Consider the following 144,179-nt stretch of genomic DNA (forward strand, 5'->3'; position numbering starts at 1 on the left):
TAAAAGATGGTGAACTGAATTGCTAGAGGAAATTTTTTCATGGGAAAGTTCCCTATAATCAATGCAGTCCTCAGTCCATTCCCTATTCTTTCATTCTATTTAATCATGTCTGACCTTTTGTGACCCCATTTGGGGTTTTCTTGACAGATATACTGGAGTGATTTGCCATTGCCTTCTCCAAGTCATTTTACAGATGAGGAAACTGAGACAGGCAGGGTTAAATGATTTGCCCAGGGTCACACAGATAGTGTCTAAGGCTAGATTTGAACTCAGGAAGATGTCTTCCTGACTCTGGGCTCAATACCCTATCCACTGTACCACCTAGCTGCCTTGTCCCTCTTAACTATCCTTATTTCTATTATTGTGATAGCTTTGAAAACAGTACTCTGCTATAGAAGGTAGCTGAAAATTAGGTGTTGAATAATTCCATTTTTTTTTCTTGGTCAGCTACTAAAATCAACAGCTCTGTGCGGATCCATATTAATTGTTTTAGATGCCTCTCTTTGTTTTCTCCTTACTGCCATGATTCAAAGTTGTTTTGTTAAAATTTAACTTTTAAAAACCTCTTGTTGATGGCGAAGCCAAGATATAGGAGAAAAGGCAATGATTCTCCTGAGCTCTCCCCCAAACTCCTCTGAACACCTTTAAATAATGCCTTTAAACAATTTCTGGAGCAGCAGAACCCACAAAAGGATGGTGTGAAATAATTTTTCAGGCAAAGACAACTTAGAAGGTCAGCAGGAAATGTCTGTCATACCTGAGTGAGAGTGGAGCATAGTTCAGTACAGGCGGTGCTAGCACAGACCAAACCCTAGCAAACCAGGAGCAGACAATGGAAAGCACTGAATCAGCAGCAGCTGCAGCTACTTCTGTAGCTCTAGCCCACAGACAGTAACAGAGTTGAACAACTGATCAGAAGATTACAGGGGTCTCTTTGCTGGCACCAGGGGCAGGACTCTGTTGCTTTGTCCATGCTCAGATTTGGGTCACAGTCCTGGGTGGCAATCCCAGCATGAGGAGGAGCACTAGCACAGCAGAGCTTGTAGTCACAGCACAGCTGGCATGCTCATCACATTTCCAGGGCGGAAAAGAGTTCTTGTGCTCACTCACAGACCAGAGTACAGACCAGGAGAGTAGCAAACACCTCTCCTTAGATCATACCACCTTGGAAGAACTGCAAACTTATAGGTCCCTAGAAGCAGCTCTGAAAACAGCTGCACAAAACCCCTGAAGCTTCGGACAATGCACTCTCTGCCCACAAGCAGAGGCCCACTTTAACAAAAGTTAAAAATCAAGAAATAGACTAGAAAAATGAGTAAACAACAGAAAAAAAAATTCTGACCATAGAAAGTTACTATAGTGACAAGAAAAATCAAAACACAAACTCATAAGAAGATAACAAAGTCAAAGCTACAATATCCAAAACCTCCAAGAAAAAATGAAGTGGCCTTAGGCCATGGAAGAGCTCAAAAAGGATTTTAAAAATCAAGTGAGGTAGAGGAAAAATTTGGAAGAGAAATGAGAGTGATACAAGAAAATCATGAAGAAAGTCAACAGCTTTCACACACACACACACACACACACACAAAATACTAAAGAAAATAACACCTTAAAAAACAGAATAGGCCAAATGGTAAAAGAGGTACAAAAAGCCAATGAGGACAACACCTTAAAAAGTAGAATTGTCCAAATAGAAAAGGAGGTACAAAGCTTACTGAAGAAAATAATTCCCTAAAAATTAGAATGGAGCAAATGGAAGCTAATGACTTTATGATAAATCAAGAAACAATAAAACAAAACAAAAAGAATGAAAAAATAGAAGACAACATGAAAAATCTCATTGGAAAAACAACTGACCTGGAAAATAGATCCAAGAGAGATAATTTTAAAATTGCTGGACTACCTGAAAGTCATGATAAAAAAAAAAGTGCCTGAAGACATCATTTTTCAAGAAATTAACAAGGAAAACTGCCCTGATATCCTAGAACCAGTGGGTAAAATAAAAATAGAAAAAATCCGTTTATCATCTCCTGAAAGACATCCCAAAATGAAAACTCCCAGGAATATTATAGCCAAATTCCAGAGCTCCCAGGTCAAGGAGAAAATATTGCAAGCAGACAGGAAGAAACAATTCAAGTACTGTAGAAACACAGGATAACATAAGATTTAGCAGCTGCTACAATAATGGATGGGAGGGCTTGGCTTATGATATTCCAGAAGTCCAAAGAGTTAGGATTACAACCAAGAATCATCTACCCAGAAAAACTGAATGTAATCCTTTGAGGTCAGGGGGAGGGGAATGTATATTCAATGAAATAGAGGGCTTTCAAGAATTCTTGATGAAAAGAGCAGAGCTGAAAGAAAATTTTGACTTTCAAATACAAGATTCAAAAGAAACATTAGAAGGTAAACAGGAAAGGGAAATCATAAGAGACTTCATAAAATGCATTTTTTTTAATATTCCTTCATGGGTAAATGATACTTGTAACTCATAAAAACTTTCTCATTACTAGGGCAGTTAGAAGGATATATAGACATATATAGGATAGGTATGAGTTGAATATGAAGGGATGATATCTAAAAAAAATTAAGGGATGAGAAAGGGGAATTCACTGGGAGAAAGGGGAAGGGAAAAGTAGAATTAGGTAAATTATCTCACATAAAAGAGGCAGGAAAAAGCTTTTACAATGGAAGGAAAGGTGGGAGGCAGGGAGGGAGTGAACCTTACTCTCATCAGAATTGGCTCAGAGAGGAAATAACATACACACTCAATTGGCTAAAGAAATCTATCTTCTCCTATAGGAAAGCAGAGGTAACAGAAAGGGGTAGTGAGAGAAGGGGGGGAAGATTGAAAGAGATGGTACTCAGAAGCAAAACACTTTAGAGGAGGGACAGGTTGAAAGGAAAGGGAGAATAAAATAAATGGGGGGGCAGAAAATAGGATGGAGGGAAATACATTTAGCAATAGTAACTGTGAAATAAATTTGAAGTAAGTTTCTCTGAAAAAGGCCTAATTTTTCAAATATATAGAGAACTGAGTCAAATTTGTAAAAATAAGAGCCATTCCCCAATTTATAAATGGTCAAGTGATATGAACAGTTTTCAGATGAAATAATCAATGCTATCTACAGCCATATGAGAAGGGTCTCTAAATTGCTATTGATTATAGGAATCCAAATTGAAACAATTCTGCTATCTTATACCTATTAGCTTGGTTAATAGGACAGAATAGGAGAATGACAAATGTTGGAGAAGATGTGGAGAAAAAATGAGACATTAATGAACTGTTGGTGGTATTGTGAACTGATTAAACCATTCTGTAGAGCAATTCGGAACTATGACCAAAGGGCTGTAAAAACATGTATACCCTTTGACCTAGCAGTGCCACTACTAGGTCTATATCCAAAAAAAAAAAAGATATCCTGAAAGGGAAAAGGCCTTATCTGTACAGAAATATTTATAGCAGCTCTTTTCTGGAGGCAATGAGTTGGAAATTGGGAGAATGCTCATCGATTGGGTAATGGCTAAACAAATTGTATTATGTGATGATGATGGAATACTATTGTGCTATAAGAAATGATGAGCAGGATGCTCTCAGAAAAACCTGTATTTATATAAGCTGATAAAAAGTAAAAGTATTGTGTACAAAGTAACAGCAATATTGTAAGTTAATGAATGACTTAGCTACTCTCAGTAACGCAATGATCCAGGATGACTCTGAAGGACTCATGATGATGAAAAATGCTATGCACCCCCAAACAAAGAAATGATGGTGTCTGAATACAGATTGAATCATACTTTTTTAACTTTATTTTTCTTGAGGGTTTTTTTTTGGGGGGTCTATGTTTTCTTTCTCAATATGACTAATATGGAAATATGTTTTACATGACAACATATGTATAACCTGTATCGAATTGCTTGCTTTCTCAATGGATATGATGGTGGGGAGGGAGGAAGAGAGAATTTAGAACTCAAAGTTTTAAAATAAATGTTAAAATGTTAAAAATTGTTTTACATGTAATTAGGGGGAAATAAAATACTAAATAAATTAAAGATAAAAACCTCCTATCCTTGTGGGCTACATTTGTTTTAAGAGTCTCTGGGCTTGGAGTGATATTTATCATTATAAGACCTTTTTGCAATCTTTTTTTTCCCCTAAACTCTAGGGTAGGACCTACTTTATCCAGCATTTCCTTCTTTAGCTATTATGAGTATTAGCTATTAAGTTGACATGAGCCCTTTTCCCCAGGTTTAGTACTATTCTTTTTTTTTTACTCTTTAGAAACTATTTTAGAAATAGATATTTGAGATATATATATGTGCATACATATATATATACACACACACATTATATATATATATATGTATGCATATACATATATACATATATAAAATAAAAGGCTCCCCCCAAAGACCAAACTAGATGGTATCCTATACCTGAATCACCAGGAAAAGTGATTCATTCTCATTCTTCAATATTATTTTCCACTTAAGCTTTTAGTTTCTCAGGTAAAACAGTCATACCTCTGTTGTTTTCCTCTTTTTCCAATGTGGAGATGAGGCTTTTTAGTCCAGATTTAACTTGATTTACGACTTTTGGATCAGGGCTTTGGCAGAGATAAGAAAGAACAATAACACCCTGATTAACTCCTGCCCAGATCTTCAATTTCTTGACATCAGTATGCTCTACCAATTTTTTTGCAAAAAAAGCCTTCTCTTCCATTTTCTTTCCTTTTTTCATCTTGTTCTACTAACCATTTCAGAACCAGATGTCCAGCTGGATATTCTGCCATGTGGAGCTCTCCATCCTTGCCACCAGTAATCATTTCAGGAGCAGCTAACTGGGCAATGGTATTCATAGCGGGCTGAATATCCCCAATAACAGATCCCAGAACATTAACAACAAATGCACACGTCAATTTGTCTGTTACCAATTTCTGGACATGCTCCTGCATGTAGCTTGTCAGGACTGGGGAAACAGACTCCAAGAGCTCCTTACAGCGGATTATACGATCTTTCTCGCTATGTACATTTCCATCACCCCTCTATAGAACTTAATGATTTCAAGTACAAGGTGTACAGGACCTCTAGGGCTTAGTAAATACAACAGAACTCTTCTTCCATATTTATTATTCACTATATTTGGCAGGGAATTAATGATTTCCAAACATAACTATTTGTTTCAAAAGTTTAGTATCATCAACACGATCAAATGCTGCCAGCAAAACTAAATGAGAATATTTGCCATTGGCTACTTTTTCTACATGTCTTTATTTTTTAAATAATAACTTTTCTGTCCTTTGGTGCACCATGCCACAGACAGTACATGGCAACTCTAGCTCTGTCATGTGTATGTGCAAGGTATATTACAGCTTCTTTGATTGCTTCAATCGTTTCTGATATGAGTTTGAGGAGTGCATAGGTAAAAAAGTCCAAGAATGCTTTATGTACCAGTGAATGTTTAATTATAGGGGGTTTTTTTTGAGCCATTGGTGTAAGAATCTGTTTCATTTCATCCATAATATCCTTTTGCTTATCAGGCTGTACCTCTAACACTTTTTCCAAAGTTGGGTGAATTACAGACTTGTAAAACTGGAATATATTCCCATAGAGCTCTTCTATGAGCATATTCCCTGTTTCAAAATTGCTTTGTTGTTGTAAGCATATTCCACTGCTGCCATTGCTTCTACATGGCACAACATCTTCCACAATTGGCCTTTAAAACTTTTTATTATTTCTGCAATTTGTGATTTATTTCTATACATGAAAAATTTCTCAACAATATTTCTGGAATATTTGGCCTTACTCTATTCAACCCAATTCTCTTTTAATTCTTCAAATGCCTTTTTCCTTTGTTCCTCATTACCATGTTGAATGTAACACTGGATAATGCAGGTTGAATCATGTGCAAATGCAATACTTTTAATCTTGCCCTGAATCAACTTCTGTAATTCACTCATCAACTTGGTTCTTTTTTCTTTGCCACAATTTTTTCTTCTTAGGTATTCCCAACTTTGCTTTGCCTTCAAAATGGTGTCACAGTTGCTTTTATCTTTGAGTTGTCTGCTCTTCCTTAGTTCTTTCTTTTTCTTTTACAAGTCTTCCCACTTGGGTTTCTTAGCTACTGTATCTTCACCTCTGCCCTCAGGTTGGAACTTTCTTTTTTTCTGCAAAATGTTTCCTTCTTGTTTATTCTTGAACTATTTCTGGCTAGTTTTCTAAGGTAACAAGTCACCTTCCTGTTTATTCTTTTTTTTTGGGGGGGGGGAGTTAGGCAGTCGGGGTTAAGTGACTTGCCCAGGGTCACAGAGCTAGTAAGTATCAAGTGTTTGGTCTGAGGTGGATTTGAACTCAGGTCCTCCTGACTCCAAGGCCAGTGCTCCATCCACTGCACCACCTCACTACCCCTTCTTCCTGTTTATTCTTGAATTGTTTTGCACTGTTTTTCTTGGGTGATGTGTCCCACTCTTGTTTGCTCTTCAGCTGTTTTGTGCCAGTTTTCTTTGGCAACATGTCCCCTTGCTACTTAGTCTTGAGTTGTTTTAGGCCCATTTTCCCAAGCTCAGTGTTACTTTTCTCAGACTTCTTGGAGCTGCATTTAGGTCCTCCTCCTTTATCACCTTTTCTCGGAAACTTCTTTGGAAATTTAGAATCATTGTACTTTTTAAATCTTGTGATGTTTTTCCACTCTTTCCTGCATTTATTTTTTACCTTTGGTTTCCATAGTAGCAATTCGCTCACATGCTACCACCACTACTAGTACTAACTATTCTTGATGGTTAGAATTAAGTAAAGCAAAGTTGTTTTCTTCAGTCTCCCTCTCCCTTCTTTTTTTGTTTTTTAGTATTTTTTTTATTAGGCAATTAGGGTTAAGTAACTTGCCTGGGGTCGCACAGCTAGTAAGTGTCAAGTGTTTGGTCTGAGGCTTGATTTGAACTCAGGTCCTCCTGACTTCTGGGCCAGTGCTCTATCCACTGCACCACCTAGCTGCCCCTCCCTCTCCCTTCTAAGAAATGTAGTTGTCTAAAAGGCAAGCCAAGAATTTATCAGATATTTTGCTTTTAGAAATTTGACTTATACAGTTGTCTGTAGGGTTGAAACCTCTCCCTTTGCCTTCTCATACCATGTCTATACCTTACTTTTCTAACAGCTTTTAAAGTTGCAAAAGAAAAGCATCATCCATATTCTCTATCTGGCCATGAAGGTTGTATAATACTGGCACACAATAGATGTAGAGATGAAATGGACCCCAGGAAACTAAGGCTTAAAAAAGTCTGGTGTTTTGCCCGAGATCATACAACTAATAAGTAGCAGAGCTGGAATTTAAATGTAGACTTTCTTACTTCATATCCAGTGCTTTCCCCACCTCAGCACAGTGAATTAATATTTCTATTTCTCTCTCTTTTTATCTTCACTCAAATTCTCTTCTTCGTGCTCCCAGTTTCATATTCATGAGTTTCTTATAAATGTTTTTATACACACCACTACTGTGTCATGCCTTCTATTAAAAAAAATAGCTTTGCTTTGTTCTATTTGCAGAAGGCACATGCTAAACTAATTAGTGAAACCTTGGTTTAGTTGGAAAAGTTGTGGAAGAGACTGTTTTCAGTGTAAATTTTGTAGAAAGGGCCCCATTAGGCCCCCATGAGACATATACCCCACCAATGTTTCCCTCATAGGACTTAAGAATTTTATATATTTGGCTTTTCCACTATGAAGTAGGCCTAAAGACCTTGAAGATCTAAAACTACAATAGGATACTTTTATTTTTAATCAAACTTTGTAATTTCTCATAAACAGAATATGAGTAGCTTATATTATTTTATTACCCTCAAGATTGGTCTTAACCATTTGCAAAAAGCCTGTTATTGATCTTGAAAACTGTCCCCTCCAAGAAAAGTCAAAGAGGAAAATGTTATGTTACTGAAACCAGATAAAGGGATGTTTTTAATGGATGAGTTCTCTTGGCTTTTTGACTATGAAAAGCTGTTGTCAGTGTACACTACCCTATTCTCAAACTGGAAATTTACCTGATGTAGTGCTAAATGATTTTAAGATATCTTTCCCATCAGAGAGAGAAAAGGGCCGCTTTTAATCAGACACAGATTCACAAAGTGGAGGCGGGGGGAGCCTGTGCTTTGTTTCTCTCTCTTTCTGAAGGGCTCTGGGGAGAGGTTTACTTTCCTCTTCTCTCACATTCTCCCCTCCCATCCTCCCACTCACCTCATTCACCCATTTTGAAGAGAAGGCTTTATAACCATCTGCTGAGAAGGTGCAATTCTGGCTTCAGATGAATATGTTCAGCATCATCTGACCATCCTTCGCTTATCGTTTTGGGGAGCCCAGAAGAGTGTCTCTGTATTCGCAGTCCAGGGACTGTAAGGGGGAAAAGGATTGCGGACAGAGATGCCATTCCCAGCAGAGTACCTCGATATACAATTATAATTGGCTCCACTCTGAAGAGGAGCTATGCAGTGGGAGGAAAAGGCTAAAAGCCCTGCAGCGCAGCTGCTCCCACCCTCCCAAACTTCAGCTTTGCTGGGGGTAGCAATCTCTAGCAGGCAGAGTTTAGAGCTGCTATCTCCATGTTAAACAGCCTAAATAATTCCTGGGTGGATTCCTTTTGAGAAAATAAAAGCATAACCCCCAAATTACCAAGATTGGTTGAAGTGGGTGGTAATTTGCAAAGGCTACCACTAATTAATAGGTGATTCAAACCCAGGCTCCAGAGAGGAAGGTCACTATAGCAAAACTAGGCAATGACAACCTTGAATCATGGTGTCATCTTAATATGTACCAAAGAGGAGTAGTTGTTTTTTTTCTCTCTCTCTTTCCCCCTCAACACACTGATTGTTCTTTTCCCTTCCAATAGCTGATCCTGTGCTTCTTTGAAGTGTCTACTATTCCTTGATTGAGCCAGTATAACCAGTACACCTTCCTGAAAACTAACTGCACCAATTCTGAAGTGGGATTCCACACATATTTGCAGTCCCTGTAGCACTGGTTCCTTATCAAAAGATCAATAATGTAGGACATTAATACACAGTTGATAGAATTGTAAACTGATCCAACCATTTTGGAGAGCAATCTGGAATTATGCTCAAAGAATTATAAAACTGTGTATACTCTTTGACCCAGAAATACCAGTATTAGGTCTGTTTCCCAAAGTGAGCAGGGAAAAAAGAAAAGAGCCTATGTGTTCTAAAATATTCATAGCAATATTTTTGTGGTGGCAAAGAACTAGAAATTGAGGGGATGCCCATCAACAAGTTGTGGTATATGATTATGATGGAATAATACTGTGCTATAAGAAATGATGAGCTGATTGATTTTAGGAAAACATGGAAAGATTTGCATGAAATAATAAAGAGTGAAATGAGCAGACCCAAGAGAAAATTGTGTATAATAACAGCAATATTGTTCAAACAAGAGCTGTGAACAACTAGATTATTTTGAGAAATACTCAAACAACTACAAAGGACCCATGAAGAAATCTCCAGAGAAAGAACTGATAAATAGAAGTATGTATAGTATGTATATATGTATGTATGTATATAATATATACACACACACACACACACACACACACACACACACACACACACATATCTGTGTCTAATGGTGGCCTTCTTTAGTGCAAAGTGGAGAAGGAGGGGGGAAAAATGCGCAGCAGAGAACAAAAAAAAAAAACAACTCAAAAGAAAGCACAGAAAAGCAGGGTAGCTTTGAAAATGACACATAGTATTTATTACACAGTTTTCCAGAAAAAGTTTTTGAAAAATGGAGATTCGTGGCTTTATATTGAATTCTCTTTTTGTATTGTGCTATATATATGGAAATGGGGGGGTGTCTTTTTGTATTTAAGTTCAAAATGAATAAAATATTTTTTAAAATTCTTTGTTTTAAAATTATGAATTCAATCATCAATAAACACAAATATTTCAATACACAAAGAAAAAAAGATCAATAATGAAGGCAATATAAATAATCCATCCTTTTGTCTTATTACTTCTTAACCCTAATTTATCCCCATCACACTATACAGGACAATTATGTAATTTCTTCTGATTAATCTAGAATATCATTTTCCCAATAAAAAAGCACCTACTTGCTATCCTGGGAGCACTTGCAATCCCTTCCACCAAGGCTCTAGGGACAATGTTCCTGTTTTCATTTAAGCTGATCTCTGGGCTCCTGGCTATACTTGAGATATCAGTTGGCTGGCTAAGTCAGTCAATAAATCACTTATTAGGCACTTATTATTTTGCAGGTACATTGCTAAGTGCAGATGATGAAAAGAAAGTTTAAAACAATAGCTACCTTCCAGGACATTACATTCTTTTTTTAAAAATTAATTTATTTTTAATTATCAACAATCACTTCCATAAGCTTTTGAGTTTTAAATTTTTCTCCCACCTCCCCACTTCCCTCCCTAAGACTGCCTGCAATCTGATATAGGCTATACATATACATTCCTATTAAACACATTTTCACATTAGTGATGTTGTAAGTAGGAATTAGAACCAATAGGAGGAACCACCAGAAACAGGAAACAAAACATAACAGAAGAAAAAAAAATAGCAAGTAGTATGCTTCAATCTGCATTCAAACTCCATAGTTCTTTCTTTGGATGTGGATAGCATTTTCCATCATGAGGCGTTTGGAGATGCAGGACATTACATTCTAACAGGTGAGGTAACATGTAAATAAATAGTTGCATGAATGATATATGCAGAGTAGTAATCAGAGTACAGCAAACTGCAGCCCATGGTCTAAATATCGTCTGTTTTTGTGTAGCTCACAAGATAAGAATGGGGTGGAACTCTGTAGAGCAAACTGAGAAGCAAACTAGAAAATGGGAGTCTATAATTAGAGGAGGTACTGAGATGTGTATGAGTATAAGCCTTAAGGCAAAAACAGAAAAATTATCAAGGAACACTAAGATTTCTGCTGAATCACTACTAGGTCTATTTCCAAAGGTGATTAGGGAAAAAGGAAAAGAACCTATACGTTCTAAAATATTTATAGTAGCTCTCCTTTTGGTGGTGAGAATTACATGTAATTCTTCAAAAGCAATGCAGGCCACCAACGTCCTTTGGAAATGGGCATTTAAATACATACACATACACATACACATACACATACACATACACATACACATACACATACACACACACATACACACACACATACACACACACATACACATACACATACACATACATATACATATACATATACATATACATATACATACACATATGTACACATACATATATACATATATACGTATATATACACATATATACATATATGTATATATATACACACACATATAAATACATATACTATATATATATTGTTGATAGACATCCCCTCAATTTCTAATTCTTTGCCACCACAAAAATATTGCTATGAATATTTTAGAACATACAGGCTCTTTTCTTTTTGCCCTGCTCACCTTGGGAAACAGACCTAATGGTGGTATTGCTGGGTCAAAGAGTATATATGTATGTATGTATGTATGTGTGTGTGTGTGTGTGTGTGTGTGTGTGTGTGTGTGTGTATTATATACACATATGGAGAAGATGTAGAACCATTAGTTGATTCATCATTGAAAGTTTGCCATGTATACGAATCTCAGTACCACCTGGACATTGGTAGGCCATAGTGCACATTCAGAAATAGCAGTTCCCTCAGGGCCCTACCTTTAGTATGTGAAAGGAGATATGATATAGCTGAAAAATTCAGGTTCTTCTCAGCAAATATACGGTTGTCTAATTTTATATAGAGGCAGTATTCTCAGAAGCATTTGAAGATTAAACAGACATGATGGGTATGCTCTGCCAATTTCATGGGTGAGATCAAGATGCTCTCTAGCTAGGCAACCACAAAATGACTGGGAAAAACCTGAAGCATGCTATTAAAATTTATTGAAGAGTGTTGCACAGATTGAAAATACTGTATGTCTCCCAGCAAGTTGGGTAGACCCCTCCTCTCTTTCTTCATAACCCCTCCCCCAAAATTTATAAGGACATAGATAAGAGCAGCAAAAGGTAGCTAGGCAGGCATGAGATTGGCATTGTTATGGGGAATATCCAAATTGATGAGTGCAATAATCCATTTGAATATTTTAATATAATCTGTTAGTGATGTGAGAGGTTGAGGCATGGAAATCAGAGGATCCTTACACTAGTTTAAGCATCTATGAAAGGTACTGGGATAGAGTTATTAGGACTGAAGAGAAAGGGACAGATAAAAGAAACATTTTTTTAAATTTTCTTATGCCAAAATCTTTTTTTCCCCTATCTTTTCGGTCTTTTTGCACTTCAATCCGCTCCCTATACACTATGATCCAGCCACATTGGCCTTTTTGGTGGTTCTTCACACATGACTCTATGCCTTTTCACTGATTGTCCCCCATGCCTAGAATTCTCCCACTCCTCATTTCTGCCTTCTCCTGCTGGCTTCCTTCAAGACTTATTCCATATCTTACCTTCTGCAAGAAAACTTTCCTGGTCCCCTTTTTCCCCTTTTTTTTTTTTTTGACAATCGGGGTTAAGTGACTTGCCCAGGGTCACACAGCTAGTAAGTGTTAAGTATTTGGTCTGAGGCCAGATTTGAACTCAGGTTCTCCTGACTTCATGGCTGGTATCTATCTACTGTACCACCTAGCTGCCCCAGGTCCCCTTTTTTTCTATACCAATTCTGGCCACCGATAATGTGTCCCTCTAAGTTTGTCTTTCATTTACTTTCAGATATCTTATATGTACAGAGTTGTTTGTTATCTCCTCTATTAGAATATGAGCTCCTTGAGGGCAGAGACCATCTTTTTGCCTTTATTTTTATCTCCAGAACTTAATACAGTTCTTTGAACATAGTAAGTGCTAAATAAATGCTTGGTGACTGATTTCAGGTTTCCTGGTTGATTTTCTTTTTTTAACCAGTTTTATCCTTTGCTCATTTTCTTATTTTATTTTACATATTTTTCTTCTCTTTTATATTGTGTTCTCATTTTTATATCTATTTTCATGTTTTCCTTCTATGTATAAAAATAGGATAATTGTGAACAAATTTTATTTGGCATTCCAGAAACATAATACAGGCACATTTCAGAATAACTTTTGATTTTAATGTTAACATATCTGACATTGAAGTATGGATTATGAACAGCTGCTTATATACAATCCTGATGTGCAATATGGAGAGTTATTTTGAGTTAAGTCCAGTTCTGCTGAGACAAAACTACTCATCTAGAAGCATTTTTTTTTAAATAGAGGATAATCTGAAGCATCAAGAAGAGTTCGCCTTGGAAGATATTTCCCAATGTGATCTTTATATCCATAATAGCAAGCTTTTCCCATGTCATCTATCTTTTGACAGTTATTCTCCCTCAAAATAGCAGATCTGATACTCTCTGCCATTTTCCTACTCCCTTCCTCTCTGCCCTCAATTTAAAATTCTATGTCTATGTTTCAGATCTCTCAATCCCATAGGAATGGAGGATTAATGTTTAAATTCTAATATACATTTAAATTTTCCTGAAAAGTACCAAAGCAGAAAAAAAATAGATGCAGTTAAATCAGAAAAGAGAATAAATATTTCACCCTCAGAGCACTGTTTCATAACCAGAAAGTTTCCTCTGTCATATCACATTAGCATAGAAATTCCAAATCTGCTTGGGCTCTTGGCATTAGGGATGACTTATTCATCTGCTCAGGAAAAACACAATTGATTATTTTGCATTTGATTCTTCATACTTAGCAACCCTTTATTAACTCTGATTTCAGTCCTACTGGTAGCTAAATCCTGTTTTCATATCACAGTATTTTTAGAGTGAAATAAAACCCTTTCCCCCATACTTTTGTCTAATTAAATAATGTATACTTTCTGAAAGGCCATTTTATAACATTAAAAAGAATTTCCCCCTCCCATTCAACATGTAGCCTTTCTTCCTAACAAAATAAATAAGATTTAATTAAGGTCAGGAGTGTTCCTACAATGAAGGTATTGTATTTCACAATTTTTCCAAGTCAAATACCTGATAGAATGCAAGCTCCGTGAGGGCACAGATTGTTTCATTTTTGTTTTTGTGTTCCCCAAACCTAGCACATGTGGAACATGGCACAGCAGAAGTTTAATATAAATGCTTGTTGATTGAGTGATTGGAATATTGTTTTAAAGAGCTTCTATTCTTCACTTCTGAATCATAGGAAATATATTTTGTGATTATTATTTGGCAAGGAGAGAGTGAGGGGCACATGTCTTCAGTTGGCCCTAGAGCATGAAAAATATGGATCCCACATCAGCGCTCCTCAGCTACTGTGGAGTGATTCAGGGAGGCAGCACATGGGGAAGAAGTGGTGAAAAAGGTAGATTCTCCATCGGGTGCCAAAAAATACCAGAGGTATATGAATACCTCTGAATATGAATACAATAATAATCATAGCAATAATAATAGCTGATATTCATTGTCAATCAATAAGCATTTATTAAATGTCTATCATGTGTCAAAGCATCGTGTTAAATTCTAAGGATACAAAGACATGCAAAAGACAGTCCCTGCCCTCAAGAACCTCACAATCTAAAGGAAAAGACAAGAAGCAAACAAATGTGTACAAACAGACTATATAGTGAATAAATAGGAAACAATGAATAAAGGGAAGACAATAAAATTAAGAGAGATTAGAAAAAACTTCCTGTAGAAGACAGAATTTAAGTCAGGACTTGGAAAACAAAAGCCAGGGAAGTCAGGAGGTAGAGATGAGGAGGGAGAGCATTCCAAGCTTTGGGGACAACCAGAGAAAATGCCCAGGGCTGAGAGATGAAAGTCTTATTCGTGGAATAGCAAGAAGGCCTGTGTCACTGAACCAAAGAGTACATTGAGGGATGGAGGGTTGTAAGAAGACTGGAAAGGTAGAGACTGTGGGGCTTTGAACAACAAACAGAAGATTTTGTATTTGATCCTGTAAGTGATAGGAAGTTTATTAAGTATGGAGGAGACGTGATCAGACCTGCAGTTTAGAAAAATCACTTTAGTGACTGAATGGAGGATGAACTGAAGTGGGAAGAGATTTGTGACCTGCAGACCAAACAGCAGCCTATTACAATAGTCCAAGCATGAGCTGATGAGAGTCTGCATGAGGATGGTACCAGAATCAAAGGAGAAAGAGGGACATATTCAAAAGATGCTGCAAAGCTGAAATTGATTGGCCTTGGCAACAGATTGGATATGGGGGGCAAGAGTTAGTGAAGAGTTGAGGATAATAACTAGATTAAAAGCCTGTGTGACTGGGAGGATGGTGGCATTTTCAACAGCAATAGAGAAGTTTGAAAGCAGGGAGGGTTTGGGGGGGAGGGAATAGAAAGTTCAGTTTGGACACGGAGATGCCTACTGGATATCCAGTCTGCTATTTGAAAGGCAGTTGAAAATATGAGTCTAGAAGTCAGCAGAGAGGTTAAGACTGGAGAGATAGATTTGAGAATCATAATTATAGAGATTATAACAAAATCCATGGGAACTGATGAGATCACCAAGTGATGTAGTATAGAGGGAGAAGGGAAAAGGGCCTAAGACAGAATCAGATAGCTTATCCATGGTTAGTAGGCATGACCTGGATAAGGATCCAGTAAAAGAGACTGAGGAAAGGTCAAATAGGCACTAAGAAAACAAGAAGAGAGTGGCATCCCAAAAACCTAGAAAGAAGAGAGTATCAAGCCAAAGTGGGTGATCAACAGTGGAAAAGGCTACAAAGAAGTCAAGAAGAGTGAAGACTGAGAAAAGGCCATTGGATTTGGCAGTTAAGAAATCATTGGTAACTTTGGAGAGAGCAGGTTTTTTGGAATGATGAGATCAGAAGCAATGTTGTGGGGAGTTAAGAAGAGAATGAGAGGAAAGAAAATGAAGTAATATGACATGAGTTAAAGGGGAAAAGGGGGAGCTCTTGGACAACAGCCTCATTTTTTTTCCTGTAAAATATCAAGCAAGTTTCACAACTAAGAGGTTAGGGAAAGGGGAAGCCATGGGAAATTTGAGGAAGGATAAAAAGGTTTGGAAAAGCCACTGTGAGGAGTGGAGTAATGAATTGATAAGGGAGGTGTAGAAGGATTGCCTAGCAGTAGTGAGGACCCAATTTAGGTTGTGCAAGATTAATTTGTAGTGGACCCAGTTCACTACATACAACCAGAATGGTTGTATGATTTTTCTTTGTTCAGTAGTACATTTATAGGAGTGAAGTCTGCAGACAATGAAAGTGATCCAAGGCCAAGGCTTGGCAGGGTACAATCAGCAATATGATAAGGGACTCAAGAAAATAGGATAATGTAAAGTTGAACTGATTCACTAGAAGGTCAAGATGGTGGTAAATGAGAGAGTATGTAGCCTGAGAGAGAACTGAGAGGTAGAAGGATTGGAGAACATAGTGTGAATAAAGTTTGGTATGGGAAGGCAGAGGGAGAGGTAGAAATCCAATAGATTGTGGTCAGATAAAAGGATTTCAGAGTTCTTGAACATGGAGGAGGGGCATTTGTGGATGATGACAACATTAAGGGTTTGAGCATCTTTGTGTGTAGTTGAGGTGAGGCAGAGGAGTTTGTCACTGTAAGTGAGTAGGTTGAGAAACCAAATGGTTACGGTATTTGAGGGAGTGCCAATATGTACGTTGAAGTCCCCTAGCATATAGTCAGGAGTTAGAGAGAAGGTAAAGATTGTAAGCCAGGTCCTGAAATTAGTGAAGAAGGAAAGAAAATGTCTTGGAGGTCTGTAGACAATGGCTATCAGGATTTTGATTGGGTAGAATCAAATAGAACATTATAATGTTTATAAAACACTTTATATACATTATCTAATTGATCCAAGTCCCTGGATTATGTTCCAAGTCAAAGAGAATGGTACTGACCCTTCCCTACACTCCCTTCGGTCCCCTTTATGACTTTGTATGCCTTCTTTTTCTTTTCAAGACTAACTTTGACCTGACCATTGCAATTATATATACATATGTGTGTTATATATGTGTGTGTGTATGCACACACACAATACACATATATAATGTATTGTATAAAATGCAAATGTGTATGTATACATGCAAATACACACACAAGTATGTGTATATACACCTATGTGCATACACATATGTGAATGTGTGTCTATACATATATATGTGTATACATGCATAGATATATACACATGTAAACTTGTTAGTACAACAGCCAAATTTCTAAGGATAAATTGTGTGTGTGTATGTGTGTGTGAGAGACTTGCTCCTGCTTGGAGTCAGGACATGAACTCATGTCTTCCTGAAATCCAATGTTGGCCTTTTGTTCAGTATGCAATGCTGTCTCTCTCTAATAAAATCTTACATAATAATGTTAGGGGATGGGAGGGTGGGGGAAACACACACACACACACACACACACACACACACACACACACACACACACACACAGAGTTCCCAAGGAGAAAGGAGAAATTCCCTGAATTTTTTAGTATAGTAAGCTGGGGATAGGGACATGATCTTGGTGCTGGCTTCTTTACATGTAGCTCCTTCCCACTCTTTCTTTTCCTTTTAGGACCTCTCTTTAAAGACAATTTGGAACCACATGCCTTCTCTTTTGAAGTTGGAAGCCAAAAGACCAGGATTTCTTTTCTCCCAAGCCCTTGCCAACTCTGTTACTCATTCAGGTTTGGAGCATTTGGAGAGCATTCTAATCAGTTTCCACCAATGAGGAGAGTCTTATGACACCATTATTTTGAGCCAGAGATTATATCTATATAACACATTGGAGTTGGGGGAAAGCAGCTAGGTGGTACAGTGGATAGAGCCCTGGCTTTGGAGTCAGGAGGACGTGAGTTCAAATCCAGCCTCGGATACATAACACTCACTAGCTGTGTGACCCTGGGCAAGTCACTTAACCCTATTGCCTCATCATTATACACACACACACACACACACACACACACACACACACACACACACACACGATTTTGTGCTATGTGCTCACAAAAACCCTAGGAGGTAGGAAAATGTTGCTGTACTGGTTAAAAAGAGACTCAGTTTCCTCATCTGTAAAATAAGAGAGGTTGGACTAGATAAGCTCTGAGGTCCTTTTTAGACGTAAACCTATGGTTCTAAGACTTTCCAAAAGTCACACATTTAAAATGTAATCAAGGCAGAATTCAAATAGAAAGTTTCTGACTCCAAGTCTAGCTGCCTGTCTTTGTATCAGGCTGCTTCTTATATGATGATAACCCTGCCTCATATGGTAATAAAGTTCATTCATTCATTCAACAAACCTACATTTAATATTTGCTGAGTGCAGAGCATAGTATTAGATCTTGGACTTTTGCCACTGAAGGGGGAAATACGCTTATTTTAAAACAATTTAGACTACTATTTCCTTTAGTCCTCCTTTCTCTTTGTTCTAATCATATCTTGTTTTTCTCTAATCTAGATCTAGATTTATCTGGGAAAGGAATCAAATCTATTTAAAACTACCTTGCTACAAGGTTTCAATGTATTGTATTCTGCAATCTATCCTTCCCTAGGAAGCCGCAATCAACAACCTATAAGCCTGTTTCCCCTTTGGGTAGTCTCCCAGACATAGGCCAGACTGCAGAAGAGAATGCCAATGTAATCATCCTGTGATTTCACATCCTGGCTGCTGCAAGAGAACAGTTTGGCTGACCTTGAGATGAGGTGTACTTTTTGGCTCAAGAGAGCTGTCCAGCATCAGTGACGCTGAATGATAAAATAAACAAAGTTCTGCTTTGGAATATCCCTGAAACACACTTTTTTCTAGGTTTTAAGAGTTGAATAATAGGCTGAAATCTTGTTATATTTGAGTACATGAGAAAATTCATTATAAAACCTTGTGTTTGCTTAGGGTGGTTACATATTTAAAGACTCTCACACCTATCATTTTACCTTTACAAAACATCTATATAACCTAATTCAAGAAGTTATCCACATTTTACACACGACAAAACCGAGGTGCATGACTACTGCCATGATGAAAGTAACACATTGAGCTAGTAACAAGACAATATAGAATGTGGGTCTTTCGACCCTGGTACAGAATATAGAACTCCTTCCGACTCTTTCCATTATACTATATTGCTTCACAAGTCCATTCAATTTGAAAAGCCTTCAAGTTTTATTTAAAAGATAAATAAAAGAGTTTACTCTAGGGTAATGTTCACCTTAGTTTTTCTGTTTGTTTGTTTGTTTGTTTTTAAGCTATACATGTTTATATATTGTGGATTACAAACTAGGAGACTGGGAACACACAAATAGAAATTAGTATCAAAAATAATAGCCCAGGGTCCCAAAAATCCTGCACCAGGATTCAATCTACAATGTTTGCTTAGTATGAGACAGCCTTTATTTCACCTCAGAAAACAAACAAACAAACAAACATAAAACACTAAGGACTCAAAGAAATCCATAAACAAATAAAGAACTAAAAAATATTGGAATAGCCCATCAGCCTCTCACCTCTTCCATAAGGGAATGGAATTTGGTTGCTGTCAGGGTTATCCTTTGTTATGAGAATGAATTTCTCTTTCCAAATCCTGAAATACCACTTTGTGGTTCAGAATTCCCAAATAGCAACCATGTTTTGGAGTTTGCTGTACAAGCGGATCCCCTTCTCATCAGACTTCTTCTGTACAAGTAACTCATTGACTTTGTTCTCCAATTAGGAGACTGTGTAGGATCTTCTTCCTTCTCCAAGGCACAGGATGTACCAAGAAATCATAACTCTCTAGAAGATCCAGTTCCCAAACTCTCAAAATCAGGAAGTCTTGAACTTGGAGTTATTCACAAAGCAACTCTAAAAGCTGGCACTTGCCAGGAAATCTCCTATGTGACAGTTGACTTTGCTTAACTGTTTTTGAAGAAGTTGATGATACAATGGATAGAACACTGTACCTGGAGTCAGTTCAAATCTGACACTAGCTCTGTGACCCTGGATAAGTCACTTAACTTTTGTTTGCCTCAGTTTTCTCATCTGTAAAATGAGGATAATAATAGCACCTACCTCCCAGGATTATTGTGAAGATCAAAGGAGATAATAATTGTAAAGCACTTTGTACAGTGACTGGCACATAGTAAGTACTATATAAATGTTAGCTATTATTACTATTATATCCTACCTTAGCCACTTACTAGTTGTGTGACCCTGGGCAGGTCACTTAATCTCTGTTTGCCTCAGTTTCCTCAACTACAAAATGGGGACAATAATACCACTTCCCAGGGTTTTGTGAAGATCAAATGAGATCATATTTGTGAAAAAAAAGCAATTAGAATAGTGCTGGCACTTAGTAGGTGCTATATACATGCTTATTTCTTACTCTTTTCCTTCTCTCGTTGATACTACTGCTATTTTTGTTCTTGCAAGGCAAAGGTGGGAGCAGGGATAGGGAAAAGTATCTATAATAACTAAAGGCATCAATTTAACTTTAAGGAAAGAAAAGAGAGTGAGCAGGAGAGGGGTATTATGATCATTAAATCTCAGGAAGGGAGATATCTTTCTTCCCTGGTCAATATAAATTCCCAGGTTTTAGTGCTGACAAGTATGAGATTGTTCTTACTAAATGAAATGCTATTGTCTTTTTTTCAAAAGATATTCTCCAATAAATGAATAAAAGATGCAGTGGGCTGGTCACATAGTATAAATAAGTGAAAAACAGACCTGGTGCTATATTCACACTTAAAAAACACTAATAAATGGAGGAAGACTTATAGAAGACTGAGTAGATCCTACATGTAGGTCTTATAGGAGTGCACAGTCAAGAACTGGGAAGGATGAGAAGGCATGGATGGGTTGTGACTGGCATGGATATAGGAAATACTCACAGTGATTGGCATCACTGGTTCATTAAAGATCTGAAGAAAGGTTGGTGTAGGAAGATACCACACAAAATATCCCTCTTTGGGACTGTAGACACTGGCATGATGGCACTGTCTATGCGGAGGGGCAGAGGAAAGAGGGTATCAAGAGCTTCTTGCTAGGTTCATTATCCCACAGATCAGTTTGTACATTATTAGGAAAGCACATATATAGTTTTATTACGTGAATATGGGGTTCTCTCTCTGTTCCTAAAAGTTCTAGACTGATCTGGCAAAGTGCCATTCTGATTTTGCCGTAACATTTTTAAAAAATAGGTTTTATTGATGCTTTTTATTTTTATATCACAGTGATTTCTGGAAATCTCCCCCCACACCAAAACAAAAAGACCCTCTACAATAACTGTGCCTGATAAAGCATATAATATTGTGCTGAAATAGTCCCCTGTCTCTTCTCTGAAAAGAGGAAAATATATTCTATTATCTATTTCCCAGAATAATTAACATCTTTTGATTACTCAGAGTTCAATTTAATTTTATTGTTTTTTTATCATTTACATTGTTGTAGTCATTATGTATACTGTTTTCATGATTTAACTTATTTCACTCTACATCAGTCCATATGTCTTCTCACGTTTCTCTAAGTTCCTCACATTTGCCACTTTCTCCTGAACAATAATAATATTTGATTACATTCATGAACCACAGTTCATTTAGCCATTCCCCAATTGATGGATGCCAACTTTATTTTCAATTCTTTGCAGAAAAAATGCTAATAATAATTTGGCGTATATTAGACCTTTGTTTTGGCATTTTGATTTCCTTGGAAGACATATGCCCATTAATAGGATCACTGGGTCAAAGGATTTGGATGGCTTAATCACTTTTCTTGCTTAATTTTAAATTGTTATCCAAAATGGAGGAACCAATCTCTAGCTCAGCCTATGATGTATTAGTTCTCTTTCCATGACTCCTCCAATATTCACTATTTCCATTTTAAAATTTTTTTGCCAATTTACAGGGTGTAATAATATTCACTCAATAAACATTTAAGTGCCTTCTCTATGACAGGCACTGTGCTAAGCTTAATATTCAGTCAGTCAATAAACATTTATTAAGTGGCTCCTATATGCCAGGCATTGTGCTAGGCTCCAGGGATACAAAAAGGGACAAAAGACAGTTCTTGCCCTCAAGGAGTTCACAATCTAATAGAAGAGACAAAAAGCAAACAAATATGTATGAGCAAGATAGAGATGTATAGATATCTATAGCTATATATATTAAATGGGAAATAATGAAAAGACGGAAGGCACAAAAATTAAGAGGGATTAGGAAAGGCTTCTTATAGAAGAGGCCAGCACAACATATGGCCTATGGGCCACTTGCAGCCTGCCAAAGAATTTCGGGCAGCCTGTGAAAAATGTAGAGGATGTAAAAGAAAGTAAAGATGTAACAAGTGCTTTGTCTGTGCCCCTTAACCTGCCTTGCACTAGTCATTATTGTGCCCGTCATGTAACTTGGTGAGTGGGTTGCCACTGTGCACATTCTCCTGTTTGTCATGTGACCCATGGTGACCAACCATTGTCAGTCTGTCTCTAGTTTGAGAGGACCAAGAGTCATATCTTTTCACTATGTTTTCAGTTGTTACTAAATGTAAACAGCAAGAAAATCTAAAAAATGTATTAAAACTTGTACTGTTTAGCAAAGTAAATTTTTAACATTAATGTCATTTCATGATAAAAATCTTAAGAAATAAGTGTAATTAATTGACATTTCCCCTTTTTAATATGATTTATTTGCAAAATAGTTTAATCATCAATTATACCTTTACTTGGAAAGTGATCCACTAAAAGCCTATCTGTGGCCTGACAAAGTTTAGTCTATTTTAATTTAGGCCCCTACCTACTACTGCCAAGTTGTGTAGGTGTGCTGTAGAAGATGAAATTTTAATTGTAACTTAAAGGAATCCAGGGAAGCCAGGAGGCAGAAATGAGGAGGGAGAACATTCCAGATTTTGTGGACAACCAGAGGAAATGCCCAGAGCAGAGAAATGGAGTATCTTGTTTGTGGAACAGCCAGAAAGTCAGGGGGCCAGGGTCACTGGAACAAAGAAAACTGGCAAGGGCCGGGGCGGGGGGGGGGGGAGATGGAAGGACTGGAAAGGTAAGAAAGGATTAGTATAACCTCAGAATTTTTAAAATTTTGCATTTTTAAAATTACATCTTGGGTATCTTGGGACTCTTGCCATCCATCCGGCTATGATAATCAGTCCTTTCACAAATCACTTCACTTTCCTGAGTTTTAGGTTTTCCACTTGCAAAATGGAGATATATACACATAACATACCTCACAGTGCTATTGTGCAGATCATATGAAACAACATGTATTAATGTATTTAGTAAACTGAAAGTTCAGTATGTCAACAACAATTCAGCTAAGCTTTACCGGTTACCTTCCTGATCAATTTATTTCAAGGAGTTTGTCCACTCTCATACCTAAATCTAAAGAAACACCTTATTTTCATAATCTGTGGAGCTGAGTACGGCTGTGCCAGCATCTCAGGAATATTAATAGTTGTTGCAAATTCTCTTTTGACATTGATTTACTTATTTGTTTCACCAAATGGACTTTAGCATTGCCAAGGGGAAGTAATCCTTAAGCAGCATTTAAAAATGACTCCCTGTAAAATGGGCCTGGAAATGCCCTGAAATGAGGAACAATAGATTTTTGAATATCTCACTCAGACAAATGGGATTTCCCCTGGCAGAAAGCTCAAAGCTGAAGCACCATAAGAGATATATTCATTTGCTAAAGAATATAGCATATAGTACATGGCAGCTTTGTGAATGAAACATAAAATAATCCATAAAAAGACTAATTAGAGTTAAGTAAAATTTTATTTACATGTATAAGCAAGAGAAAACAAAAATAAAAACAAAGTTGGAGGAGTATGGAAAGTAAGACTGAAGTGGGTAAAAATAACCTTTGAGATCTTTGCTAAGGAATGGTGATTCATTTCCCATATTCCATCAAATCATATCACTCTTAAGAAATAACAATTTAAATGACTTTTTAGTTGCTTTTCCTTTGAAGGGTGGGTGGATATCAAATGATTCCTGGAAGAGATGATGAAAATAGAAATCAGATACACTTTTAGTGTATCTGCCGCCCTGCCGAGATTCCTGTTGAGATGCTACCCACTGCCTCTCCATTGCATTGACATTCATTAGATATTTTGACCCTCAGGTTGCACGCAGGAATTTTATGCCAATGAAACACACTAACAATGTGTGTTCAGGAGACTACTCTCTTCTCTTTTAACCAGTCACATTGGCTAAGCTGTCATTTAGCATCAATCCAGCAGCCAAGAGTGGTTGTAATTTTTTAACATGTACAGCAATGAAGGCATTAATACTGATAAGCAGCTATTAGCCAGGGACATAGTGTAGGAATCCTAGATGACCTTGAGCTGGTCTTCCTCTTCTACCTGATCCAACATAACAGAAAAATCTGTGGTGATACTCTGAGGGGGAAACCCAGGCGCAGACACATGAATATTGTTTCTCTAATCACCATTTAAATAACTGGTTAAAGGGTTGGGGAGTGAAGAGAGAGGCTTCCAGTTGGGGGCCTAGGCATTGCCAAATGGAGAAATGCCCTGCTGAAATGATAATATATACACACAACATATGAATGTGTGTGTGATGTTGAATCAGGTAGTGTGTGTATTTGTAGTCTACATATATTGTGTTCCAAAAGTATTAGTGCAGTTTTAAGCCTTAATAGCATAAAACTGCAGTAAGACTTGTGGGACATCTTGTATAGTGACATTTATATAGTGCATTAAGATTTATAAAGTGATTTCCTCACAAGGACCCTGTGAGGTCGGTATGAAGTCAAGTCAAATCAAGTATATAAGCATTTATTAAGTTATTAAGTTCTTATTATATGCCAGGCACTGTGTTAAATGCTGGGAATATAAATAAGCCGAGAGGAAGAGAGAGAGAGAGAGAGAGAGAGAGAGAGAGAGAGAGAGAGAGAGAGAGACAGAGAGACAGAGACAGAGACAGAGACAGACAGAGACAGACAGACAGACACAGAGACAGACAGACACACACACACATACACACACACAGAAAGAGTTCCTGCCCTCAAGGAGCACACATATTAATTGGGGAAATTGAAAAGCAGGGGTTCAGGTGGTATGGGGGTGAACTTTCAAGATGAATAGGCTTCTGTGGCAAAGAAAGTCTATATAGAATCAGAAGCCTCTATTTTGCAGATATGGAAACCACGTTATAAATCTACAGCTAGAAAAGACTTTAGGGGTGATTTAGTTCAACAGTCTCGTTTTTATAGATGAGGAAACTGAGTGCTAGAGAGGCTGAGATCACGCAGGTGAGTCAAGTTCCACTTCTGCCTCAGTGCTGTCAACGCTGAGCTGCATAGAGTCACACCGGGGATTTGACACCTCGCGTCTCCTGACTGCAGGATTTTCTCTTCTGCTGCTTGCAGCCATCCCCACCCCAACCTGAGATTAATGCCCTGTCAATGACGATTATTAACAGAATTCTGCTATTTCGTGGAAGCTTAAGGAATATATTCCAGGGACTCTGAAGAGAAAATAAAGCCTGGTGTTTGTGGACCTAGGGATGTATCCTTGTGTCCTGTTATCTGCGTATTTGTCCTGTTTCCCCCCGTTAGACTTCCGGCTTCGTGAGGGGCACTACCTTATTCAAAATTTGTTATTTTGTCCAGTGCCTTAGTACAGGGCTCTCTATCAAAGTGGGCCCTTAATAAAGGTTTGGTGAAGGGACTAAATCGCTAATCAAAATGTGGCCCTTATCCTTCCCACCCTCTGCAGACTCCTTAACTCGCACCCTCCCAACCAATCCCTCCTACGTTGGGTCACACCCCCCCAAATGCAGCATCTCTAGCTTACGGGTTTAACCCAGCAGGGGGCGGAAGGGAGCGAGTCCGCACACTGCACCGGTCCAGCTCTCTTTTGGGAAATGTAGTTTCCACCTCTCCTGACTCCCCAATCGAAGCGGGGAGAACGGACTACAAATCCCGAAATGCTTTGTGATTCAGGCCTGCGCTTCGTCCCCTTCACTCCCCCCGCCCCTCCGCTGTGGGGAAACTCTAGAGGTGCGTTCCCCAGCCAGTAGCTCGGGGTGCCGTTAGGCTGAGTCGTCGAGCTTCGCCGCCGTTACTCCGTTATTCCCTACCTGGAATCCAAAGAGTGTGAAGGCGACAGGCATGGACAACGCGGGCAAGGAACGGGAGGCGGTCCAGCTGATGGCGGAGGCCGAGAAGCGCGTGAAGTCCTCCCACTCGTTCTTGAGAGGGTTGTTTGGGTGAGCGCCAGCCCTGCGGGGTAGCTTCTTCCTCCCCCCGCCCCCCACCGCTCTCCTGGTGCGGGGGGAGCTCCGCCGCCGTCCGCCCCCTCTCTCTTCCGTGTCCCCGGGGCCTCGGAGTGGGCCTGGCGTCCGCATTGTGGGGCAGGAGGGATAACACGCACCCCAGCCTCCACCTCCCCACGGGACTGAGCTGGAGGCTGGGCGGTGGGGATGGGAGGCTTCCTGCCTCCCACAGCTCCTCGACCTCCCTCGGGGAGGAAGCTGCAGGCCCCGCGGGAGGCTCGCAGATTCCTCGAGAGGAATCCCTGGGCCTGCAGGTGACTGTCACCTCTGTAGGGTGGATAAGGACAAATAACTCGTCCACCCCCTCATCCGTCTTCCCATCTAGTAAGCCAGCCATCCACCCTCCCGTCCGTCCATCCATATGCCCAGCCTACCGCGCATCTAGCATTTACTATTTAGGGAGTGGGGTTAAGAGGCCCTAGCCAACCTACAGAAGGACTCACGCCCCCCGCCCCCCAACACACAGACGCGTAGAGACAAGCAACAGATTGTCATTTCCCCACCTGCCATATGCTTGCTAACCGCTGAACACCTATGCCTGAGTTTATTTCTTGGTTGTTTGGAATCTCCCAGGTGGATGTTAATTTGAGGACCATTTTGACTTTTTTTTGAATTAAAGAAGTCTTTAAATAGCCATCTGCGAACCCAGATTAAAAACGAGTTAACTTGTCTTCCAGTGTCTGAGGAGAATGGTAGGAGTTTTTAATAATGTAATCGAGCATGAAAGTGATGCGGAGATTTAGCTATTGTTAATCCCTTGGCGCTGGCTTGTGACCATATTACCACTAGAGATTTATGCAGGAGTACTGGATGAATTCTCCTTTTGCGTTTTTCTGTTTCTGCCAGCAGACGTTGGGCCCTGTAAGATTTCCTCCCAGATTTTAGACGTTTGCCTAGTGCCTGTTTGCTACAGTTACTGCATAACACAGAGCTATTCGAAGGCACCCAGTTTTGATGAATGAATAAATTGCTTAAATAGGTTCATTTCTTTCGTCAAAGATCTGTTCTATAGCCAAAAGTAGCTCATTCTTTAAAACCAGTATCAGAAATTCATCTCTCTCTTAATGTATTCTCAGTGGCTTCTGGTGTGAAATTTAATTTGGCACACTTCATAAAGAAGAGCTAGAAGAATATCAATATTTGCTGCTTCCTGAATTCTACAGCTTTTGAATGATTCAGCTATTTAAAATGGAAAAACGGTGACATTTTCCTCACTCCCATTAAAAGTGAAAACTCACCTCACTTTAGTCAAGAAGGGAAGACCTCAGTGTCTTTTAATTCTAGCAAATCCTTTTCAAAATTCTGCTTCTTGTAAAGGTATATTTTATAGCATTCTATTGTTATACAGTTTTCTTTCTGTAGTTTTAGTTTGGAATCTTAGTAAAGAAAATACATGTAACAGGTTTACTTTTTGTAGAGCCAACTTTTTATTTTCTTTAATTGGTCATTCTACTTTAACATGGTCATAGAATTTCAAAGGGAAATAGGAGAGTTAGCATTTGGAAGAAACCAAATTGACTTATATTCTGCTCTTGCCTCTGGGAGTTTACTCTTCTGTAATGGATTTATCATTTACTGTCTTTTTTTTTCTCTTTAGTTAATGTTAAATATTCTTTATTAATTGTGACACAGAATTTGAAATTATCATGACTGTCTTATAGGGTTTTCTTTTAAATATTGATATTTAGCAAGCAGTAATAGTATACTTGAAAAGCAGCATAGCGTAATAGAAGCAGCATTAGAGTAGAGCTAGAGCTTTAAGCAGTTTCCTCATCTATAAAATGAAGATGTCTACCAAGTAGATCTTGTGATATTTACATGATATAATATGCAGTGTATACAAATGTGCATTTGCATGTACAAATTCTTTATAACTATAGAGTACCTTGTAATCTATAATTATTCTTGTGCATGTAAGATCAACCCATTTTTCAGACCCCCAGATTAATTTTATTTAATTAATGTAATAAAATTTATTCAAAAGAAATACGAAGATCATTTTCAATTTCATATATCACCCTATATAGGAGAAATCATTTTTATAATATATTAAATTTGCATCTCTGCTTTTAAAGTCAAAAGGATTCTCTTTGAGGAAAGTATTCAGTGTTATTAAGTTTTTTTAAGAATATTTTTTCCTTATGTACATTTTTTCCCAAAAGAACTAGTCTAACTCTTGATCAATATATGAAACATGATCCTAAAAGAACTTTTGGAGATCCCTTTTTTTTTTCTAAATATATTTTTATTCATACCTTTTGGCTTTTCCTGCATTTCTCAATGTATCTCTCCCCAAATCGACAAATTCCTTTTGTTTTAAGGAAAGAATAGATTAACATTTTTTCCTTTTATCATATTATGTTTACCCTACTTAATTCACCTTTTTAGAAGACCATAAACCTTACAAGGAGAAAAATAAAACAATTCTCAAATCTTCCTGAAGTTCCCTCTGTCAGTAAACATTGGGATCATATATCTGAGTTGAAAGAAATCCCAAGAGTGCATAAAATCTGGGGGCAGCTAGGTGGTACAGTGGATATAGCTCCAGCGTTGAAGTCAGGAGGACTTGAATTCAAATGTGGACTCAGACACTTGACACTTACTAGCTGTGTGACCCTGGGCAAGTCACTTAACCCCAATTGCCTCACCAAAAAGAAAAAAAAGAGTGCATAGAGTCTGATCCAATTCCTTCAGGCAAATAAGATAACTATTTTACAGAGGGGGTAAATGAAGACCAGAGTAGTTAGGGTGACTTTCCTGAGGTTACCCAATTAAGTGAACATGTAGTATTTAGGATTAAACCACTAGTTTTCTTTAAAAACATATGGTATGTCATTAATTTTTACTTCAAGACATTAGCATACAAATTTAGAAGAACTCAAAAGATTGAAGGCTGAAGCAATGGGCTAAACTCTAGTAAGATGACATTAAGTAGGAATGCAAAGTACTATACTTATGCAGTTGTTTTTTTGTTTGTTTGTTTTTTAACCCAAGTAGAGATTTGGGGAAATGTAAGTTAACAGCAGTTCATGTGAAAAATATTTTGGGTGATTTTATTGACTATATAACCTCAGTATAAATCAGCAGAATCACTTGGCTTCTAAAATAACCTAATACAACTTTAGCCAGTATTAGCCCATAAGGAAGAAAGTGTTCCATTTTATTCTCTTCAAAGACCACTTCTGGAGTATTATATTTAGTTCCTGGATTTACATCTTGAGGGACATTAATAAGCTGGATCAGATCTAGAGCATAATCACTTGTCTAATGAGGGGACTCATTTGTCTTGAGGAATGGTTTTGAGTATTTTTCCTTGCGTGTAATAAGTTATTGCTAAAAATGTTTGGGTTCAGTTGCCGGATTTGATTAATTGGAGACACTGGGAATATTTGATTTGAAAAAGAGAAGGTTTGGAGGAGGGGACAAGCTTTATAGCTGACTTCTCTGTTGAATTATCTGAAGAGACAGTCATTCTGTGTAGATCCAAAAGGCGGAAATAGATTTAGCAGAGTCACATTACAGGGAGGCAGGTTTTAATTCATTATAAAAAGAGCTTAATAATTAGAGTTATCCAACAACAAACAAACAAACAAACAAACAAACAAAACCAAACCATAATGTTCTATACCATGAGTTTGTGTGATTACTCATGGGAATTTTGAAATACAATCTGTATGGCAACATATGAAAGGGATTTTTTTTTTCCCCACGGAATGGAAAGTTGAATTAGATTACCTATTTAGCCCCTTCCAGAATGCCACCAATTTCTTCATTTCTTATTGCTAGTACATACAGACCCTCACTCTGAATAACATAGCAGCTTCCTAATTGGCCTTACTGCCTACAGTATTTCCCCTATTCCAATTCATTTTTTACTGGTAGATTAACCTTTCTTGTAAATCTGATCACATAAACTGATCCTTCTGATTCAAGTTCAGACTCTTTAGCATAGCATTCAAGATTTTCCACACCTGGTACCTTCTTCTTTAGACTTTGTTATAGCTGTTTATTACATATGGTATACTTAAACTGAATTAGACTACTTTGCTGTTATTTGTACAATCTGATGATTTTGTTTTTGTTTCTGCCTTTGCTTATGAATGAATTTTTTTCTTCTCCCAGTCTTCATTCCTGTTACTGCTAGCCATCCTTCAGAATGCAGCTCAGGTGACACATGTTCCATGAAACTTTCTTTGATTCTGTCCCTGTTATCACCTCAGAAATGTTCTTTTTCTTCTTCATCCTTGCATATTTTGTACGTTTCTTATCATATCCTGTTATATTTCATTATGTATTTATGTTTCATATCCTTTGATAACTCATACATAGTTCCTGCCAGAATTTTAGCTTTGATAAAGGTCAGTACCAGTGCCATAATTCTCTGTTTTCCATAATGCTTAGGACTGAACTTTGTACATAGTAAGCATTTAATAAAGGCTGCTGAATGGTTTTAAGGTGCTATTCATAATTGTGTAAATTTTGCTGTGTAGCTACTAGCCTACCAACACCTAAAGATGCATATTTTCTTTAGTGAGGATATTTTTTTCCTTTAGTGCAGATTGTAAACCACTTGCTCACCATAACTTAGTAGATAGTTTCATGGGATGCTATGAGCTCCTTCCCCTTACTACCTTAATTGACCCCTTTGTGGCTAGCTTTCTAGCAGTAAATGTCTCTTCAGATTACAGATACATACTTCGTTACTGTGCCTGTACTTGCAACATGTATTCAGACTGAGTCAGATCTGCCAAATCTGCCCATGGACAGAGCCAGGTTTCTCACATCACCACGCCATATTATGAGGAGGCTGAGTAAGATTGTAGTATAAGTAATTAATACTACATGATAACACATTTAATTACTTAGGAGGATCTGCTATCTTATTGACGTGTATACTCACTTCAGAGATGCAGATTGTAAACCATCCATTCATGCCTTTTTGTTCTGTGCTACTCTTATCTTTATAAATCCTTCATAGAGTGTTCACCCAGTATACTGGAACTTTATTCCAAATCTCTTGGCATTATGTGGATATCAGTGGAGCATGCAGGGGTGTCAATTAGTATCTTCCACTTACCACATGCCTGACACACCTTTTTAAGTCTTACATCTCTCTCATGATGTCTTTTATGCTAGTTCTCTTTTTTAATACACATGGAATTACACTGTTGAATAGAATATTTCAATTACATAGTAGCTATTAAAATATGGACACTGAGTAAAGTTAGCTCAAGACTTTAATAACTTACTAGTTAATGGAAGAATTCATTTTCATGCAATGTGAATACAGAGAAGATAGTATTTTGAACTTCTTTAAGATTGTGACAGTCTCTACTTGGTATTGACAAAATGTAAACTGTGTGACAAGGAATTTTTTTTGTCTTTTTGTTTTTGTTTAAGCCTCTGAGAAATACTGGCTGTGTGATCCTGGGCATGTTGCTTAACTTCTCAGTGCTCTTCTATGTTGTGTAAGACTAGAATTGCAGGAAAAGTGCTAATCTGCATTGGTAAAGAGAGTTTCAGTTATTGGTAGTTCTGTATACTCGTTAAATCACCTATCCCATTCCATTAAGTTAAAACAAGGTAGTAACAGAATTGTCTGGTTTGTGGCCCTTCTGAATGAGAATCATTTTTATGATCAATCAGACATTTATTAAGCACTTAATATATACCAGGCACTGTGCTAGGCCCTGGAGCCTATATTCTAATAGGGGAGACAAGTACGTATATAAGTACAGGGTGTTTTAAAAGTCTTTAATAGGTAAAAACTGCACAAAGACTTTTGATTCACTGTATATACAGAATAAATAGAAAGAGAATAAGTACATAGGAGGTGGTTAGGAAGGGAGGGCACCCCTTCCTCATATATCCTTATTATTATTAAAGGCCATTGCTATCCTACTTCTACAAATTTAAAACTTCAGCATAATTCTTGATTCTCTTTCCTTCCTTCATGTTCCTCTCACTCTTTATTCAGTCATTTGCCAAGTCTCAATTCTGCCTCTGCAACATATCTTATCTCCTCTTTACTCACATGGCTGCCATCCTTATCACCTCTTTCCTGGCCTATTGTAGCAGTCTATAAATTGGACTACTTACTGACTGCCAGTTTTTACCTTCTCTGATCCATCTGACATTGTACATCTACAAGAATAATCTTACTAATGCACAAGTCTGATCATGTCACTCTCTTACTTAAATCCCTGTTCAGTTCATCAGATATAAAAGATAAACTCCTCAGCCATTCACAGTCTATCTGTAACTTGCCTCCTCAGGCTAATTTCATGTTAATTCTCTCCACATACTCTATTACAGCCCAACTGGCTTGTTTACTATTCCCCAAATTTGGCATTCCTATTTCCAGCTTCTGTGCCCTTCTGCAGACTCATGGCTGGAATGGATGATTCCCTCCTTATTGTGCTTCATAGAATCTGTTTTTAACTTGAAGGTTCAGTTCATGCCACTTCTCTGTATATGTTATTGCTATCTTTCTTTTCAAATAATCAAGAATATATTGACATATTTACATGTGCTATAACAGAACTATGTAACCTACTGGAGGGCAGGGACAGTTCTTCATTTTGTCATCATATTTTATTCCCAGCACTTTGTGCCTTGCATGAAATAGATGTTTAATGAATACTTGTTGGATTGGATTTATATTAAATCATTGCTATTATTGTAGTGTTTCTCAGAGTGAATTCCAGTGTAAATAGTTACATATTGATTCAATTGTGGAATTTTTATAGTAAGTTATATTTCTTAACTATATCATAATTATAATACATATCCATATGTGTATATGTATGTATGTGTGTATATATACATATATATGTACACACATACATCTATGTGAAGTACGTTTAAAGTACATTTAGGTTATTATAAGTAACTTTAGAATGTGTTTCTTAAATTCCCTTTTAAAGTCAGCAAGGTTGACTTAGAAGCAGGCTCTCTTTATTGTAGTGGATTTTGATTCACCTAGGTTTCTCTCCATAGCTATTCTGTCACATTGCTAGGATACCACAACTGCACTTTGTACAAACACGATACACTCCAAGTAAGTTGCTTTTTAAAAATTACAATGAAATAATAATGTTCTTGATAGTTAAATGTATATGCTATTTCATTAGGCTCTCTAAGCCTAGAAAAGCAACAAATCTAGCAGTTTCAACATAGGAATGATAAAGCAATAAATTTGGCTTTCAACAATAAATTATTAATTTGCAATTTATTAGCTCTTTGTGAACATATGTAATATTTCAAATATCGTAGCTAGTTGAAAAAAAATTATATTGACCAGAGAAATAATACAACATGGCGGATAGAGGGCTTGCCTTGGAGTCAGGAATACTCACAAGACTCAGCTCTTGGGACTGAAGTACACTAGATGTCTGACCATGAGCAAGTAGTCACTTTTTAGTGGCCCAGGCAAACAACCAAGTGTAAGTCACAAAGTAGTCACTGAGTTGTAGTACTGGAGGGAATTGTTTACACTGAAGAAAGCACAGGTGTGGCTCCCTCCCAAAAATCCTTCACCAGAACACTTGAGCCAGCTGGTCTTTTTTTTCTTCAGAAAGATTAATAAACATTTTTTCATCTGTTTGGCAAGGCATTTTCATTTTCTAGGACCAAAGAAGTATTTACATAAGACATAAAATTTTAGAGCTAAAAATGAGAAAACTAGATCCAGAAATGCTAAGGGATTTACTACATTTTTTTTTAATCAAGAGATTCAGTTTGGAAAACATCTGGGTGACTAAAATGTTGGAAGATTATTCCAAATGGTCACAGATAGCTAATATGTTATTAATTTTTCTTTTTTCTTTGTTTATTTCTTTGTTTGTTTTATTTCATTGGTGTAGATAGTTCCCTATAAGGAATTTCCTCAACTAATGTAAATTAACACCTCCTTAGACTAATAGTTTTAGAGAGTAGATTGAGGACATTGAGAGAGATTTAGTGATTTACTTATAGTCACATAGCTGGTGTCAGAGGTGATGTTTGAACTCAGGAAATCTTAACTCAGGCCATCTCCCTGTTTACTCAGTTTGCTTCATTAATTTCTAATTAATTTAATCATTAAAAAAAAGAATTTATTAATACCATCCTTGCCTAGGACTGGACTAAGTATTCCATTACATTAATATAAACTGAATACAGCTTGTTCACCCATTCCCCAATTGATGGGTATCCCCTCAATTTCCAATTCTTTGCCACCACAGAAAGAGCTGCTATAAATATTTTTGCACATGTAGGTCCTTTTTCCTTTTTTTAATGATCTCTTTGGGATACAGACCTAGTAATGGTATTCCTGGATCAAAGGGTATGTGCAGTTTGGTTGCCTTTTGGACATAGTTCCAAGTTGCTCTCTAGAATGGTTGGATCAGTTCTCAACTCCACAAACAATGCATTAGTGTCCTAATTTTCCCATATCCTTTTCAACATTTATCATTTTCCTTTTTTATCATATTAGCCAATCTGATTGGTGTGAGGTGGTATTTCAGAGTTGTTTTAATTTGCATTTCACTAATCAAAATTGATTTAGAGCACTTCTTCATATGCCAATAGATAGCTTTGATTTTTTTCATCTGAAAACTGCCTGTTCATATTCTTTGACCATTTATCAGTTGGGGAATGGCTTGTATTCCTATAAATTTGACTCAGTTCTCTATATTTTTGAGAAATGAGACCCTTGCTGTAAAGATTGGTCCCCAGCTTTCTGTTTTCCTTGTAATCTTGGTTGCATTGGCTTTGTTTGCACAAAAGCCTTTTAATTTAATATGATCAAAATTATCTGTTCTATATTTTCTAATGCTCTCTATCTCTTGTTTGGTCATAAATTCTTTCCCTCCCCATAGATCTGACAGATAAAGTACTTCTTGCTCTTCTAATTGTATTGCTTCATTGTCTATGTTATCTTTTAGCAAGATGTCATTTCCTTCCTTATCTCTTAATTAGATCTATTTTTTGCTTTTACTTTGTCTAAGATCAGGATTGCTACCACTGCTTTTTTTTTTTTAACTTCAGCTGAAACTGATAGAATCTGCTCTAGGCCTTTACCTTTACTCTGTGTATCTCTCTGTGCTTCAGATGTGTTTCTTGTAAGACATATTGTAGAATTCTGGTTTTTGATCACTCTGCTATCCGCTTCCATTTTATGGGAGAGTTCATTCCATTCACTTTCACAGTTATGATTACTACCTGTGTATTTCCCTCCATCCTATTTTTCCTCCTGTTTGTATTCTTGCTCTTTTCACCATTTCCCACCTCACCAGTATTTTGCTTTTGTCTACTACCTCTCCTGATCTGCCCTCCCTTTTGTCAGTGCCCCATCCCTTTATTTAATCTCCTCCCCTCCTACTTACCTGTTGGGTAAGATAGATTTCTATATTCATCTAATTGTGTATATTATTACCTCTTTGAGCCCGTACTGATGAGAATAAGGTTCAAGCAATGCCCACCGTTGCCCTCCCCCATTTCCCCTCCACTGTAATAGATCTTTCTTGCCTATTCGTGTGAGATAATTTACCCCCTTCTACCTCTCCCTTCCTTTGGCACTCATTGTACTCCCTTTTTCATCCCTTAATTTTTTTTATGTCATTCCTTCAAATACACCTTATGTGCATACCCTTCTATCTGTACTGTTAGTGATACAATTTTTAAGAGTTACAAGTATCATTTTCCTGTGAAGGGATGTAAACAGTTTAGCTCTGTTGAATCCTTTATGTTTTCCTTTCTCTTTTTACCTGTTCATGTTTCTCTTGAGTCTTGATATTGGAGGTCAAATTTTTGGTTGTTCTGGTCTTCTTCTTATGCAGGCTTGAAATCCTTCTATATCGTTGAATGACCATTTTCCCCCTTGTTGTATTATGCTTAATTTTGCCGGGTAAATGAGTCTTGGTTGCTCCTTTGCCCTCTAGAGTATCATGTTCCATAACCTCCTATCTTTAATGTTGCAGCTGCCAAGTCCTGTTTGATCCTGATTGTGACTCCCTGATATTTGAATTGTTTCTTTCTGACCATTTTTAGTATTTTTTCCTTGACTTGATAGTTTTGAAATTTGGCTATAAATGTTCCTTGGGGTTTTTATTTTAGGATCTCTTTCCTGAGGTGATCAGTGGATTCTTTCAATGTTTTGCCCTCTGGTTCTAGGACATCAGGGAAGTTTTCCTTGATAATTTCTTGAAAGATGCTGTCTGTGTCCTTCTTTTGATTATGGCTTTCAAGTAGTCCAATGATTCTGATATTGTCCCTCTTGGATCTATTTTCCAGGTCACTTGTTTTTCCCATCAGGTATTTTACATTTTCTTCTTCTTTTTCATTCTTTTGAATTTGATTCATTATGTCTCATAGAGTCATTAGCTTCCACTTGCCCAATTCTAACTTTTAAGGTGTTGTTTTCCTCAATTAGCTTTTGTACTTTTTTTTCCCCCCATAATTCTCTTGTATCACTCTCATTTCTTTTCCCCATTTTTCTTGTACCTCATTTATATGATTTTCACGTTCTTTTTCGAACTCTTCCATGAATTCTTTCTGGGCTTGAAACAACTTCCCATTTTTCTTTGGAGTTTTACCCATAGGTGTTTTGACATTGTTTTCCTCTTCTGAGTTTGTGTCTTGGTCTTCCCTGTTACTATGATAACTTTCTATGGTTAGATTCTTTTTTGTTGTTTTTTGCTCATCTTTTTTCTTTTTTTCTTTTTGGCCATTTTCCTTTCTTTTGAATTTGCTCTCTGCTCCAGGGTAGAAGGGGCTCTGTCTCAGGCTGCTTGTGCCTGGTACTGTGTTGATGCTGCCCTGAGACCCATAGAGGACCTTTGTGTCTGATGTTGTGTTGAGGGTGTGTGGTGGGGGGAGGGTGGCTTACCTAGTGCTGAGTTGGGATTCTAGTGGTGGTGTCTAGCATGTGCTGACGCCTGGTAGGGTTTTTCTGCATTTCCCTGGGGCTACACTGAAACATGTGGAGGTCCAGCTGATGGAGGATGCCCACCCAGAGCAATGCTAAAGCCTACAGAGGTCTGGCAGCTGGAGGATGCCTCCCCACCTGGAGCTGTGCTGGAGTACGCAGACTTCTAGGGCTGGAGTCTGCCAGTTCCCCTGACTATACTAAGGCATGCAGGAGTCCTGGTGTTGGCGTTTGTCTGCTCCCCTACACTGGAGCTCAGGATATCCCACTGGTTTGCTGAGGTAGAGCTTGCTATAATGCTTCCTGTCCTGGAATGCTTCCTGTCCTAGAATGCACTCCCCCTTTATCCAAGTGAAATGGACCTTTCTTGCTAATCCTCCAAGTTTCCAGGGTATAAGACTGCTCCATATCACCTTTCTGCTGGCTCCACCATTCCAGGATTTGTTCTGGGGCGCTATTTTATGGTTGTCTGGTTGTTTGAATCTGGGAGAGCTGTGGCGATTTACTACTTACTCCACCATCTTGGCTCACGGAAATTCCCCTGTTCCTTTCTAAAAAGCTCAGCTCAGTTATATCTCCTCAGGTCTTCTCTGACCTATACCTTTCTCCTGTCCTTAAGTAGTTAGTTCTTCTTCCTTCCTCAAATTAACTGTATTATTAAATTATTTGTACACATGTTATATCTCTCTTACCTCCTTCCCCCATTAGCAATACATTCCTGAGAATCAGGGATTGTGAATTAAGTTTTTAATATCCTACACATGCCGTAAAATTATAAATTCATGATTTAGGGACATCTGAGAGAGTACCTTCAAAATATTCCCAAGTCTGTATTGCTATCAAGGCAGGAAATGAATAGTAATCTAGTACAGAACTTGTTTTGGTAAATTTGCTAGCATAAACGTAGGCCTTTCTGTACACTTGAGCTTTAGATTTTTTCAGTGACTGTCAGTGCTACTCAGCCCCCTTTTGTATCCTTCCACACTGTTAGATCCCTTGCTTGACCAGTTCCGTTACTCATGAATATCACAATTAGTTTTCGGCAAAGGAAGGTAAAACATCCAATTAATTTCATTACTTGATTGTTATGGTAAAATACTAGTGTTCTTTACAATTCTGAATTGTCAGAAATTAGTTCATTTTCAGTTAAATGAGCCAGTCTTCCCTTTTGAGCTTGCCTTCTATTGGCTTGTATCACTTCGCAGTAAGACTTCTAAGATTTTATAAATAAAACATAATTTTGTGAAAATTTTATACATACTGTGTTTTATCTTTGTGGCTGTAAACTGAAAAAGTGAATTTAGATTTGAAAAGGGTATTTTGAAAAGATTTGTATTTATTTTCACTTTCAACAAGTTATAGGATACTAGGATTTATTAAGCTGGACAGAACTTTAAAGATCTTAGTCCATCCCCTGGGTTTTAATTTATCTATTAAATGTTTTATTAAAAATTTAACATGACATGGATACAACTAAAATTGCTTAATAACCATTTATAATTATACTCATTAAACTATAGTAAATATCATAACTTTTAAAATCATTCCCTTTAAAAATACAGTAAATATCATAACTTTTGAAATCATTCCCTTTGTCTGCTAGAATTTTATGCCCATTCTTATTTACTTTTTTTTTCACATGCTGATCATTAATGTGTACTTTTTATATTCCTCAAACTTTTTGGTCTTAAATTGAATTCTCTTACTTTATTTTGGAACAGGAGCAAAATTATTTCAGACAAGTTAAATGACTTACCCAAGGTCACACAGGTAAGAAGTAGGAAAGCTGGAACTTTAACCAAGATTTGACTGACTTAAGTGTCTTTTTTTTTCTATTACGTTAGTTATTTCTCTACCTGTAATTTTCTTTCTTTTCTGGTTCAGCACTATCAATATTATTTTTGTAACATTTTCAGCTGCTGGCTAAATGTTTAAATATGCTGTGATTTTAATGGCAGTTTGAGTTCTGCTTCATTTGTTATCACCTGTCTGTTGAATATCTATTATGTGTTAATATAAAATTAATATGCAATATTTTGGGGATGTCAGGACTTTTCCAATATTTGGAAATAGGTTGAATTCAAGAAAGAAATGATAAATCTGCTTACAGATGTTATCAGAACTATTTGAATTTATGTGAATCACACTGATTCCTCTAAGTAGTGTGTATATGTATAGATCATTAGTCATAATGCAGCAAGAAGAATGAGTTTGCGTTAAGCTCTTAGAATATAGTAAGTTTTCCATTTTCAGTTTTAGCTTTTCTATGAGACAGCTGACACTATCTTCATTGTGGTTGAGGCTTTCTTTTCTGCAAAGTAAGACTGCAAATTTTCAGACAAAGAAATCAAAGCTATCTGTAATCATATGAAAAAATTGTTATATATCACTATGAGAGAAATGCAAATTAAAACAACTCTGAGGTACTACTTTACACATATCAGATTGGCTAATATGACAAAAAAGGAAAATATGGATGTTGGAGGGGATATGGGAAAACCAGGACACTAATGCACTGTTGGTGGAGCTGTGAACTGATCCAACCATTCTGGAGAACAATTTGGAACTATGCCCAAAGCGCTATAAAACTTTGCATACCCTTTGATCCAACAATACCACTGCTTGGTCTGTATCCCAAAGATGTCGAAAAAAGAGAAAGGACCTATTTGTACACAAATATTTCTAGCAGCTCTTTTTGTGGTGCCTAAGAATTGGAAATCACAGGGATGCCTATCAATTGTGGAATGGCTAAAAAAAAGCTATGGTATATGATTGTAAAGGAATGTTATAAGAAATGACAAGCAGGATGATTTCAGAAATACCTGGAAATACTTACATGAACTAATGCAAAAGGGAAGTGAGCAGAACCAGAAGAAGGTTATACACAGTAACGGCCATATTGTTCAACGAAGAGCTATGAATGACTTAGCTGTTCTCAGCAATACAGTGATCCAAGAAAATGCCAAAAGACTAATGATGAGGTATATTATCCCTTTTCCAGAGAAAGAACTGATATTGTTTGAATACAGACTGAAGCATGCTGTTTTCACTTTCTTTCATTCTTTTTTCCTATACATTTGTCTTCCTGTACAAAATGACTAATATGGAAATGTTTTACATGATTGCACATGTATAATCTATATCTAATTGCTTACTGTCTCAGACAGGGGAGAGAGGAAGGGAGGAATTGAATTTGGAACTCAGATTTTGTAAAAAAAAGTTTTAAAATTGTTTTAATGTGTAATTGGAGGGGAATAAAATCTTAAAAAAAAATGAGGAAACTGAGGTCCCAGGAGGTAAGGTGACTTGCCCAAGATCCCACAGCTAGAGGTGGAGGCAGATCTTTTGACTCCAGTGACATTGTCTTTTCCACTGTATCACCATGCCCAAGCTAAGTGTTTTTGAGGTTTACAAAGATAACTAAGAGACATTGCTTGACCTCAAGAGGTTCAGAGTCTAGTAGTGGGAATGGTACTGGATTTAAAGTTGGGAAAACTTGGGTTCAAATCTTCCTTGATATGTGCTAATTTTGGGATGATGGTCATAGGGATGGTCACTTAACTATTCTGAGCCCTGGTTTTCTTATTTGTAAGATGGACAATAGTAATACTACACTTTGCAAACCTGAAAGTGTTACATGAATACCAGTTATGATTTTTTTTTAAAAAGATAATACTGCAAAACTGGAGACCCACAAACCTGAAATAGCATATAATTTTATAGGGACATTCAGTGTCAATAGGGATGCTTCATAATCTAGAGATTCATGTTAATAATTCTGCCAAAATTTTTGTGCCTCCAGCTACCAGGTTATTTCTTTATAGTCACAATTTCAGGAAAAGAAAATGTCTTTTTAATAAGTCTTTGAAAAGGATTATTCTTTTGTCCTCATATGGGAATCAGAAATGCAACAAATGGCATACATACTCTAGACACAAAAACTGAGTTAAATTACATAAAATATATAATGAATTTATTGAAAGTGAATTCCTAAGATCTGGCTCCAGAATATACTTGTTTCACTTTTTGATTTTCACATAGTAGCAACCTTAGGAGTTTTAGGTAGTTTTGAGAGTTGGAATATAATCAAGGTTCATTTTTAGAGTAAGACTTTACTTCATACTTCATTTTTGTTAAAACTTGCTATATCATTGTTTGGTTTAAATGAGAATCCTTCTTAGGGATAGTTTTAGAGCCAGAAGACACATTAAAATATAGTCTAGCACTCTCATTTTACAGTTGAAGAAATTGAGACACAGAGAGGTGAAGTGACTTGCCCAAGGTCACACACAGGACTTTGGAAAATTATAGACATTTAGAGGTCTGCCACCAAGTATGGGTCTGTTCCAGAAGTGGGTCATTCTCACAGGGCAGAAATTGGCATCGTAGAGACATCACGTGACTGGGGACAGGAATCAACATAAATTGAGAAGATGCATACTTGCCGCAGTCAGTTGCTGGTAAAGGTTCTAAGATGGGGGATCCAGTAACAGGGCTTGGCAGACCACAATCAATAACCCTAAAGATCCCTGGCACATGACAATAGATCTTGTTTTTTAGGCAAGGTCAAAGAGCCTTTTGGTATATGATACTAGACTTTAGAGTCAACACTTCCATTCAAATCCTTCCCTAAATACTAGCTGTATGATCCTGGGCACACAATTAACCTTTCTCAGCCTTTGTTTCCTCATCTACAAAATTAGGATAACAATGGCACTTATCTCATAGAATTGTTGTGAAGATTAAATGAATTATTTGTAATGTGCTTTTCACACCTTAAAGTGCTATACAAATTTCATGTATTATTATTTTACTAGGGGGGGCATTCATGCTTTACTACTATATTTTTTTGGGGAAATTTGGCAGAGCCATAATTCAGTTCTATCATTCTTCTTTTTCACTATCATGAAGCCTCCCCTAGGTAAAAAAAACCAAAAAAAACCCATATTTTTTTTTTGTAAGCTGTGCATTGTGATGGAAGAAAAAGAATGACAGTTATGAGTATTCTGGGTGGTTTTTTTTGTTGTTATTGTTTTGGTTTTAGTGTTGGTGGGTGTTCACTTTTATCTTGTTTTTATTGCCATCTTTGCTTCACATTTTTTCCATGAATAAGAGGAAAAAAAACAGTTCAGCCAAACCAACCAGTACATCAGCTTTGCTTGAGAGTATATTCTGTAATCGTTGTTCAGTCATGTCCAACTCTTCATGACCCAGTGGACTATACTCTCCATAGAGTTTTCTTGGCATAGATACTGGAGTGGTTTCCACTTCCTTCTCCAGTTGATAAAAAGGCAAATAGAGGTTAAGTGACTTGCCCAGAGTCACACAGGTAGTAATGTGTCTGAGGCAGGATATGAACTTAGATCTTTCAGACTTCTCTATCCACTGAGCCGTCTAGTGTCCTCTCTGTAACTATAGACCCCTGCTTCTACCATGTTCCTAACTCTTCTCTGGGGCCAAACTTGGTCAGTGTAATTATAATAAATTCAGTTTTATATTTTTGTGTTTTCCATTTATATTGTAATTTGTGTATATTGTTTTCTTGGTTCTGCTTACTTCGCTATGCATCAATTCATGTAAATTTTCTGTTATTTTCTGAATTCTTCATAATAATTTAATAAAACATAGTAATCTTCTGTTATATTCATGTACCACATTTTGTTGAAATATTTCTCAATTGATGTATATCTACTTTGCTTCCAGTTCCTTACTACCACAAAAAGCCCTGTTGAATATTTTGTTACATATGGGATCCTTATTTCCGTATTTCACTTTCTTTGGGTATATATTTAGAAGTGGTATCTCTGGGTCAAAAATAACATTTTAGCCCCCTTTTAACATAATTAGTTCTAAATTGCTTTTTAGAATAATTGAACTAATTTTTTATATGTCTACGAACAGTGTGATTGCCTTTCCATAGCCCTTCCATCTTTTGTTATCTCTGTCAATTTGCAAGGTATATGGTGAAATCTTAAGATTATTATTTCTCTTATTGATTTAGAGCAGTATCACAAGTGAAGTTGACCAAATAGGTAAACCAAAGCACATTTTTTCTAAGCAAGATACAGTTCTCAATAAAAGGGGGTCAATGGATGCCTCAATTTCTAGCCAAAGATTTTGAGCAAAAGAGGAGCTTCCATTTTATAGGTTTTGGGGAGCACAGAACAAAGAATGGGACAGGGTAGGTGACATCATAGGCTTGAGGGCAACATGATTGGTTACATAACCAGAGGCATTGGGAACAATATAATTAGAAGTAGGGAATGAAGGGCTAGCAACAAACCCCCTCATTCCCTCCTGTGACTAAAGAAATGTTTATTGTTTGAGTCTACCTGCAAGGTTGAAAGATAGTGGGCTAAACTTTGGATAGCAAGCCAAACATCTTTTTTTATATTTATTTTTTTACTTTTTTCTGCTCAATAGTATTTTTTTTCCAATTACATGTAAGGATAGTTTTCAACGTCCTTTTTTGTAAGATATTGAGTTCCAAATTTTTTCCTTCCCTCTTCCCTTCCCAAGACAGCAAACAGTCTAATATAGGTTATACATGTACAATCATGTTTAAACATATTTACACCTTAGTCATATTGTGAAAGAAAAATCAGAACAAAAGGAAAAAAAAACTATGAGAAAGAAAAAAAACAAAAAAAAGTGAAAATAGTATGCTTCAATCTGCATTCAGACTCCATGGTTCTTTCTAGGGATGTGGTTAGAATTTTCTATCACATGTCTTTTAAGCCAGAAATCCTTGAAGAATAGCTTGTTTGTATAAAGATATAAGATCCAACTCCCTTATATGCACCATGTAGGATAGCAAAATTCCTTGAGGCAAGAATAGAACAGTGATGAGCAAGAGAACTGGATTTTTAAACTTAACCTATTATAGACCAGTTAAATTCTGAACTAAGTTCAGAGACAGAGGACCTTGGCTTAAGCAGTTACAAGACAAAATCAGTTAATTATGAATAAAATCAATAAAAAAAAATGATAAAGAGTTTAATCTTCTCACTTGTAAATAGTTTGCATTTATTTTTCCAAGGTTGCATCCTTTGACCACTTACCCATTGAGGAATAGTTCTTGGTCCTATATTTCTGTTAATTCCCATATGTGTCTTGGACATTGGATCCTTTTCACAGATATTTGATACAAAGATTCTTTTTTAACCATTTGAAAGTTCACCTTGTTATCCTACCAGCATTGAGTTTTGTGCAAAAATATCAATTCCCTGTCGTAGAAATTACCTATTTTTATCTTATTTTCATTATTACCCGAGATTTAATGTTTTTATTCCTCCAAATAAGGAACTATTATTTTTTCTAGCTATATGTAAAATATCCCCTTGATAGTTAGATTGGCAAAGCACCAAATTTGTAAGTTAGTTTTAGATAATGCTGGGTTTTTTGTTGTTGTTGGGTTTTTTTTTTTAGCATGGCCTGGTTGTTAGAAATGAATAACCCTTCAATTACTGAAGTTTTTATTTTTCAAGGATTTTTCAGAAATCACATCTGTGATATCAATGCTGTAAGGAGTTTGTAGTGTTGAACTGCCTCTTATGCATACAGATTGTCACCTTCTCTGAATCAGTTTTAAAAAGTTTCTTAAGAGCACTGAGAAGTATAGTGACTGGCCCAGGGTCAAATAGCCACATGTTGCAGAGGTAGGACTTGATCCCAAGACTTCCTGTCTCATAGATATTATGGCATGCTGCCTCTTTAATTCTTTAAAGAGCACCTTCTATTTATATAGAATGTATTAGGTATATCTTGGTAGATTGAATCTTGGGTATTTTATACATTTCATAGTTATTTTGACTGGATTTTCCTATCTTTTATATGTTATATTCTGTGCTGTATGGAATATTACCTGATCATTAGCATTTTTTCACATAGTTTTTCATTCTTTTTTTTTTCTTTTTCTTGTCATTTTTCATGATATGATTATTAAAGACTCCATTTAGGTCTTTTATCTTTTGTTTGTGTTCTCTGTATTAATTGCTGTTTTCATCAAGTTATTGTTTGTAAGGGATGTTTGAAATTTCTACTTTTGTATATTTATTCTTTCTATTTTCTCTAGCTGATGGTCTGTTTTTGTAAACCATGTGGTACTGAGAAATATGTGTGTTCTTTAATGTTCCCATTTATCAAATGTCATGTCTTTCATATTTAACTTCTCCAAGTTTTCTTTTTTCCTTTTGGTTTATCATCCTGTTAGAATTTTCAAGCATTAAGACAATGTTAAAATTAAAGTTTTATTTCATTCCTATTAATATCTTTTTATAGGTCAGTTAGCCCTTCCTATTTAGATGCTATAATTATTTTCATATATATATGATTAGCATTGTTATTGTCTCTATCTCCTTAATTTAAGCATAATATACTTTCCTTGTTTATCTTTCTTGATAATTATGAACTTTTGTTTGATTGGAACTTCTGATTTTTTAAAAATTACCTTATGAATAGTATTAAAATTTGTTCCAGTGTCTGATTTTCATTCTGAATATATTTTTATATTTTTAGATGTATTTTTTGAAAAACAGGTTGTTTACTTTTTCATTCTGGAACGGTCTTATCTCTTGTTTAATCTATTCATATTTAAGGTTATGAAAGCTAGGCTTCTGCTTTACTAGATTTGTTTCTTTTATATTGATTTCTATCTCCTTTTCTTTTAAAGAGTGTTTTTTTTCTCAGTGTTCAGTTTTCCTTATATACTACTCTTATGTCAGTCTGTTTTCAGAGCTCACCTCATGTTCAGAATTACTTAGCCTATTTTAAGTACTTTGAATTGACCTAAATTGTTCATTTCTTTCATTCTTTTTATTTACTCATCTTTTTGTCCCATCCTTTTTTTTTTAAGCTATTGGGGTTAAGTGACTTGCCCAGGGTCACACAGCTAGTACATGTCAAGTTTTGGTCTGAGGCCGAATTTGAACGCAGGTACTCCTGAGTTCAGGGCCGGGGCTCTGTCCACTGAACCACCTAGCTGCCCCTGTCCCATTCTTTTGACTTTTGTTTTCATTACCAAGATAAGCATGTGGTTCAAATTCTTTCCTACCCAAACCTCACCTTTTTATAAGTAATATTCTTTAACCATACCCTTTCCCAAGTTTTCTTTTCTTTTGTCCTTATTATTTCTCTTCCCTTCTAGTCTAATCACTTCAGAGAGACCAAGAAGCTGGAGGGATTGTTATGGTTCCTCTACATAGGCTTTTTGAAATTGAAAGAACAAGAGGGTTAGTTTAAAAAAAAAAGCTGCTGACCATAGCCAGGAATAAAAATATTTTTGTTATTGGCATGATAGTACAAAGACTCGAATACTGAAGACTAAAAATAGATAATCTTTACTGACAAAAACTCACTTTTCCATTCAAAGTATACCAAAACTGTTGTCAGAAGAAATCCAAGTAAACCTTTAATATTTGGGCATATTTATCAAACTGTAAAACATCCCCCTAAAAAAATATTTTGGGATTTTCACTTCTAGTAGGTCTGCTAGTCTTGCTCTCATCAGGGAATGTTGAACACTGATTAATATGTTGATATACTAAGAAGCAAAATTGTTCTGAAATTAAATTCACAAATGGAGAGGGAATGCTGCACTGTGACATTGTACTGTTGCTACATATCTGATGGTTTAAGAAATGTGTGCAAGTGATAGAGATAAAAATGCTTTAATGGTCTAGGAGCTTATCTGATTTAATTCCCATTGAATAATCAAGGCCAGTGTTGGGAAAATGGAGTATTCATCAGAGATGCTCCAATTGATGAAAGTATTGTTTCATGATGAATTAAAGAATGTGTCAAAGTCTTATGAACGCAATGTCATATAATGTATAATAAAGTGATTGCAGAAAAGTGAGGACAGAGGGAATTGTGGGAAAATGGTGAATTAAGGCAGGAAGCTACCTGGCTCTCCCAAATTTCCCCGCAAGTAACTTACAATAATGCCTCAAAGTAAATTTTAGAGCAGCAGAAATAATTAAAAACTGGGGTAAAGCAGTCATCTACCCTAAGACAGTTTGGGAGGGAGGAAAGATCTGATCTCCCAGGGTGAGATCAGATCTTGCCGGACTGAAGTGCAAATACCACCTGCAGTCCCAGTCAACAAAAAGCAAGCCCTGGGGGCAGCTGTGTAGGTGACAGCCTTAGCTTGGGGAGCTTTCACCTCACAAATAGTATGGCGGTTCAGCAGCTGGTCAGAGAAAGATTAATGAAGTCTCCACTGGTATGAGACTGGAGACCCAAGCACTGTGGTCCCAGGCTGTGGCTGCTTCCAAGGAAGAATTAACACATGCTGGTTAATGCAGTTGCAGAGGGACAGGGGCCCTTGCTCGTTGTGGTCACTGGCAGGAAAGCAGAGTCCCCTGGTTTTGGTTCCAGGGCAGAGGGGCCAACTGATGCTTAAAGCTGCCTGAGAAACAGAAGGGAGCAAGAATGTTTGTGTAGCAGCAGCCCTGATCATGGTTGAAGTGGAGAGGAGTGCCTGAAGTCACTTAGAGACCAAGGTGTGAATCAGAGAAGCAGTGACCACACCTTGCCTTTGATTACAGAACATTGGAAGAATCAAGAGGTTAAAAGCTCCCAGATAGAGCTCAGGAAACAACATCATGATTAATCTGAAACATTATCCTACACATTCTGGAATCAGAGCCCTACTCTATCATAAAGTTAACAGCATCAGCCAAGAAATAAGTAGTTTTAAAAAAATGAGTAAAAACCAGAAAGAACCCATAATTACTTTGGTGATAGAGATGATCAGGTTTCAAACTCAGAAGATAAAACAGCTTCCCATAAAGCTTCAAAGAAGAGTGTAAAATGATCACAAGCCCAAAAAGAGTTCATGGAAGACCTTTAAAAAGACTTTAAAATCAAATAAGGGTTGAGGAAAAATTGGGAAAAGAAATGAGTAATGCAAGAAAAGCAAGAAAATTATGAAAAGAAAGTCAACCAAATGCAAAAAGAGATACAAAAACTTACCAAAGAAAATAACTCCTTAAAACTTAGAATTGAACAAGGGAAAGCTAATGACTTCATAAGATATCAAGCAATAATAAAACAAAATCAAAACGAATGTAAAATAGAAGAGGATGTGAAATATCTCATTAGAAAAAACAACTGAGGGGCAGCTAGGTGGTGCTGTGCATAGAGCTCCAGCCTTGGAGTCAGGAGGACCTGATTTCAAATCTGGCCTCTGACACTTGACACTTAACTAGCTGTGTGACCCTGGGCAAGTCACTTAACCCCAAATGCCTCACCAAAAAGCAAAAAAAAAAAAAGAGAGATAAAAGAAAGGAAAAAAGAAAAAACAACTGACCTGAAAAGTATAGGGTCTAGATTCTTTTTTTGAATGTAAGAAAACCACTGAATTAATAACTAAAACTAGGAATTGGTTTTATGGGAAAAAAACAATAAAATAGATAAAGCATTGGTTAATATTTTAAAAAGAGAGAGAAGAAAATTAAATAGCTAGTATTAAAAATTAAAAAGGTAGATACACCACTAATGAAGATAAAATTAAAGCAAATATTAGGAATTATTTTGCCCAATTATATGCCAATAAATTTAACAATTGAAGTGTCAAAAACATAAACTGCCCAGATTAACAGAAGAGGAAATAGAATATCTAAGCAAGTCTGTTTTAGAAAAAAGAAATTGAACAGGCCATAAATGAACTTCCTAAGAAAAATGAGTCAGAACTAGATGGATTTACAATTGAATTCTACCATTTAAAGATCAACTAATTTCAATATGAAATAAATTATTTGGAATAATAGGCAAAGAAGGAGTCCTACCAATCTCCTTTTATGAAACTATGGTGCTGATAACTAAACCAGGAAGAGCAAAAACAGAGAGAGAAAATTATAAACCAATTTCATTAATGAATATTGATGTAAAAATCCTCAATAAAATACTGGCTAGTCATAGCACAAAGATTATGCATTATGATGGGGGAGAGAGGAAATATACACACATCAGAAATGTAGGGCTGGTTCAATATAAGGAAAACTATTAACATAATCAATAACAAAAGTAACAAAATCACATCATTATATCAATAGATGCATAAAATCTTTTGAGAAAATATATTGCTCATTCCTATTAAAAGCAAGGCATAGGTGTAAATGGATTTTTCCTTAAAATGATAAGAAGCATCTATCTAAAACCATCAGCAAGTATTATCTATAACAGAGATAAGCTAGAATAAGATAATAAGATGGAACAAAGATGCCTGTTATCACCAGTTTATTTAGTTTTGTACTAGAAATGCTAACAATGGCAGTAAGAGAAGAAAAAGAAATTGAAGAAATCAAAATAATCAATAAGGGGGGCAGCTAGATGGTACAATGGATAGAGCACTGGCCCTGGAGTCAGGAGGACCTGAGTTCAAATCCAGCCTCAGACATATAAAATTCACTAGCTGTGTGACTCTGGGCAAGTTACTTAACCCCAATTGCCTCACCCCCCCCCCAAAAAAAAGCCAATAAGGTAATAAAACTACCCTTTTTTTTTTGCAGATGATATGATGGCATACTAGGAAAATTCTAGATATTTAAGTAAAAATGTTGTTGAAACAATAATTTTTAGCAAAGTAGCAGGATATAAAATACACTTACATAAGTCATCAGCATTTCTATATATCACCAACAAAGCCCTACAAGGAGAGATACTAAGAGATAGTTCATTTAAAATAACTGTAGAAACAGTATAAAATACTTGGGAGTGTACCTGCCAAGACAAATCCAGGAACTGTATGAATATAATTATAAAACACCTTTTATACAAATAAAGTCAGATTTACATAATTGGAGAAATATCAATTGTTTATGAGTGAGCAGAGCCAGTATAATAAAAATGACAATTCTACCTAAATTAATCTACTTATTCAGTGCCATCCCAATTAAATTTCCAAAGTTATTTTGTTGATCAAGAAAAAATAATAATAGAAGTCATTTGGAAGAATAAAAGAGCAAGAATATCCAAGGAATTAATGGGAAAAAAAAGTAAAGGAAGGATGTCTAGCAGTGCCAGATCCTAGACTGTATTATGTCAGTAATTATCAAAACTGTGTGGTACTGGCTAAGGAATAGAATGGTGGATTAGATTAGTGGAATAGAGTAGATATACAATAGACAGTAGTAAGTGATTATAGTAACCTTGTGTTTGATAAATTAAAGCTTTGAGGATAAGAATTCATTGTCTGGTAAAAATTGTTGGGGAAAAATGGAAAATAGTCTGGCAGAAACTAGTTATAGACCAGTATCTTATACTGTTTACCAAGATAAGGTCAAAATGGATATATGACCTAGTCATAAAGGGAGATATCATAAGTAGATTAAAAGAACATGAAACATATTACCAATTAGATTTGTGGATAGAACAATTTATGAATAAAGAGATAAAGAGCTTTGTGAGACATAAAATGAATAATTTTGATTACATTAAATTAAAAGGGTTTTATACAAATAAAACCAATGTAGCCAAATTAGAAGGAAAGCAAAAAAATTTGGGAAAACATTTTTATAGACAATTTCTTGGATAAAGGCCTCATATCCCAAATATAGAGAGAACTTTGTCAAATTTATAAGAATATGAGTCATCCCCAGTTGATAAATGGTCAAAAGATATGAAGAGGCAGTTTTTGGAGGACCCTTACACAAATTCTACTTTATGTAAAGAATTTTGAAAGAAATCCTCAGCCCCCCCTCCAAAAAAAAAAACCCTAAACTTTACTGTATAGTACTGTGCTCTCTCTCTCCCTCTCCCTTTCTCTCCCCCTCTCTCTCCCTTGCTTTCTCCTCCTGCCCCACTGTGTCCCCACCTACCCAAAAAAGCCTTAAAAAACCCTGCAAGTGAAATCAGAAGAATGGAAGAGATATTGCCACCACCTGCTGAATTGTGGGGCTTTGCCCAGCTCTGCCCACTCATGTGTCTACCTGCATGTCTGTCTTCCTGTCTGTGCTTGGGTACTCCATATCTGTCCCTGACATCCACATGTCACCCATCCTCTTTGCTTCCCAGATGTTCTTCCTCTCTGTTTTGATCCTGCCGCCAAATGGTTGGCCCATTCATATTCTTCCTCTTGTTCTCACTTCTCTGTCCTTACCCCACAGTGGCCTTGAACTATATGCTGGCCTCTTCCTTCCACCAGCATGAGGCCACTTTCCTGCCTCCCTCCCTGCCTTCCCTCATGACAGGCAAATTCTCATTGGGTAAAAATTGCTTTCATTAGGGGTCTGTCTCTAAAGTGAGAACTGTCTGTGTTCTCTATTCCCACTACTAGGTGAGAAATTGCTTGCTGTACAGTTGGCCCCTTCAGGGAGCTTTTGGCTCCAAAAGCCTAGCTATTATTTAATCTCACCATCCCAAGTGCCTGCCAAAGGCTTTATCAGGGAACTCCAAAAACATAAGCCCCACAGTGTTATAAGGAACCCCAGGGAGAGATGGCAAGATGGCTTACTATACACCTCTTCCAGAGCTCAACCTATCCTAGGCCTATCTCAAAAGAGGTAGACTTTCATGTGACTTAGTGAACAGAGTCCATCAGGATACCTAGGTGATAAATGTGGGCTCTCTAGAGCTCATAGTTCATTAAACCTCTGAGTTTCCTTTTTAGATTGTGAGGAAGCAGGTGTTGCTAGCTTAATATGTATTACATGTGGAATCATCTGAGTTTTCTCCATCCAGTGTGTTTATTAAAACTTAACTGAGCATGTTGGACCCTGTATTTTCATAGGTTTGATCTTCCTTTAGTACCTCTATCTCCATGGCCCTGTCCAGTGAAGTCAACCCTTATCAATCCGAGGTGTGGCTCAGATCAGTCCAGGGATTCAAACTTGGGATAGGACACCATGAAACATTTGTGGACCATAAAAGTCAATAAAAAATGAATTTACTTACAGTAAGAGATTTAAAAAGATATGGTTACTAACTAAAATTGATGCTGTTCCTTTTTTCATCACTACCTCCACCTTTACTAGGGTAGCAGTGCTAAGTCAGAGAGCCATGCCAGTGGTTCAAATCATAGTTCTCTAGACCAGGGCTTCTTAAACTTTTTCCACTTGTTACTCCTTCAGCGCTTCTTAAACTGTGCTACCCCATATGGGGTAGCAACCAACCAACCAAGTCCTTTTGGACAGTCTCCTTGCTTCCCAAAGGAAAACTAGCCTCACCTACATAGTACAGATGCTACTTCTACCACAGATCCTAGTATGGGGAAAAATGTCTCTTGTTATTAATATGGCAATATATAATTTGTATATTCATGTATACATTTGCTAGCAGGCAATATCAATTTATTTATATTTCCAGAGGAAGGATGACACTTGGAGCTACAGCAAACATATCCTTATGTAATTCTTAAGGATCATAGTAACTGAAATGAAAGATTATGAAATAAATTGCAGCATTCTTAATTGAATGAATGTTAAGTATTCTGCTGAGGTTAGACCGTTAGATGTACCAAACTTTTTTTCCCTTTTCTCTTCCCATGTGAACTTGGAGATATGTCTCTAGGTTTACTTTGTTTCTTACTCTTCCTCTCCCTATTCACCTGACTTCCCCACTTTATTTTCCTTTACACACACACACACACACACACACACACACACACACACACACACACACACGCACACACATAATATTGATTCAGTCTTAGGAGGTCATGGGATTTAATCCATTAATTCAGTTCTTCATGCTTCAGATTCTTTAAATTGCCCCTTAAATCTTTAGTCTCTTAAACCCTTTTCTGCATTGATGATGATTCTTTATTATTCTTTTACCCAAGTTCTTTTTTTTTTAATTCAGTCGTTTTTGGTCATGTCTGACTCTTGGTGATTCCATTTAGGGTTTTCTTGGCAAAGATGCTGGAATGGTTTGCCATTTCTTCTCCAGCTCATTTTATAAATGAGGAAACTGAGGCAAACAGGGTTAAGTGACTTGCCTAGGGTCCCACAGCTAGTAAGTGTCTGAGGCCAGATTTGAACTCAGGAAGATGAATCTTCCTGACTCAGGCTCAGCAGTCTATATCTACTGTGCCACCTAGTTGCCTTGTTGTTACTTTTGCTAACGATAACTTTGGTAGTGGTGGTGGTGGTCCTTTGTTCTCAAAGAGGACCAGTGACATCATTAGAGTGATGTCTTGACTTGCCAAAAGCATGAAGGAGTTGATTCCATTGGTATTTTCTTGGTAATTGTATTTATTTTCTGGTTTTTTGTGTTTCTGTTGTTTTGGGGTATTTGTAGTTCAGATATTGTTGATGAGTTGAGGTGAGTATTTCAAAGGTTGCCTCTATTTTCTTAAATGTCATTTTCATTAATTATTAGGCTACTTTTGCAGGATATGTTAATTTTGGTTTGTGGTTTAACTTCTTTTGTTTTTTGGATTATACTATTATTCTGGTCTCTTCTCCAATTTCATGCCTGCATGACATTAACCCATATCTGGGTTATTTGAGTTGTAGTTCACTCATATGTCTCTAGGCTGCTTGCAATTTTTGTTTTTTATTGAAATTGGGAATTTTAGCTACAGTATAATTTGAATTTCTTTGCTGGTGATCTATGGATTTGATACATCAGTGCTTTATCATCTGTATTCAAAAGTTCTGTACAGCTTTCTTCTGTTTATTTCCTACAGTATTATTTTCAGGTTTTTTAATTTGTTCTGACATATCTATGTTCCTTCAGCAATCTCTGTACATTCTTTCCTCAAGGTCAGTCATTTTGGCTCGTGTAGGATTATTGCATAGGATTAATGCATTCTTTTAATATTTTTGTTTTTCTGTTACCATTTTTCTTGTAGTTCTATATTTTTGCATTTCCAGTCTGTTGTTCTCTTTCTCATGGTCACTGCTTCTCTAGATACAGTGTCATATCTAAGTACTGTACTCTGCTATTATTGTGGTTGTCAGTTCTATATCAAAATCTGTGATTTCTGATCTAATTCCATGCCTAGTTTTTAAGTTGTTTTATTTCTCTTTTGAACCATTTTGTTGTTTCTTGTTGGCTTATCTGTTTCTCTGATTATAACTTCCCTAGAGATCTATATCTATATTTATACATATACATATATACATATTTGCATATATGCACATATATATATATATATGTATCTTCATACCACTTTGTGTAAATAGGTTATCATTGGACATATGTTATAATCTATATGTTATATATATATTTGACATATGTTACAATCTGTATACAAATCTCTCTTTTGTCATTTATAACTTTGATTCTTCAGAAATTGTGACATTCTGAGATTTGAAACCACACAACATCAGTCATAGAACATTTATATTTGAATGAGATGGTTTTTGTGTGCCAGGGAACAACTTAGAATCATTGAAAACGCTATGAAATTTCCCAAATGATATGTAGCCCACACTCTTCTTCCTGTTCAATTATAGACCCACTTTATTGTCCATCTGCTGTGCTTGTTCTAAACATGTGAACTATTTTAACAACTCAGTGGTTGGCTATCCAATAATTTTGTCATAGTTTGATCATGTACCCCATAAGATTTTTTTAAAAATTTAGTTTGTACTCCCAATATAGGGAGTATTTACTTGTTTATAAATTATTCAATTATACTACTGTACTAATAATTACAAATACTATAAAATGATCTTAAAATAGAAATTAGAGGGTGAGATAAAGATGAAATAATATAATATTTGATCCAAGAGTTAATAGTAATGGAGTTTGAATAGAGAAGTGACATGGTTGAAAAAAAAAACCCTACACTTGAGGAAAATCATTTTGACAGTTTTGTCTAGGATGGATTAGAGAGGGAGAGTCAGTGAGACCAATAAGGAAGTCGTTGCAACAATCTGAAAGGTAATAATGGCCTTAACTAGTGTAAGTAGAGAGGAAAGGATAAATGAGGTATTTGAAATACTATATTGTTAGAAATTACAAGATTTGGCACCTGGTCATACATGTGAGGTGAGGGAAAATGAGGAGTCAAGGTTATAATGCCAAAGTTATTAACCTGGATGACTAGAAGAATGGTGATACTCTTAATGTAAATAGGAAAGTTCAAAAGAGGAGTGAGTTTGGGAGAAAGGTAATGAGTTTTGTTTTGGAAATGTTGAGTTTGAGTTGTTTATGGGACATAGTATTTAGAATGTCTAATAGATAGTTGGTGATGTTGGACTAAAGATCAGGGGGGTGATTGGGGATGGATATGTAAATCTAGGAGTTATCTTTGCCAAGAGATGATAATTAAACTCATAGGAGCCAGTGAAGTTACCAAGTAAAAGAGTGTTCAGAGAGAAGATATCTTAGGACAGAGCTTTTTGTGTATACTCATCGTTACAGGGTGTGATATAGATGATAATCTGGAAAAAGGGACTAAGAAGGAATGGTCACAGGGGTAGAGGAACCAAGATAACAGTCTCACAAGTCAGGAGAGAATCATTATCTAGGAAAATAGAGTAATAAACAGAACGGAATTCTGCAGGGTGCTTAAAAAGGATGAAGATTGAGAAAAAGTGATCTGATGTGTCAATAAAGATATCATGAATAACTTTGAGAGAGAGGCTTTTCAATTGAGTGAGGGGTCAAGGGTAATACTGTGAACCCAAGAGACTAGATGGTCAGTGGTGTGCTCAGCAGAATTAGGAAAATTTGGAAGACACAATAGTTTACGGGGGAAAAAAAGAATGTAATGTCATACCCAACCATACCTGCTTATCCTCTACTATTCCGTTTTTCCCAAAATGAAAAGTATGTTTGGGACAGAGTGGGGAGGAAGGAAAGTGTCAGGAATGATGGTTTTAATTGCAGTGCCAAGAGTGACCTTGTCTTTTTTTTTTTTACTTAGAGGAAATACAAGAATAGAAGAGGCTTGTGAAATGTATACGAGAGCTGCAAACATGTTCAAGATGGCCAAAAATTGGAGTGGTATGTATGAGCTTTTTGTTTTTAGACAGTAGATCAGTATTTTCAAAACAAGAAATGACACCACTGCCTTAAGTTCTATTTAGAGAAAAGGACTATGCCCACCTAAATCCCATATTGTAAGTGCCATGAAAGTACATAGGTGGTAAATTGTCATATACAAGTATGACTACCAAAGACCTGTCCTAGTGAAGTAATAAACATAAGCAAAAAGTAACCTACTTTATTTTTTTAAGGCCTGGAAACAGCAACTGCTTTGTTTTCTCCAAACCATTTAATACAGTGGGCATTCAGGAAATGTTAACATAATTATAATAATAAAAATTAAGCTAAGATTAAGAAAGAGTAGCCATCATCATAATTGCATTCACATTGTGTCAGAAAAGGACGAGAACAGAGATAATCAAAAAAGTATTTTGAAATACTTTTAAGAAATTTAAACATTTATGTTACCAGTGAAAAGAATGTCTAATTACTTTATGTGAACCAGATGGCAATGGTCTTTGATCACTATCAGTTCCTATTAGGACAGGTATTTCTTTAGGAATTATAATAGTGATAAAGTTGACTAAATATAAATATCAGCCCTCTTTTTTTTTCTTAAACTAATCCTTCATTGATACAGTTTCAACAGTAGAAAAGTTAATAAAATCAACTTCCATTTGCCAAAAATGAGATATTCTTTCTGAGTAAATGACTTTTTCTAAGTTAATTTTAGGGGGAAATAGTGGTAAGGAACCCTAATTTTTCCTTCTTGAAACAGGTTTTACTGTTTTCATATTAAGGGCAGGTAGGTATTGTTGGGGGTTTTTTTAATAGCAATAAAATGGTTACTATTTTTGAGCAAGATACTACTGTAACTTTTTCTTCAACATAGTTTACCCTAAATCAGTCCACATATTCTATGTGTCTTCTTTTCCTGTACCGTCAAAACATATGAATGTAGGTGAAAGCAAGCTATTTAATTTTATTTGTCCACAGAATTAATTTTATTTTCTAAATCTGAAACTTTAAAAAAAATTTAACTGAAATTTAAATTACTAACATTTGACCTACATTACTGTATTTTGGTGATTGCAGTGTCCACTTACCTAGCTCCTGATACTTTTTTGGACTACTGCCTCCAAGAAGAGATAGACATTTTAAGATAATAAAAGTACTACATATTATGCATTGCTCATTTCATAATATGAACCTGAAAAGATCATACCATGTTGAGAGAAAATAAAGTTCAGTTGTTTTAAAGCCTATGTTTATTTATATTTAAAGAAACTAGATAAGCTAATTAACTGTGAGTTCCATATGTGCCTGTGATTTCAGAATTTCTATAGTGATGATTACAAATAATAAACAAAATTTAATAAATCTTTTTTGAAGGTAGAAAGGCAAATATGCAGAATTTAAAGTCAATATATTATTGGGGTTTTTTTGGAGAAACAGAGAAAGATGGAAAAGTCCCAAATGTTGGGCTGTATTCAGACATCTATAATTGAACATATTACTCATAGTTTGAGAACATTCTGTAGGTGTTTGTCATTAGTGCTTTTAATTGTGTAAGCTCTTTTATTTGAATGTTTTTCTTTGTTATGCTTCATGAGAGAGCCTGTTTTAGATATAAATTGGGTGGCCAAGTATTAAATAACTACATAAAGAAATATGAAGTTTAAAATACAACTTTCTTGAAGGAAGCAGATATCTTCCTTTGCATTCCCACATAATTCATACATATATAATCCAGGTACCCTTTTCATTGTTCCTTGACTCGGTCAGTTTTTTTCAGTCTGCACAACTCTATGGTATTTTCTGCCTTCTATAGGAAATGCCTTTCTTAATTCTTCTTGTATGTATAAATCTTACTCATCCTCCCAGACCAATCTCAAATCCCACCTTTCCCAGCAATTTCTGTATGTAGTGAACCAAAACCTCTCCTTTCTACTATCTCATAGCACCTGTGTGATATTTCTACTACATATTGGGGCACATAAATGTGTCCTTCCTTGTTCTCTTCTTGAGTAGTATCCTAGATTGTGAGTCCTATCACCTGTGTTGTAGTCATGACGTCATCTAAAAATACCTCTTGAGGGCAGGAATTGTAAATATTTTGTACTACTTTTATATCCTCCCTAGTGACTGGGCTCTCTAGTACTATATTATTTTTAAAATAAGTTGAATTCAAAGGGACTTGAGCTATATTGGGTACTAATTTTTTTTTAAATGAAGGTTGTTACTTGTGAGTGGCCGTGCTTAAAGGAACATGGCCTTCGAAACTGTAAAAATTCATACAGGTGTACCCTGATGGCATGGCAACAAACAATTAATATGTTTTACAGCAATGGAATTAGGTCTTATAGTAATCATAAGGTTATAGATATAGAACTGGAAGAAACCTCGCAAGTCTCCCTACCTCCTCCACCTACTTTTTTTTTTCAGACAACCTCTTTTACAATGAACGTGAGAACAGAGAAGGTTACTTGTCTATGTTCATACAGGTAGTAAGTAAATGGCCAAGCAAGGATTCAAACCTATGATCTCAACTCCAAATTCAGTCCTGTTTCCACCATACCATAATAACCAACATTTTATAGTATTTTAAAGTTAATAATGCACTTTGGATACATTATATTTCATTTTGTTGCTTGATCCTCACAATAGCTATGTGAAGTTATTTGTAATCAAACCCCACTATAACATTCAGTATAGGTAGACTGTTCTTTTGAGACCAGCTTCACTTGCCTTCTGGTCCAGTTCCCCTACCCCATGATTTCTTTTATACTCCAGAACAGAGTGGGGAACCTGTGGCATGTGGCCTTCTAGGTCCTTGGGTGTGGCCTTTTGACTGAGTCCAAATTTTACACAGCAAATTCTTTTATTAGGGATTTGTTCTGTGAAGTTTGGAATCAGTCAAAGGGCTGCACTTGAGGAGGTAGAAGGCCACATGTGGCCTCAAGGCTTCAGGTTCCCCACTCCTGCCCCAGAATATCACCTCCTGAGACATGGAGAAATCCTGGCTTTCTCTTTCTAGTCATTTCTGCACATTCACCACCCTAAGAATATATGCCTCTATTCCAGCTAGCAGTGTTCTTATAGAACTAACTGCCCCACTAAAACATTATTTTTGATTCACTTAACATTTTTTTGTGTGAGGAATCAAGTAATTTTGGCAGGGTATATTTATTCTTGACTCTATTTGTTTCTGACTTGGAATACTATGTTTCAGTGAAATCCTGATTTAAAAAAAAAGTAGATCAAGCTGCTGAAGGTTATACTTTGATGCAACTATAAACCTCTGGATATTTAGTAGAACTAGAGAAATACAACTTTTCTTTTCTAGCTGCAGGAAATGCCTTTTGTCAGGCAGCCAAGTTGCATATGCAGCTACAGAGCAAGCATGATTCTGCTACAAGTTTTGTGGATGCTGGAAATGCTTACAAAAAGGCTGATCCACAAGGTGAGACCCAGAATACTATGTATTCAACAATATCTGCTTAACTCTGTGTTTACATATTTTCAGATTTTTAGGTAGAACATTAGCAAAGTCTTTCATAGGCTACTAGAATATTTTATTTTTATCCTTTTAACAAAAATAACTACTGTAACCTAATTTAGAATATTTGAGTTGTTTTTCATAGTTTGGGTTTAGAGGACCCTTATTTACTTATACAAGTATTTGGAAGTAGTATATGGACAAAGAGTAAATGATTTTGACTGTGTAGTTGTGAACATAGTTGCTCCAGCTATCCATATTTATTGGTGAAATTGATTGTATACATACTTTGTATGTTCTTACTGTCTTTATAGAAGCTTTTGTGTGTTTACATATTGAGTATATAGATAGCTGGTTTGGGGCTTTAACTCCATCCTAAAGTTATCCTCTCTTCTAGAGGATTACATCTTATATAAGATTGAAATATATTTAAAAATTCATTTGTAACTCTTGTAGAAATCCTCCCAGTTATAGAATGAGGTTGTGAGACTTGGAAGAAGATATGGTACACATAGTTATTATATATCAGTTTTGAAAAGGATTTTTCAGGATATTTTGATTTTTCTATTTGATGTACATGGTGAAAATTTTTTTAAATGAATGTGCTTCTGAAATAAGAAAGGCCTTTGTAAAAGTTACTAATGTATTTAAATAAATGCACTTGACAAATAAAAGTATTAATTACTATTACTCTGTTGTCCTCTTAACATGTAATAATATGAATGACTTTCACTTATAAGATGGTTTAAAGTTTTCATAGTGCTTTTAATGGATGTAATTTCCTTTATTTCTTTAGAGGATTGCTTTCCAAACTGTTTTCCACATGAAGTAACTAGGGATTTAATGAGAGTATTTTTAATGATAGCTGTAGTTTCCCCCTCTAAAATATTAAATAAGAAAGAATATGTATAGGGTATCCCAAAAGTTTTAATAACATACACATAATGCGTATGTATACTCCTACACATATGTATATGTATAAATATATTTATACCTATACAAACACACATGCATATATATATGTGTGTGTGTGTGTGTGTGTGTGTGTATATATATATGTATATATATATATATATATATATATATATATATATATATATATATATGCATGCACTATGTAATCAAAGGTACTTGTTACATGTGGCAGTTTTTAAAATTTCACATATGCTTAATTTCCTCCATTTTTCTTCAAAAGTTATCTGATTCCACTTTTTTCTCTTTTGTGGAATGTCTCCCAGTATGCCCTCTAAACCACCATTTGTGCATTCCATCAATATACAAAAAGTAAAAAAAAAGTGTCATTGCCAAATTAGTTTGGGAAATTATCTAGTATTTCAGTCAGAAATGTTCACTTTTAGATTACTAAAATAAGACCCTAGAATAGAGTTAACTTTTTACTCTTATGTATTTTATGATGCTGAACTACTTTTATGCCACAGTAGAGTTTTTGATAACCTTTACTGATGAAGTTGCATATTTTTTAGGTAAATTTCTATAGCTTTTTTATGTAGATATGTTTAATAGAATAATAGTCATGCGCTTTCTTGAGCATGCTAGAAAATGTTGGCTTGACTTGTCTAAGGAATTTCATCAAAATCTATTTGAGTTGAACTGCAAGAAGAATAGAACTTATAGCACTGACCTTTCTTGTGTTCCAATGGCAGGAATGATGCTATGTCTTCTAGTTATGACTCATATGAGACCAAAAGAGGACAGCTTTTCATTCTACTCTGCTTATGGTTTTAAATTATAACTTACCCAAGTTAATATTAATGAACCCATGCTTTTGTTTTCTTTGTGATGCAATCTTTCATGTGGATGGAATCCTCATTTAGAGGTCATAAGTAAATAAGCCGAATACTGCTAGCACGGGCTGTAATTCCCTAATTTACATTGTAGTGGTTGGAAACAAAACCAAGCTATAATTACAATTGGAGTTTTGCATGATTGTGTTTCCTTTTCACTAACTTCCCTGTCCACCTTCCATTCCCAAATTATACCTAATTAATATTCTAATAAGAGCCGTGAAGAAAATTTCACTTTAATCTTATTTGACTGAATGGATCTCTCATTGTTTTTCTTAAATGCCTACGCTTCAGAGGCTATCAACTGCTTAAATGCAGCCATCGATATTTACACAGACATGGTAAGAAATTGCATTGCTTGAGCGGCTGTGGGGTGGAATCAATGAGATGTCTTGGAGTATTATTCTTTTTTCACTTTTTCCCAAACTGATTTGGTAGAAAACAAATGAATATGATAGATGAACCTCTGCTTTTGTTTCTTTTGTTCCCAGGGAAGATTTACAATTGCAGCCAAGCATCATATTACAATTGCTGAGATATATGAAACTGAGCTGGTAGATATTGAAAAGGTAAGTTTGCAATAGCTATTCTTGCAAAATTTTGATCTAAAGAATGGTAGATAAAATTAAACTTTTTTTACCTTCCTTTTCTTTTTGGTTAGGCAATGGGGTTAAGTGACTTGCCCAGGGTCACGCAGCTACTAAGTGTTTTGTGTCTGAGGCTGGATTTGAACTCAGGTCCTCCTGACTCTAGTACCAGCGCTGTATCCACTGCACCACCTAGCTGCCCCTTAACTTTTTTTAAGAGAGCATTTTACTAGCCAGTTAAATTTTTGCTAAAGGAAGCCAGCATTCTTGAAGCTGACTTACATTTTGGTAGTAACTAATTATTTGTTCTTCATTAAGTCTTTCACTGATCACTGCTACAAATGTCCCTTTATCTTTTAATGTGAGGTCATCTAAGTGATAATTTGTTGAATTTAATCCTGTAGTCTCCCAGTAATCTCTTGGAACTCATTTTATCATGAAAATGAAAAATGTTGCAAAAGGATCCTGGATGTAGGTGACTGTCTTATCAATGTATCTGTTTTTGATTGAAAACTCCAGGAGAAAAGAACTTTTTATCTTATTAACTGCTATCAATCTTTTTTCAAGGAGGTATCACAAAGCCAAGTTCCCAGGAGGTGCTTGATGATGGAACATTCAGACTTGGAATTAACTACTTCATTAAAGATTCTATAAACATGGGAAAGCAGTGTGCAGGGTGGTGCTTTCAAGGATAGCTAGGTTGTGAGCTCCATTCTAGCTCTCCTTCAAAATGCCATTGTAGCCTAGGTAGCCATTTGAATGTGAGACTAATATTGGGGATCGTCTTAACTTTCAGAGCTAATCAAAGAGAAAACCACTTCATTTTACTTCTGTCTTCTCTATTAAACAACATGATCTTCACACTGGAAGGTTATAGAAGCTGTGGTTAAGAGGAAATTGAAATATGTAGGGAATACTTAACTGTTGAAAATTTTTTTTCTAATCTTCAGGTCTAGATGATTCATATCTGATATTTACACGTTTTCATGTATAAGAATTTGAAGATTGCATAATGAATCATTTTCTTTGAGAAATCATAGTGAATGGGAAGGTTGCCAGAAGACTAGAAGTGGGTAGAGGTTGTTTCTGCATTTGATAGGGAAGAGACAGTAGATTACAGAAACTAAAAATAAGCAGAATTCTAGAATAGATTATTAAATGTATTTTGTGAACACTCAAAGTCATTATTACTAGGAACTGTCTTGAATTTGCTAAAAACCAGTTATGTTAAACTAAATTCTATTTCCTTAGAATTTCTAGGTAAACAGATCAAGTGACTGTCATAGATACTGTATTCACAGTGTCAGACCGGCATTTCACAAAATCTATCCTTATATTTTTGTGTACATGTTAGGTGCTCCCCAAATGATAATGTGATTAGCAATGCTGGCTACAAATCATTGCTAGGCTAGAGGGCGAGCTCCAGTGGTGTGCCACAGTATTCTACCCTTGGTAACATTCTGTTCCACATCTTTATCAATAATTTTGGGGAATATATAGAAGGCATGTTTATCAAATTTGTGGGTGACACAAAGCTTGAAGAGAGCTAATACGTTGAATGACAGGAGTCGGAAAGACATGTCAAAATTAACACAGTGTAATTTTATAAGAATAAATGTGAAGTCCTATACTTGGATTTGGAATAATTAATTATAAGAGATTGGGAACATATTTGACAATATTTTATGTGAAAAAAAATCTAGAGGCTTTAAATGATTATGAGCTCAATATGAATCAACATTTTGATAACGTCTTCAAAAAAGCTAATTCAATTTTTGACTACCCTAGTAAAAGAGTAAATTAAGAATGATGGTAGAAAACAAACAGGCTTCCAGGAGCCAAGATGGCGGAGTGAAAAGGCAGTCCCTCTCACTCTCCCCTATCAACCTCTGAAAACCCAGAAAATATCACCCTAGAAAAAAAAACCCTGGAACACCTGAACTAGAAGAAAGATGAGAAGCAGCAGTGCAGCAGCACAGCAAACCGGTCTCCCAGTGCCTCAGCAAAAATAAGGGAGGCAGAACTACAAGGGGCCCCAGGCAGACAAGTACCCTGCATTCATCTGAATGGAGGTGAAGAAAACAACCTAAAGGCTTCCTAAAGCCCGGTCTTGCTGATTCCAACCCAACACCAGGTGAGCTGTAGGAGCCCTGAAGCCTCCAATTGTGAAGAAATCCTGAAGCCCAGGTGGTAGAGCAGGCAAACACCAACACCTGGACCTCCCAGTGCCTCAGTGAGGGCAGGAGGAACCGGTGGAAACCAGCTCAGAAAACCACCAGGAGCCGGCACTCCACTGCAAAGGAATCTCCCAGTGCATTAGCAGAAATGAGGGAGACAACACTGCAGGGGCCCCAGGCAAATAAACATCCTGCAGCACCCATCTAAAAGGAGCTGAAGAAAGCTAAAGGAAAGGAAAAGCAGGCAACCTAGAATTGCCTGAAAGTTCCAGCCTTGCTGATTCCAGCCCAACACAAGGTAAGCTGCCAGAAACCTACAGCCTCCAATTCCCAGCATAAGAGGCCCCAGCACGCAAAGCCAGTGACCAAGACCTAGGCTCCCAACACAAGAAGCTTGGGTCAGTACCCTCTGTTCCCCAGCAGGAGAGCTCAGTCTCTTTAAAGGCCAGGGAATAAAGAAACACCATGAGTAAAAAGAATGTACCATAGATTCATATTATGAGAAGAGTGAAGATCAAGACAGAAATTCTGAAGAGGACAACATTGTCAACAAACCCACATCTGCAACAACAAAAGGGAATATGAACTGGTCTGAAGCCCAAAAAGCCTTCTTAGAAGAGCTCAAGAAGGATTTTAATAGTCAAATGAGAGAGGTAAAGAGTCCTTCAAAAATACAATTGGCCAATTGGAAAAAAAATACACTGAAGAAAACAAGTCCCTAAAAAACAATTGGCCAATTGAAGAAGGAAGGACAAAAACTAACAGAAGAGTATGTGAAGAAAAAGTCCCTAAAAAACACAATTGGCCAGTTGAAGAAGGAAGTACAAAAACTAACAGAAGAAAACAATCTGTTAAAAACTAGAATTGGACAAATGGAAACTAATGTCTCTATGAGAGAGCAAGAATCAGTCAAACAGAAACAAAAAAATGAAAAAATAGATGAAAATGTAAAATACCTCATCAGTAAAACAACCGACCTGGAAAATCGACTCAGGAGAGACAATTTAAAAATTATTGGACTACCTGAAAATCATGATGAAAAAAAGAGCCTGGACAGTATCTTTCAGGAAATCATAAAGGAAAACTGCCCGAAGTCCTAGAACCAGAAGGGAAAATAACCATAGAAAGAATCCACCATCACCACCTGAAAGAGATCCCAAATTGACAATGCCAAGAAATATAATAGCAAAATTCCAAAATTACCAGATGAAAGAGAAGGTGCTGCAAGCAGCCAGAAAGAAAGAATTTAAATATCATGGAACCACAGTCAGGATTACACAGGACCTTGCAGCTTCTACATTAAAAGACCGGGCATGGAACATGATATTCTAAGGCAAAGGAGCTTGGAATGCAGCCAAGGATCAATTACCCAGCAAAAATGAGCATCATTTTTCAAGGGAGAGGTGGATTATTCAACGAAATAGGAGACTTCCAAACTTTCCTGATAAAAAGACCAGAGCTCAACAAAAAATTTGATCTTCAAGTACAGGACTCAAGAAGGACATAAAAAGGTAAATGGGACAGAAGGATACAATATGTTGTTAATGGGGGGGGGCTGTTTAAACCCCTACAAGGGAATATGAGCAACCCTTGAGAACTGTATTTATTACACCTTGTTAAAGGAGTATACATAAAGAGGGTGGATATTAGTTGACTTTGATGTAATGATAAAAAAAAATCTAATCAAGTGGGTTAAATGGATCCAAATAAGTGGATCAATCTGATCTTAGAAAATGTACTGAGAAAGGAGGAGGCAGACAAGGGTAAATTACATTACAGGAAAAGACACAAAATCCTATTACAGCAGAGGGAAAAAAGGCGGGGGAGCATTGTTTGAACCTTACTCTCATCAGATTTGGCTCAAGAAGGGCATAATATAATCAGTTAGGTATAGAAATCTAACTTGCCCTATAGGCAGTAGGAGGGAAAAGGGGAAAGAAAAGGGAGGGGGGAAAAGAAGGGAGGGAAGAAGCAGTAAGACTAAAGGGAAGAAAAGGGAAAGGGATAATAAAAGGGGGAAGGGACTGAAGGAGGCGGTGGTCAAAAGCAAAACACTAGTGAAGGGGGAAAGGAAAAAGGAGAAAGAAAAGCATAAATGGGGGAAAGGATGGAGAAAAAGACACAGATAGTAATCATAACTGTGAATGTGAATGGGATGAACTCTCCCATAAAATGGAAAGGATTGCAGAATGGATTAAAAACCATAATCCTACAATATGTTGTTTACAGGAAACACATTTGAAAAAGAGTGACACATACAGGGTAAAGGTAAAAGGCTGGAGCAGAATATATTATGCGTCAGCTGAAGTAAAAAAAGCAGGGGTAGCAATCCTGATCTCAGACAAAGCAAAAGCAAAAATAGATCTAATCAAAAGAGATAAGGAAGGAAACTACATCCTGCTAAAAGGCACCATAGACAATGAAGTAATATCATTACTAAATATATATGCACCAAATGGTATAGCATCCAAATTCTTACAGGAGAAGTTCAGGGAGTTACAGGAAGAAATAGACAGCAAAACTATACTAGTGGGGGACCTGAACCTCCCCCTCTCAGCACTAGATAAGTCTAACCACAAAATAAACAAGAAAGAAGTTAAGGAGGTGAATAGAACATTAGAAAAGTTAGGTATGATAGACCTCTGGAGAAAACTGAATGGGGATAGAAAGGAATATACTTTTTCTCGCAGTACATGGCACATACACAAAAATTGACCATGTACTAGGGCATAAAAACCTCACAATCCAATGCAGAAAGGCAGAAATATTAAATGCATCCTTTTCAGATCATGATGCAATAAAAATTATATGTAATAAAGGGCCATGGAAAGATAGACTAAAAAATAATTGGAAACTAAATAATCTAATCCTAAAAAATGATTGGGTCAAACAACAAATCATAGAAACAATCAATAATTTCATTCAAGAGAATGACAATAATGAGACAACATACCAAAACCTATGGGATGCAGCGAAAGCAGTTCTTAGGGGAAGTTTTATATCTCTAAATGCTTACATAAATAAAATAGAAAAAGAGGAGATTAATGAATTGGGCATACAACTAAAAAAACTAGAAAAAGAACAAATTAAAAATCCTCAACTAAACACCAAATTAGAAATATTGAAAACCAAAGGAAAAATTAATAAAATTGAAATTAAGAAAACTATTGAACTAATAAATAAAACTAAGAGCTGGTTTTATGAAAAAACCAATAAAATAGATAAGCCTTTGGTTAATTTAATTAAAAAAAAGAAAGAAGAAAACCAAATTACTAGTATCAAGAATGAAAAGGGCAAGCTACCACCAAGGAAGAGGAAATTAAAACAATAATTAGGAATTATTTTGCCCAACTATATGCCAACAAATTTGACAATCTTAGTGAAATGGATACATATTTACAAAAATATAAATTGCCCAGATTAACGAAGAGGAAGTAAAATACTTAAATAACCCCATCTCAGAAAAAGAAATTGAACAAGCCATTGATGAACTCCCTAGGAAAAAATCTCCAGGGCCAGATGGATTTACATGCGAATTCTATCAAACATTTAAAGAACAATTAATTCCAATACTATATAGACTATTTGGGAAAATAGGTGAAGAAGGAGTCTTACCAAATTCTTTTTATGATACAAATATGGTGTTGATACCTAAACCAGGAAGAGTCAAAATAGAGAAAGAAAATTATAGACCAATTTCTCTAATGAATATAGATGCAAAAATTTTAAACAAAATACTAGCAAGTAGATTGCAGCAACTTATCACAAGAATAATACACTATGACCAGGTAGGATTTATACCAGGAATGCAGGGTTGGTTCAATATTAGGAAAACTATCAGCATCATTGAGCATATCAACAACAAAACCAACAGAAACCACATGATCATCTCAATAGATGCAGAAAAAGCTTTTGATAAAATACAACACCCATTCCTATTAAAAACACTAGAAAGCATAGGTATAAATGGAGTCTTCCTTAAAATAATAAATAGCATTATCTAAAACCTTCAGCAAGCATTATATGTAATGGGGACAGGCTAGAAGCATTTCCAATAAGATCGGGGGTGAAACAAGGATGTCCATTATCACCACTGTTATTCAATATTGTACTGGAAACCTTAGCTTTAGCAATAAGAGAAGAAAAAGAAATTGAAGGCATTAGAATAGGCAAAGAAGAAACAAAGCTATCACTCTTTGCAGATGACATGATGATATACTTAGAGAATCCTAGAGAATCAAGTAAAAAACTACTTGAAATAATAAACAACTTTAGCAAAGTTGCAGGCTATAAAATAAACCCACATAAATCATCAGCATTTCTATATATTACCAACAAAGCCCAACAGCAAGAGATAGAAAGAGAAATCCCATTTAAACTTACTGTAGACATTATAAAATATTTAGGAGTCTACCTCCTGAAACAAACCCAGGAACTCTATGAACACAATTACAAAACACTTTTCACACAAATAAAATCAGATCTAAATAATTGGAAAAACATCAGTTGCTCATGGGTAGGCGAGCTAATATAATAAAAATGACAATCCTACCTAAGCTAATTTACTTATTCAGTGCCATACCAATCAAACTACCAAAAATTATTTTATAGAGTTAGAAAAAATAATAACAAGATTCATTTGGAAAAAAAAAGGTCCAGAATATCAAAGGAACTAATGAAAAGAAATGCAGGGGAAGGTGGCCTAGCAATTCCAGATCTTAAATTGTATTATAAAGCAGCAATCATCAAAACTGCTTGGTACTGGCTAAGAAATAGGGAGGTGGATCAGTGGAATAGGTTAAATATGCAAGACAGTAGTCAATGACTATAGTAATCTATTATTTGATAAAGCCAAAGACCCCAGCTTCTGGGATAAGAATCCACTCTTTGAAAAAAACTGCTGGGAAAACTGGAAAAGAGTATGGCAGAAACTAGGCATAGACCCAAATCTCACACCATATACCAAAATAAAGTCAAAATGGGTTCAGGACTTAGATATAAAGGCTGATACCATAAGTAAACTGGGAGAACAAGGAATAGTTTACCTATCAGATCTATGGAGAACAGAAGAATTCATGACCAAACAGGAGATAGAGAACATTATGAAAAGCAAAATGGATAATTTTGATTACATTAAATTGAAAAGTTTTTGCACAAACAAAGCCAATGCAACTAAGATTAGAAGGAAGGTAGAAAATTGGGAAAGAATTTTTACAACCAGTCTCTCTGCTAAAGGCCTCATTTCTTTTTCTTTTTTGGCTTTTTAAGGCAATTGGGGTTAAGTAACTTGCTCAGGGTCACACAGCTAGTAAGTGTTAAGTGTTTGTTCTGAGGCCGGATTTGAACTCAGGTCCTCCTGACTTCAGGGCCGGTGCTCTATCCATTGTGCCACCTAGCTGCCCCTCATTTCTAAAATATATAGAGAATTAAGACAAAGTTATAAGAACACAAGCAATTCCCCAATTGATAAATGGTCAAAAGATATGAACAGACAGTTCTCAGACGAAGAAATTAAAGCCATCTATAGTCATATGAAAAAATGCTCTAAATCGTTATTGATTAGAGAAATGCAAATCAAAACAACTCTGAGGTACCATATCACACCTATCAGATTGGCCAACATGACAAAAGAGGAAAATGATAAATGTTGGAGAGGATGTGGGAAAATTGCAATGCTAATACATTGTTGGTGGAGTTGTGAAATGATCCAACCATTTTGGAGAACAATTTGGAACTATGCCCAAAGGGCTACAAAAATGTGCATACCCTTTGACCCAGCAATAGCACTTCTAGGGCTACATCCCAAAGAGAGCAAACAAATGGGAAAAGGACCCACATGTACAAAAATATACATAGCAGCTCTTTTTGTGGTAGCAAAGAATTGGAAATTGAGAGGATGACCATCAATTGCAGAATGGCTGAGCAAGTTGTGAATGTAATGGAATAGTATCGTGCTGTAAGAAATGATGAACATGCTGACTTCAGAAAAACCTGGAAAGACTTATATGGTCTGATGCTGAGTGAAGTGAGCAGAACCAAGAGGACTTTGTACACAATAACAGCCATGTTATGCAATGACTAAGAATGTTAAACTGAACCCTTCTCAGCATTACAGGGATCTAAGAGATCTCCAGAGGCCTTGGGATGGAAAATGCTGTCCACATCCAAAGAAAGAACTATGTTAGTCAAATCGCTATCACTTATTTTTACCTTCTGTTGAGTTTTGTTTCATCTTTCTGATAGTTCCTCCTATTGGTTTTAATTTTTACTTACAACTTCACTAATGTGAAAATATGGTTAATGGATATGTAAATGTAAAGCCTATGTCAGATTGTGTGCCGTCTTGGGGAGGGGGGGGGGGGAAAAGTGAGAAAAATTTTCAACTCAAGAGCATATGGGAAAAAAAACACATATACATACATATATACATACATACATAAATAAGACAAACTGCTTAAAAAACAAAAAAAAATGATGGTAGAACTCTTGATCTTGCATATTTACTGTTGACAGTGGCATAGACTGCTATGGAATGGGCAAGATCCTAGAAATCATATCTGTGGGGTCATGGAATGGAGTCAGGAGGAAGCAGCACAGACAAATGATATCAGGACAGGATAATAGTAGGCAAAAGGCAGATATCCTGGATAAGGAAAAGATCATGAGGTCAGGAGGCTTTATTCACATGCAGAGGTCTAGAGAGGCAATTTGCATTAGCTTGTGTAGTGATACAGCAACTACTAGAAATACTCAGGTCTCAAAGGAACTTTGGTACTGGGCATCAGACAGTGATGCAATTTTGAAACGAGTACAAGACAGGGACTCACTTATAAAAAATAAGGCAAGAGGTCCGTCCTTAGAAGTGGACCATAGGATAACAGTAGAACTAGCACAAATGATCCACCAACACAAGAACCAAATATTTGCATGCCCTAAGCAAGTTTTGAAAATTGTGCTGTTGTTTTCACTGTTCACCAGAACCAGAATCAGTCTAACCAAATTTACTTATCACAAGATACTTTTGTACCTTGGAAGCTGAAATCTTTCCACATTAAGTATATGCATTTATTAAAAAGTGTGACTCATCCTCCCACATGTCTTGATCTAGGTAGCTAACTGCTTTGCTTGTGGTGTTCCTTAAATACCTGTTTCTCCTACCTATCTGACCATTTTTTTCTCTGTCTCCTTTGCTGTGTTTTTATCCAGGTCACATCTGCTAACTGTGCATATCTCACAGGGCTCTGTCCTGGGCCCTGTTCTTTTTTCCCTCTATACTGTTTTACTTGGTGATCCCTTTAGCTCCTCTGGATTTCATTATCATCTCTATGCTGATGATTCTCAAATCCATTTATTCTTCCCTAACCTCTCTCCTGGATGCCAGTCTCACCTGCCTATTGAATTTTCAAACTGTATGTCCTGTAGTCATATTAAACTCAACCTGTCCAAAATTAATTCATTATCTTTCACGCAAAACCCTTCCATCTTCTAACTTCCCTAGTACTGTCCAGGGTTCCTAGTCACCTAGCCTCACAATCTAGGTGTCATCCCAAACTTCTTACTCTCATCTTCCATATCCAGTCTGTTTCCCAGTCTTGTTGATTTTATCTTCATGACATCTTTCATATATGCCTGTTTTTCTCTTCTGACACTGTCTCCACTCTAGTGCAAGTCCTCATCACCACTCCCCTGCCTGGACTGTTGCAATAGCCTGCAGGTTGGTCTCATTGTCTCAAATGCCTCCACTCTCTAGTCCATTCTGCATTCAGCTGTTATGTTGATCTTCCTAAAACACAGGTCTGACTGTGTCACCCCTCTGTTCAGTAAGCTCCATGGCTCCCTGTTGCCTCAGGGATCAAGTGTAAATCCTATTTGGATTTTAATTCCTTTCGTAACCTGGCCCTTTTCTACCTTTCTTCTTGCACTTTACTCTTTTTCATGTACTCTACAGTCCTGCTACACTGGACTTCTTGCTGTTCCTCACACATGACAGCCCATCTCCTCCATACACTTTCATTGGTGGCCTTTTGTAAGGAAAAAAAGGAAATAAGCTAGATTAAGTGACAGGGAAGAGAATTAAGTAAGAGGCATAATGGTAGATAGCAGAGTCTTAACGTCTAGGTCTAGGGAAAGACAAAAAGGTCCTGCCCAAGATGCTCTGAGTATCTTCTCCATCACACTGGTACTTTCTTTGCCTCCTCCTTCCTTCTGTATTGTGAGGCATGGACCCCAAGTGTGTATACCTATAGCACGTGGCTAGAAATTTGGGCTTGCATTTATCAAAGGTCATTCAGTCAACACACATTTATTAAGTGCCTACTACATGCCAGGCACTTGTACTAAGCACTGGGTATGCAAAGAAATTGTGCCCATGCAGTTCCCAGTCTAATGAGGAAGACAACATACAAACAACCATGTCCAAACAAGATGTATATATAGGATCAAATGGAAATAATAGAGGGATGGCACTAACATTAAGGAAGATTGGGAAAGACTTCTTGTAGAAGGTGAAAGTTGAGCTGGTCTTGGAAAAAAGCGAAGGAAGCCAGAGGAGACACAGAAGAGGAGGGAGAAAATTCCAGGCATGGACACCAGCTAGTGAAATACAAAGTCAAGAGACTGATTATGATCAAGAATGTCACTGCATCATTTAGTATCTTGGGGTGAGGAAGGTTTGAAAACCTAGGAAAGCTAGGAAGGGGCTGGGTATTTTTATATGCTTATCAATTTGTAAATTTTACAACCACAGTGAAACAATGACATTGTTCCATTTAATAAGAATTGGTTATAAGTTGGATTTGATGATTTCCTGTTCTTCTTTATCCCAAGTGCTTTGGGGTCTTAAAATTCCAAACAGGTATCATTATGACTATTTTCATTTGTAAGGATTATAGTACTTACAAGTAGAAAGGAACCTTAGGTATCAACTAAGTATCCCCCTCATTTTACAGATAGTAAGGTACAGATTCCCCCTCTCCCATCTTGACCTAAAAAGATCATAACAATAATGAGGACAATGAGAGCAATATATAGCTTACAAACAGCTTAACATATAGGAATAGGGCCTAGACCAGTGATTCTATTGGCTTAGGGAACTTTGCCTGGTGAAGAAATGCCTTCTACTTATGCAGTGAGGCACCTTCTCAGCATCTGAAAGTTACATAGAGTTACTGAGAGGATTAATGACTTGCCCAGTGTCATAGCCAGTTTGTGTCACAGCTGGGACTTGAACCTAGATTTTATTGGCTTCAAGTTTGACCTATTCCCTTTGCTGCACTGCCTCTAACTTTATATATAGTATTATTTAATTCTCACTGCAGTTCTGTCAGGTGGGTAGATAAGGATCGTTATGGGAATGCATATGGGAAAATGCATTTCAGAGGGTTGAGTGCTTTGCCTTAGACACAAGGAAGTTAGTGCAGGAGCTAGGATCCAAGCCCACGTCTTTTGACTCCAGGTCCAGGTTTTTTCACACTAAAACTTTTTGTCTCTGGACTTTGGAATGCTCATATGTAATATATGTAACAGTACTTTGTATAATTGAATAAGACTCTAGGATTACATTAATCTATTTATATCTTGAAATTTGGGTTATCTTTAGTGGTGCAGAGTAGGAATATCAAGCTTTATAAGTTGTTTTTGGTTGAGTTTATTGCTTTGATTTAGATTTTAGAGTAATCTATTATTGTGTAGTTTTCTATATATTTGTTACTTATTAACTTTAGTCTGTATGTAGTATTTAAAATGTTTAATCACTAGTTTGTAAAGTTATATTTATGATGGATAATTATAATTTTCAATAAATTTTTAAATTATGAATTGCAAACACTTGACTAAAGGGTAATACTGCACATTAGAAAGTCAGTCAAGTATGTTCTCTGAAACTTTTGCTATTTGATAGTGAAATCTCAAACTATTACAGCTGAGACAATCGAGATCATCTAATCCAACCCCTATATTTTGCTTGAATGTACAAAATATGAATTGTTGTTATAGGCGAGATATATGCTTATGCTCCACTTCTGACCTCTAGTAAAACTTGCAAAAGCCAACAGTTTTTATTGTTAAACAAAATTTTTAAAGAAAGAAATATTTTTAAAAGTTTCTCATTAATTTTTCCTTTGGTATAAGATGCCAAAGGGATGAAAAGAGATTTTTTTGAAGATCATTAAAATAAGCAATGAATTAGTTGATCATATTTTTAAAATTAAGGGAAAGAATAACAAAGTAATAAAAAGTAAAAAAAAAAGATATTCACAAAGAATGGAGAAATAAAAACTTGTCAGAAAATATTATATCCAATTATATGGCAACAAAATTGAAAATGTAGGCTATATGGATGCATTTTTCAAAAATATATAATACCCAGGTTAACAAAAGAGGAAATAGAGAATCTATAAAGAATGTGATCTCAGAGAAATTGAGTAAGCCATGAGTAAATTTCTCTCCCCTCCCCCCCAAAAATCCAGATGCATGTATAAAAAAATTCTATCAAATATTTAAAGAAAAAATAAACATAAACCATTCACAAAAGTAGAACATTTGGCAGCTTTGGTCTTTGTTTTGCCATATGGCCCTTATGAACTCATGACTGTGGTCCTATACAGGGACTGTGGGAAGTTTCTCAACTTTAGCCAAGTTCATGAGAGCAAATTCCTATTTATATGGGGGGAAAAGTTTCAGTAAATCTGCCAAGTTAGTGATGGAGGTAAGCTGACTCTTTTCTTCATCTCCTTCCCCATTCTCATCTCTCCTTCATTCCCTCAGCTAGTTACAGTACTCAAAGATTCCATAATATAACTGGAGTATAGACAACAGATAAAAAATGTTTTTTTCTTCTAATTACTCCCCTAAAACTCTTGAGAAATGAGGAAAATTGATGAAATACCAGTGACACATCAAGGGATGGAACTTTGCTGTATAAAAAGCCCCATCTTTGCTACTGCTTCCTTCTCTCCTCACCCCACTCCCTACCTAGATAAAGATTTTTTACTCATTTGCCCAGAAAATTAATGGCTACCAAACAATTTGCAGCATTCTGTTTTCAGCTTTTCTAAGGCTTCAATCAGCTTTAAAAATAATAAATCTAAAGTCTAAGTGTTTTGCAGGAGTTTCCTTTTTCCTTGCCTACCTTGGATAAAATTTTACCATAAAAATCAGTCTTTTGGAGAGATGTTTACCACCAAATGTAGGAAGTGAAATGGAGAGAACTTTTCATTTAAGAAGCAATCTCCTGAGTTAGTCTTTAGATGCCAAAGCATGCCAGACACACACACACACACACACACACACACACACACACACACACACACACACACACACACACGCATACGTGTTCAGGCCTGCAAGCCATTTCCACTTACTAGAATTGGCTCTAACCTAAGCTGCAAATATTCGTTTGAACTGATGCATATGAAGAAAGCAGAACTAAAAGAATAATGTTCACAGTAACCATAATGTTGTAATTGAAAACAACACTTAAATTCAGATGAAATGTAATGACTGTTCCTGGTTCCAGAGGCCTACAATGAAACTCTTTAGCATTTCACTAGAGAATTTTGCATGCTTTCTGTATTTCTTTTGCTCACCTGTTTTTCTTGGATAAGAGGATTGTTTATGGGGATGGTAATAACATTATTAAAGCAAAAAGCAGCGATGTAACTTGTTTTTTTTGGGGGTGGGCAATGCGGTTAAGTGACTTGCCCAGGGTCACACAACTAGTAAGTGTTATGTGTCTGAGGCTGGATTTGAACTCAAGTCCTCCTGAATCCAGGGCTGGTGCTCTATGCATTGAACCACCTAGCTGCCCCACATGTAACATTTTTTTAAAAAATGTTCATAAAATGTACGTTCCTTTCTGGAAAATGCAATGTTGACATGTAACATTTACTTTTTTTTTTAATGGTAACAGAATATATCACTTATTTCAGTGATGGTATTACAAGATAAGGCCAGAAGAGGTTTAATATTGGAGAAATCTTAAGGTTATGAAAAGTAAACTAGGGGGAGATAGAATGTTAAATGAAAATGTCACGATTAAACATTGATCTTTAAGAGGAAAGTTTATTTGTTTTGCTTTCAGGCTATTGCACATTATGAGCAATCAGCTGACTACTATAAAGGAGAAGAATCAAACAGGCAAGTTTTCTTTTAAAAATTAACAATTTGTTTTTGATGCATGTCCCAGAACTGACAGATGACCAGGTTTTGGTCAGTTTTATAAGTTGAAATAAACATTTTCTTAGGAAAAATCACTTTAGCTTATCCCTTTTTCTTTTTGGAATATTATCTATTTTTGACCCTATGATTCTTGATTTTCAGTTCAGCCAACAAGTGTCTTCTGAAGGTGGCAGCGTACGCTGCTCAACTAGAACAGTACCAGAAAGCAATTGAAATCTATGAGCAGGTTAGTCCATTTAATAGGCATCACTTTACACTATAAACCTTTTTGGATCATTTTTAAATTAATTGTTGGTTCTTACATTTAGAGAATGCTTATTGATTTACATGATATTTCATTGATTATTTTCTGTAATTATAATTGTAATTTGCTATAAATCAATGATATTGGTGTCTGTGTCTATTAATATTTCTTCATACTAGACTAGGGAGCAAAGGTTACCTGGCTGGAAAGTTTTCAAAACTTAATAGGCCATTGTCATTAGATTTTGTGATTTTGGGCAAGTCACTTAATCTTTATGGGACTCTATTTCCTCATTTGTGAAGTGAATTAGGTTTCTGAAGTTCTTTCCTGCTGTAGAGCTATGATCCTATTAATGTTGTATATTTGTTAATATAAAACAGACACATTTTTTTAACTTGCATGGGTTATGGTAGTATCAACATTACTAACCCAATAATTTCTGTTACTAGGTTGGAGCAAATACTATGGACAATCCTTTGTTGAAGTACAGTGCAAAAGATTACTTCTTTAAAGCAGCTCTTTGTCACTTCATAGTTGATGAATTGAATGCTAAGGTTGGTAGTTTTAAAGGACATTTTTCTAATATGTTATAACAACTGAAACAAACTTGCAACTGTCAACCTTGCTGATATCATTGTTGTTATTAGCATAGGTAATCTCTATTCTTATGAACAAATTACAAATAAAAAGCTACTAAAATTAAATTTCGTAAGTTATCCCATTTTATTCTTGACTATTAAAAAATAAAGCAAGGTTTTATTATGTCCAAACCCAGGACTTTAGTAGAGAACAAGAAGGAACCAGAATAGATCCTTACCTCATGAATGCTGATCAGGATCCATAACTGCTTAAACATAATGTTTGAATTTAGTAGAGAATGAAAAATGGGGGCAAGTTGAAGAGGGGAATCAATATGAAATAGAAGGAATTGGTTGAGAACAGAATATCAAAAGAACAATTTTAGACAAGTTTGTGCCAGCTCAGATTTGGGAAGCAAAGGTAAATAAGCTACATGAGAAGTATCCCTATCTTCTAAACCCAAATCCCACTCTAAATTAAATTCATTTTAACCCTGTACTGCAGAGGTATACTCTCAAGTGGAGCAAGAACCAGATTAAAAAGTGATTGGGAAAGGTTTAACAAAATAAATAAAAATGCAATATAACATTGAAAAATACAATATAATGTCAGTAGTGTTAATTTGTGGTTTTCTAAGTCAACATGAAGCCCACAGAGTTCTGTTCTATTTGAGTTTGATGCCACTACTGTACTGTGAGAAAGAAGCTTTTGTGTTTTCTCTTTTCATAGTCAGAGCCAAAAGAGTAGAGGACAAATGTTGCAGCAAGGCAGTTCCACTTCAGTTTTATTTGTCTGAGAAAGGACAGCAAAAATCATTTAGCTTGAGAACTTCCAAGTTAACTTTGTATTAGCTCACATTTCATCCTTCTTATAGGACTTCTTATTTTTGTATGTTTTCATTATAAAAGAGAAACAAATAAAATTTCATCTGTTAAGTGTTAGGTTTTGTGATGTTTCTTAAATGTTTATGTAAAGAGTAAAAGATGTTATTGATGGTATTAAATTTCATAGTAAAATGAAAATGTTCATGACCGAAGCATAAAATAGTCTTTCTATTTTAGCTTGCTCTTGAAAAATATGAAGAAATGTTTCCAGCATTTACTGATTCAAGGGAATGCAAATTATTAAAAGTAAGTGAAATTGGTACTATTAACAACAATAATAATAGCTCACCTCATCTATCACTTTAAGGCATTCAAAGCACTTTATTTCATTTGATCCTCAAAGCAACCCTATAATCATTCTAGATACTTAATATCTATTATTATTTTACAGATGAGGTATCAGGCTCAAAGACATTAAGTGATTTGGCCAGAATTACATAGCTTGTAATTGTTGAGGCTGAGATTTGAACTCAGGTTTCATCTGAGTCTGAGTTTAGAATTCTCTTTACTGTAGTATATCCTTGCCAAGTAAATAACCTCTAATATGTGTTGCATGATGCATATTTTAGAAGATATACATTTTCTTTTTGAGATAGCACATACATTGATTTAGTGCCAGATGGCTCTAACTTGTAGAGAGTGGAATTCACTGGGCTATTAGAGACCTGGCACCTTGCTACTTTCATAGTCATTTTTCCTGGCCATAATGTAGTGAAGCAAAAACATCATAGACTCCTAAGACATTAGAAAATGAAAATACTAGAAACAAGATTATAGTCAAATATTGACCCAAATGGATTTTTTGGGGGGTCTTTTTGATGAGGCAGTTGGAATTAAGTGACTTGCCTAGGGTCACATAGCTAGTATCAAGTGTCTGAGGCTGGATTTGAAGTCCGGTTCTCCTGATTCCAAAGCCGGAGCTCTATCCACTGTGCCACCTCGTTGCCTCCCCGATGTGTTTTTTTTTTTACAGATTTAATGAAGAACTATTTTCAAATTTATAGAGATGTTGACATTTTCTGAGAGTAATTCAGAAATGGCAAGCAGCATTAAGTAATTTAGATACTTCAATTGAAGAAACAAAACTGTATCTTTATGATTTGATCACAAAGATAGGATTTTAGGCTGCCATATATAGAATGTTGTCATATATAAAATCTCCAAGAAGCAACCTCTGAGATTACTTAGTATTGTCCTTTCATTTCATAGATGAAAGAACTGAGCCCCAGAAAGGTTGCCAAAGGTTACTGGGCAAGCACCAGCCTAGAACCCAAATCTCCTGCTTTTCTACTCTGGGATAACACTATTGTCCATATTTTTATGTTGTCAGAAACTGCTAGAAGCTCATGAGGAACAGAACAGTGAAGCTTATACTGAAGCGGTAAGTAGCACATGGCATTTTACATTTACGTAACTGTAATAGAGTTTTCAAAGATTTGACTTGCAGTATTTTTTTCATGTTTTCAGGTTATAAATGTGTCCGTGTTTTCTCAAACAGCATTCTCAGAGTATGCATATTAAATGTACCAAATGTGATATTAGTAGAAATAGCCAGTTAGGTTCCATGGAACCTAATGTCCTATTTATGGCATGGAAGTGACCCATGGTTCTTTAGGGTGATGCTTACAGAGTGTAACAGTCTGGTTTTGCCAAAGTTCTACCAACCTAGAAAGGCTTAAAATACAATCTTAGTGCCAAACTAGGTCTGCTTTTTGAAGACAGGCTAAATTAGAAGGGAGAGGCTCTTCACCACTAGAGTATCTTCTAGGTGATGAATTATTTGACCATGGCAGCCCCTGAAAATTGAAAAAAAAATTATACTTAGTCTTTTTTAACCCTTTTCTGTTTCTGCAGTAATAGTGGCAGAATGGCAAAGAATACTAAGAAAAACACGGTTTTTAGTATGTTTATAAATATTAACCTGAGTGTTGCTACTCTAACTTATGATTCTTACCCAGTAATTAGCAAGTACATGTACTGCCAAAGGAATTGAATCATGTCAATACTGATATTCTTGCTATAAATGAAAGCGAGAAATATAAGGAAGTTGAAGCTAAATGGAAGAATGCCCCCCTAGTTCTTAACAAGGCAATTAAAGAAATTGATAGCATTGGTTTTACTGTGTTTCTAAAAGGACCAGAAAACATCATTTCATTTGACATTTGCTCATCTCTCATTGAAGGGCTCATAATGAGGAGCAAAAAATCCACCATGATAATAATTACAGCTTGTGTACCATCTACTGGGGAGGATGAGGATGTAGAGAAATTCCATGAAGAGCTTGATAACACCATCCAAATTAAATCCACATATTCTTTAACACTTGATGTCTTCAATGCAAAGGTGGATAGAAGGGAGGTCAATGAAAATTAAGTTGAAAGCTGTTACTTGGGGTTCAAGAAGCCTTACATCTGTTTATCATGAGTACCTTCTTCAAAAACCTTCTAAGGTAGAGCTGGCACAAAAATCATCAATATTCCCATATACTATTAATTTTTAGAAGGAAGAAATGACATAGAAAAATCCCATTCAAAATAGCTACAAAGTTTATAGCATATCTAGGGATTAATTAATGAAGACACTCTTATAACATATAAATAAAAGTACAAAACATTCTACTGAAATAAGGGAAGATTTAAGTCATTGTAGAGATAGTAATTTTTTATGATTGGATCATGTCATTGTAATAAAAATGATACTAAATTAATTTATAACATTAGTGGTAAAACAGACTATACCAAGTGTTACTTTATGGTCTAGACAAAATAATAGCTAAATTCATTTGGAGGAACAAAAGGCAAAAATTCATTTTTTAAAGCTATGAAGGGGATCTAACATTACTAAATCTCAAATTATATTGTAAAGCAATAGTCATGAGAACTATATGGTACTGGTCAGAAAATAGAGCAGTAGATTAGTGGAAGAGACTAGATAAGAAAAACCTGGAAACGAGTGAACACAGTATTTTAGTGTTCAGTAAACCAAAGAGAAACTAATAGGAAGAGGACTTCCTATTTGACAAGAACTACTGGGAAAACTGGAAAGCATTTTGGCATAAAATAGCTTTAGACTAGCAAGTTATATCATATACCAAAGTAAGTCCCAAATGAATAAGAAAATAACTTTGGCTATGAGGAGAGTCTATTAAAGGATGGAAAACAAAAGGCAAAATAAAGAGTTTTGATTACATAAAATGAAAATCCTTTTGTATGAACAAAAAAGTACAATAAAAATAAAAATATTTAGTACCCCCCATACATTCAGGTCCCCTTGAATTGTTAACCCCAGGTTTAAAGTACATCCTGGGTCCTCCAAAATAGTTCCTGAACTCCCACTAGTATGTTTGTTTTTTTCTCTACTTAAAGAACACAATTAGTTAGAAGCAGGGGCATTTAATGAAATAATAGTAAAAAAGTTGCAGTATCACATTCTTCACTCTTATCCCCTACCAGGGCGTATTCTTCAATGATTGCACGTGCCATAAGCAGGAAGAATTAACATGTATAACTATTACACAGAAACACCTGTAGAGAGGGGCAAATGGATCACTGATGTCTCTTGATGATATCTGTAGGTCCCCACTAATTTTGTGCCTTTGTTTCCTTGGTCTTATGGTAACTGTTCAGTTGATCAGTCTCTGCTGGTCTCCTGTTCCATTGTTTTCCTACCTTTTGATGACTGGTAGCTACTGTCACGGAATTTGGGGGTAGTGTTTCTTCCCTCTAGCTAGCTTCTGGGCTTATCTCTTCAGGGCCACCCACCGCTAACTCTAGCCTGCTAGGATTTAACAGAGCCTTACCCAGAGAAGGCCAGGCAGAGTGCCACTTTAAGGTTGTCTTTTTCAACCCAATGTCTAGGTAGATATTTCAGCCCTCAGTTAGAATTAAAGTTGTGACCTAGGGTCAGACTCCTTTCTTTCAAAACAAAAAGTAAGCCAAAAAAGTAGGGCCATTGTTCTGTATTACCTAACTCATTTATAACATCATAGATTACTAGATCGTAAATCTAGACTTGAAAAGGATCTTAGTCCTTAGTCCAGCCCACTCATTTTAGAGATAAGGAAATTGAAGCAGCATCAGGAACTTTAACAGTTCCTGCTTTTATTCTTCATATATGTCAGCAGCAAAGCCCCATTTCTTTGGTGCTATGTTTTGACCAATTTCACTGCCTCCCAAAAAGAAAAGAAACTCAATTAGGGAGTAAAACCTCTACCTCAAATGTCTCTGATAAAAGTATGATATATAAGGGCAGCTAGGTGGTGCAGTGGATAGAGTACTGGCCTTGAAGTCAGGAGGACATGAGTTCAAATGCGGCCTCAGACCAAACACTTGACACTTACTAGCAGTGTGACCCTGTGAGTCACTTAACCTCAATTGCCTAAAATTTTTTTTTAAAAGTATGATATATATAGAGAGAATAGGCATAGATATATAACTGAGAGCCATTCCCCAATAAGCAAGGGTTCTAAGAACATGAATAGTTAGCAAAAGTATAAGTTATTGATAACCATATGAAAAATGCTCCAAATCACTAAAAATAAAAAGAAATGTAAATATATCAATCAGGAAACATTTATTGAGCACCTACTATACTAAATTCTGGGGATACAAAGACCTACTATATTAGGTTCTGGGGATACAAAGACAAAAACAAAACAGTGCTTCCAAGGGGCTCACAGCTCACATTCTTTTGGGGGAAATAACACATGCATAAATATATTTAAAAATATATGAAAATACACACAATCAGATAGGGACCAAACCTGTGATTTCATTGATATAAGGATCTCTTGAATAAGTGAACTCCCTTTACTAATGCAAATCAACACCCTCTCTGGAAGTTAGAGTCTTAGAGTTCCCTCGAAAACTGAGAGATTAAATGATCTGCCTTGGGTCACAAAACCAGTATATTGTTAGAGGTGGAATTTTAAGCCAGATTTCCCAGGCTCAAAGGCCAGCCCTCTGTCCATTATGTTAATGCTTCCTCTCCATACAAAATAAATACAGGGTAAATCTGGGGGATTGCTGGTGCTAGCAATAGGAGAACCAGAAAAGACTTCCTGTGGAAGGTGATGCTTAAACAGAATTTTTTAAAAAATACAAAAAATGGATTCCAAATCAGAACAGTTCTTGAGTTTTCACCTCATGTTTACCAAATTGGCCAAAGACATTACATCAGAAATGTTTATTGTCTTTACTGTCTCTGGCACTCTAATACACTATTGTCGGAGTCAGTTTAGAAAATAATTTGGAATTTTGTGGGGAAACTATTAAATAGTTTATATCCTTTGATCCAATAATAACAAAACTGGGAACTCTTCTAAGGCAGTTAGTGACAGAAAATATCTGGCATATAGTGGGTGTTGAATAAATGTTTGTTGATTGAAAGAAAAGACCCATATCTATATCTATACAAATAATATACATCCAGATATTCATTGTAGTACCTTTTGTAGTAGCAAAATAAACTCAAGGAAAGGAATGCTTGAATTGCAGAGTAGCTAAATAAATTATGTCATGTGAATACAATGAAATATTATCTTCTCTTAATATATGAATATTAGGAATACAAAAAAGCATAGGGACATGTGTATGAACTAAGAGAGGGTAAAGAAACCAAAACTAGAAGAATGATATCAGAATTCAGAGTAAATATAATGCCCAATCTCAGTTCATGGGATGATGGTGAGACATACTTCCCTTGTCTTGGAAGAGAGGTAGTAGACAAGAGGTGTGAAGTATTGTGGATTGTAATCAACATCATTTGATATGCCCCTATTGATTATATTATGGATTCATCAAGTATTCTGTTAAGCTAGAAAGCAAATAGATTTCATCAAATATTAGAGTATTTTGTAATACTCTGATTACCCTGAGATAATTAGCATGTACTTCTATATTTCAGTAGTTCAAAACCCCTTAGTTTTATTTCTTAAGTGATCCCTTCACCAAAAAATTGCAAGCTTACCTTGCTGTGGTAAATGGCTTCTGTGACCAAAAATATTTAAAACTTGGTGACAACAGTTCTGATTTGCCTCTCTAAAATTCATAGGCTGGTCTTCAGATTGCAGGAATAGCCTGCTGTCAGATCCATACACAAAAGCCTTTCCAGTTTAGTGGGATCTACCAGAATATGCTTTCTTCTGTGTTAGTCTTCAAACAACTCAGAGCCACCTGCATGTCATGAGGAGGAATGGGAATAGGAACAAAACATCATAAAGCTTTTTATGAAGCCAAGACTAGTTGTCAGAAATATACCCTTTTTTCCATTTTAATGGCAGAATGCATTTTATAATTTATTTGATATGTGCTTAGAAGGATTTATGATCATAGTCCAAAAATGCCTGTTCATTTTGTGTGATTCTTGTTCATATCCTCCACTGGAGGTCCACCCATTGTACTGAAGACCTTCTCCTAGATCTGTTGCTATTGGGTGGGTATTAGTGGAACATACAATTTTGCATCTGTGAGCCCTTGTTCTTACTATTTGATAGCACCACTTCCTTTTCCAGTCATATACAGGGTGTCCCAAAAGTCTTAGTTCACTTTTAAGCTATTAAAATACAAGAAACCATGTATTTCTTTGCTTTTGGATTGATTGATAGTAAGAATGTCATTATTGATGTTTCAATTCCTCCATTAGTATGTCCACTTATTGATCATTAGATGTTGGATCTCACATTTAGAATACCAGTATTTAAGTTGATGTTTACAGACAATCTAAAATAGTAACACCCTCTAAATAAATTTAGGAGACTTTGCTACTATCATTGTGGAAGTGGAAGGAGCCAAACAGGACAGAGGTTTATTTTTTGCTTTTATTTAACGGATTATCTATTCAGAGAGTTCATCACTTAATGGGTAGCCTCTGGTGACATGCTTTTTCATTAAGACTGTACCTGAAACTTTTTAGCATGATAGAACTCTTCTAGCATGGCATTTGAGAACCTCATCTGTCTGGTTCTTTTGCAAATGCATTCCTTGTGGACACTTCTCCAAATGGATAGATTAAGTATACTATGTATTAAAATGCTTTATAGAATGTATATCTTATGTCTTCATTTTTATTTGCATCAATCTAATTTTTTCTTTTACCTCCCGTAAACTAGGTTAAAGAATTTGACTCAATATCTCGCCTGGATCAGTGGCTTACTACTATGTTACTTCGTATCAAAAAGTCAATTCAAGGGGATGGAGAAGTGGATGGTGATCTGAAGTGAATTGCCTATAATCTTTGTGGCATGCAGCCTAACTCCTATTTATATATATGTTAATGGCCAGTGACCATTACGGGATACCCCATTTCCCATTAATGGCTTCATTTGTGTTGCATATAAACCAGATGACTGCATATTGTTTAAGATCCCTGTGTCTGTGTTATGATGAAGTGGATGAATAAGGGTCCTCTAATGTTGTTTGTATGTGATGTGGAAATAGTATATATTTGTCAGATTTCTAAAATCTCTGGAAAAAAATACTTCATGAAATAATATATTTTTCATTCCTTTTCAGTGTTTAAAGAACCCAGGTTTTATTTTTGCTTGATGTTTCTGTATGGTGCCTTAGGCTTTAGCACCAACTTAATCATGTAAATGTATGCTTTGTGCATATGGAATACACATATTAGCATTTTAATCTATACTAGCTTTAAACATGTGTATGTAATGGGCAGTTGTTGGGAATGGGTTTATCCTTTTGTTTTTTAGTTATTACAGAACTATCTTACTGGTGCTAGTGATTAGCTCCTTTGCTTTTTTTTTTTAATACCCTATTTATGGGCATAAAAAAAGATTATGTAGTGATCTGGGTCTGTTGGTATTACTTGTCATGGGTATAGGGACAGCCAACAGTTTATTTTTCTCAGGCTAGGAAATTAAAATCAAATTCAATCATCATCACATGCACATATACATGCACATTGCTGAAAAACTCATGAGGAACAGAACATGAAGTTGGTCCATGCAAAGATTTTTAGAGACCTTGGCATCATGGCTAGAGTGCTAAATTTAAAAGTCAGAAAATTTCAGTTCAAACCCAGTTTCTGACACCTATTATTAGCTGTGTGACTATGGGCAAGTCACTTAATAATATCTTTGAGCTTGTTTCCTTACCTATAAAATGCTGATACTACCTATGGTACCTACCTCACACTGTTGTTGTGAGGCCTTAAATAAGATAATGTATATGAATTATTTTGCAAACTTTTAATTACTATTTAAATATCAGTTATTATTATTATGCCCATGTACTATAATAGGTATTTGAAAATTTGCTACAGCATATTTTTTCCTTTTTTTCCATTTGAAGTGTTAGAACATTTTTCAAGTAATAAAAAAAAGTGTATTATAGTGACCATGTGATAGTAATTGAAATATTCCATTAACCTCTAAACAAATGTCTGTATATAGACACAGAAAAAAAAATTCACACTCCTAGCTGTTATTTGTTGTACAAATTACTATATGTAGATAGTATAATAAGATTTCCATTTCCTCACTGTGTGTACACATAAAGTATATGTGTATTCTATATAAAATAGTTGTTTCATTAGGAAATTTTTCTCATTTTTGACTTATGGTTGAAATTGCTTCCATCTCCAGAGTCACCAAAAAAAAAATAGTTTTGATGACTTTTTCAGTGCCACTTAACTCTGCTAAGATGTGCTCTTTTCTATACATTTGTGTTATGTCAGGGAAAGGGGAGACTTTTAGGATTATTGGCAATGAGTTAGATGTATTTATTTGGTTTAATTAGTGAGTCGGGTGTTGCTCTTTTTAGGAAGTAAAAATAATTTGCTAGGGGACCATCATGAATCTCTCAGCAGATGACTGTATATTTGAAATGTTTCAGTGTTTGAAGCTATTTGGGTTATCTATCTTTTCAGTCTTCGTATACAAATCTATCCTAGCTGTTAGGTTATGAAACAGATGCTGTATGTAGACATAGTCATGTTTCTAGCCTATTACTGTTCTGCTGTTAATATTTCTTAGGCTGAAATGGCCATATTGATATTTTTAGATAGCCTGTTGTAAACTGTATTTCCCTATTAAAGACATAAATGTTTTGGGTGACAATGGAGCAATCACAAGTACTAGTGATGTGGAATTTGAATGTATGTTATGTTGTTTTGTGGACATTCCCAATTTAAAAGATCTCTTCATAATCGCTGCTTGTATTCTTAAATGGTAACAGAATAATTTTCCTTGAATTAAAACAATGGTGTATTTTAGAGACCCAGAAAGACAAAAAATGGATATTATTGGAGATGTAAGATGGAATTGGTTATAAATCTTGGTGGTGAACAGGTGACTCTTCTATACATAGCAATACTGAGTGTTTTTACTTTGTATACTTTTTCCTGCCTATTTTTAGCCACTTGGTAATTAAATAAAGAACAAGGTTAGTTAATTTTGCCATGATTTTAGCTTTACAGAATTGTATGTAATTTCTGGGCTTTTCATTCTGGTTTATTCCCCACCTGTAACTGCATGCATATCACAGGGAATCCATTGCCAGAAAGTCCAATGGACTGCCCTTTCCAAAATACATTGGAGAAGAAAAAGTAAGGAAAATAAACCCTGATTTGGCAGCTTTTCAAATATTATTTTGGCAGTTCTTTTTCAGTTTTTAGAAAACTAAAAAATGTCATCATGAAATGTCTGTGTAATGATTGTTGAAATTACATGCTCAGAGGCATCAAGAGATTTATTTACAGATTACTGTGAGAATTTGGTTTAATACCATTTCTAACTTTGGAAAGAAACACTTCTCACTAAATTTATACACTGATTTCATCTGCCTGCTTCTCTTCTGCAAATGTATTTTTTTTAAATTTTTCTAGGCAATGGGATTAAGTGACTTGCCCAAGGTCACACAGCTAGTAAGTGTTATGTATCTGAGGCCGGATTTGAACTCAGGTCCTCCTGACTCCAAGGTTGGAGCTCTATCTACTGCGCCACCTAGCTGCTCCTGCAAATGTATTTATTGATTATGATAAATGTAAAGAATGACAATTTGTCCCTTTTGTAACTTCTGAGGTTAGTGAGAAATACTAAATTGTCCTTGACACCTTTAGGTATAATTAAAGGAGACAGTGTGGTAAAGTGGAAAGATGATTAGATGTGCCGATTTGCTTTAGTTAATTAATTGTACTTTTTTGCTATAGGAGAGGATTGTGTTTTGGTGAATTAGTGCTAAGAAATTCACGGTGTTAAAAAAAAATCAATAAAACTTTTTTTTTAAAAAAAGTATTAGACTGAGAGTTGAGGAAGAGGCTTGGGTTTTGCTTTGGTTCATTTATCCAACAAATAATTGTGGAGCACGTTCTTTGTGCAATGCATTGTGGTAGGCACTGTTCTGTAGGACTCTGCCTTTACCCTCAAGGTAGATAAAATCTGTTGGGAGAGATAAGAGTTGTTTTGTGCTTATATTAAATATAAGGAAAACTGTTACAGTTCTGTGAGAGTGATTCAAAGTACAGAGATTGACCAGATTCTCTTGGGCTGAAGTGATCATAGACTAATGCTTGGAGAATGCGGTATTTGAGCTGGAACTTGAAGGATGAGTATGATATTGGCTGAAGATAATGGAAAAAAAGGAAGAAGTAAAGGGCACATAATGAGCAATGATAGGGCAAGGCAAGTTATGTTCAAGAAGTGGCAAACAATCCATTTTAGTTGGATTGTGGAGTACATGTAGGAGGATAAGGAGAGAGAAGGTTGAAGAGGTAGACTGAGGTCAGATTGTAGAGTGCCCTAAATAGCAGAGATATTTGCACAGTACTCAGTAAACAGTGGGGAGCTATGAAAAGTTTTTGAACTTATTAAATAATGATGAAAGTAGTAATACTTTAGTATTTGTTTGGCAGGGGCTTGTAGAATTGGAAGATAAAGAGACTAGAGTCAGGGATACCTGTTAAGAGGCTGTTATAGTAATTTAGGCTGGTGATATAGATACTGAAAAAGGATAATGGGATAGGAAGGAAGAAGTCACAACTGGGCTGACCAGTGAACCTTGAAGGAACCTTCCAGTTCTAAAATTCTACAAAATATAATTATCAGTTAAATCTCAAATCAACATTTACTAAGTACCTTCTCTGTGGGCAGAACACTGTAGTGTGTGCTGGGGTTATGGCAGATAAGTATAATATGCAATGTTACATGATAAGTACATTGGAGGTGCAAAACAAAATGCTTTGGGAGGTCTGAGAAGGGTGGACTTTTACTCGGGCTATGAAACTAGAAATTTTTTTTAGAACACTATAATATAAATTAGAAATTGAAATGGAGTACAACACAATATTTCAAGAAGCTACTGTTGCTTTCCTTTGAAACAGCTTTTAAAAAAATGATCTTTCCTCAAACCACATTGGGCTAAAGACAAGATAACCAAAGAATAAAGTCAGGTTTTTATAATACTCGGTTGTGCAGAAAAATATACTTTTAATCTCAGACAATAAACACTTTTATGTGATGATCTGATAGTATGGTACTTACCAAAAATTTATCTGGATTGGAGGGCTATTATTCATTTGCCAATGTAGTTGACTTTCTTCTCCTTACTTACAGAATTTCATTAAAGGGACTGTGGGCTTCCATTCCCTTTGCTTGCTAACATGCATTTTCTCCAGACTTCTGTTGTGCAAGATATGATAGAGATAATTTTAATCATTGATTTTTTTTCCTTCTAAGTAAGCTCTGTTTATTCTCCTTTATCAACACCTGACACTGTCAGTTCACCACAGACTAATGAGTGACATGACACTTTGTTTTAAGGATTCAGGTGTTAAGTGGTCACTTTCACAATCTGTGTTGCAACAAATGTTGTTTCAGCACAGTATCAATGCTTGTTAAGAACTAATAGCTATTTGTAGCCCAGAAACATAGGAAAATAATTCTTATTGATGGAACAAACTAGCCAGAGGATAAAGATACATATTCATCCAGAAATACAAACAAACAAAACAACCCAAAACTAGAATAGAGTGAATATAAATTTAATTGCATTGAATTGCTATCCCAATATAATGGAATAGTGCCATATTTCTTTCAACAAGCTAAGGAGTTGGGTTTTCAAGACTCATAAGATTTTCTTTACAAACAATAGTAATAATTATGGAATTATGTTAAAGTTTTTGTATTTTAGCAAGTCTGACTCTCATTTATGGTAAATATTTTTCCATGGATCAACCAAGTTATTTGAGAAAGCTTACACTTGGTTATTCATGGTCAAAGATGATAGTCACAGGTAAAATTTCTTACAGAAAAGCATTGCTTTTGTGGAACTGTTTTTACAACTTGTCTCTTGATTTCCTTTTTTGTGGTTACTTTTTTATTTATCCAATGATATGAAAACAGTATTTTTGCACAATTGTGATATGCATAAATGATCTCGGATAGTATAGCCAACTAGATGCACTAGCTTTTGTGGTGTAACAGTGCATTTTCTCTGCTGTTGTGCACATATTTGTCTAGATGTAAAATGTGATGTTTGTAGACTTGGCAGAATAGCATGTCAGTTCGGCTGTAATTAGCCTGTGTTATAAATGGTGATACAGCAGTTTGCATATCATGTAAAGTACAGAGAATAAAGCTGCTGATATTCCTCCTATCACTTTCTAATAGGTCAGAAAACTTATGAAAACCGTTTAATAACAACTCTGCCTTAGCAGGAACAGATTGTGTATGTTTTGTGTGAACTTGTATAGTAATAAAGTCAAAATTACGATTAATGTTATGATTAGTATTTTTTACTATTATTTATGAAAAGAGGGAGTTTCTTTACCAAACACTATCTACCCATTATGTTGAAAACCTGAAATTATAAGCTAAGGTGTCAAATTGATCTCTTAAAAGGTAGTTAGGTTACTGAGCTTTCAGTGGCAGTTTAACATAGTGAAAGTTCTATTATCTAAAATGCTATAACTAATTTAATTGATTAACTGAGGGTTTACACAGACAGATGTATCTCTAGAATCTTTCCAAAAGTTTTCCCTTTTTAGGAAATCATAAGAAACAAAAAATATTTTTAAAAAAGTTTTTAAGAAAATACAGTTCTTCCCTGCATTTCACCGATTTATCATTTGTAGTTTTGCATATTTGATAAATGAAACCTTCACAGATCATTTTATTTTGAGATGACTCTAATTTCTATATCATGAGCTCAAATATTCTGCCTTTTAACTTCTAGATTAGTTGAAGTTTACTATCATATTGCTCATTTAGCCTAAAAACATTAATCATTTTCTTTCCCTCTTCAAATAAATGTGCCACATCCAAGGTTTTTTTGTTTGTTTGTTTTTTGGGTTTTTTGTTTTGTTTTTGTTTTTCTTTGGTGACTTTCCTAGAGTCACACAGCTAGTGTCAAATGTCTGAGGCCAGATTTAAACTCCGGTTCTCCTGACTCCAGAGCCGTTGCTCTATCCACTGTACCTCCTAGCTGCCCCCACATCCAAGTGTCACTGAGGTTTTAGAGTATACTCTGTTTTATACTTATATTATGAACATGATTTTTAAAAATAACTGAAATTATCAACTTCTGAGCAAATGATTTTAGCTTGAATCAGGGAGAGAAGCAGTACTTATGTAAATTAGTTCACGTGTATAGCATTTTATGGTTTAAATAGTCACCTTTTCAGAGGGCTTTAGGGCTTGCAAAGCACTTTCTCCATAAAACTGAGGTACGTAGTGTAAATATCATTTTACAAACGAGAAACCTTCGAAATACTGTAGTCACTTATCTAATGTCACACAACTAGACCTAAAACATGTCTAAGGTGGCATTTGTCTTTACTATTAAGTTGTGTCCTTTTTCACTACCACAGAAAGGCTATAAAATAAACTCAAGTACTATGGATAGGTTTTGCCCCCTCAAAAAAAAATTGGTTTAAACATCCAAGTTCTCAAATTGCAAAACATTTCCTTCAGACCTATTCCACCAGGAATCTGTGGTGGTCTATTAGTACGGGGGATAGTCTGGATTTTTTTGAATGCTATAACTCATGCCAGGTAGTTATGGAAGTACCTTATTCCTTCTAGGTACCTGTAGACATTTAGAGTACTATAATAGTCACAAAAAGTTATCAGAAAACTAGTATCATTGCTTGCTAGTATTTGTTTTCAGTATGTACTGCCAACCAAAATTTTAGGCCAAATATATCTGGTTTGTTTGACCTATATTGAATAAATTTGCAAGGTAGCAATTACTCATCAACCATTATATATACTTCAGGAATGAATGTCTTCTGACAATTTTCAGTTGAAAGAATTCTCCAGTGAGAATGCTGGACAAAATTCGTCCTGAGATTTTGGTTCCTTTCAGTTTTCAGGTGAAAATGAAGGTACCTCATATCTAGGAATTGATTACATGACAGTTTTGTTAAACAAAGGATGGCTTCTCCTCCTCCTCTCTTCTCCCCCCCCCCGCCCTGAACTATTCTGCATGGTTCTCTTCCACAGAGAACACAATGGCTAATAATTAGATTAATGAACTTTTCTAATTCATCTAATATAATGGACCAGTTATATTCATTGCTTGTTACACCTTGGCCCTCAGCATCACTGCATTTCTTAATGTTTCTAAACATTTGTTTGCCTAAAAATAATGAAAAATAATTTGCCTAAAAATAATGAAAAAAAAATGGGACTTTTTTTTCACGACATGGGTTGTAGAATACGTAATAGGGCCAGACTGGAGTATAATGTGTAGCTGTTCCCAAGTGTTCTTGCACTGCTTGAGAGGCTTCAGCCCATTGCCAAGAACCATCTTTACTTTCAGTCTTTATCTCTTTTGTTGTGAACTTTGGTCCCGAGAACCAAACTGCTCATTACCATAGATTGTCATTTTAAAAAGTAACTTCCCTGATGGATTTATCATTGCTGGAATCAGATGAAGAATAATTTTCCCTGCCTCACATTGCAGTTGTAACATTTACTACAACTGAATTCACTATCTGCAAGTTAACCATCAGATGGTTTGGATGGGATATTTCTTACTGGGTCTAAAATCTGGTCATCAGAGAATATCTTAGACATTTTATCAGTAAGGATGTAAGCAAAACTATGTTATGACAACCAAAAAATAAATTCTGGAAATTAGAAAAATCATAAAAAAAATAAGTAAAATGGTTGGAAACTACATGCAAAAATAAAATTTTATTTTACTCTGTAAATACATTTTCACAGGGTTCTATCAACATTTCATGAATTCTTCTGATGCTCCAAGTGGAAAAGATGAATACAGGCAAAGACATGACACAATAAAAATAAATATAGGATCAGTTCTTTTTTATAGCAAAAATCTGAAGCATCTAATCATGGACACAATTTGATGCATCTGATCCTGATAGGTGCTACGCATGTGTTTTATTTGAAGTTTTTAGAATGCTAAGGAATGTTAACAACAAATATAGAAAAGTATTCATAAAGTATGAAATAGAAATACCTAAGTTGTTTTCAAGTGCCCCCCCAAATTGCATCAATTGATGTGCCTGGTCCTTCCGATATTAAAACAAAATTCACTAAAGCAATATTAAAGAGTATATAACAAAATGCTTTTAGTCATTCTATGGCAGCTAAATGACACACTAGATAAAGCACTGGGCCTGGAATCAGAATGTGCTGAGTTCCAGTCTCACCTAAGACACAGTTGTGTGACCCTGGGCAGGGCACTTAACCTTTTTCACTTACAATAATAGCAGCACCTACTTCCCAGGAATGGTTGTGAGGATCAAATGAGATATTTGTGAAGTGTTTAACTCAGTGCCTGGTACAAAGTAGGCACTTAGTAAATGCTTATTCCCTTCTCCCTCTTCCCCTATGGGAGTTTGGCATAAAAGTATTGTTTGGAATTCTGGTAACCTGAAAGAGCTCTTGTACATTTTCATGATCTCAGTTGGTAAAGTTTCATTGTTGTTTAGTTGTGTCCAACTCTTCGTGACCCCATTTGGGTTTTTCTTGGCAAAGATAACTGGAATGGTTTCCCATTTCCAGCTCATTTTGAGAGCTCTTGTACATTTTCATGATCTCAGTTGGTAAAGTTTCATTGTTGTTTAGTTGTGTCCAACTCTTCGTGACCCCATTTGGGTTTTTCTTGGCAAAGATAACTGGAATGGTTTCCCATTTCCAGCTCATTTTACAGGAGAGGAAATTGAATTAGGATTGTGTTGAATTTGAACTCCGGTCTTTCTGACTCCAGGCCCAGCAATCTATCCACTGTGCCACCTAGTTGCCCCAGCTAGAAGCTGCCTCTGGCCATTTGGTCCAAACCATGCTTGACCAAACATACTCAACAGACTTTGCTTGGAAAACTAATGAGGGGCACACCTACCACCTTTCTCAAGGTAGCCCAGAATCCCTTTGGGATAGTTCTAATTGATCTGAAGTCTGACCTTTTCAAATATTTGAATATAGCTATAATGCCTTACTGTTCTCATCATCTCCTCTCTGGGTTAAACACCCCCAGTTTCTCCAATGATAGTCATATCACACAGTCTCAAGGGCCTTCCTAAAGTTAGCATGCCCATAACCGTTGGTTGGTTACTTAGGATCCTGTTCTCTTTAAAGATCCTAAAAAGAATTTAGTCTTTAAGCTCTCTTCCTTAAAGTTCACAGTCTAAACTTTTTAACATCAACACAGGAGACTTATTTTAGAAACATCTCAAATAATCAGGCCAAATTAGTAAACACTAAGCATCTACTACAAATACAAAATCTAGAGCTTCCATTCTGTAGGGACAGGAAGGGGTAGTGTGATGGGAGGTCATATGGCATATAAACGAATAATATAAGGTAGCAAAAGAGATCCACATTGTTCCACAGATTTTGAGTATGACAACATAATTAGCTATAGGGAATGGACTGAACACGGTGGTGGCACCTTTCCATAAAGACCAGGAAATTTGAAAGGAAGAGTTTGAAGAGAAAAGGAGTACATTCCAGGTAAGGGGGCTAGCTTGAGAGACTGCATGGAATAGTCATTTGAATAGAACATACATTGAGGAGTAATGTGAAATGAGACTTGAAGTTAGGTTGAAGGCAGATTCTGGAGGACTTTAAAGAACAAGGTGCATGTGTTTTCTCTGAAAGGTACTAAGCCACTCAAAGTTTTTTTTCCCCCCTTTAAGTCATGATATGACTGTGTAATTGGAAGGTTTGGGCTGTTGCATTAAGATGGATTCATGAAGGGAAAGACTATAAGTAGAAAGTCTAGAATGGGGAAGCAAAGGCAAAATTATGATATTCCAGATGAGTGGTGGTAGCGTAAAGAGGGATGCAAGAGATGTGAAAGTTAAGGGGAGTTGACAACGATCTTCTTTTTCTCACTCATCACATCCAATAATCATACCCAGCTTTTGACCAAGTGGAAGACAGTGGGTGGTGCCCTGATGAAAAATGGCAAGGGGTAATGTTATGGTGAGGGAAAGTAATGACATCTGTTTTGGAAATCCTGAGTTTGAGATGCCCATAGGACATTAAAGATTCCTCAATTCTCTTAACTATATCCCCACAGAACAGAAGAAAACTCTTGTTATTAGAATGTTAAATTAAAACTTAAGCAGATACAGTACTCTCCTTTTTCTATATAATTCCCACAAACTTCTTCAGTTAATAATGACATCATTATTAATGCGGTAAAGGTGTCATTCTATAAATTTGGCATTTTCCATACTTATGATGGTTATAAACAGCAAGATTTCTATAGAACTCAATATTAGATGTACTATCATGATAAAATGTTCTAACTTTAATGTTGCATCTAAGACACTGCAGTATATTTAACTTTCATATAAAAGAATTAAATGTACAAATTATTTCTACAAGTTTCAAAAAAAATACTCTATACTGTTCCTACAATACTATGATTATCAGTATTGAAACAGGGTTAAAAATTTACAGACAACTGAGGAATCCAAAGTTATAAAAAAAACTTTTAACATGTTAATACATATTTTAAAAGTATTTTAATTTTAACAGTATACCATAAAATAGCTTACAGATCCTTGCTTTTAAAATTTGTTTACACAATTAAAGAATTGTGCTTTAGTCACAATAACTACTCAAGTTTTATCTGAGCCTAGATTTACTCAAGTTTTTTCCAAATCTCGATTTCATTAAGTACTGGATATAAAAAACTTAATAGCTACAGCCCAGTCAACTTAAACATTCATTCATCAAAAGATTGAACAGGTAAAATTTTATTGTTCCTTGAAAAATTACAAAAATTTAATACCACCAAACTATCATTAAATAAAAATCTAGTATCCAAATTCCTTCTGAGTGACTGGTTTTTCAAGAAAAAGCAAGTTAGTGTTATGTTTCTCCCTCTCTCCAACAAATAAAAAAAATAAAAAAAGAAGTTGAAACCTGAGGGCAGGGAAACTGCCTGCAAATTTTTACTCTAGATACACATCTAGAATGCAGTTTTTAAAACGGTGGTTGTGGTGGTGAAACTCTTTAAGTCACTGAATATTTTACTAAAATAGCTTAAACAGTGACACTAATATATGAAATGGTCAAATTACTGCAAGAGCAGAACACTTTCTCCAAAGAAACCTATATGGTTAAAGCACTTTCCAGTAGTTTCATGAAAATAAAAGAAAATACAACTACCCCATACAACTTTTGTTCACAGAAAATTCAGCAAAATAAAATTTAAAGGAAACACAAGTGATGCGCTAAAATATTTTGTGGTTCTGTAAAATTCTTGACATGAACATATAGATTTACACCAAGGACCATATCCAGACCAAAGTACTTCACGAAAATATAGCCAATTCAAAAATTGGAACACTTGTATTAGTAGAGCTCAAACTTGGCAAAGTACATCTTTGTTTTGTCAGTTAAAAGAGCACCAGCAGCAAGTACAACAAAAGAGGCTTCTCAAGGAATACTGCAAAAAGAAAAATAGGAGCATCGGTGAAGTGCAATGAAATGATTATACTAGGAGTTTTAAATACCTGCTGAAATCTTTTAACTATTAAAATACAACCCAGTACTAAAAATCTGAGCTAGGGGCATTGGGAACACCTCCAGTTTAAATGTGTATTTGGAATTCTATGGTGTAACATGCTTGTCATAAAAAATTCTGGTCTTTAAAATAATAAAGTCTGGATAATTATGCCATCAACAAATGGCAACAAATCAAGTCAGGAAAATTTACCTAAGCCAAAGTCACTACACTGAATTCCAAATATTCCCACAATCACTACATCTTGCCAGATGAATCAAGCTGCTTCAGCTCTTAACAAATTCTCAAGTTCTTGTATAATTTTTAAGCACCTTGTGACAAAAAACTGCTTTACTGCTGGATTCTTTGGTAACAATTACATTTGGAATTTCAGAAATGACTACTTGTAGTCTTACTTGTAGAGCCAGTGAAGAGTTTACTATTGGGTTTATAATTAAAAATTCTTAATTGGTCCTTTTTTGTGTCAAAGTGATGTTAAAAATGAGCTCAACAACACACTCTTTCAATATGAAAAAGGCTCGCATTGCAATGATCCCAAAGCTCCAATTACTTGACTTATCAGGGAAGACACTTGGCAAAATATGGTCCCAACATTATTTCATCAAGGAATCAACTCAACTGGAAAAATATCCTAACATTTTTATCACATAAATACATCCACACAGGTGGTTAGGTGGATTCAGACAATGAGAAGATTGTGGAGGACCTGTGCATGGGAAATTAAGAAACTGAATTGGTAATTAATGGGTAAAAATGAGGTTCAAAAGAGCTTATCTGAACTTTTTTAAAAAACAAGAATAATCAAGCCTTAGCATAAATACAACAGATCTACCAAAGTAGAATCATAACTGTTGAGGAAAGTATATTTGCGATCATGCAGATCAGGATTTGGAAAATGAGATTTTAAAAAATGTTTTGATAAAGATGTGCAACTACCAGGGATTTCAGGAAAATCTGGGGATGTCATTCATAAAAGCCCATCTTTTCTTTGTGTGCCCATTGGAAATTCTACGTCTATGCTATTGGCATGGTTTGGAGTACAGGCAATGTGTACTCAAAGTCTCTCCTATGTTGGATTTTCTTGGCAAACAACTTGAAGCAATCATTCTATGTTTGACAAAGCATGAAGTGATGGTTGAATTGGGTCTGTTTGTGTATGAAGTACTGTAAGATCACTTAATGTGGTAGCTATGAGGGCTTCCTGGGGGACTACAGGATCATCTGATTTACAGTCTAGATCTGTAGGAGGACTGTTTTCATGTAAAGCAGTCAGAGCTCCTTGGACTGCAGTCAAGTTTTGAAAGTGGCCATTTTCTGCAAATGAGAGCAGCTTTTCTGATATTTTGGGGGATGGATAGTCCTCATCCACTTGTTCAGTTTTATGGCTGTCTTCATTCTTGGGTGAACCTTCAACAATAACAAGGAAAGATTTCCATGGTGTATTCTTATCATGTATCTACAAAGAAAACACACAAACATCATCATTAAGTAATTCAATGAATAATAGAAATAAATTTGATGTTTGATATTTATTTCTTTAAGGGTCTATCCTTTCAAACGAGTAGTGTGTCTTCTGCTTAAATTGGGGTTATGTGCACTTTAGTTTTTACCTCTACAAAACTGGACCTAGTACTAAAATAATTGAAAAATGCTCAGGAATCCTTAAAAAGAAAATAGTTAACTTGTTTGGGCAAATCTAAACTAGTTGTTCCAGGCCACACAGGAAATGAGATGAAACCAATTATCCAAACTCATTTGTCCTACAAAAGGGGAAAGGGGGGGAGAGTGTAAATGAAATTACCCTAAAAATACAAGCCAAGGACCATAAGCATAAACTTAAAAGATTTATACCAACCTTTTAACATCATTATCATCTTTATTAAAAACTTTTAAGTGGGCCAATGATGAAGAATGTTACCCACCTCCTAACAGAGAGGTAAGAAACTAAATGTTCAGAATGATATATGCTTTTTGGACGTGGCCAATGCGGAAATTTGTTTTGCTTAAGGTTTTTTTTCCCCCCTACTGGGGATGTAAGAGGTAAGGAAAAAAAATGCGTGTTCTTTGAAAACAGTAAAAAAAAAAAAACCTTTAAGTGACAAATCACACATTATGCTTTGCTTAATACTGTATAAAGAAAACTACTCTATTAGTCCAAATACAGGTAATACTCCCTCCCTTCCCCCTGCCCTGGAAATTTTGCTAATAAAATCTTGAGTAAAGCTTGTAATGAAGCTGTTAATGTCAGAGATGAAACTTAAGCTTTACTCTTTTCCCCAACAGCAGCAGAAACATTAGCATGTTTTCTCCTCACAATCTTGAACCCATGCTAGAGGAACTTATGCTGGATGATCCTGTTGCTTGTGATGCAAAACAGAGAAAACAATTAACTTCCGCTTGCACACACCCAGTGATGAACCATATCTCAGGCCCGAGCCCCTAATCAATAGGAATCTCATTGTAATGACCACAAAATCTTTTTCCCTTATGTTCCTGAAGGTAGAAGCAAAAAATTAGTGAAGGATGATGGAAGGAGACCTCTGGAATACTCTTATCCAAAAAAGCTGTAGTTCCTTTTCCACTTATAGATGGTCCTGAAGCTATTGCAACAAGCTGTATAGGTAGAGAAATGAAATTCAGTCTCATAGAGCACACAAAGGGAGGCAGAGGTGATATGAGGGAGAAGGGGCAAGTGAGAATGACATATCTGTGCTTGGCCTCCTCGAAAGTTCTGGGGTCCAAGTAATCTTGATCAGAAAGTTGTTAGTTAGGGGTAGATTTCAGAAAGCCTGAATTCCAGCTCAATGTGGGGGAGAGGAGAGAAGGGAGAAGTTTGCACTAATTCCCAGAATGGAAGTATCTTCTAAACCTATAGCCAATACAACATGGTGAAAATAGATGAACAGAATGAAAGGATGAAATCACACCACTATTGTTCTTCTTGAAAAAATAAGAGAACTGAAAAAGACTATCTAGTAGCTAACAGAATCTTCACAAAATTTTGAGACTTTAATTATAGTTATAACGCACTAGCTCACTGAATTGAAAAAATATATTTAAGAGGGGAAGGGAGCACATGGAAGGGAACATGTAAATCATATATTATATATTCCTCCTTACCGAAGTGTGCCGCCGTAGGGTGGACTTGTCTGTAAATGTCCGTCCACATGCATTGCACATGAATGGCTTTTCTCCTGTGTGGATTCGATGATGACGCTGCAAGGCATTAAGCTGTGTGAACTGCTTACCACACTGATCACAACAATATGGACGTTCACCTGAAAAAAGAAATACTATTTATTGGCGAGATCTCTACTGTCAAATACAGACACAATTTACTAAGCACACTCTTAAAGGTCTATTTTCAAACTATGATGTTCTCTAGGACACTATTAGGAGAGAGAAAGGACAAGTGAGAGCGATCTATTTGTGTTTGCCTCCTCAGTCAAAAAAGTCCCAAGTTCTGAGGTCCAAGCAATCTTGGTCAGAAAGTTGTCAGTTCAGGCTAGACTTCAGAAAGCCTGCATTCTAGTTCAAGGTGGTGGAGAGGGGGAGAAGGGAGAAGTTTGCACTTAATTTCCAGAACAGAATTATCTTCTAAACCTATAGCCAACACAACATGGTGAAGGTAGATAAACGGAATGAAAAGATGCTATGAGATTGCAGAAGTGACAATGAATAAAGACAAGACTTTCGTCAATTCCAATCTAATTTCTAAATAAAATTATACCAAACATCTTGAACCAAGGCCTCAAGTGCCAGAGGGTGGCACACCTGCAGGTAACATTAGCTCTATCAACCAAATCTATGTTAAAGTTTGCAGCAGAGAGGAACCCAAATCTGGTAGGGTCTAAGGCCAGCTCTATGGATGTTCATACATGTAGCAAAAGAAACCCAGTTACTTGGTATTTTTTTTAACTTAATTTTAAAATTTAAGTCTCATCCCTCTCACCCATAATGGCTGTGTGACTCTGGGGAAGTCACTATACCTCTCAGAGCTCTAGGCAATGCCCTAGGACTTTGTGCCAACCTCCATCAGTAGAGGAAGTTACTCATCAGGTGCTACCTGGTAAAATCACATTTAACCCTAGATAGACAGATGGATGGAGGGATAGGCAGACAGAGATATGACAGATGGAAAAACCTATAACTTGAACACAAATCATAACTTTAACATTTTCTTTTCCATATGCCTATGCCTACTCAAAAAAATCCCACACATTTTGATACTTGGCAAAAAATCTTGAACACATAAAAAACAAAATCTCTCATCATGATGCCTAGAAAAGGAGAAGTCTAACTTCCATCTCCAGACTGAATTACTACTCTGATGCCTCCATTTCCAGCCACACTAGAAGCCAGGAAATATTAAATGTAAAAATGGCATTTGTCCTTAGCGAATAGAGAGCCAACTCTGGAGTCAGGAAGACATAGGTTAAAGTCCTATCTCTGAGACATACAAGTTGTGTGAGTCTGACCAGAACCACAACCTCTCAGTGCCCCCAAGCAACACTTGAAGACTTTCCAGTTTTTGCTGAGATGCTGACCTGTAATAGGTAGAGGGAGCTTTCACACTGGGACTTCTTTACATTAGTGAAATCACTGGTCTACACCAAAACCATGATCAATATTCCCACTGAAAACAGTACAGCTTTTTTTTTTTCAGGTTACAAATTGGATAGCCCATTCCATTACTTGAGGATTCACACAAACTTGATTTATAAACATTCAGTATGACTGACAAGCCTGGCTATGGCCATAGGAACTCTCTTCCTCATTCTTCTTTTCTCTAGTGACGATGATGTTGTTTAGGATGTAGTCTCCCACCACTATCCCCAGAAAATTCCACTCTTCATGCAGAGTTACTGATTTTGTAATAAATTGCTTTTGCAACAGTAAAGGATCAACAACTTTGATAGGTCAGCAAAACCCAAGAGACATCATTTGCCAACTCTGCCCAGATGAAATAAATGCTTATCTATGCTCTAGCAACAGTGTCAAAAGAAACCAGTGCATGAGGAACAGCACCAGTGGAGCAAAAGGGAAAGGAGAATCTTCGAGGCTGTACCAATTCCTGCCTTCCCACAACCTTAGACTGAGCCTTAGACTGGTTTTAGAAGGTAAGAAGGGCTAAAGGAAAGGGAATGTCTTTCCCTGCTGAAGGGGAAAGGAGAGAAGTGTGCTTGCAACCTTGAGTTCTAAATGTATTCCTCCACCCCATCCCCCAAAGTGATCACATATGGTGGTTAGGTTTTATATATACTTTTAGTATAGGACTATGCTTCTGGTACTATACAAACAGATTGGCAGCTAGACTGAGAACCATACCACAATAAAGAAAACATTATTTTCTGTGGGGAAAAAATGTTCTAAGGTACAAAAATAAAGATTTACATGTACATTTTGGGATAGAACCTATTTGTAAACTGAGGACACTTTTCCTGCAAAATAATGCCCTTCTCTAAATAGTTCAAGTCATACCTGTATGGACTTTAATATGCTGGTAAAGTGAATTCCTCTGTGCAAATGTCCTGAAGCAAACTTCACATTTAAAGGGTTTGGATCCTGTGTGAATCCGATTGTGATGTTTCAAATACTCCTTGGAAGCAAAACTTTTGCCACATGTTTCACACATAAAAGGTCTTTCCCCTAAATGAAATATGAAAACAGATTTAAACAAAAACTTCTACTAACATACATAAAACAGAGATAGAAACAAATGGTCTCAATACCAACATGTATTTTGGTACATCATCACTGTTAATAACACATACCATTCAATAATAACAGCTATAAATAAGGGATTTGACTTGAGCTGATGTTTGGTAAAGCTAGAGTATGAGAGTTACCCAAACCTAATTGAGATTCTATAAGCAGGGGCTCTTAACCTTGTTTGTATAATAGACTCTTTTAGCAGTTTGAAGACTTATGGGTTCCTCCTCCAAATGTTTCAGAATGAATAAAATATATCAAATTACAAAGGAAACCAATTATATTAAAATTCAATTATCAAGTATTAAAGAAAAAAAAAAGTTCACAGACCTTAGGTTAAGAACTCCTGCACTAGTAAAGTACTGCCTAGACAATTTCAGTTTCTGAATTTTTTTTAGGTATCCCCTCAAATAAAAGAATTATAAGAGAGGATCCTGGGAAGGTGGCAGAATAAGGCAGGAAACTGCCTGGCTATCCCAAATTCCCCTACAAATAATTCAAAATAATGCTACACAGTGAACTTTAGAGCAGAGTGGCAGAAATAATTAAAAGTTGAGGTAGAGCAGTTGTCCAGCCTAAGACAACCTGGGAGGAAGTTAGGAAAGACCTGAACTCCTGGAGTGGTGGTCTGGCCTGACTGAAAGTACAGATACTCCTTCTCAACAAACAAGGGGGGTAAGGGGGTACAGCTGTGTATGTGGCAGCCTCAGCTTCAGGAACTTTTGACTCACAGACTGTGTAGGAGCCAGATGGTTGATGAGGGAAAGAATGAAGGGCTGGGAGTGGGCCCAGGTACGCTGATCACATGTGGTCTCAGACTATGGCTGTGAGCAAGGAGTGAGTACATACTAATGAGTGAGGTTGCAGAGGGGCGAGGGCCCTGCTGACTGTGGTCATTCTCAAGAGAGCAGAGTCCCTGTTACCAGGATAGAGGGGTGAGCTGAAGCTTGCAGCTCCTGGAGGGACCGTAGAGAGTAAAGGTATTTGGGGTGACAGTGCTGCTAGGGGCCCTGGTCACAACTAAAGAAGAGTACCTGAGGTCAGATGCCCAGAGAGAGTTCAGAAAATAATAGTACAAAAAATCTGAAGCCTGAGATAACACCTCAGGACTAGAGCCTTATTCTAACATAAAGTTAACTGCCAGGAAATAAGCCACTCAAAAAAATCAGTAAGCAAAAGAGAGAGCCCAACCATAGATAGCTACTATGACAAATAAAGATCAAGGCTCAAATTCAGAAGATGACAGTGAAGTCAAAACAGCTACTTCTAAAGCTACAAAGAAAAAAAAGACAATTGTGTGCCATCTTGGGGAGGGTGGTGGGGAGGAAGGGGGAGAAAAATTTTAAACTCAAAAGCATACAGAAATGATTGCTGATAAATCAAAATAAATTAATTTAAAAAAAGAAGAAAAGAAAAAAAGCCCAAAAAGCATTCTTGGAAGAGCTTAAAAAGGATTTTTAAAATCAAGTAAGAGAGGCTGAGAAAAAAACAGGAAAAAAAGTAAGAGTAATACAAGAAAATCAAGAATATAAAGTCAACCAACTAGAAAAAGAGATGCAAAAACTTACCAAAGAAAATAACTACTTAAAACTTAGAATTGGGCAAGGGGAAGCTAATGACTTCACAAGATACCAAGTAATAAAACAAAATCAAAAGAATGAAAAAAATAGAAGAGAATGTGAAATATCTCATTAGAAAAACTGACCTGGAAAACAGATTGAGGACAGACAAAATAAGATTGTTGGACTACTTCAAAGTTATGATAAAAAGGGTCTAGACATTATACTTCAAGAAATTATTAAAGAAAATTGCCCTGAGGTTTTAGAACTAGAGGATAAAATAGAAAATGAAGAAAATCCACTTATTACCACCTAAAACAGAGATCCTAAAAATGAAAATTCACAGGAATATTCCAGCTACATTTCAAAGTTCCCAGGTCAAGGAGAAAATACTATAAGCAACTAGAAAGAAACAATTTAAATAGTGTCACGCTAGAATCAGTATAACACAAAATTTAGCAGGTTCTACATTACAAGACTTAAAGGTACAGAACATGATATTCCAAAGAGCAAAGGAGCTGGGTTTGCAACCAAGAATAACTTAACCAGCAAAGGTGAGTGTAATTCTTCAAGAAAAAAAAATAATAATATTTAATGAATTAAAAGACTTTCAGGTATTCTTGAGTAAAACACCAGAACTGAACAGAAAATTGACCTACAAGAATCAGAAGAAACATAAGAAGGTAAATATGAAAGACTAATTATAAGGGATTTAATAAACTCAAACTGTTTATTTCTTATATGGTAAAACATTATCTGTAACTCTTAATGTTATCATTACTAGGATAGTTTGAAAGAGTATACAGAGATAGAAGACTTAGGGTTGAGTTGAGTATGATGGGATTATCCTAAAAAATAAAAATTGCTAGGAGGAAGTAAAATGGAACAACGGAAGAACTGTTACAGTAGAGAGTAGGAGAGGGTAGAGGGCTGGTAGTGCTAGAACCTAATTCTCATTAGAACGGGGTTTAAAAGGCAGTAACATATACATCTAGCAGGGTATAAAAGTATTCTTAATTTACAAGAAATAGGAGGATGAGGGGATAGGATAAGGGAGAGACTCTTAGAAGAATGTGAAGATTAAGAAATAGAAGGGTAAAAGGAAAGAATAAGGGAGGGATTATTAGAAAAGGTACAGATTAGGGAGGCAGTAGTCAAAAGTAAATTAGACCTCTGAGAGGGACAGGGCAAAAAGAGAAGAACAGAAGGATAAACAGTGAGAAGAACAATATGGAAGGAAATACACAACTAGTAAAGTACTTCAACTACAAAGAGCCTATCTATGAAGGAATATGCTACCCACCTTCAGAGAAGGAATGGGTATACAACACTCACTCTCTCACTCATCAAATGGTGGCCTCTTCTAGTATGGGGTGAGGAGGGAGGGAGACAGTTCAGAACTTAAAATGTAATTTAAAAAAAGAATTATAAACTTCTGACATAATGAGTTGCTTGATTATTCCCAAACAAGAACGTCTAGGGGGACAGCTAGGTGGTGCAGGAGTCAGGAGGACCTGGGTTCAGGTCTGGGCTCAGACACATGACACTTACTGGCTATGTGACCCTGGGCAAGTCACTTCGCCCCGAATGCCTCACCAAAAAAAGACAACCAAAAACAAAAACAAAACAAAAAAAAAAGAACGTCTATGGATCTTTCTCAGAAACATAAAAATAGGTTTGGGAAGAGGAAAACTGCACAAAGCATCTGTGAACAATTCTTTAAAAAAAAAAAAGGGGGTGGAGGAATGTCCAAGATAAAGATCACCTAAGTCATCCTGGACTGTGTGTACTCATGAAAGCAACGCTATTCCACATAAATACTGTGTTAAAATATTTATTTTCTTCTCAGGGCATTCTGGTGAATGATTAAGTGTTCATCCTTTCATCCATTATGACCACTATTGTTTCATACAGTTCTAGAAAAGCTAGCTACAGTGACACAAGAAGAAAAAGAAACCAACAGAAGCATAGGGGGAAAAACACCTTACTTTCTGCAGATATTATATGTTCTATCTTAAGAACCCAGAAAATTTGTAAACTAAAAAAGTAAATGGCATAATTATTTCAACAATGCTGAAAGATGTAAAATAAATCCACAAAAAAGCCTGCATTTCTGTACACCCCCAACAAAATATAGTTGGAAAAAGACAGAAAAATTCTATCACAAATAACTTCAGAATACATAAAATATTTGGGAATTTACCAAGACACACTTTTCTGTGTTGATAAATGCAACTACAAACCACCCTTTACACAAATGAAGAAAATAACTGGAGATATATTATTAATTGCTGGTCGATAGGCCACAACAATATAATAAAAATGAAAATACTGCCAAAATTACTCATTTTGCTATGTCAATCAAAACACCAGAGGATACCAGACTTAGGGAAAATAACAACAAAATTCATCTGAGAAAACAAAAAGTCAAAAATCTTAAGAGAAAGAATAATGAAAAAAAGTGGGAAGTACCAAATCTCAAATTATCAAAAATTGTAATCCCATGTTTGAAAAACCCAAAGACCCCAAATGCTGAGGTAAGGATTCAGTATTTGACAAAAATATATGAGAAACCTGGAAGGCAATTTGGTAGAGGTTAGTCATAGAATATTTTATACCATATATCAAGATAAGCTTTAAATATATATGTATAACTTAGTCATAAAAGATGATTATCATAAGCAAATTAAAGGAGCAAAGAAGAAAATGCTTCTCACAACTATGGACAGAAGAAAAATTCATGACCAAACAAAGGATAAGAAGAATCACAGAAGATAAAATGGGCATTTTATTTATATAAAATTTATTTCATTACATCAAATTACATAAAAATGGTAAGTGGGAAAATATCTTTGCAGCTAATTTCTCTGCTAATGGTATCATATTCAAGATATATAAGGAACTGATTCAAATTTATAAAAACAAAAGCCATTCCTCCAACCAATAAATGATCAAAGGATAAGAACAAGGAGTTTTCAAAGGAAGTAATCCAAAAAATCAATAGCCATACTGAAAAAAATGCTCCAAATCACTACTAATTAGGGAAATGAGAATTAATCTAAGAATCTAAGGTTCCATTTCACACCCATCAGACTGGCAAAGATGATAAAAAAGGAAAATGACTTAAGAAATTAAACTGATTTCCTATCATTTTTAGTTGATCTTATTTACAGTTAATTGATTTTGTCGGGCTGCCTAAGTCATGGTTCTTTGTCTCTGAATTTAATTCAGAAATTCGGCTGTCCTGTAATAAGTAAAGTTTTGAAATTCAGTTCTGCTACTAATCACTGTTTTATTCTTGTCTCAAAGAAATCTGCTATCCTTAAGGGATCCAGGTGGCCAGCAGAGACTCTAGTCCACTATCTCTAACCATGAAAGTGGCCTCAAACAATGAAAATTTCTTGGTCATAGGAGTTCAGCTTTCCTCCAAATTACTTTAAAGTTATAATTAATGGGAAAAACTGCTATCACCACACCTTCAGCTCCTAGGAAAATATTAAGACATCTGGTGTTATCTTTAAGTACTGAAGCTAGCTGTAAGAGATGTATGACCTCCATCCTTGCTTGTTCAATTAAGGAGGGTTCTATCTCCCCCTAGGTGCCAAGGAGTCAGATATCTCTCTTCTACTATCAATTGCCTCAGGATGCAGGTGAGTCCCATAAATCAATCAAGGATGCCTCCTCCAAGACAAAGGAGGGTCCCTAGCCCACTCTTCTTAATATAACCAACCATGTTGTCCTCACCTCCATGATGCTGCTAAATGGATAACCAACTGTATTGTTTTTCTCACCTACTCAGTTCTGTTCTTTATTCTATGCATATATAAAGGAGCTGTGTCTCCTTGTCTGAGTCTTTTGACCTGAGGTAGCCATTTGACTTACTTTATTAAGAGGTTAGTGCTGAAAACACTTGACAGCAGAATCTGGCAAAAATCAGACTTAGACTAACACCTCATGCTATATATACCAAAATAAATTACAAGTGGATATACAAAAAGGTCACAACACCAACAAATTAGAGGAGCAAGGAAGAAATTGCCTTTCTGATCTATGGATAAGGGGAGAGTTCATGATGAACCAAGCAAAAGGATCAAATAAGAGGGCCAATTTTGATTACATGAAATGTAAATTTTTTTGCCTAAATAAAAGCCACTTAACTAAAATTAGAATGCAAACAGGTAACTAGGGGAAAAAAATGACTTGCAGTAAGTTTAGTTGATAAAATATTCAACATATACAAGGAATTGGTTATGAGATTAAGAGCCATTCTCCAACAGATAGTCAAACAAGCAGTTTTCAAAAAAAGAAATTCAAGTTATCAACAACATTCTGAAAAAGTGTTCTAAATCACTAATGATTACAGAAATGCAAATTAAAAGCAACTTTAAGATTCCACCTTAAACCTAGCAGACTGGCAAAGATGACAAGACAAAAGAGGGAAATGAAAAACACTGAAGGGGCAATGTTGATGGAACCATGAAATGGCATAGATCTTCTGGAAAGTTAACCTGGAGCTATGCCTATAAATCTATTATACTATGCATACCCCTTTGACTCAGAAATAGCATTACTAGGCCTATACTTCAAAGAAATCAAAGAAAGAGGAAAAACCTACATGTACAAAAATATCTAAGGAGCTTTTTGGTAGCTCAAAACTGGAGACCAAGGGAGTGTCCTATTTGGGAACGGCTAAAATTATTTGTAGTATATAAATAAAATGAAAAAGCACTGTGTCAAAATAAATGATGAAAGTTTAAGAGGAAACTAGGAATATTTCTACATACTGATACAAAGTAAAGTAAGCAGAATTAGGAAACATATCTAAAAAAACTAAAAACCTAAACAGTAAAAACTAGGAAAATAAGTCTATACAAAACATTTGTACAAAAAATCAAGTATAGGTTACTTTTTTAGAACTCTGGTTAGCACAATCATAAACTATGAGTCCAAAAGACGAAGAAGAAACACACCACTCTTTTCCTGCCAGAAGGTTCTGAACTTAAAATACAAAAAGCAGCACACATTTTCAGAAGTGGAGAATGTGGAGATTTGGTTTGCAAGTATCTATGGAAGGTTTTGCTCTCATTTCTCAATTGGAGGAGCGAAAGAGAGAGACAGATTAAGAAAAAGAGACTGGTTGAAAAAGAATTTTAAGTGGCAGTGTCAAAGACACTGTATTTTAAGAAACCTTCAAAATTAACAACAAAAAAAGCCCACCCAACATATTATTATAAGGAAGCTAGGTAGTGTAACAGATAGAATGGAGTCAGAAAGACCTGAGTTCAAATTCTCTTTCAAAAACTTACTATTGGTGTGACTGACCAAGCCACTTAAGCTCTGTTTCCTCATCTGTAAAAAGGAGGATCTATTAGCATTATCTCACAGGGTTACTGTGAGGATCAAATGACATAACATATGTAAAACACTTTACAAACCTCAATGCATTATACAAATGCTAGCTATTATATTTATTGCTATATAATTATGTATGCTACATTATTTTAGTTTATGTTTAGGATATTTATATTGGTTTATATGTTTATGAAAGTATAATAAATTTTAAAAGAGGACAGGAAGGAGGAATGGAAGGAGGAAAGGAAGGAAAAAGTAGAGATGGGGAGAAAAGGGAGAAAGAAGTAATTTTTCTTTTATTCCTCAATTTGGGGGGTGGGGTAGGACAGAGAGAGTAAGGCTTTAAAGGTAGGGCTGCCTCTACACATCCTTCAAAAAAAAAAGGGGGGGGAAATGTTTTTAAAACACAAGCACCTGCATTTCTGCATATTACCAACAAAACCTAGCTGGAAAATACTGAAAAATTCCATCACAAATAACTTCAGAATACATAAAATATTTGGAAATTTACTGGGAACAGAAGGAAGGCTAGAAGAAAGCATAGGCAAACATGCTGAATTTATTATAATTCCAAAGTAAAGTAAGCTATACATTAAAAAAAATACTTTGAACTAAGAGTTCACTCTTCAATTCAAATCATTTTTATAGCCAAGGAAAGACAGATATCACAAAGCAAATGAAATTCCAAAACAATACCAAACATGTCTAACAAAGGAGAACTGTTTTTTAAAGTTATAATAGCCACTAAAATAGAAATTAAATCTGAACATGTACACTTGGAATTTAAGTCTCTGATAAAAGACTGGTATCCCTACCTCTAAGCTGTGTCTAATTGAACTTTTGACACTTTTAACTAGGGAATCTTGATGTGAAATTACCAGGTAGAAAAATCAAGTCGCTTGTTTTTACAAACTGAATATTATGTCAATTGATGTCTCAGCTATCTTTCTTTTAATGTCACTTTTACTTGGGTTTATATAAGACTTACAGAGATAATTTTACAAGCAAGGAAATGAACAATTTCAAAGATGATCAATGGAGTAATTTTTTTGTTTTTGGTTAGGCAATGGGGTTAAGAACTGGAGTAATTTTTAAAGATTCTTAATTAAATTCTCTATTTTATATACTTCAAATTGCCAGGAAATGGTTCTGAATTATTTGGAATTATAGTGTTAAATCAGCAAGACAGATGTAAACTCCTATATAAGTGGGGGCAGCTGTAGCATAATGGAAAGAACACTTGAAATCAGAAGACCTGGGTTTGAATCTTGGTGCTAATCTGTATAATGTTAAGCAATTTACTTAATTATTTTGGCCCAGTTTGGCCATCTGTAAAACTAAGGGATGTTCTACACATTTCTAAATTCCTTTTCAGTTCTAGAATTCAGTGATTCTGTGACTTTTTCTCTTACACGTATAACGACAGCATACTTACCTGTATGACACCTTTTATGATATATCAGCATGTGGTTTTGAGTGAATCTTGCACCACATTCATCACAGACAAAAGGTTTTTCACCAGTATGAATTCTGAAATTACAACATTCCAGTATAGTTCAGAGTGTTTTTTACTTCAAAGTTCACCCCTGTCTCTCTCCAACTAAAGCACCCCCCATTCCAATCTTCTTGAAATAAATGAATCTCAAAGCCATCTTTAGCAGACTAATGAAAAGTTCAAAGTAAATGGAGCTATCATCTTCACAAAACAAAACCTCAGATGCTAAAATGATTATCTGATAATTTTATGAACATTACTCTATGAATTTTCATTTACATCTGTTGATTCATCTTAAAAGACATCCCTAAAGAGACAACTTCATTTATTTCTAGTTTAGCAAAGTTTTAACAAACTTTCATAACCTGGAAAATAATCACCAGCATCTCAAGTTATACACGTTAAAAATCCCCATGCAGCATACTCAACCATAAATTTCTAAGGAACCATTTCTAATTCTCAAAAAAAATTAGGATAGTATTTTCTAAGGAACCATTTCTTGATTAACTGTAACACATCTTCCAACTTTTTTTTTTGCTTTTGGATGAGGCAATCAGGGTTAAGTGACTTGTCCATGGTCACACAGCTAGTAAGTGTCAAGTGTCTGCAGCCGGATTTGAACAGAGGTCCTCCTGACTCCAAGGCCAGAGCTCTATCCACTGCGCTACCCAGCTGCCCCTATATTTCCCAACTTTTAAGAAATTCATGATAGTACCTTATTTTTATGTGCCATAGCACCAATCAAAAATGGGAAAATGACCTTAAAAGGATATATAAACCTAATATTAGAAAGCAAATATGTACGGATTATGAGATTTTAACTACTACACTTCAGTCTCCTGACACTCTCTCCACCTCAAAAGGCTGAGATAAATAGCATTCCTCATCCTACTGACTTCAAAAGTCAATTCTTTCTGTCTCAGAGGTAGATTCATAGAGACATGGTAATTACAAGGATTTTGTTTGTCACTGACTTACCTTTAGATGTGAGGAATTAGAAAAACTCCAGATCATTTTTAAAAAATGCTTAAAGAGAAGGTTATGGAAATTTTTAAAAATTCTTTAACCCAAGATCAACTAGGTGATACTAAAAAAATAAACGAAAACCTATCACACTTTCCCTAGAGATTGCATAATTAAGCAAGCAACAAGTCTTTATTAATCACTTCCTAAGTGCCAGTATTTCAAAATTCAAAGACGAAATTAATGTAGTGTACTCAAGTTACCAGGTACTGACTGGGGCCTCCTTGTGGATGAGGAGCCCTAATGCAGTCTCTAACCCTTGATTCCTGTTAATAATTACAGAAGAATAGACTCCAATTGTCCCTTAGAAAACACATGAAGAGAATAGACCTTTAAGCCACTAAGGATCTTCTAGTTATGCAGTAGAGGGCTATGGACAAGTGTTCTGAGAACTATACATGCCCTCTCCTGTAGCCTGTGGTCTCTATGTCTCAACATTGATAAGTTTTCCAGGTCATATGGGAAAAGATAGTATAAATTCAGCCAGTTAGGTCAGGAGTTCTTAGCCTTATTTGTCATGAAACATTTTGGCAGTTTGGTTAAGTCAATGGACCCCTTTCTCAGAATAATGTTTTAAATGCATAAAATAAAATATGCAAGATTACTAAGGAAACTAGTTACACTGAAAGTTTTATCAAAATATTTTTTAAAAATTCATGGATCCTAGATTAAGAAATTCTGCTTTACATTAAGCCTGTGGAAATGACAGTTACTTCCTGCAATTCCTAGGCAAAGAAAAGGTATACCCCCGACAGACTCTCAAATCCAGAAACCACAAATTAACTACTCTTTCAGCCTTGAAAAGGCCTTAATGCAAATAAGCAAAAAACTCTGGCCAAAGTCATAGCTCAGCCTGGTTTTCTTCCAAGCATAAAAATACTATCTGGAAATAAAAAATTCTGCATTTTATAAGGATGCTTCCTTCTGATGTCACAAAGTGTTGTCTGAGTCCCCATGCCCTTTTTCCACAAGTACAGTGAATACTATTCATACCTCATGTGTGTTTTCAGTGCAGAAGGCTGAGAAAACTTAGCTTCACACTCAGTGCACCCATATGGTTTGTCCCCTGTATGAGTCCGTTCATGAAGCCTCAGAGCTGTTTTGGAGCTCAAGCCCTTGCCACACTGCTGGCACTGATGGCGCTCCCCGCCACCTTCATGAACCTGAAGAATATGCCTTTTAACATCTTTCTTCCTCTTGAATTTTTTTCCACAGAGTTCACAGGGGAAATGGCGTTCACTGCTATGAACGTGGCGCTGATGGCTCTTCAAATTACATCGGTTTGCAAATGTTTGGCTGCAGGTATCACAACGATAAATTATTTCAGCAGCAATGCCATGATTATGTTTGATATGTTTCAGGAAACTCTTCTCATAGAGAAACTCTTTTTCACAGGTGGTGCATTTAAAGTTGCTCTTTTTCTTGTCATCATCTTCCTCAGCTTTTTTCAAAGCTTCCTCTAACTCAAAGCTGGCATCACATTCCTCATTCTTTGGCTCCACATTTTTTGTCACTGGCTCTATCACCATCTCCACATCAAGTATGCTTTGGTCTTCTGGAGATTTGTTCTCCCCAATATCATCTGCAGCATTTTTTTGCTGTTCTCTAAGTCTCCTTGTGTACTTCTTCTTAGGGATTTCAACAAATACCTTCCTACCAGCCAGCCTTCCACTAGCTCTTCTGATTTTAGGATAGGGAGGTTTCATAATTTCTTTTTTCTTATCTACTTTGTCCTTTGACTTTCTCAGCTGTGTCTGTGGAATTAAACCATTGCTATTTCTTTCTCCAGGGTAATCTGAAGAATCTGAAAGGCTATCAGCATTAGGGACTTCTACCATTATGCTTGACTTAGAATCAAGTAGAACATCATTTGTTTGAGAGTTATTATTCTCTCCTGGCTCCTGAGACTCTGAAAAGTTCTGAAGCTCTAAAAGTACTGATTCTAACATCTGTTTCTTTAACTGAAAACAAGTTTCAGATAAGTCTAAACACTTCAGTTTTTCAGCCATTTCCAACATTCTCTGCACACGGTCTTCTTCTACCTGGACCTTTGCAGTATAGACAAACTCAAGAAAAGAAGCAAAGTCAACAACCTGTACTTCATTTAAATATACATTTGTCCTTGTTCCATCCATGGTCGTTTCATTAAGGAACATCTCCTTAAAAAACTTGCTTGTGGCTGCCAGTACAGCTTTATGAGCCACAAATTCTTCTCGTACACCTTGATATTCCACACTGACAGTCACATCACACAAGTGACCAAGAAGACGTAATTGATGCATTTCATTCAAAAGATTAATTGGCGATGATTTGGACTGTAGCAGAACTGCACCACTTTCCATCTTTCTTTCTGAAAACAGCTTTGAAAAGAAAAAAAAGTTAATATAGGATCAATTATTGACATTAAAATATTAAAAAAACAAATGTATTGTTTTAATTTTATAAAGGCTATAAAAGGTTCAAGGGTCCTTCCACCTCTTTCATCCTTAAATATAGGCATAACTCAAAACCTAGTCACTAGCCCCCTCTACTCTTCTATTCTTTCTGAGAGCTCATCTAAAGGATTTCAATTAGAAGCTAAATGTGGATGACTCCCATGGACTTCAACCCCAATAAAAACTTCATCTCCACCTCTGGAACTATAGGAACTCCGGAATGCTCTGAGAGGTGGACTTCTGCTTTATCTTGATCCAGGCCTTCACTCCACTGTCGATCTCTTGAACATGCCATAACTCCTGCATCTGTTCCCCTGCTTTCTATCACCTGTTTATGTGTTATCTTTCCCTATTACAATGTAAACTTCTTGAAGGACTGGCACCCTCTGCTTGACGATAATAAGTACTTAATAAATGTTTCAGCTACATCTCTATCACTGACACTGAACATAAATTCCAATTATGTATTTTTCTATCTGCTTGCTAGGCACTTCTACTGAAATACCCTTAAAAAATAATATTTCATTTCTCCAAATTAATCTCCACCTTCAGTTATTAAGAAATAATTTTCTTAGTTATCCACAACTTTATTACACATCCTCATCTTCAATACTGTGCTACTTCAACAGTCTCCCAACTCTTTTTCAAACAATGTTGGATTAATCTTCCTAAAACAATCTTCACTGGTTTCCTAACATTAATGAATAAAATTTACAATCCTTAACCTGGCATTCATGGTCATCCATAATTCAGTAATGCACAAATATGCTGTCAACATTCAGCTTCTTTATCTTCTATTACTTCCCTAATAGAAAGGCTCTGCTCCACCCAAGGTTGCCTATTTCCGCTAACATGCTACATTCCTCTCTGCTCTTTCCAGAACGCTCCCCTAATTCTTTTCCAGTTCTCTATGTGTTACTATGCCTTCAATTCCAGTTTAAGTCTCACACTTTCAAGGATGTACTCCCAGATTGCTCTATAGAGAATATTGTCACTTAGCTTAAGGTACTTCACTGTTATGTATATTTACACACACATTTACATTTCTATCTCCTTAGTAAGGCAGTAAGCTCCTTGAAGGCAGGGACCTCGCCTTATCCATCTTTGTATCACTTTACACATAGTAGATACTCAATAAACGGTACTGGTTGATGCTTAGTACGAAAACCTGGTGGAGCTAATGGAAACACAGCAAATGGCAGGAAATGCTCATAGTTAAGGCTTGGCTGGGCCATCAGACTTAAAGGTTTTTTCACAGCGTCATTAGAAGAACTTCGAAATGACTAAATCCATCCCACATGTACCTGTCTTCTGGCTACGAGATGTGCCCTGTCACCTTGGCTTAGGAGCCGAGGGGGAAAGGAGCCCTGCTTCCATAAAGCTGGAGGGCTGCGGATCGCCCGGCTCGGCTCCCTTACCTAGGGACAGGTTGGGCACCTGCACTACGATCCCCGACCGCGTGAAGCCCAGGATGGGCCACAGGGGCTGCCCAGCCAGGCCGGCCGGGCGCGGGGTAGCGGCTGAGCAGGGCGAGGGGAGGGCACTGCCCCAATCCCCGGGAATTTCTCCACACTCGGGGCCACGCGTCCTTAGCAGGGCCCCTCCCGCCCCCGCCCGGCGGCTTCCCTCGCCGGCTCCTGGTCTCCGGAGCCCCCAAGCCCTGCGCCCCTTCACCTAGGCCCGCGGGGGCACCCCCGCGACACAGGCGGGAGGACCAGGGGCAGCCGCAGCTGCGGGGACAGAGGGGCTCGGATACGGCCGGGACACTGCTCTGGGGGCCGGGTTCGGGGCCGGGGCCGGGGCCGGGACACTCACCCGGCGCCGAACATCCGCCTGGACTAGGTCCGGGGAGGAGAAGGCAAAGGGGAAGAAGGAGGAGGCGGCCGCCCAGGCAGCTCGCCTCCCTTCTGCTCGCAGCTCATTGGCTGCCGGGGCGCTCCCTCCCCCCGTTCCACAGCACGCGCCTCTCCCTCACCGGCCGTTGCCCCTGCCTCTCCCCGCTCCCCTCTGGGAGGAGGGGGTTGGGGGGCGCGCTTTCACAGTTCCTTTCCTACCGCACCCGCCCACAGCAACTATCAGAGCGACTTCGGGAACGCCATCTTGGGTCATAAGGCACGACCACGCTGGGGTCACGTGGCGGACGTGCGCTTCATGATTACGTCATGAGCGCCCTCCAGAGCCGCGAGCTCCGCTCGGCTCTAGGTGCATGGGGTGGCCTCAGGATGGACGCTGCTCCCCGCGGGCGCTCCCCTTACGGCTCCCCTCCGTCCAGCCCCGGAGGCAAGTGCAGGGCGCCTTTAACTAACGAGGTGCGAGGGGCTTTCTTTCCCACGGCCACACAGCTCCCACCAGCCGGGGCTCAAACCGCGAACCTGGGCTGGGGACAGCTCTCCCGTGCCCAGACCCAAGATCTTAGGAGCGTCTTTGCTGTAAACATCACTTCTCATTCCTGCAGCGCCAGTCACTAGGTGACAGCCCAGACCCAAATGAACAGTCTGGGCTTCCAAGATAATGTTAGCTCCGCTCACTGAGCCCAGAATCTCCATGCCACCAAACCTTGCCCTTGCAGAGACCCAAAATACCCATGCGGGCGCCCCGTCCCCAGAGCAGATTGTAGACTGAAAACCTTCCTGAATGTCCTACAAACATCACAAGTACCATGTCCTTTTTAATACCTATCCTAATCCACCATTTATTCAGTACCCACAGTGTAAGTATGGGGCATCTTGGGAAAGTGAGAATGCTGGCTGGCTTCTGGAAAACCCAGGTTAAAATCCAGCCTTAGATATTTAAAGGTTTCTCTCTGCAGTGAAGACTGTTCCCTAATCAGAGGGAGTCTCGGATTCATTCATTCAAAGGCAACTAGGAAACGTAAAATGGTTAAAGATAAGTCAAAATAACCGGAAGCTGGAGTGTAAATAGAAAATGCTGAAAGGCCTCTGGGGCATGGGAGTAGAACCCAAGAGTGAAGTAAGGGACAATTCAGCAAGTGTTTGTGCAAAGCACTGTGCTAGGTTCTTGGGATACAAAGTAAAAAATGGTACAGTGCCCTGACCTCTAGCAATGGATTGAGATCAGCAGGCACCATAATCCATACTGCTTCCATTTAATCCCATGCCTTGTTATTTCAGTGCCAATAGGATGTGTCACTGCATTTGGAGTTGTTATGATTCAGGTAAGACACTTCCTAGCTGTGTGACCCTGGGCAAATCACTTAACCCTGTTTGCCTCAGTTTCCTCATCTGTAAAATGAGCTAGAGAAGGAAATGGTAAACCCTAGTGGCTTTGCCAGGGAAATCCCAAATGAGGTCGTGAATTCACAGGACTGAAATGACTCAACAACAAACTCTGTCAATGGCTTTGCATCTTACCTAGATGTTTTATTGGTTTAAAACACTGATTCCCATGGCTAACGCTGTTCACAGCTTAGAGCAGTTGTTTAAAGTTAAGCAGTGACTTAGGCTTACCTGTATAAAAGGATGAAACTCATTTTGCTTAAAGTTTTTCCTCTGGACACAAGCAGTAACTCATTTGTCTGATCCTCTGGCTCTAGTGGTAGTGCAGTTAGCAGTAAATCTTCACGAAATGTTTATCACCTAGCTAAAAAATGAAGGCATTTGCTACTGTCATGTTGTCCTAAAGGCATACTATATGCAAAGAATGCTACTTTCTTGTAGCTTTAAAGAAAAACCTCTTATTCAGTAAAGAAGAGAAAGGTCATTCTAAAAGCTCTAGAACAGGTAGTCAATCAGAATACAGTGATTCCATAAAAATAAATGAATACCATTAGCAGTCTTCTTTTCAAATATGATAGATACAAATACTGAGAACATAATGTTTATAGATTACATATGTGTTTCAAAGTTCTGTGACTTTTGGCAAGGCTCTGAGCCATAATTTCCCTGTTAAAATTAGACGAACCTTAATGATATATGATCCAGGTTATGTTAAAGAAATGGTAAAATACAAACGTGACACTAAAACTGTATTTTCATTTGTGGTTCTTTGTGATTTCCTAAACTGCTGGAAAGTTTATATAAAACGATAAATTCATGAATAATTTTCTATTGTATAATATCGGTTTGTATTGTAAGAGCTATTCTGTCAATATACATCATAATTCAACCACACTGTTTACGTATTTTAAAGATTCAAGTAAGATGTTTACAAAATATAAAACAAACACATCAATATTAGTCAAGCAAAAGGTAAAATTTCACTTCCCATTTTTATTCATTTCTAAAAACTTCTAAAGCCTACCATTGCATGACTGATTTCATGTTTTTATTCTCAGAAAGCTTTTTAAAATCATTCTAGAAGTATATACAAATAAATTAGTCACTAAGTAACTGATACCATATCATTTTCCCCAGAATTAGCTTAATATAAATATAAACATAAATGTAATAGTTTATACAAGTGGTATGTAGAATTTAATATAAAAGATTATTAGTGGCATAATACATTTTATAATATGTGAATAAAAGTTCCAAGAACTAAAATCTATTAAAACAAACTTTTTTTTTACTGATGAGAGTCTTATATCACTTCTTAAAAACATCCAAATGACTTACTATAGCATCAAAATGAAACATCTACAGTTGAACCAGGATTTAAAAATTCCTGATCATGTTTCATTATGTGACTGTAGTTTATCAATACAGGTCTTATTGTTACATATATACCAAGGAATGATTATTGGTACTAGTAGTAATACTGGTGGCTATGACATTAGCAGTTTTCACAACTGCATTCTCTGGTTTATACAGTCTACCTTGGTCAACTGACCAGATTTCAGGTGTTGGCTCCTCACCCATACACGCATCTGATAAGGTCTCAATTTTTGACCAGTTGTGGTCTTTTTTAGTAGTAAGATCTATCAGGAAACTTCTCCAATGTGCATTTCGATCATGGATCTAATGGAAATGGGAGAAAAAAAAGAGCACTGGTTAAAAATGCTCTTGAGAAAAGCCAGTGTGTAGAAATCATAAGTATCCTAAATCATGATAATGGACATTTCTAATAAGCAGTTAGCAGTGACTTATTAATATCAAAATGTTGACTAAAATTCTGTCCATGACATGAAACAGAAGGCTGATTTCACTGTTTCCTACTGCTGACTTCCATGAGCTGATGCCCATTTTAGTTGTCTCAAATATTAAGTTCTGAAAATTGTTGAATATAGTCTGGGTAAAGCTTTATAATTTGGTTATTTTAGTTAGAATATTTTAAAAAATCATTTAAATTAGGTTTTATTACAATGTACTGGACTAAAAGTAAGGAGGCCTAGTCTTATCTCTGACATTAGCCCCTCGACTTTGGTAAATCATTTAACTCTTCTTGGCTACAATTTCATCATCTGTCAGATGATGGAATTGAACTATATTATCTCTGTCTTCCCTTCTTATACTTTAAAGAGTGTCACTATGGTTCTATCCTAATAAGCAAAGTTATGAAAATAATATTTGACATTGCCAAACCCTTCTACGAACAATGGCATTAGTTCATTTGGCAGTACTACTTATTCAAAAATGTTTGGTAAGTAGTATCCCTTGTGATACAGCTCATATCTTTTAAACAAAACACTTAGGACAGGGGTGGGGAACCTGCGGCCTCAAGGCCACAGGTAGCCCTCTAGATCCTCCAGTGCTGCCTTTTACTGAATCCAAACTTCACAGAACAAATCTCCTTAATAAAAGGATTTGTTCCGTAAAACTTGGACTCAGTCAAAAGGCCAAACCCAAAGAACCAGAAGGCCACATTCGGCCTGGAGGCCATAGGTTCCCCACCCCTGACTTAGAACAAACCTGTGCATATAATATTTAGCACCCATCTATAGAATTCTACATTCTATATAATCATTCTATTTAATCAACAATCCAGAATTAGCTTTGGACTAATAGAAATATTTATGCCTTTTATACTTAACATTGTCAGGGAAGAGCCACTGAAGTGCAAGTCAATGAAATACTAAAGTCTATATAGTAATAAAAAACATGAAACATCAAAAATAATTGACTGTAAAGCAGGAAAATAATTATTTGTGTAGAGGCAGCATGAAACAATGGATGGGTGATCAGCATGGAGTCAGGAAGGCCTGGGTTTAAATCACATATCTCTCATGCTCAATAGCTGTAACCATGGGCAAATCATTGAACCTCCTTCTAAACATCAAATTCTTCATCTATAAAACAGGGAGGATACCTGTAATATCTATCTCACGTGGTTATTGTCAAGTTCACTGAGATAATCTATATAAAATACTAGGTAAATATCAGCTACAATTATTAGTTTTTATTTCCAAAATATTTACACAAATATTCTCTATTTTCTCTTCAAAGTATCCCTGTGTGATATGCAGGGGACAGGATTTAATTTTCTTCAAATCCCTTCATTTTGCAAATAGTGAAACTCAGAGTGAGCAGTTATGCAACTAGCAACATCATATGACAGGCTTAGCACTTTATACTTGATTTATGCCATCTTCTACTTGAACCAGTACTACCAGAAAACAGAAAAAACTGATTTTTACATAGTTATTATCTAAAAACCCAGTAAGAAATATGATCAAAATTTACTGCTGTTCCAGAGTCTGAGACCAGTTATCCCTGTTAGTTATTCAGTGTGTGCTAATAAGGTATGATTGTCAAGTGGAACAGTAACTTTGTTCTACTCTATTGACAAAGGCTACCTCTCAGCCAGCCACCTCATAAACATATGCTGTTCATCATAAGGATGGCTGGCAAGGAAGTACAACTCTATTAGCCACAACTGGAGAAACAATCCAGAGCACACATTATTCCAGTACTATTGTTTTCATATTTAGAAAAGAACAAGGGCCAAAAATATTTGGGGTAAAAGAAAAATAAATTGGTGAATTTGGGTAAACAAAATTTTTTTTTAAACAAAATTCTTAATAGTTGTTCATATTAATCTCAAGCAAATGAATATAGATTCAAACTATGGAGAATCAACCTACCGACACATGCCTCCTCAACGTCGACATGTCTGTAAAGGTTCTCTCACATGCCCGACACTTATATGGTTTTTCTCCTGTGTGAATGCGCTGATGTCGTCTAAGAGCTCCTTGCTGAGTGAAAGTTTTCCCACACTGTTCACAGAAATATGGACGAGTCTCTGGAAACCAGTATCAAAATGAGTGGAGTTAATTCCATAACACAAAATTTTAAAAACAAGATTTTTAGAAGGTGAAAGAAACACTTAAGTACTGCCAACCCCCCCCCCCAAATCTGAAAACAAACTGGGTGCCCATCATTTGGCTAATGGCTAACCAAACTGATATATCAGTGTTACACAGTAACAAATGACAAATATGAGAAACTGAAACCTGAGAAAGCTCCTATAAACTGATGCAGAATGGGCCTTGTAATAGATAATGAAACATACCCCTGTTTTCATTAGAGAACTGGGAAATGCAGGTTGTAACTGTTTTTCCTGGTCATGAGAAGCCTCAGGAAAGGGGAAGGGTAGACAGAAATGATTACCACATAAAAACAAAAGGTATCAAAACAGCACAGTATAATGGTAGAAAGATCATGGGAGTTGAGAGTCAGAAAATTTAGGCTGTGAGTCCTGTTGTGAACTAGGGCAACTAGCTAGTATGAAAATTCAATATGGTAAAATTTTTAAAGTACTAACTTTGTAGAAAGTATCAGGCTAGGCAGTGGGAGTATTTTAAAGTTTAGAATAAAGACTCAGTCCCTACCCTAATGTAGATTATAATCTAGTAGTTCAAACAAAAGAATTTGGAAGTGCTTTACATTATACATAAATGTGTAAAATGTGTGCTATTATCAAGGAAGATAAGGTGTTCGAAGAGTTTGGTGCAGTTTGGAGTTACTATTTAAAAAAAGGTGTCAGTGCAGTTTTAAATTACTAAAAATTAAAACTACATGAAAATTCTTAGGACACCCTGTATAAGAAAAATGTTAATGCTATAGTGAATATCAAAATTTTCATCAATATCAATCTGTTGATTTCCAAAGGAAATGCCTTATTTGCTTTGTTCTTTAATTATATCTTTACCTGCATGAACATTACTATGTTGAGCTAATGAAGCTCTCAATCCAAATGTTTTTCCACACACATCACATTTATAAGGCTTAGCTCCCATATGACATCGTTTGTGGCATTTTAAGTATTCATTGGTAGCAAAATGTTTTCCACAGACATCACATTTAAATAGCCGTTCTCCTAAAAACATAAAATAAAGTCAAGGATTTGCAAATGTCTTGATGTCAATTTTGTCATTGCAGCTTTCATCATAGCTTGAGAGCTGGAAGTGTTAATATCTTTAGCCTTCACATATATTTCTCTTGCATTTAAATTGTAAGAAACACTGTCCCCTTCACTGTTAAATTTGCACATTGAAATTTTGTCCATGTTTCTCTATCTCATTCTCTATTCAGTCACGAGGATAACTAGTGACTTTTATTTATGCATTCCTAAATAATTTTTTTCAGACTGATATACTAAATATTGCTTCAAGAGGTTTTTCTTATTTAAAATTTTAAAAAAATACTGTGCTTTGAAGAGAGATGTCTTATCTGGTCACCTCCCCTCTTCTTAACTTCCTTGTTACTATCAAGGTAACCACCATTCTCCCAGTTACCCAAGCTTGAACTCTAGGTGTCATCCTCTATGTCTCTCATTCCCCATAGCCAATCTGTTACCAAGTCCTGTTACCATCTCTTGCATATGACCCCATCTCTCATCTGACCCTGCCACTCCCTGTTAGCACTTCATTCTTACCTGCTGCCTGAAACAGGTTGGTCCCCATCTTACCACCACAGTCCATCCTCTACTTAGCTGTCAAACTGATCTTCCTAAGGCATTGGTCTACCATGCCACCCACTGCAAAGTAAACTCCAGTGGTTCCTTATCACCTCCAGGATCAAATATAATAGCCTCTTTTTGCCACCAATTCCATCATAACCTACCCCTGCTCCTATTTTCCAGTGTTCTTAGATCTTTCTCATTCCAGTACAATGTGTTGTTATCCAGTGACACTGGCCTCCTTGCTGCTCCTCCCACAAGACACATCTCCCAACTCCAGGAATTATCACAGGTTGTCCCTCATTCCCAGAATTCTCTCCCTCCTCATCTTCACTTCCTGGTTTCCTTCAAGTCCCAGCAAAAATCCCACCTTCTACAAGAAGCTGCCCCCCCTTCTCTCCACCAGTCCCTCTTAATGGTAGTGCATTCCTTCTGTTGATTATCTCTAATTGATGCTGTATATATCTTGTTTGTACTAGTAGTTTGCATGTTGTCTCCAGTAACTGTTTCTCTTCTGGCCAGCAACCCTGAGGGTCTTCCCTTCCCAGTTTGATGTGTGTGTGTGTGTGTGTGTGTGTGTGTGTGTGTGTGTGTGTGTGTGTGTGTGTGTGTGTGTGTGTGTGTGTGTGTGATTAAAGGGGCTGTCTCTTGACTCACTTTTTAAAGAGGCCTATTCACTGAATGGGCATTGCCTCACTCAAAGTGAGAACCTGAAAAGACCTTAGCTTAAAAGGGCCAGTGTCTTCCACTGCATCTTGGGCCATCTCCAGATGTTCTGATCAATATCTGACCACTGAACATGGCTCTGGAGGAGAAAGTGATGCTGGTGATTTTGCACAGCCCACCCCTCACACAAATTCAAATGCAATTCATATCCTTATCTCCCTGATTTCATGGTCCTCCTCAAGAACAAAGGACAAACCACACAACCCCCATGAGCACAACAGGGACTGTCTTTTAGTTTTCTTTGTAACCTTAGTATTTAGCACAGTTCCTGGCATGTAACAGGTACTTAATAAGTGCTAGTTGACTGACTGTTCATTTTGCCATTTGCAGTCATTAATTTCTACCTATTTTCTTGGAAACCGAAATTGAATTTTGGTCACTTCTTGGTATAATCACAATTTTTCCCATTCACAATAAAAATTGTTGACTCGTTTTCATTATAAACCACTAATCATTTATTAGATAAAGTACTTTCTTAAGGCTATTATTTGTGATTATTAAGTATTTATCTCAGTAAATTTGTGTAAGCGAGATAAATGGCACATACTTTTTGGCCACTTCTTAAAGGAGTATTGAGACATATGTTAACAGCTTAAATGTCTTGAAATCAATATCTGAAACTAGAGAGGTAGATATATCGCAAGTGGATATACCAATTTTCAACTGTGTCCCCCTGAAAATTTACCACAGGAATTCACCAATGTGTTGGAAGCCTTTCTTATTTTCTATTTATAGTATAAGGATCTCAGTGGAGCACTCAGGCTATTCATGTGACATCCATCATCATTGTTACTAATGACTAATTTATCTTCTTTTTCTATCATACAGTTTCCTGATAAAACTCTACTTCTGTTTTTCTTTAGGGTTCATGTGTTATATTGTTGGACCCTGCTCACACCCAACATACTCCTCTCTATTGCCCTGTGTGATATTCATTATGAATTCATCAGACTGTTTCATGGCTTGCCCCTATACAACACTAGTAAAATATTGGTATTAAGAAGACAGGTCTTTGTTTCTGGAAGAATTTTTTAAGGTCATTATAGGAGTTTTGAAATTTTTGAAGGCAAGATAGGACTTGATTCATCCAGATACAGTCTGACTAAAATCTTGGTTTATATTATAAAATGATATTTCCTGCATCTAAAATTTTTTTTTGGCATAACTGAAATGTTTGTGCCTTTTACAGAGTGTTTTAAATTATTAAAAAAGGTTCATATTCTATTAATCTAGAATGTATTCTATTCAGTTTTCCAAATTTTTTACACTTCTCAACTTCATCTAAAAACTCTAAGGATAGACAGCCCAAGAAAATTACCATACTCCACCAATTTTGGTATAAACTTCCTAATTAATTAACCAAGAAGTATTTAATAAATACCTATTATGTACCAGGCTTAGTTGCTAAGCATACAACTACAACAGTGAGACGGTCCCTGCCTTCAAGGAGCTTACGTTATGCCACAGGTATACTATAATAATGTCTTTTACTTCTTTCTGTTCTCCAGAGTGCCTGGTACTATTTCTTGCACATAGTAGCACTCAATACTTTTTGATTCAGTTCTAGAAAGCAGAATCAAAAGATCCTGACAACCTAGCTTCCAGCCCAAAATCATATATAAATTTTGACCAAGTATTTTCAATTCCTAAGAAGACAGAATTTTTTATTGTAAATAACAGCTTGTTTTTGGTAAACTCTAGGATGTCAATCTATACTTATATATAGGAAAAATCATTTATAATCTAGTCACCTGAATTTATGGAGAGTTAATTTTGAATATCAAGTAAGGGTTTATTGTATACATGAAGAGATTATAAGCCTATGGTGTTAAATACAAACCTGTGTGAGTCCTCTTGTGGCCATTTAGTTTTCCTTTATCTGCAAAGCTAGCTCCACAGTCCTCACAAATATATGGTTTTTCTCCAGTATGAGACCTGTATCCAGTAAATAAAGAGAAAAGCATGCAGATTCAATAGGAGCATAAAAACAACCTATAGAGTATTTGATCTTGAACTTATTTTATTGAGCAAAATATATTATTTGTGGAAATAATTTATAAGGGAGTTACAAAAATAATCTATATCCACCCTTCTTTGCAAATATAAATGACTATTGTGTGGAATGTCACATGTCAAATTTTGTTGATAATATATTGATTAGTTTTGTTGACTTGATTTTTTTTCTTAATTCATTTTTATAAATGATGGATTCCTGGGTAGGAGAAGAAGGAATTTTCATATTTGGATATGATGCTGATGTAAAAGCAAAAAAAAAAATTAATAAAATGTAAAAGCAAATAAAAGAAAAACATGCCCGGGCCATCATATCCATATAACAATGTATGTATCAAATTTCAACTGTTGAACCCAACTCTTAAGGAAAGCAGTATGATATATTTGCCAGTACATTAAATGTTGAAATCCTGGTTCTGCTGATCATCATTTGTCTCACCTTAGACCAGGTACTTCATCCCTCTGGGCCACAGTTCCTCATGTGTACAATGAAAGGGATGAACTAGATGACATCTCAGATTCCTTACAGATCTAAATCCTATGACTAAGTCTACTTCCATCGTCCTCAGTAATTTGGGGTTTGGGAGTTTTCAGACTGAGAAAATCAAGGACAAATCAAATGAGGATATTTAGATATGGGCATGGGTTAAAGGTAATATAACCATAATCCTAACATGCCTACATTAGAAAATCAAATTATTTTTAAATTTTCTTCACAGAACCATACTTCCTTTTCTTTTTAAATGACTGGAAATTAAAAAAAAACTAGTGATAGATAATACTGAATGTCAAATTTTAATTGAGAACCAAGAAGCAAATTAAATCTGCTAGGCTACATTTAATTCAACCTTAACCCTGATTGTTTCCTATCTTTGCATTTCATGAAATGTTTCCTTGAAGTTTATAGGTAGTCAAACACATATTGGATGCAAAACATCCCTAAAGTTATCCATTTGAGCATAACTTTTCAGGATTATATTATAAAGAGGAATACTTAAGAAGAATATAATAGCAATTTAAAATTATATACTTTAGATGATTCAGTTCTAACTCTGGGGCTAAAAAGAGTTCATTTATTAAATTTCCCATCATAACAAAATAAAGAATTTTAAAGTTACATTTGGCAAACGATTAAAAGTGAATTACAAATATTAGAGTGATATTAAAAGTTAAACAGGCAATTATGAAAAAAATGGGGGCAGGAATAGATGATTAAAGAGAGTCTAGAGGAGCTAGCAAAAGCTAACCTTGTGTGTATTTTAAGTTGGGATGGTTGAGCAAATTTGGCATGACAGACACCACATTCATAAGGTTTCTCCCCTGTATGGGTTCTCATATGGAATACCAGTGCTGTTCTAGAACTCAAAATTTTTCCACATACAGAACAAAGTGGTCGTTTTACTCTTCCTTCATGCTTCCGCATGTAATGAGTTCTTACATCTCGCTTTCGTTTGAAAGTAGCATTACAGAGAGTGCAGGCAAACTGCCTCTCTTCTGTATGCACACAAGCTCGATGTTCTTTACAGCTGTTATAACTAGCAAAGAACTTGCTACAGATATCACACTGATAGACCTTCCCAGGAAGAGACTGATGCACATCTTTGCAGTGATCCACATACTTTTTCCGGGATACAAACTGTTGATCACACTTATCACAAGTTATAACATAAGTTGATTTCTTCATTACTGTCATGTTATTTACTTTCTTTATCTTAAACTCTTCATCAGATTCATTATCTTCTGCATCTTTTTCATTTGAAAAGTCATCATCTGTGCAAACAACTTCATTATCTTTGCTATCATTCATTTCTACTTCAGAAAAACCAGCATCATATTCTCCTTCCTCTTCTCCTTTAACACTTGATTTTTCATCCTCATCCTCTCCTCTACTCACTTCAGTTTCTTTATTATCATTTTTTCCATTTTCCTTTTCTTCTGCTTCATTACTAGAATCACCTGCATTAGATGAGTTGCCAGCATCTTCTTCGTAGCTGAGGATGTCTTTGCTACTGGTTCCCATTGGTAAACTATTATCTGAGGACTGTCCCCATGTTTCTTTAGTGAAATCTATTTCATACTCTGTTGTTTCTGATCTGCTAGTAGGTGGAACAACCATCCAGTATACTGGCATAGTTCTTCTCTCTTGTTTTGATTCATGTATTTTTCTGTAGGGAAAAAAATGCAACTTAGGTAAGAACTTATATTTAAATGTACATCCTGTGAAGTCAAAGAGACTGTAAAAGTTCAAAGCTTTTTGATTCTAATCTTGCATTGACACTTACAAGGCTAATAATTTCCCCCTAACTTAAAGAGAATATCTCATGCCTTAAGGCTTTTCCATTTCTCCATAATAATGGAGTAGTATGAAAACCAGTTCTCTTAAGAGAAATAATAGGGATCATTGGGCAAGTATGGCAATAATTCCTCTACAGAAATCTTTTATTGGATTCTGAGAGTAGTGTGATGTAGTGAAAAGTATGGGCTAGAAGTCTGGTAATATGGATTCTAAAATACTGACTCTGCCACTAACTAGTTGTGTGATTTTGGATAACTATGTAGCAGAAAGAATGCTGGATTTAGGATCAGACAAGCTGAGTTCAAATCCTAGTGATCTTGTACAGCTAGGTTACATCGTGGATAGAGCACTGGGCTTGTAATCAGACTCATCTTCATGGAGTTGTCAACTGATCCAATAATTCTGGAAAGCAATAAGAAATTATGCAACTTAAGTGGCTAAAATACCTATGCCCTTTGACCCAGTGATTTCACTGCTAAGCATACTCCAAGGAGGTCACTGACAAAAATAGGGCTGCATACCAAAGTATTTATAACAGCACTTTTTGTAATACACAGAACAAGAAACAAAGTAGATGCCCATCAATTGGGGAATGGCTAAATAAATTGTGATACAGTCATGTAATGGGAGATTATTGTATTGTAAGAAATAATTAACATGATGACCACAGAGATTTATGTAAAAATTTATATGAGGATGTGAAATGAAGGAAGCCGAGCCAGGAAAACAATATATGGTTGTCCCTCAACATTTGCAAGGGTTAGGGACTCAGAACTCTCATGAATGTAAAAATCACAAATAACTCTAGGCCTCACCCCAAACCATTACTTTTAATAATTCTGATCATATTTATTTAACACAAAAAGCAAATAAAACAACACAATGCACCCATTTAAAAAGTTGCAGTTTCTATTGTCTCAAGACAGATTAGTATCTCACATATTATGTGAAGTCGTGACAGCCTCCATTATAGCTGAAGCAAATGCTTCATAGATTTCCTTCTACAAAAAGCACAAGACACAACAATCACTGTGGAATAAAATGGTGACTGAGTCTAGCTGGTAGAGACAAAGAGGAGGCATTCCCAAAGAAAGTTTGTAGCCCATAATTCTTTAGTGCACTGAAACTTTTAATGAAATTTAACTGTTTATAATAAATTTATGTATGTATACTTATGGTAGTAAATGATAAAACAGATTAATATACATTATTTATGAATTTATGATTTCCTAAATTTTTTTAGTTTTCTTTACATATTCATGTTGTCTGTGATTTTCCCCAGTATGCCATAAATCTCCAAGAATGCCTATTTAATTATGGATAGCCATCCCACAAATAACCAAAACCACAAATGTGAAACCCTAATGTTGAGGGAAGACTGTACACAATGACTGAAACAATGGAAATAGAAAGAACCACCACAAAGCAATCAAAACATAATATTGTAAAAGTATAAAAAATGAGCTTGGCCCCAAAGAAGAGTTATAAAATGGTATCTTCCCCCTGTAAATCTTTGCAGAGATGGGGTATCCACAGGTGTGGTACATTTTCTATAATGTCAGATTTTTCAATGTATGAATAAGTTTTGCTAGATTTTTCTCCCCCTTGGGAGAGAGAAAGTCAGGAAGAGGGAGATACGGAGTGATATCTGTTCTTTTTTAGACATGTTAATATTAATATGCCTATAGAACAGCTCCAATTGGGACTGGAGCTCTAGAGACAAACTAGGGTGGAAATGTGGATATCATCAGCATAAAGATGGTAAATGAACCCATGAGATCTGATGAAGTCACCAAAAGAAACAGCATAAATGAAAAAGAACAGGACAGGACAGAGGTTTGAGAGCCACCCATGGTTAGGTGGCATGACATGGATGAAAATTCAGCAAAGGAAACTGAGGAGAAGTCGGACAGGTGGGAAGAGAACCAAGAGAGAGCAGTGCCACGAAAGCCTAGAAAATAATGAGTCTATAGAAGCAGAGGTGATTAACAGTGTCAGATTATAGAGAGGTCAAAAGGGATGGGCATTGAGAAAAGGTCTTTAGATTTAGTAATTAGAGCACTGGTAACTTTGGAGAGAACAGTTTTCATTGCATGAGGAGGCTAGAAACTGGAGAGGAGAGAAGTTAGAAAAGAGAGGAGAGGAAGTAGAATAGCAAGTTTAGAAGGCTTTCTTTAAAGAGTAAGAAGAAAAGAAGAAGAAGGAGGAGGAGGAGGAAGAGGATAATGGTTAGTGGAGATGGTCAGATCAAGAGAGGTTTTCTTCTTTTGTGTGCCTACATGTTGGTAGGCAATAGGAAAGGAACCATTAGGCAGGGAGAGACTGAAGATTTTCCCTACAGAAAAATACATGAATCAGAACAAGATAGAAAAACTATGCCAGTATACTGGATGTTCCACCTACTAGCAGTGATAGTGGGAACAGTCTGCTGGAGAAGCCAGGAAGAAATGACTTTGGCATGGAGAGGGGGCCACTTCTTCATCTGATACAGTAGTGAAAGAGAAAATAATGGGGTATGTCAGAATGACAAGAGATGAAGGAGGAAGGGCCTCAAATTTTTCAGTGAAGAATGAGGTGATTTCCTCAGCTGAGAGGGTGTAAGAGGAGAGTGTAGTGGGAAGCTTGAGGAGAGAGAATGTTTAGAACACCTACTGTAGAGAGCAAGAAATCAAATCATCAGGAGTGGGATGGAATGATTGCCTTACTTCAGTAAGGGCCAGTTGAAATTAGATTGAAAAAAAATTTTAATACACAGTCAGCACAGTTTTATGATTTTTTTTTCTATTTCATTCAGCAGCACATAAATAGAGCAAAGGAAGTGGATGGTGGGAAGTAGTGCAGGGCTGGAATTTGGCCGTGCTTGACTGGCAATTGGGCAAGCAGGCTAGAGAGTCCAGAGTATATAATAGTATGGAGTTGAACTGTTTCACCAAGGGGTGAGATAGGAAAGGGAGGAAAGTGTAGCCAATGCAGAAGTGATGGCATGAGAAAGAAGTGAAGGCTGGAGGGAATGGAGATCATAATGAGGACAAAGAATGGGCATGGGGGTTGTTAAGATATAGCAAAAGATGGAATGATATAAGATTATGATCAGATAAAGGAATTTCAGAGTTCATGAATGGGTAGGTGATGGTGAGATCAAGAGTATGATTATCTGAGGTAGTGTTTAGGAGAAAGTCATAGGAATTGAGTTGACTGTGGAAATGGAAAGTTAGAGTTTTTTTTTTTTTTGCTTAGGCAGTTGGGGTTAAGTGACTTGCCCAGTGTCGCACAGCTAGTAAGTGTCAAGTGTCTGAGGTCACATTTGAACTCAGGTCCTCCTGATTCCAAGGCCAGAGCTCTATCCACTATGTTACCTAGCTGCCCTGAAAGTTAGTGTTTTAAGAGAGCACCAGGTATGTATGCTTAAGTTCCTTGGTATGAAAGCAGGAGTTGGTGTGGAGAGAGAGAATGTGAACTAGGTTATAAATTCATTAAGGAAGGAATGAGAATAGGGGTAGGTTGGGAAGGGGGAAAGAGGAGACTGAATTAGTTATACATTTTGATGGTGAACTTCAGAAGAGAAAAGGTTGCTGACTGATGTTGGTAGAGAAAGAGAGAGTCTAGAAGCAGCAATGGGAAGCAATAGGTATTTCCTAGTCCAGCTGTGAGTTGGGAGATATGACAGAAAGTATAGCCAGTACTAGAAAGGGTGGAAGATGCAATGTCATTAGGAATGAGCCAGGTCTCAGTAAGTTCCAGAAGATGGAGGGAGTGAGAAAGGAAGAAGTTTAAGATGAAAGGAGGTTTGTTAATTAGGGACCAGGAATTCCAGAACACAGGGTGGGGTACTAATCTGGAGTGAGATACTGGTAAAGAAGTATTAAAGTTGATAGGAATTGAGGAAGCAGACAACTAGGGGTGAGGAAGAGATGAGAAGAGTAAAAAAAAAAAAAAAAAAGAAAGTGGGATTATGCTAATTATTGGGTAAAGTCAGTGGATAGGGAAAGGTCCAGTTTAGAAGGCAGGTAAACAAACAGTTCAATGTCATTCCTCAATTTCCCAACTCTTAAGTATTCATACATTGAACTACAGAGGAGAAATGAACTGACACAATAGCAGTTCTTCAAGCCATTCAATAAGAGACCTATATTTGGAAGACCCTTGTGGGGGAAAGGCTTTTTTATCAGAGCTACTAGAGGTACCTATTCAAATGTCTTCAGACTTATATTCCAGAAACTATTTTACCATTACAAATAATGCAATTAATCTGAAATTAATTTTTTTTTGTTTCACTTACTTTACCTTAATATTCCCTGTAGCTGTCAAATTAAGATTTTCCAAAAAAAAAAAAAGAGATGAAGAGTGTTACTCTCTCTACTAAAAAATCTTCCATAGGTCCCAACTGACTCTAGGATAAAATACAAACTTCTCAAGTCTGGCATTTAAAGCCTTCCACAATCTGATTGCCATTCTTTCTAAACTTATTTCCCATACTCTCCATTTCAAACTTTCTAGACAACACTTCCGTCTCCTAGCTCCATACTTCTGCACAAGTGCTTGCCCAAGTCGGGAATGCATTTCCCCCTCATCTTCAATTCTTAAAATTCCTAGCTTCCTTCAAAGCACAATTCTGGAGCCACCTCCTACCCTAAGACTTCACTTTTCTTCTTCCTATCCCTATTACTGCCTATTTCTCCCTCTACTACTTACATATTTTGTATTAATTCCTTATATACATATTGTATTTCCCTGGAAGAATGTAAGCTGTTTGAGGGCAGGGACTATTTAAATTTTTTCTTTATATTTAGAGGAAGCTGGGTGGTGTAGTGGATAGAGTGTTGAATCTGGAGTCAGGAAGACCTGCATTTGCCTCACTTTCCAGCTGTATGACCTTGGGCAAGTTACTTAAAACCTTTTTGTCTTAATTTCCTTGACTGTAAAATGGGATATGATAGCACCTACCTCCCAGGGTTGCTATACTGTATTAGTTGGAAATATGGAGGCAGAATGCTATTTTTTAAAACAAGTATCACTGCAGTTCTATAATACTCTTATTACAGCTAATTATTTTATTGATGTATATACCACAAATTCTACCAAACAAAAAATCCTGAATGATAGATGTGTTTATAAGTCCTGGCCCAATTAGTATTCATTGTGTTTAACAAAGGTATTTAGTTATCTATCAGTTTCAGCATTCATTTACTGTCACCATATTTTGAACACTGTGTCTCAGAGTGTATAAGACAAGATCATAAAGAGAAACAATGACCAGACAGTTCAATATGAGCCCTCTTAAAGGGTCCAGAAAAGGGAAAATGACAAGAGATAAAGAAAAATGAAATCATTTTAAGTCTCAAAGCTTTTATTCTCTGTAGTTTCCCTGGTCTATCTCATAATTCCTCCATCCTACACCCCTGACCCTCCTAACCATGACATACCTCCCTCCAGGAACAATGACACTTTTCCCATCCATCAACTTGGATCTTGAGCCCTTTAGTATGTTGAATGCTTTAGTAGACCGTATCAGGACAGGAACTAAGAAGGATGTATTGTGTACCCAAGAGAAAAAAAAATTCTTCCTCTCGACACAATTTTGAAGTATCAAAAGCTAAGGGTATAATCTATTGAATTCAAATACATTTACAAATATGGTGATAATTACCCCATATGAAGAAGATAATTACTCTAAAGAGAATAGGGATTTACTTCCTTTTCTCTCTTTTGGGGTTAGCAGCCTAAACCTCAATGAAAATTCCCAGACTCTCTGGTCAGATTTTCATTGAACCCACCTTCCCTCAATTCAACTTGGATGAGGGAAGGATTAAAACACTTTTCTGAGAAATTAAAGAAAAAGTTAAAGCAAAATCCACCAGTAGAATGGTTAGATTACAAAGATAGAGCATTGTGGAAACAACATGTTGTCTGACAGGATTCTGAGTTTCAGCACTGATATTTACAAGCCATGTGATCTTGGACAAGGCACTTAACCTTTCTGAGTCTGTTTCCTCACATATGAAATGGGAATACTACTACCTTCCTCACAGTATTATTGTGCTATGTAAAAAGTTTTGTGAACTATCACAGAATCTTAGAATTAGAAGGGACCTCAGCAATGATATGGTCTGACTGGTATCCAAGAGCTCCCTTATATGACAACCCCAACAAGTAATCGTCCAGCTGATAGTGACACTTCAAGGCTCTTTGCCATCCTGGCCACCCTTCTTTGGATAATCTCTAGCTCACTAATGTCTTAAAATTTAGTCCTCTGAACTTAACATAGTACTCCATACGTACTCTGACCAGGGCAGAATACAGCAAGATTATCATCTTATTATCATATTCTATCATATCATTAAATAATGCCATATATAAATAATAAATCCATTATATGATTCAAAGCTTACATTGTTATTAATTAAATAAGTAAAGTAAAATAAGTCACTTTAATAATAGTAATAATAATAATAGCTGGCATTTATATAATACCTACTATGTGTCAGGTACTTTGCTAAACACTTTACACTTCTTCTCTCATTTGATCCTCACAAAAGCCCTGGGAGGCAGGTGCTATTATTATCATCTCCATTTTGCAGAATACACAAACAAGGTTAAGTGCTTGTTCAGGATCATACAGCTAGAGAGTGTCTGAGGCAGGATTTGAACTCAGGTCTTCTTTACTTTAGGCCCAGAACTTTATCCACTGCACTACCTAATTGAAGGATGTTTTAATGCAACTTAACATCCCATTAGCTTTTTGGCCAGCTATGTCATAACTAATAATACAGTTAGACGGATTCAGAACCAATTGGATGACCAGACTCAAAGATTAGTTGTTAATGCTTCAACGTCAAGATGGCAGGATGTCTCTAATACAATATGCCAGCATCCTCGGCCCTGTGCAATTTTTCATCAGTGACTTATATAAAGAAATAGATAATATGCTCAAATTTGCAAATAACACAAAGCTGGGAGGGATCCAAAAAGATTTTAATGGACTGAAGCAAGTAAGAAAAAGTCCAATAAGAATAAATGTAAAGTCTTACACTTGAGTTCAAAGAATCAACATCCCAAGGAGTGTTGCCAAGGGAGGCATGTTTAGACAGCAGTTTATCTAAAAGGTCCAAGGTTTTATTGGACTTCAGGCTCAGTGTAAATTAGCAGTGCGATATGGCAGCCAGTGAAGCTAATGTAATTCTAGGCTGCATTAGATCATCACAAGAATAAGGAAGTGACAGACCTTTTTACTTTACCCTGGTCAGACATAAAGAATATCATGGTCAGTTCTTAATGCCACAGTTTAAGAAAGGTATTGATAAGTTAGAGTGGCCAGAGGAGGGTAACCAAGATAGTAAACGACCTTGAATCTATGCCATATGAGGATAGGATGAGGGAAGTGGTGAATTTCCCTCCTTACTGGAGTTCTTCAAGTAGAGAATGGATAACCATATGTCATATATGTTATAACAGGAATCACATTTAAGTATGATTTGGACTAGATGGCTTCTGAATTCCTTTCTAATTCTAAATTTCTATGAGTCTGCCAAGGCCAAGGGACTGCTATCTAAGCTAAAAGTGCAGCCTAGTCTCCCTCTCAGAAGTGAAAGTAAAGGGACTTGGGGAAGCCTCTCTACTCTGAATGTTATCAAGTAAAAAGCAAGTGTTCCATTAATAAAAAGGAAGAGGTTCAGTATGAAAGTAAAGGATGTGAATAGGTAGAGAAGAACACTAACCTATATCAGGAGGTTAGACAGTGGCCCAGATAAAGTATATCCTCCAGTAACAACAATATCAACAACAACATGTAGCATTTATATAGCATTTTAAGGTTTTTGAAATGCTTTACAAATATTATCTCATTTTATTCTCATAACAGTCCTAAGAGGTAGATGCTATTATTCTGCCCATTTTATAGATGATGAAACTGAGACAGACAAAGGTTAAGGGACTTGCCAAAGGTCACAGAGCTGGTAAGTATCTGAGGCTTCATCTGAACTCAGGTCTTCCTGACTCCAAGCTCAGCACTCTATCTACTGTGCTACCTCCCTAGCTACTATGAAGAAGAAGAGAAGCTATATGACCTATCAAGAAAGGGGGTGGAGAGAGCAGAGCAAAAATCTGAACTATAATCTATATTTCTTGTTATTTATTTCTATCCATTATGCCACCTCACTGTACTGAAAATGTTGGGAAATGTGATTTCTGAGCCATTGCCAGGGATCTTTAAAAGATCAAGGAGAATGGGAAAAGTGTGAGAGGACAACTATTTTCCCAGTTTTCAAAACAGTTAAAGTCTATAAAACATAGGCCAGTGAGCTTGACTTTGATTCTTGATAACATTCTAAATCATGCCAGACTACCTTGTTTCCTTTTGACCAGGAGAATGCTATTTACTAGATTTTAACAAGCATGTTTGATAAAGCCTCTTCTACCATCGTTGTGGAATAAATGGAGAATATTATAGTTAGGTGGATTCAGAATTAGTTCAATGACCATTTCCAAAAAGTAATTATTATTAATTGTTAAATCCAACTTGGATTATGGTCTCGAGTAGCGTGCCTGAGGATCTGTGCTTGGTCCTGTACTATGTGATATGTTTTTATGAGTAACTTAAAGGCACAGGCAACATGTCTGTTAGAGCTATAAATGACAAAAAGCCAGTAAGGAAAGCTAATACACGAGATAAGTCAGGATTCAAAAAGATCTGAAAAGGCTGAAGAACATTGCGCCAAATCTGATATGATGAATAGGGGTGAAATCGGACTTCTTGTTGTTGCTGTTAGTCATTCAGTCACATCTGACTCTTCATGACCCCATGAGCCACGGCATGCCAGGCTCTTCTTTTATCCTCCTAAAGCCTAACACTTGGGTTCAAAAAATTAGAGAGGTGTGTTTCGATAGTTTGTTCAAAAAGATCTGAGGGATTTTATTGATTAAAACTCAATTAAGAGTGTGACATGTATGACAACCTACAATTAGGAAAGGCCTAGTGTCCAAGTCTAGCGGTGATACGTCCACTGTACTTTGCTCTGGTTAGATTACATCTCCAGTACTATGTTCAGCTCTGAGTGCCCCATTTTATAACAGATGTTGAATAAGCTTAAAAACACACAAGGGCAGGTGAGGGAGGAAAAAGGCTTAGGGTTCATGAGATCTGAAGATGAGCTGAAGGAACTGAGGATGTATGGCCTGAAATTAAGACTTGGCAAGGACATGGTCACAGTCTTCAAGTTCCTGAAGAGCTGTCAGGTGGAAAAAAGATTAGAATTGTTTTACTTAAGCCTTGAAGAACTTGAAACAATGGGTATCAGTAACAAAGAGGCAGGTCTAATAAGAATTATCCAAAAGTAGGGAGAAGTGGTGGATTGCCCATCATTTTAGTTCAAGAAAAAGGTCAGATATCCACTTATTGATTATGCCGTAGAAAGTATTCTTCTGTTATTGGGTGGAACTAGATGGCCTCTGAGGTCCTTTCTGTGGTTCTGTGAATTCTGACTCCCTATTTTAAAACGAACAATATTGGATATCAATTATACCACTGTTTGGAGAATTCTCTATCAACACATAATTTCAATGTGCAGGGCCTAAGATAAAATTTATTATTTTTGATATCCTATGATTAAACATACCTCTTACTTTATTTAAGGATTTTCCTAAGATCACAATGACTATATATCAAGGACAGATAGGGCCTTTTCCCCTAACTTTTAAAAAAGTATGTCTGATATTTAAATCTTTCCTTATCTTTCCCACCCCAAATCTCTCATGATCAAGTCACACAATGCAATAAATTGAAAATAAAGATCACTAAATAATCTTGGGTTCACTGTGTCCAGACATACATACACAAAATGTACCTTACATGAGTATTGTAAGCAGACCTCTGGGCAAAACTTGCAGGGCAATAGCCACACTTATAAGGTTTCTCTCCTGTGTGGGTTCTAATGTGAACGGTCAGGCCACACTTGGAGCTGATGACCTTGTCACAGTAGGGACAAGCCTGAGGATTCCTTTTCTTTTCGTGCACTCTTCGTACATGACACTTTATATCCTTTTGACGTTTAAACTTCTTGTCACAAAACGTGCAAGGGAAGCGCCGCTCGTCATTATGAACTGTGAGTCGGTGTTGCCGCAGGTTCTGGCGATTGGAAAACAGCTGGTCACACACATTACAGCTGTACTTGATGACAACATTAATCCCATGTTCAGTCTCCATGTGTGACTGATATGATTTGATGAAAGGGAAAGATTGTTCACATTTTTCACACTCATAGGCTTCTGCAGACACCTGGGCCAAATCCTCCAGTGTGTTGCTGCATTCATTTGAGCTCAGAGGCTGAGAAATATGAGAATTCTCATCCTCATCTTGCTCAGATAATACACTCCTGATGACTAGACAAGTTTCTTTGGCCTCCAATCCACACAAAGAAGGGTGGCTTTTTTTCCCTTCTGAATCAATTACTTCTGTGGTATAGTTCTCAGTGGGCTTTATTGTGTTCTGTTTCACTATCTTGGCTATTCCAGTTTTCACATCAGTTACAACCATGCAAGCTTGATCTGAACTATCTGTTAACAATGTTCTGTGTTTCTGCATATCCCACAGTTTTCTCTTCACAGGAGTCACTACAATTGGTGGAGAATCACTCAGTTTGGTCTGATGAGCATGTTGCTCACAGACCCATGAAGCCCCACCATTTTCACATACCTGAGTTTTCAAATGGAGACTTAAATCCAAGCCATCCATTTTACTTTCTGTCTTCATTTCCTCACAAATGTCAAGCAGGTCCTTACATTCAAGCCTCTCTGCTACTTCTCTCATTCGATGTAATTTCTCTGGTTCAATCTCAATTTTCGCAGTATAGATGAATTCCAGAAAGGATGTGAATTCCTCTGTGTAAATGTCATCTAAAACAACAGTACATCTCTTAATGTCTGACATCTCATCACTTAGAAATAGGCCTTTAAAGTAGTTGCTTGAAGCAGCCAAGACTGCTTTGTGCACCAGAAACTCTTCTTGAATTCCAAGATGTACCGTATGAACAGTTACATCACAGAAATGACCAAACTGATAGAGAGAATGCAAGGCACTCAGAAGGTTTGAAGCAGCCACTTTGGATCTCACCAAGATTTTCTTTTTCTCCATTCTGTTATTAAGGAAAAGAGAAAACAATTAGAGGAAGCTATTTACCACAGTAATATTTGTTTCACTATCCTTTTTCAGGAGCTATCTAGGTGACTCATGAAACTGAAACTAATTACTTTTCCACTGTTAAATATACTCATAAACACTAAGCCTATAGTATCTTATTAGAAGCTTACAGTTTTTCTATGAAGGTTATTAGTATTATTTAGAAATACTAGCTAAATTTAAAGTTGATCATATTTTTGGTATGCTGATTTTAAGGAATGGGAAAAATCATTAACAGGTCATCAAGCATTTATTAAGCACCTACTGTATCCTAGGTTATAAATCCTAAGTGAAATATAAGAGGAGCTTATAATCTAACAAGGAAGAGCCCATGTACGTACATAAATAATTTTGAGAGGACATTAGTGGATCAAGGGATTAGGGGATCAGGAAGGGCTTCACATAGAAAGTAGCGCTTGAGCTGAGCCTTAAAGGAACGAGGGATTCCAAGAGGGAGAGGTGAGATACCTCAACAGAAACTGCTAAATTCAGAAGAAGGTTGTGCTTGAAGAGGAAAGATAATAAGTTCTTTGGACATATCTACAGGACATGCAGTTTGAAAGGCAGTTGGTGCTTTGGGACTGGAGCTCAAGAAAAACCAGGGTTAGATATATACAGAATGAGGAGTCATTCACTTAGATATGATAATTGATAAAGTTACTAAGAGAGAGAAGAGAAGGTCTAAATCTAAAATGAAGATGGCTGTGTGTGAGGAGTAGCTAGCCTATAGCACTGGGATTGCAACTTTAAGCTGCATGTGAAATATAGGAGATAAGGAGAGAGAAGGGAATGTGTAAATAGGTGAATGACTAAGTGCACATTGTTTCACCTACAAATGTGTCACTATAATTGGAAGGGGGAGTTTAACTGAACTTTAAGTAATATAACACTATTAAAAGTCATCTCTGACAGGGCTATTGCCCAAATAAAGAATCTAGGGGAAAAATGAGATTTTATTAGGAAAGTCACTGTTGCCAGAGCTAATTACTACATTGACATTTCTACTCATTATTTACTTTGCTGGGGGATTAAAAAAAAAAAACCAAAAAACTTTGAAATCCAGACACTTGACAGAGTGTGTTCCCAGAAAAGAATGGTTTATAAAAAGTAGCTAGACAAAAAATGCAGAGCACTGGATCTTCCAACAGAAAACCTTCCATGACACTTTGTTAGCTTATATCTTAGACAGGTCATGTAGTCCTCATTTCTGTGCCTCAGTTTCCTGATTTGGAAAGTGAGGATAATAATACATTACTATAAAAATAATACATGGTTATTAAGAAAATTAAGAAAATCAAATAAAAGAATTATACAAAGTGGCAAAATACTATGTAAATGCCATATTATAAGTAATAAGAGGAAAACTAAGGGGCTGCCTCAGTTTTTTGCAGTGAGTTCATAAATTTAAGTAAATTCTAAAAACATCAGACCTGCCTGAAAGGCAGGTACTATTATTATTCTAATTTCACAGGTAAGGAAACTGAAGCAGATAGAAGTCTCTTACCCATGGCTGGATTTGAACTCAAGACTTCCTGACTCTAAGCCTAGTACTCCTTTATTACACCATTTCCTATTCATGTAAGATAACAGTTCAATGTATTAAGTAGTTATTATATTCACCAAACCACTAGATTTTATAGTTGTAGGGGCCCTTATAACCTAGTCTAATGCCCTTATTTTTGGGGGGCAAACAAAACCAAGCAAACTCAAATTCAAAGAGGTATGATCTATTGTCATTATCTACCCTATGCTAGAAACCTAGATCTTGTGATTAAAAGTCTAGTATTCTTCTACTATAAGACTAAGACATAACTTAGGCAAATTTTAAAAGAAAAACCCTTGAATAATGTTGAAATTCTGAATTCAGGTACTAGAATCTAGAGCTATTGATTTCTGATCATTTGAATCTGCACAGAAGAAAAGGACGTGCATCAAGGCAGCCAACTTTCATAGAAATTCTGCCTTGAAAGTCCACATTATGACTTAAGTTTGTTTTTATTTACCTAGACTTGTGTTTTCATTGATCAGGGTATCTCTGTCTACTAATGCAAGTCAGTTACTGCTTCACAAATTAAAGTCTTCTATATAAAGTAATAATTAGTGCTTGGGGGCACTGCGCTTTAGGACCTGCCCAGAATCTCAAATCAGTATGGGTCAGAGGCAGGCCTTGAACCATAGGTGCTTTATTTGGCCTAGCTACTAGGGCTAACGCAAAGATCTGGGTTCAGAAATTTCTAGAAAATTGGCATTTAAGAAGCTAATACAATCAAGTGCTTTATTATTATGTGGCACAAGAAGTGGGCAAACAAAAGCATATACACACTATATGGCAATATAAAGACAAGTTCATCCCCAGGAATGCAAGAAACTCAGTCGGCTGGACAGGGAAAAAGACATGTAGGGGAAGAAACATATTCAGAGTTGGGGTTCTTGTGATAAAATTATAAACCCTAAGAACAGGCTTGGTTGAGAACAGGTAATAAGTGCTAGATGTAGGAGGGAGCATTCCTAATCAGACCCAGATGTGGTGAAGTTCTTGGGGCCACTTATTGTTGATACAGGCCTGGGTGAAGCTCTAGTAGGCAGTCTCTTTATATCACTACAAACAGGAGAGGATCTAAGTTAACCATCTAAGACTTCCAAAGCTCAGACTACTGAAGCTGGTTAAGAGTATCATCTGACTAAAAGCCATGTACTTTATCTTACTAACACAGAGTTAACAATGGAAAAGTACAAACTGTCTTTGCCTCTATGCTTCTATGACCATTAGAACCACTTAGCCTGAGGGACTTCATACTGGAGTCATATCATGATCATTATAACATTAATCTATAACTATAACATCAAATAATAGAAAGTTTACAATTTCCATACCAGGTTTTCCTAACTCAGAAACTAGTTCCCTCACTGATACAGTACATAGCATCTCTTGAATTTGTTAATTTGGAAATAATTCTGTTCTATCTGTTTCTAACCAAAGTGGCAAATAAGCAAGAGAAGGAAATATGATCACTTTAAGGGCATAATCATAAAGAGAGACATACATAAAATCCAAATAAAACAGTCAACATTCTCTGAGATAGAGATCTAAACTAGCCAATGCTATTTACCTAAAAGTGAAAGATGTTAAAAAAAGAAAAAAGCTATTTTATTATCCAAACAACAACATATATAAAAAACTCTATTCTCCAGATTCCTTTTAACAAATACAAAACAATCTACTGACCTTGATGTCTGTCCTTTTTTTTTTATGGTTTTTAAAAAAATTTTATTAATTTATTTTGATTTATCAACAATAACTTCTATATGCTTTTGAGTTGAAAATTTTTCTCCCCCTTCCTCCCCCCCAACCCTCCCCAAGATGGCACACAATCTGGTATAGACTTTACATTCACATACCCATGAAACCTATTTTCACATTAGTGAAGTTGTAAGTAAAAATTAAAACCAATAGGAGGAACCATCAGAAAGATGGAAACAAAACTCAACAGAAGGTAAAAAAAAGTAATAGCGATTTGACTAACATAGTTCTTTCTTTGGATGTGGACAGCATTTCCCATCCCGAGGCCTCTGGAGATGTCTTAGATCCCCTGTAATGCTGAGAAGGGTTCAGTTTAACAATATTAGTCATTGCATAACGTGGCTGTTATTGTGTACAGAGTCCTATTGGTTCTGCTCACTTCACTCAGCATCAGACCATATAAGTCTTCCCAGGTTTTTCTGAAGTCAGCCTGTTCATCATTTCTTATAGCACAATAGTATTCCATTACATTCATATACCACAACTTGCTTAGCCATTCCCCAATTGATGGGCATCCTCTCAATTTCCAATTCTTTGCCACCACAAAAAGAGCTGCTATGAATATTTTTGTACATGTGGGTCCTTTTCCCATTTGTTTGATCTCTTTGGGATATAGCCCTAGAAGTGCTATTGCTGGATTAAAGGGTATGCACATTTTTGTAGCCCTTTGGGCATAGTTCCAAATTGTTCTCCAAAATGGTTGGATCATTTTACAACTCCATCAACAACATATTAGTGTTCCAATTTTCCCATATCTTCTCCAACATTTATCATTTTCCTGTTTTGTCATGTTGGCCAATCTGATAGGTGTGATGTGGTACCTCAGAGTTGTTTTGATTTGCATTTCTCTAATCAATAACGATTTAGAGCATTTTTTCATGACTATAGATGGCTTTAATTTCTTCATCTGAGAACTGTCTGTTCATATCTTTGACCATTTATCAATTGGGAAATGGCTTGTGTTCTTATAAATTTGTCTTCATTCTCTATATATTTTAGAAATGAGGCCTTTATCAGAGAGACTGGTTGTAAAAATTCTTTTCTAATTTTCTACCTTCCTTCTAATCTTAGTTGCATTGGCTTTGTTTGTGCAAAAACTTTTCAATTTATCCATTCTGCTTTTCACAATGTTCTCTATCTCCTGTTTGGTCATGAATTCTTCTGTTCTGCATAGATCTGATAGGTAAACTATTTCTTGTTCTCCCAGTTTACTTATGGTATCAGCCTTTATATCTAAGTCATGAACCCATTTTGACTTTATTTTGGTATATACGGTGTGAGATTTGGGTCTATGCCTAGTTTCTGCCATACTCTTTTCCAGTTT

The 144,179-nt window shown here is 36.3% G+C and overlaps 3 protein-coding genes and 1 pseudogene across 6 annotated transcripts in view; 1 reads left to right on the forward strand and 3 right to left on the reverse strand.

Annotated features, from left to right (window-relative positions):
* Positions 1–4,488: 4,488 nt before the first annotated feature.
* LOC110210426 (pumilio homolog 3 pseudogene) lies at positions 4,489–25,365 on the reverse strand (annotated as a pseudogene).
* Positions 25,366–25,793: 428 nt separating this feature from the next.
* Positions 25,794–90,741, forward strand: NAPB (NSF attachment protein beta). Of its 3 annotated transcripts, XM_078149692.1 has the most exons (12): positions 26,118–26,203; positions 38,900–38,948; positions 55,999–56,078; positions 59,407–59,523; positions 61,659–61,705; positions 61,856–61,933; positions 76,208–76,263; positions 76,447–76,531; positions 76,999–77,103; positions 78,190–78,258; positions 79,343–79,393; positions 85,121–90,741. In XM_078149692.1, the coding sequence occupies exons 2-12, from the start codon at positions 38,926–38,928 to the stop codon at positions 85,229–85,231; spliced, it is 822 nt and encodes a 273-aa protein (XP_078005818.1). In that variant the 5' UTR covers positions 26,118–26,203; positions 38,900–38,925; the 3' UTR covers positions 85,232–90,741. The 3 variants fall into 3 exon arrangements, with proteins under 3 accessions (XP_020842712.1, XP_078005818.1, XP_020842730.1); XM_020987053.2 differs by lacking the exon at positions 38,900–38,948 and having other exon boundaries at positions 25,794–26,203; XM_020987071.2 differs by lacking the exons at positions 26,118–26,203; positions 38,900–38,948; positions 55,999–56,078; positions 61,659–61,705 and having other exon boundaries at positions 59,464–59,523.
* Positions 90,742–96,182: 5,441 nt separating this feature from the next.
* LOC110208856 (GDNF-inducible zinc finger protein 1-like) lies at positions 96,183–116,664 on the reverse strand. Of its 2 annotated transcripts, none has more exons than XM_020987031.2 (6): positions 116,529–116,664; positions 113,112–114,478; positions 111,036–111,130; positions 102,459–102,626; positions 100,098–100,255; positions 96,183–98,433 (listed from the first exon to the last, which is right to left on the reverse strand). In XM_020987031.2, exons 2-6 carry the CDS (start codon positions 114,458–114,460, stop codon positions 98,080–98,082), a joined length of 2,124 nt encoding a protein of 707 aa, XP_020842690.1. In that variant the 5' UTR covers positions 114,461–114,478; positions 116,529–116,664; the 3' UTR covers positions 96,183–98,079. The 2 variants fall into 2 exon arrangements, with proteins under 2 accessions (XP_020842690.1, XP_020842684.1); XM_020987025.2 differs by having other exon boundaries at positions 116,369–116,664.
* Positions 116,665–118,762: 2,098 nt separating this feature from the next.
* Positions 118,763–144,179, reverse strand: part of GZF2 (GDNF inducible zinc finger protein 2) — a 39,679-nt gene continuing 14,262 nt past the window's right edge. Inside the window, exons 2-7 of the mRNA XM_020986994.1 lie at positions 138,224–139,510; positions 127,336–128,253; positions 125,916–126,010; positions 122,600–122,767; positions 121,533–121,690; positions 118,763–119,469 (exon numbers count right to left, since the gene is read on the reverse strand). Coding sequence (XP_020842653.1) covers positions 119,227–119,469; positions 121,533–121,690; positions 122,600–122,767; positions 125,916–126,010; positions 127,336–128,253; positions 138,224–139,509 — 2,868 coding nt within the window. The 5' untranslated portion in view covers position 139,510 and the 3' untranslated portion in view covers positions 118,763–119,226. The remainder of the gene's footprint in view (positions 119,470–121,532; positions 121,691–122,599; positions 122,768–125,915; positions 126,011–127,335; positions 128,254–138,223; positions 139,511–144,179) is intronic.

This window comes from Phascolarctos cinereus, unplaced genomic scaffold (genome assembly GCF_003287225.1).
Source record: "Phascolarctos cinereus isolate Bilbo 61053 unplaced genomic scaffold, phaCin_HiC Scaffold_2;HRSCAF=192, whole genome shotgun sequence".
Lineage (NCBI taxonomy): Eukaryota > Metazoa > Chordata > Mammalia > Diprotodontia > Phascolarctidae > Phascolarctos > Phascolarctos cinereus.

Bases quoted from the DNA above. Each gene is read 5' to 3' on its own strand.
- NAPB (XM_020987053.2), top strand. From the start codon at position 26,106: ATGGACAACGCGGGCAAGGAACGGGAGGCGGTCCAGCTGATGGCGGAG. The intron at 56,079-59,406 runs GTATGTATGAGC...TTTCTTTTCTAG, and splicing joins GATGGCCAAAAATTGGAGTG to CTGCAGGAAATGCCTTTTGT. The intron at 78,259-79,342 runs GTAAGTGAAATT...TTATGTTGTCAG, and splicing joins GGGAATGCAAATTATTAAAA to AAACTGCTAGAAGCTCATGA.
- LOC110208856 (XM_020987031.2), bottom strand. From the start codon at position 114,460: ATGGAAAGTGGTGCAGTTCTGCTACAGTCCAAATCATCGCCAATTAAT. The intron at 102,627-111,035 runs GTAAGTATGCTG...TATTTCATTTAG, and splicing joins TCATAAAAGGTGTCATACAG to GGGAAAGACCTTTTATGTGT. The intron at 98,434-100,097 runs GTAAGGAGGAAT...TTTTCTTTGTAG, and splicing joins CCCTACGGCGGCACACTTCG to ATACATGATAAGAATACACC.